At 40.1% G+C, this 144,179-nt stretch overlaps 3 protein-coding genes across 6 annotated transcripts in view; 1 reads left to right on the top strand and 2 right to left on the bottom strand.

Moving 5' to 3' along the window:
- The window catches only part of sh3glb1a (SH3-domain GRB2-like endophilin B1a), an 11,562-nt gene extending 5,954 nt beyond the window's left edge, over positions 1–5,608 (bottom strand). Inside the window, exons 1-5 of the mRNA XM_031294645.2 lie at positions 5,339–5,608; positions 4,705–4,846; positions 3,766–3,894; positions 2,721–2,854; positions 1,501–1,593 (exon numbers count right to left, since the gene is read on the bottom strand). Coding sequence (XP_031150505.1) covers positions 1,501–1,593; positions 2,721–2,854; positions 3,766–3,894; positions 4,705–4,846; positions 5,339–5,401 — 561 coding nt within the window. The 5' untranslated portion in view covers positions 5,402–5,608. The remainder of the gene's footprint in view (positions 1–1,500; positions 1,594–2,720; positions 2,855–3,765; positions 3,895–4,704; positions 4,847–5,338) is intronic.
- A 1,921-nt stretch (positions 5,609–7,529) lies between these two features.
- Positions 7,530–15,242, bottom strand: LOC116046320 (crystallin J1B-like). 3 transcript variants are annotated; one of them, XM_031294646.2, is made up of 10 exons: positions 15,053–15,242; positions 14,515–14,581; positions 13,614–13,793; positions 12,413–12,511; positions 11,724–11,816; positions 10,604–10,760; positions 10,373–10,488; positions 9,063–9,140; positions 8,514–8,653; positions 7,530–7,961 (listed from the first exon to the last, which is right to left on the bottom strand). In XM_031294646.2, exons 2-10 carry the CDS (start codon positions 14,579–14,581, stop codon positions 7,857–7,859), a joined length of 1,035 nt encoding a protein of 344 aa, XP_031150506.1. In that variant the 5' UTR covers positions 15,053–15,242; the 3' UTR covers positions 7,530–7,856. The 3 variants fall into 3 exon arrangements, with proteins under 3 accessions (XP_031150506.1, XP_031150507.1, XP_031150508.1); XM_031294647.2 differs by having other exon boundaries at positions 14,515–14,584; positions 15,053–15,144; XM_031294648.2 differs by lacking the exon at positions 15,053–15,242 and adding an exon at positions 14,723–14,864 and having other exon boundaries at positions 14,515–14,584.
- Positions 15,243–24,141: 8,899 nt separating this feature from the next.
- On the top strand, positions 24,142–124,836 carry LOC116046321 (guanine nucleotide exchange factor VAV3). 2 transcript variants are annotated; one of them, XM_031294650.2, is made up of 28 exons: positions 24,142–24,594; positions 42,428–42,544; positions 67,962–68,020; positions 68,177–68,242; positions 70,073–70,181; positions 72,064–72,165; positions 74,147–74,215; positions 74,715–74,818; positions 75,063–75,162; positions 75,574–75,669; positions 81,070–81,138; positions 81,894–81,980; positions 82,087–82,172; positions 83,077–83,209; positions 88,469–88,578; positions 92,810–92,911; positions 95,521–95,612; positions 97,571–97,593; positions 98,920–98,938; positions 102,662–102,792; positions 105,343–105,408; positions 106,240–106,274; positions 106,588–106,704; positions 109,246–109,333; positions 110,100–110,229; positions 117,361–117,441; positions 119,245–119,396; positions 120,408–124,836. In XM_031294650.2, exons 1-28 carry the CDS (start codon positions 24,388–24,390, stop codon positions 120,450–120,452), a joined length of 2,595 nt encoding a protein of 864 aa, XP_031150510.1. In that variant the 5' UTR covers positions 24,142–24,387; the 3' UTR covers positions 120,453–124,836. The 2 variants fall into 2 exon arrangements, with proteins under 2 accessions (XP_031150510.1, XP_031150511.1); XM_031294651.2 differs by lacking the exon at positions 117,361–117,441 and having other exon boundaries at positions 24,144–24,594.
- Positions 124,837–144,179: the final 19,343 nt, after the last annotated feature.

Raw genomic sequence — 144,179 nt, 5'->3', positions numbered from 1 at the left:
ACATACATGAAAGAAACTTTTATTTCCCACAATTTGCCACCGTAGCTGAAGCCAAGGCTTATTTTTTGTTTTTTTTTTGCCTATCCTATCCCATAATCCCTATAGAATCACCCGGAAATCCGACAAAACTAAATGAAACCAAATACCTGAGTAGAATCCTAATAATACATTGTACAATTTACATTTTATTCAAATAACTTCATAACCGTTAATTCATTTGGATTTTAAAGCTTTTCTGAAACTCAACAGAGACGTGCACATTTTCAACTCATCATTAAGTTCATTCCATAAGTTAACCCCCAAAACTGAAACACACATCTATATTTTGTATTTGTCCTCACTTTACCAGTTTCAAAGATAGAGAACCGTCTTAAATTATAATGACCTCCTAATTTCCTAACCATCAGCTGATTTCATCACGTCAATTTCAGGAGTCACAATCTCCCAGTTAAAATTCCATTCATATAACATCAACACATGAAGCAGATCAACTTTCGGTTGTGCATGTGGAGTATTTGTAGCTTTTGGAAAATATGGTGTGCCAGAGTCAAAAGGCCACTGTTATTTCAGCGTGTAAATAACTTCCATCTTATCTCATTTCCAGGTTGTGAACATGAATTCATTAGGCTGTGACTCAAAACCGTTTCTGCCTTCTCAACCTACACATTTCAACTGGATCTTTTCAGTTATACTATAGCTTGAGTAACTTTTAAAGTTGAACACTTAATATGAATAGGTTCACTAATATGTTTGAAAGGATGCAAAAACGCCATTCCTATCTTCACAAGCCTAAAAATGTTTTTAGACTCTATGCTGTTTAATTGAAAGACTGCAGTTTGTATTTGTAACACCCAATCATCGCTGTCCTTTGTTAGGTGACCAAGTACTCCTTATGTATCAAAAGGTTTTCCATGAGTCTTATTAAGACTGCATGGTCAATGTTAAAAAAAAGAGATGCATTTATGTTATTTAAAAAAAAAAAAAAAATTAAAAATAACTGTGCGCGTTAATTTCCGTCTGTGCCCCTAGAGTAAATCTAAGTGTGGAGCCCTGGTATGCCAAAGAAAGAGAGATGTTGAACACAGATGTCAGAGGAAAACAGGGACACCATGTCCAGAAAACAACTGTCCAGAAAAAGGGAAGTCTAAACTTCTCATAGCTGCTCATGTGACTGTATGCAAGTCACAAGAGATAAAATGATCAGCTTTATGTTGTGTAACTTGGCGTGGAAGTTATGACTTGAGGGACTTCAGACGGGGGCACAGTGGGGAGCTTTTCACAGCTGTTCTTCCTCTGAAGGGAAATTGGCTAATGATTTTAGAGAAAGCGGAATTCACTGTTCGTTAATCAGCATTAAAATGACCGGAAGACATCCACGTGCAAAAAAATGACAAAGTGTTGCGTTGCATTGCAATGATGATGGTGTGTGTGTGTGCGTGTGTGTGTGTGTGTGTGCGTGTGTGTGCGTGTGTGTGTGCGTGTGTGTGTGTGTGTACTTACTGCAGCTCTAGCATCAGTCATCCTGGCTTTCTTTAGCCTGGTTTTGGCTGCATCCAAATCCAAACGTTTGACCTGCAGTAGCTTCCTTTCTTTCTGGACACAAATCACAAAACACAATAAAACCCTCAAAACATCTGAATTCTTCGGTTCGTTCGCCACTGTCCTTTGCTGTCACAATTTTTCTTGCACATGAGATAAGTGGCGCGCTTTTGCTGTCGTCACTCACTTTATGGTAGATGGAGAATCAACGAGAACGCTGGGATTCGTAGAAGAACCGCACGTTTAATGGGCAGGGTGTTTGGAGGCATTTGATAAAAGGTCTAATTGTGCTGATTACATCAATATCAAACAGGGTTAAATACAGAAGATCCTCCCAAATATCTGAGGTATGTTTCCTCTTCTAACCATATCACTGTTGCTGTTTTTTTCTTTTAACATTCCTCCCTGTAATATTTAAAACTCATCTGGTGAAAAAAACGGCAGCCGCCTTTATACGAGAATGCGACTGTCTTTCTAAACTATCTTTTACTGTCTGTACACTTACAAAGTTCTCAATGCTTCGGTTAACATGTAGGGACCCTCATTATGCTACCGTTGAAGTTTGGTGATATTTTGAGCCTTTTTAGTGGTATAAATAGCGATTTGTTTTTACTTTCCCTGTGCTCCGAATACTAGCATTGTAAGCTAATCAGCGGTACGCGCTAGATTCTTTCAAGCTACAAACACAATCAATTAGCATGAAAACATGAACCAGAGAACGACAGAGTGGGTACACATCTGTTATTAACCCCTAGGCTCGTTTTGCACCGGAATTGTCCTTTAACAGGGCTGATCAAAGCCAGATCATAGAAAACAAACAGTGATGATTGTAATGATCTCAACCCCCCCCCCCCCCCCACCCCCCCCCAGTAGGCATCATATTGCTGAGTCGTACTTACAAGTACAAGTCCTATCATAGTACTGTTAGCACCAGTTTCTATATTTTCTTCAAATAGACACAAGATCTGAAACTATTTTTCCACTTCCGTAATCTCACTTCCCAAAACAATTAGAAACTTTCGACAATGTAGAATTAAAGATATTTTGGACTAACTTCTGAACTAAATTGGGGATACTGGACGGAGTTGCAAAATAGAAAAGGGAGAGTCACAAGTCAAAAGTTCAAAGTTCAGTGAAAAGTGAAAGTGATTCAAAGACCTGTAGCCAGCAGTCCAACTCACCAGGATGGTTTTGAAGTCGCCCTCTAGGAAGTTTCGGAAAGGTGTCAGGAAGTTGATGGCAGCACTGTGGATTAACTCCCGTTCTGCCCCACCAATCTGCTTCTCCGTCTCACCACATTTTATCAAAGCATTTCCTGCAATGGTCAGCAGCACAAACACAGCTTCACTCCCAATATACCACTGGACAGGAGACTGCACAATGTGGCACCACAGTCTAAAGAAGGCCTAAATACTTCCGTCTTGAGAAGACACAGAGGCCTGTGGAAACGTACAAAGTACTGTTGTTCAAAAGTTGCAAGAAGCCACGGCTGCGACTGAGTTATGACATGAAGGACTGTGGCAGGGGGTGATGCTGATGTTAAAAATCATAACAGAAGAGTGGGGTTCAAATGTTCTCCAAAAACTTTACTCAAAGTCTACAGTAGACAGACTACTGGAATACTCAACCATTTTATGCAAGCTTGCCCAATAACTAAACCTAAATAACTAAAAGCTTTCAACTAGGGCTGCACTATTAATCACTATTTTATCGAAATCGCAATATGGACTAGTGCAATATCCAAATCGCAAGGGGAGCGCAATATTTGTTAAAGGCTAAATATGTGTCAAACCATTCTGAATTAAGTATTGTGGTGCTGCGTAGACGTCCCGGCCTACAAATCCTATCCTACAGACTGAAGGAAAACATCTTTGTTTGATACAGATCCACGCAAAAATCACACTATTATCATTGAAAAATGATTACTTTTAATATACTTCAAGTGAAAATGAGAATAATGATACAAAAATGATCATTCCCTCCAATATCATGAATCATATCGCAATATCAGTCAAAATAATCACAATTAGATATTTCACTCATATCGTGCAGCCCTAATTTCAACCATTTCATACTCCATGAATTAAGCAATATTGTAGGGGAGGATTGAGTTTGTTAAACAGTGGCAGGAATCAGCAAAAAAAAAGAGATGATATATGAGCCACAAGCAAAGTTTACCAGAATTCAGCAGGGGCTAGATGTTCATTTAAGTCCCGTATTACTCACCGTAGGCAGTGCCAGGACCAAATTCATTTCCTGACTCGATCATGGACTGGCCCAGCAGCTCATGGTTGTTCATTCGTGTAGGGGCTTTTTTCTCCAGTTTCTCGTACACAAATTCTTCTAGCCGGACATCTGCAGATTGCAACGAGAAAACTTAATTACAAAGTCATAAGACTACAGTGAGGGAGCCAAACGTAGGCAGAGAATTTAGAACAGTAAGTCTAAACAGCCCGCCTTACGTTTGCAAATTAAAATAGAAGCTTTCATGATGACAACTGTGACCATCACGTGGATGAACACTGACAGTCACAGTCAGCATATACGTGGTATGTAGTATGGATGCATAGAAAAAGTAGAACAAATCCAGTTTACAATATAGGACCGTTACACAAGACTGTAACCAGCAGCTGGTCTGTCTGTTGGATTTGTTGTGCTACAGCAATATGGCATCACGGAGTGAACGGAGGAGGATGCACAGCTGAGCTTACAGACTTCACAGACACCCTACCTACTGATGTATGTCAAACAACATCTCAGAAGTTAAGCATTAATTATCTTACTGGCAATGTATGTACGTCTCCTTCATTCAGGATTTTTTTGGAATCATTGAGCTACTCTTCAGTGCAGCTGCTATCATTTGTACAACACATATGTTAACGAGATATCAACTTTCAGAGTTGATATTATTCTGATAATATAGCAGAAATAGTTGATTTACAAATGTTGGATTCAAAAGTGAAGCATTTAACCATTATAATTAATCTACCAGAACATTTAGAGTGGCATTACAGATCTATAAATGGGGTTTGGGGACTTTCTCCTCATAGAGAGAGGAACATGGAGTGGGTACCTGGCCTACACTGCTCTAAAAAGGGTTCCAGTATGTCAGCATTTTGTTTGTCAGTCCAGTCAAGCTCATCACAGAGTCAACAGTGGTCTTACTTGGGTTGGGCTGTAGTAGGACTTCTGTCTGCTTCATAATCCTTTCTGTCCATTGCTTGGTGTTCTCAGCTCTGACCAATAGGTTCTCCAAATGGGCATCCAACTCTGTCTTTTCAGCCTGGCCAAGTTTCTCTTCTGTAAACTGAAAAAGAAAATATCCGGTTAAAGTGTGGACACATAGTGTCGCCCGGAAAGTGATACACTAACGTTAAAGAGTTAAAGGCTGAGGTGTCATGCGAGGCATGTTTGATGGAAAGCACCAACGTCAGCAAGCTGGAGGGACTAATTTACAAAATAAACGTTATCTGCTTAGCTAATGTTGATAGCTACCTCTATCTAAAGTTGCTGAGGCCTGCTCTGATAGTTAAGTTGAACAAATTAAGCGTAACGTTAGCTACAATAGAGGCTGTGGTCTCGCAGGTAACGTTACTGTTTGAAAACACGCTATAGTGTAACTGCAGCCAACTTTGAAGGATAAAGTTATAGAAGGATAAGATAACGGGCTACTTAGCAACACGGTAGCGTTAGCTGTTTAGCATGCGAGCTAACGGAACCCGACTAACGTTAATTAAGCTAGCAGCTAACGTTGGTTAGCAGCAACTTCCACGAACTAACGTTAGACGTTCAAACTTACTTGCACAGCGCGGCTCAGGAAAGTACCCGCATCTGCAGCTAACCGCTTAACATTAAAATCCATGGCACCGCGGGGGAAATAAACAGTTAATACAACAACTTGCTTGTCTCACAGTCAAGCTGCCATCCCTATATAAAATGTCATTGAAGCAACTTTTCGTCGGAGTTCCACCCAGCTGTTGATCCTGACAAAGATAGTATACAGGACAAGATAGTTCACGTCTCCACCCGAGTCTGATGCTGACAGCTGTGAGGAAGATCTCGCGCACGCGCATATCGACACACGAGAATATGGGAACGTTCACAATAATAAAAATGAATGTCAATAAACTGAAACTTTAGTTAGTAATAAGTGTTGCTGATTATTACTTAGTTTTCACTATGGGCTTTTAAGAAACGACTTTTATCGGCATAATGCGAGACACACTATACAATTTTATTATTTTATTTTATAGAAAAACACTACCCTGAATCTTTAACAGGGATGTATCATATCCGTAGACTTATCATGTCTCGGCGCTGCTCTGCTCAGGTGCTTCCGTTGAGCTTTCGTTGCATTTATGTCATGCGGAAATATTGTGTTGCATTCATGTTATGCGGAAATATCGGAATCCCGGACCAAGAAGTGGTATAAAATAAGTGGGAAAATCGAAATACTCCCCAACAGCATAATTAGGCCTACATAAATAGCCTACAAGTTATAAACTTCAAGACAATATATACATGTATACTTAAAATCATGTGTCGTATGATCCATTATATATCCATATCCATAAATCACATTCAAAATGTCCCTTACAGCAGCAGCTTAACCAAGTATCATCTGCCCTGATCCCTTGATCTCACACCCTTTGCCTGTCACCCCTCATTGATCCTTTACCATTGATTTCTTCATGTATTATTGACAGCTGTCAAGTCCTTTGATCATGCAATTATTTCTTGTGTCAAGTAAGATCCAAATGTAAAACCACCATTCTAGCAGACATATTAGAAGAATGAATGTTTTTTTCCTGAATATCATCCTGAAGCCTCCAGCAGCCTGGATGCTGCTCCCTCCCACCATAAACAGGAACATCACAAGACTTAATTTCATTATGCATTACTTCTATGCAGAGGAGGAGGAGGAGGAGGAGGAGGAGAGAGGGAGGCTCGTCTGTCCTTATAAGTTATGCATTTTGTTATTAGCGCCAGTCATGGCTGGACTCCAAACTTTGCAATTCTAATGAAAGTAAAGGACAATTGTGATTGCTGGGAGCGAAGCTATTACGGGAGACAGGGAGAGATTATTTTGAGCCCCCCCCCCTTTAGAATATTGTCTGTTTTATACCACCATGATGCAGGTTCAGTGCGTAGATGCTATTTGCAATGAGGATAATAGGCTACTTCTACAACATATCTTCTGCAACCCTCCCCTCTTTCTCAAAAAATGTCCTGAGGAAGCGGACTTTTTGGAAAAACAAAAACACTCTTCAGGTCTGGATGTAATTATGCCAGACATAGCCTGCTACCTGCTGTGTGGGAGGAAGTCAGGCAGAGAGAAAAATCAAATGACTTCCCTTCTGTAGGCTACCAACGCACCGTCAGCTACAACCTCAGCTAAACGATGGCTCCAAGGTTTCTTCCACTCTTTTTGTTGCGTTTGGGCCTCACAACTGAAAATGCTGTGGGGTTTTCCCATCACACTGTTTCTTATTGCTCTGCCAATATGTCATGTAATACCAGTTTACATAAAGGTATTGATTTACAACGTTGAGCTTGACCTATTGCCTATTTATCATTTTTTAACACGCTGTTAAACAGCAAATGTAGCCTACACACTGCATTTTTTTTTTAAATAACCACACTATGTCAAAGATATTAAGTCTTTGGCTTTGCTTTATGCTTGGCTAACTTTCAGAATTGTTGGGGCGGGTGCTTTAAACACTTGAATATGGAAGTCAGCACTTTCAGGAAGGCAGAACAGCTCCTTGGAGGGAGGAATCGGTTACATTCTGGTTGTTCCAGTAGTTAATCTGTGTGTATCTGCTCTTTCACTTCGCCGTTACAGAAAGCACTCAAGGGTAAGAGAAGACCAAAACCTGCTGAAACTGAACTTCAGCTAAATCATTTTCTCATCAAGGCAAAGCATGTTTCCAGAGATTAGGAAATCTCAACTGTTTGCAGCAAAGAGTTAATGGAACAATACAGACATGTATGTTGGTGACATAAAGGTTCTTTATTTGAGACTGTTTCCTAGTGTACGATGCAGCTGCTGAGGATAAATGTATTCCATGTCCTCAACACAACATAAATACTTCACACAGACTTTCACTTTCTTACATGGTGCAGCTTTGACGGAGCAAAAGGATTCAAGTTTCATTCAGTACAAGACTTTAGAATGCGACTGTCATGGATCGTCATGTCAAAGTGCACCTGCAACTTGAGAAAGTCTTCTAAAATAGCTTTGACTACCCAGCGCTCCATAAATACTTGATAGCAGATAAAACAATTTTATTTAGGGCAAAAATCAAAGCTACAAACTACAATTGCTGACTTTTTTGGACCACATTTTCAGCTAGCTCCAGCAGCAGAGGGTATCTGAGTGTCCTCTTCCTCCAAGACTCTGGGATTCCCTGGAGACCAGTCTGAAAACACATCAAGATGACAGCTGAAAGCATCCCAGGCAGCACAAAGCTCTCACTGCCAAACTCATCACAAGAGTTCCACAAGTACAACAATATGCTAAATTATATATTTGAACCATGAAGAAAAATGTTTTTGCCTGCTTTTTAATGATTATTTTGTTATTGTTGATTGATTTTGTGACCAGGATAAGCATAGTGCACTCAGCTTAGCATCATTATTGTGCTGTTGTTTTTTTTCTCAGTGTGCAAAAATGTGTAAAAAATCTTTAAAAACGCATTTCTGATCGCATTTCCAACTCCTACTGATTTCCACCAATAATCATCAAATCAATCAAATTGTATTTAAAGTGTAAAATCACCATTAAACTTTGTCTCAGTGCACTTTACAATTAAAGGGAAACAGAAATAACAGACAGCAACAAAACAACTGCACAGCATTAAAACAGTAATAATAAACAATACAAATACACATTCACGAACACATACAAATTCAGAACCTTATCTGTGACTAATGACAATTTGATATGCCCGAGAGCCACATTCCTACAGTACCTGTGCCCCAAAACAGGCTCCTATGAAGGAGGCTCGGCTGGCGGTGCATCCCCCGCAGCGCATGGTGTCCCTGACTGCTTCATCCAGCTGTTTCAGCTTCAGGACTCCATGAAGCGCTCCCTGGAACGCCCCAGGCAAAGCTACACACAAACCCAGACTTAGTTGCAGATTGAGACATGGTAAATGATACAGTAACAGATCAGCTATCAAATATAGAGGATTCAGTCAAGGGTTTTTATATTACCACCAAGTTACTTATGTTATTCACTGTGCATAATTTGATTGGCTTTTGCAATATCATTACAGGTATAGGCACTTGAACAGGTCTGCAGAACTTCACAAGTACATTAAGCATCTCAACCTTTTTGCGGTGTAAAACCTGAGACACTCAACTCAGCGGGAAGGGGAAGATGAAAAGGAAGGAGGAGGGAGACCATTAGTCAGGAGATCAAAGGCTGGAGGACTCTACTAACGGATTTACCGGCAGGGAGGGAACGCAAGCCAAGCCAAGTCAACAGACCTGGATCCTGCTACAACCGGTCGGCTTACCTCATGTGTTTGTGAACACAGCAGGTATGAGCTGTTGGGATGTCTTGGCCAGGTTGTCCTTCACCTGGTGGATATGTGCTTCAGCCCAGATACAGGACACGAGAGATAAAATGCATTATTTAGTGTTTAAACATTGGAGCCTTTGACATTTTTTTTTGGGCTGTGGCTGCTTATTGTTATAACACACATTATGTATCTTGTACATCTATTCTGTAACATTATATTTTGATTTTGAAAGATGCTATAATGTCTTTAAATACGATCATTTCCCACTAGACCTCTTTGTTTCTGAGTTCTGTTTTGCTTATCTCTTCCTCTTCTTGTTTTAACATGAAACATGAGAGAATAGTGCTTGCTTCATACTGAAAATCCTCAGCAGATTTCACACCAAAGCCATCCTGATGGAATACATTGTAAAATGCAGTGTACAGGCTGCTAGCAACTGCAGGTTTTCACAAAAAATGCCTTGTTTGCTCATTGAAATTATACTTCAATAAATAGTTGGACGTTTAGGGAATCTTACGTATTCACCACCTTGGCGAGAGTTAGATGAGAAGACTGACACAGCTCTTATGTCTGTGTGTTAAAGCTGTGGTAGGCAGTATATTTTTTGCATCGTTGGGCAGAAATTGCTTAATAAGCAGCATATTCTAATTCAAGAGATCCAAGAGAACACTAGACTTCCGCACCTCCTCTTGGCTCTGTATTCAAGCTTTAGAGAGTCTAGCCGTGACGGGAGACTTTGGCCAATCACAGGTTATTTCACATGCCGACAGAGAGGGGAGAGGGAGAGATGCAGGGAGATGTCTCACTATACTTGAAATTTTGGCATTTATTTGCTTCCTACCTATACTGCAGCTTTAAGTATGGAGCTAGAGCCAGGAGTTGGTTAGCTTAATCTAAATTAATTTTGCCATTTTCTTTCTGACTATATCATTGTGCTGAAAGTTAGTTCAGAATTAAGCTCACTAATGCACACACTATATCTTGTTTGTTTAATCAGTTCTGAAATGAATATTAAATAATACAATTTAGTTTAGAGGTGCCAGTAGGTAAAACATTTTTTTTTTTTATATAGCTTTGGAGTTGGCCAGTCTAACTGTTCCTACGTGCTTCCAGTCTTGATGCTAAGCTAAGCTAATCAACTCCCGGCTATAGCTTCATATTTAACATACTTTTATGGTATTTTCATCTAACTTTGGCAGGAAAGTAAATAAGCATATTTCCCAATAAGCGTGATGTCATAATGTCAAATTATTCCTTTGTATCATGAAATGAATGAAGCTTTAAAGACACACATGTAGCCTTACCAATGGCAGCCTGGTCCAGCTCCTGAGGGTTCTGTCTCTTCGGGTCATTCAACTGGGTCAGAACAGCATCTAGGGCATTTGGATCTGGACCATTCAGAATGAAATGCTCCAAAAACCTTACAGGGTTCAACAGACAAACACAAAGGTTGAGTCTCCCTTCACTCCCTTCTAAATAATTGTTTAACTATGGTGCTTGACCAGTTTATCATCTTCTTCAGAACTGTCTCTAACCTTGCTGCAGCCAGTGTCCCAGCGACACACATGTCATTGTTCTGGGTCACCCGTATGGCTTTCTCCACCTTCTCCAGCATCTCAGGTCGGCCAGCGTACATGGCCACCACCGGAGCCAGCTTAGTGACGCCGTCCATCTGACAGTCTGTATCACAGCCTCAAAAACACATACACATACAGAGATTACGACCACCAAAAATGCACTTATGATCTGTCTTGGGTGGCAGTAGCTTGTGTGGGGAACCGGAGGGTCGCTGGTACAAGTCCCCGTACGGACCGAAGTACGGAGTGTGGACTGGTAGCTGGAGAGGTGCCAGTTCACCACCTGGGCACTGCCAAGGTGCTCTTGAGCAAGATACCGAACTCCCCCAACTGCTTGGGGTGCCTGTCCTGCAGTCGCAGCCCCCTCACTCAGACATCTCTCTATTTGTGCATGTATAGGACATGAGCGTGTGTGTGTACTTCGGGCCTGTGTGTAGTGTGTTCTAACAACAGAGTGAAAAAATTGTAATTTCCCAACTGTGGATCAACAAAAAGTATAAATTAAAAATGTACCAGTTTCTACCATTCACACATATTCTGGAAATGTCACAAAGTACTGAAGTTTTGGAGAATTGTACACAAAACTATACAAAAGGTACTAGGGTACGATATTCCTATGAGCTACGGTAGCACGGTACTGTATCGCTGTAATTTTAATTCTACTAAAGAGAGTGTAAGAATGAGAGACAAATATTTGGTTAAAATACTACTGATAGCTAGTAAGAAAGCTATAACAAGGAAATGGGGTAAGGTGGATCCTCCTTGTAAGGAAGAATGGATAGGTATAGTAGAAGAAATCTATATGATGGAGAAACTGACACACCGCCTGAGACTACAACAAGCACAGCTTGAAGAAAAGTGGGAGAAACGGACAATATTCAGAACCAAAACCAGCGACGAGGAATATGGACAGAAACAAATGATTTAGATGAAGACACGAGAAGAAAAGATGAACTGCTAGAAATGTAACTCCCAAACAAATATTTTGTTTGTTTTTTTGTTTACTTTATTTTGATTGTGGATTGTCTGTGTGAGTTTTATAACAAAAATCTAAGTGAAAAAAAAAAAAAAAAAGTACCAGTTTCTTCTTTGCCAGCATCCACATTTCTGATGAAAGCTTTCAGGCTCGCGTTTCTCCATGGGCCATCTATGGGGAGGATGGCTTTGGGACCTAACAAATGCAACAAACAGCTATTTTATATAGGAGAATGAATACCTTTTTTATTTGACAGTGTGTGTCATCCTCATTAGATATAATACATATGGTAAAGATAAAATCAGAGAAGTATAGCTAAAGGGCAAAACAAGCAAGAGAGGAAAACAAACATTTCCTTGAACTTTCTGTCGATGTAGTTGACGTTTCTGTAGGTGGAGCTCTTTTCTTGTCTGCTCAGTCAGGATGCCTATTACTGCCCATGATGATGACGCAGCTCTTCTCACATTCCAAGACAATGAAGCTGTCTGCAGTTTACTGTACCCCAAAATGCCCTGTGATGTTATGTTGATTTACAGCAGCACTGTATTTTTATGATATCCTGACTGTAATAAAGCAGCAAATTATCTAAAGCTCTGAACACCAACTAGGAACAGAGAAGTCTGACTGTACAGAATATTTTAATAGAGAAGGAATTCCCCATCAGCTGGTAGGAAAAACATTATGCACAGTGTTATCAGACAGCAGAAGCTCTCACATCTGTTTAGGTCTGTTAAGTTAATGATTGACATGGACTTTACAATATTGACAGTTAGATAAAAGCCGAACAGTACCTTCTTTCTTCCTGTAAGGATCATTGAGAGGCAGATCGTACACTGTTCCTGGGCCAAAGAACTTGTAGATGCGCATGGTCAAGTCTTCCACATTTACATCTGCCAACACATTACATACTGTAGCTTTAAAAAAAAAACAATTATGTTAGTTCACGATTAAACACACTGATGTGACATCATCTCCTATATACTGTACATAGTAAAAAGCAAGTGATCTGTTAAAGATGGTGTGTCACCCAAGACAGGAAAAGTTCTTCGACTTTTCTTGCCAAAAGTCACACGAGAAGATGGATACCGCTTTCATGTCAGCTAACTATTAAGTTACAGCTAGCTGACTAGCCTAGATTAGCATAAAGAGCTTTTTCAATTTCTTGCAGGAAGGTAGACGAGAAGATGGATACCGCTCTCATTTCTGTCAGTTAAATATGAAGTTACAGCCAGCTGGTTAGCTTAGCGTAGCAAAAAGAGCTTGTATGCTTTCTTGCAGAAAGTTAAATCAGATGAGAAGATTGATACCACTCTACTCTAATGTCCGTTAAATATAAAGCTACAGCCAGGAGACTGTAAGCTTACCTTAGCATCTAGCATAAAAAAACTGGAAACAGGGGAAGCAGCTGGCTAGCTTGGCTTGGTTGAAAAGTAATGAACTCTTTCAACCAGCACCTGTAAAGATCACTAATTAACACATGGCCTGTATCTGTTATATTAAGCATATTTATGTGCTGGACCATTTCTTGGCTGGGTTCTGGGAGATTCTGGAATCTTGTCAGGAAGTAACCCCAGGAAGTCAGAGCACTCAGAGACAAATAGTCCAGCACATAACCCTCCCTGTATCCACTGTCCTTTTTAAACTTCTGTTTGGCTAACTGGTTCCCCTTGCTTTCAGTCTTTATTCTAAACTAAAATCTCCTGGCTGGTGCTTCATATTTCACGTACAAACACTGCACAGTCTTTTCCAAGATGTTTGTCAGTCAGCACGAAGTGTAAATCTCTCCTGAGGAATCTTTAAAATCGTTGGCTCCTTGCAACATAGGAAACAACAGGATGTATGGGAAATATAGTCTTAATTTTACCAACAGTAACAATATCACAATCTTGACAACTTTAATAATGATTTATTGGCAATCAAACAATAGTACTGTTAACATGTTGGCAGGCACTGAGAATGATATGTTAACATAGTTGCTGCCTGTTTGAGTACCTCCACACTCGCTCAGTGACTCTAGCAGGACATATGCCTGGTCCCCGTAGCAAGTCTGCTCGCCCGTCGTCCTGTGGTAAAAAGGATTGGCTGACTGAGGCCGAAACTCAGGACAGGGCTCCAGATCAGAGAGAACTTCTTTGAGCCTGTCTGGATTGTAGATCCAATGCATGGGCTGGGCTGTATGGGTGGTGAACACCAACACACGAAAGAGGGAGAAAAATAGTGGAACATTCAATAGTTTTGTTTTTGACCTGACATGACCCACTGTGTATACAGTCTGATGATAACAGATAACATGGAAAGGGAAATAGATGTGTGAACAATTATATGTTAAGCAGTCACCAAGCAGGAACTAACATTTGGGATAATTCCCTTTCCTACGCATCATTAAACTGTAAGAATAACGTGGAAGTTAAAATAAATGATAACTTTGGCTACTTTAAGTTTACTGTAGCAGTACAGCTATTGTAAAAATCTTCATAACAATATGTGTAAAGTCAACATGACTTACACAATTTAAGGAACCGCCCCTGTACTTTATCAGCATGTACAGATGTTGCTTATGGATAATTCTACTGATAATGCTTTTGTGCAACACAAACAGTGAAACAGTGTTTGAAATGTCATATTGTTTAACATCTAACACAAACACTAGAAAGCTGTGAAAGGTATTTAACCACAAATAGTGTGATGGAAGCTAATGTGATGTACAAACTCTTATGTATAACATTTGCAATGTGAGAAATAGACATGGAACAGTAGACGCTCCCTGAAATCATCATAACATGCAGTAGGAGTATGAATTATTGAGATATGGAAAGTGAAAGATGCATATATGGAAAGTCCGTTTGCTGTAATTAACCCAGTCCCAGCACCAGTATCTCACAGTTTATCTTACCTGCTGCATCTGCTGCTGCTGACCCAATAATGGCCCCAATGGCTCTGTCTGCCAAAGTCAAGGCCATCTGCTTTCATTTTCAGACACAAGTACGGCATATACAATAAATAATGTGAGGGTTTCATCGTATATTAAAATACAACCTTTTATAAGATTGCCTGACATGAATGCTTCTAATTTCAATTAATGAAATAGAAATACAGCTCACTATTGTTGTTGTAAATGGTCTAATGCAGCCAGTAACTCAAATGCAAACATATAACAAAGTATATCCCGATGCAGAACTTAAAAGTTGTTATTTTTGGTGAATTTCTTTTATTGAAAAAATAAGTTATGGCAAGCTATGGGAACCTGTGCTAAACAGCACTTGATTACATAGGATCTGGTAAAAAGATTAGAGAATAATTCTTATGCATCCAAGACTTATATTACCTTAGAGAGAACACAGTAATTTGGTTCAGTATATGGTGCATCTTAATGAAGTGCTCAATTATATTTGATGTCAATAACAAACAAATACAGACTTGGTTATCCTTACCTTAGAGCCTCGTCTTTACCTTTAGCATACCACGTGAAGTGAAAAACGTCCCAGTGTCAGTTCTCTGACAAGGGAGGAGGGTACCATCAGCCCAGTGATAAGCATACACCAATGGCAACCCAAGAAAAACAGTTTTGTATTGTGGAGAGAGGCCAAGGAGGTGGTTAGATAGAGGTTAAAACCCTGGACTAGAGTTGTACAAATGTATGTAGGGTTTTAGCTTGCCAATCAAATAAAGAAAGCAGGTTTTGTATAGTATATGAGGGGTAATTAGTTGCTCATGATTCTTGTCATTAGATATTTTACATACATTATTTTAACATTTTAATTTTAAGATTCAGAAAGCAGCATCATGTTTGTAAGTCATCAGGAGATTTCTTTGTCAGGGGCTGTGTACTCCAGCTTCTTATGTACTTCAGGTAGGTATTCCTATACCGTTGTGTTGCTAGGCTCAAAGGTAGGGGTTTGTTAGTCTGGCTAACCAATGTACATTGCTGGGATAAAGCCTGACATGCCTGATTGTGATTGGTTTAAAAAAAAAAAATACAAACAAGCCAGAGCGTTTTTCCCCCCCATCCCAGAATAGATAAGTGTGTAGCCAGACCCTGCTCCAGCGCTGACACGACCGGATCCCCCCAGGGCTGTGTTCTTTCCCCTCTGCTCTTCTCCCTGTACACCAACAGTTGCACCTCCAGTCACCAGTCCGTCAAGCTTCTGAAGTTTGCGGACAACACCTGCCTCATCGGACTCGTCTCCGATGGAGACGAGTCCGCCTACAGGTGGGAGGCTGACCACCTGGTGACCTGGTGCAATCGAAACAACCTAGAGCTCAACACTCTTAAGACAGTGGAGATGGTTGTGGACTTCAGGAAGAACTCAGCCTCACCTGCCCCCATCACCCTCTGTGGCTCCACAATTGACACTGTGGAGTCTTTCTGCTTCAAGGACAAGGGCAGACTGCAGCGTGTCTTTCGGTCAGCAGAGAAGGTGATTGGCTGCAATCTGCCGCCGCTCCAGGACCTAATACGCCACCAGGACTCTGAAGCGTACTGGAAAAATTGTGGCCGATCCCTCCCACCCCGGCCACAAACTCTTTGAGACACTCCCCTCTGGCAGGAGGCTGAGGTCCAAAACCTCACGCCACATGAACAGTTGTTTTTTTTCCCCCACTAGCCTTATTAACAAGGCCCGGAAACCACCCTGACTCTCTCCATACTCCACCTCTGGCTCTTCATGCCACTGTACTCTCTCTGCTGTAATGCTATTTTTATTTCTATCTTTATTTTTAATTTAATACATACTGTGTACATATACTTATACTTACATTGTTTATACCTATACTTATATTGTTTAATATTCCATTTAGAGAATGTGTGACGTGCACCAACAACACAAAAACCAATTCCTTGTATGTGTTAAAAACATACTTGGCAATAAAGCCCTTTCTGATTCTGATTCTGATGCTGTGGAGATATGTCTGGCAATGTAAGACTAGGGATGTTTGAACTTGCAGTATTTATGCAATAGTGGCTGCCTTGGGGACTCTGCATAATCGTTACTTACATACATATTATTTATAATATGCATACTGGGGGTCACCCACTGACCTTGGGGCTCCGGCCAAATGGGCCATTTTTGCACCTGACCCCATGTCTGAACTCAAGATGGTTTTAATAAAACCATAAATGTTTTCTTTAAATTCCACAAAGGTTAAACAATTCATTTATCAGTTAATTTGCACCTAACAAACTTTAATGCAACACCAGAGGGCAAAATGCTATATGTTGAAATAGCTTTCAAAGACTCTCTTGTCATTTTAATTTGTCATGCTCTCTCTATCTTCCACTCCATTGAGTCCATGCTGACGGTTCCCCAGCTGATCCCCCTGTTCCAACTCTGATGAAACCTTCCAAGGCCTGGCCAGGCTGCACTTATCCCCGGCTTCTCATGGGTATCCCAGGCCATTGATTTCTCTTCTGGCCTACTAAACCAGCAAAATAGAGTGCTAAGGGTAGGTCAGGTAATCAATAGCAGTTAGAAAACAATGAACAAAAGCAGCTATGGCTGCCTTCAGTGTTACCTTGTTGATATGATTGTGGATGCCATTCTAGAAGAAAACGTTCAAATAAACACATTACATTCATAAGGCCCATATTGTAAAAAGTGATATTTCCATGTCTTTTTTTACTATAAAGCAGGTCGAGATGTGAAAGTATCAAAACGCACAATCCACAGAGAAATGCACACAGCCTTTATTCAGAAACTGTGTCTTTAAACAATCAGACTGGACTTCCATACTGCTGGGATGTCACATACTTTTTACAGGTAGAAAGCGCCGCCACAGTGCCGTTACAGTCATTCCCCGGCTACAATGACGTAGCAGATGCAGAAGACCCAGAAACGCTGACCAATCAGAGCAGACTGGGCTTTTTTCGGGAGGGGCGCTTAAAAAGACAGCCGCTAAAACAGAGCTTTTAAGATAGAGGGTGAATACAAGTATATTCAGACAGACAATAGGAGAAAAATAATGTTTCTTTTTATCATTAGACCAAGTAAACATGTTCTAGTAGAAACCCTGAAAATGAGCATGATATGGGACCTTTAAATGCATGTAAATTCATTAAGTCTCAGGTATAGCTAAGAGATTAATCTTTATAGTGCAAATCTACAGGAAATGGAGAGCATTTGCTTTCTCTGGCAGGGAGGTAACATGCCCTTCACAGAGAGGATAAAAGAGCTGCACAAATAGATCAGCCACTGTTACCAGATCAAGTGACACAATGAGCACATTGAAACTATAAATTACAGCCTGGTAGAATTTGTAAGGAGATATTAATGGAGTGTGGACAATGTGGCAGTGCCCGCATGTTCGGGGGGCTGCTGAGCTTTGTGGGCTTTGGTCATCTGACAGGACAGTTGGGAGTGGAGAGGATGCCACTCTCCTATTTGATGCCAAAACTTGCAAAGTAACAACAAAGAGGGCATGCATGTTGACCTGGACACAATTCTGTGGTTCAGCTTATGGCCTGCACTGTCACACTTTAATGTACTTCAGTCTATAGCCAAGCTGACGGCTCTGTGAGGCGACAAAGCGGCGCAGTATGCTAACATGCTCACAATGACAATGACAATGCTAACATGCTGGTGCTCAGCAGGTATACTGTTTACCACGTTCATGGTTTAGCATGCTAGCATACTACTATCTGTGTTGTGTTAATTAGTGCAGCTGAGTCATTAGTTTTGCAGATATTTGGTCATAAACCAAATTATTGGAAACAGTTACATTTTTACCTGATGACAGTGCTTGATGAAAAGTCAGGGGAGATCACCAAAGTCAGTAATCTTTATCCACTGAGGACCATGCATGTTTACAACATTTCAATCTTTCTAAATATATGTTGAAATACTTCATGAGATAAGTTTATATATTTAATCTGCTGGTGGCGATAGACGAAAAGTGAGGGAATCATCAAAGTTCATGAGGATCCATCTACCGACGACCATGAATGCATGTACAAAATGTCATGGCAATCCATCCCATAGTTGTCATTTCACAAATCTTTGAAATTTAAAAACTACTGGCGGCAGATCTTTTAACCAATCCCAACGTAATGCCAGGACTCTTCCAGCTGTTTCAGTGAGAGAGACTTGCACATGAACTGATCGTCGTATTTTGTTGTCAATCAACATATCAACAGCGCCGGTCCTTAGAAACAAAATGAGCTATCAAACTTAGTTGTAAACACTTCTTGAGACTTCACACGATGTGGTGATCCAAGCAATGAGTGCAAAAACTAAGATTATGTTGGACATGACATTGTGCTCAGCATGCAAAAATGACAAAAATGACAAAAATCTTCTATTCAAAGTTTTTTTGCCATGCACGGGATGACACACAGCTGCTGGCTGTAGATTCTCCTCATGACTCAGTTTATTATATTTTATTATATTTGCTTTTTTGTGATATCTTTGATTTTTGATATCCTCTATTACATCCGATACCCTCTTATTGTGTGCCATCTTCTTGTTTTTGCTTATCTTCAATGACTCAATGAACGTTTTATCTCTAATTTAATTATTGAAGCACTGTATGTGCTGTGACAGTGGGAAAAAAAAAGCCCTGGCAGTCAGATCACATCTGCCATATGTGCCCAGGCATAATCACGCTGTTTCTTGGAAGCTCACATGGTTAGTCATTACCTTCTAATCCTGGTCATATTCCAGGTGAAATAACCCAGATATAGGCATATCACTCATCTGTGCTTTCATGTCAAATTTAAAGCAATAATACCATGTTTTGATGCAAATGCCAAGATGTCACAAACACATCATAGACTGTCGGGATTGTTGGGTTATGGCAATTTTGTGTAAGTTCAATTTTAAAAAGAACTGAGAGTATTGCAATTTCCCAAATGTATGAATGTGTTACACTTGTGTGTGCTTCCCCTCAGTCCTTGTACAGCATTAATCAGAGGAATGCTGATAATTGTCTGGCTGCATGGATGTCCTTCCCATCTGGGAGAGGAAGCTGAAACAGGAGAAGGGTGTTGAGAGGTATGCTAGCATCCGGCCGCGAGTCACCTCTCCTGTCATCTGCGCTATGCCAGCCATGGCATCCAGTGTGCAAAGCCAGTGGAAGACAAAGCTGGATGCTCACAACTCAGCCACACAAACTCCCTCCAATCCTGACCAGTCTTGATTTGAATACAATGTGGATGAAGAAAAGAAAAGGAGCGTCGGCATTTCTGACATTCATCCAAATCGTCTGTACAAATACGAAGAAGTGGAGATGAGGAATTGTACATCACTGAAGTGTTTACAACTTCACATGCCGGAGACTAATCTTCACAGCATTATTTGCACGGGCAGTCTTTGTATGTAAATGTACTCAGAATGATTCATCGACATACACTCTTCTTCTTCTGGAAGGGTCCTTCCTCTGCAATACTTAATGTCTCTGTGAATCTCATTTCTATCTAAAAGGGAAATAATCTTGTAGGGGTGTAGTTCTTCTCTTCTTATCTTCCATAATTTCTGCACATATCATAAGAGCGGACTCATGTAGCACTGTTAATGTGATTACCGGCACACCATGTGCTATATGGAGAGTTGTGTTTTCACATTTTGGATTACATTCCTGTCTTTTTATGTAATGCATACATTTTTGTAATACATTTAGAATGCTAAATTTATCACGTCGTTCTGTTGTGTTACTCTGCTGCTTAAATCCCCTTTTGCACAGCCTGATTCAGATGTTTATTTAATCCCATTTACTCCACAGTCTTTATGTAGCCTATTGCTTTTTGTTGTGCTAATAGCCCAACAGGGATCAATAAAAACGTATATCAATCTGAATGTTATTGCAGGTGCACTCTCTTGCCTCACATTCACGCCTGGAAACTACTCACTGCAGTCATGTACTCTTTACTTTGCAGCTCCCCTGGATCAGTCAGGGCTCAAGAGCAACTTTGAAAGTGACAGAGGAGAGAGTTAGACTATTTAGCATTCTTGGCCAAATTCTCTCAGCAACTCTGTATGTTTGGCCACAAACTATAAAGCTACATAACAGAGGTTGGGGACTCGAGTCGCACAACTTGACTCGAATTAGACTCGGGTCGCAAATTTGAGGACCTGAGACTTGCTTGACTTGCATTGATCAACGACTCGACTTGACTCTGACTTGGTTTTCAAGACTTGAGACTTGACTTTGACTTGAGAGACAGATGACTTGAAAGGATTTTACTTTTTATTAATGTACTATGAAGTAATATTTGCTTTTGTCTGTTTGCTAATGTTGTCTTTTGACTCGCTGAGGTTTTTCTTAGGTTACATTTTTAGGTTTATATGATATTTAGATTAGTTCAACTTACAAAACAAGATATATAGCGTGTTCCATAAAAGTCAGCCTTTCTTTTATTTACGATCCCCATTAGTTGTTACCGTAGTACCAACTATTCTTCCTGGGGTCCACACAAAAAATAAAACAAAACAAGACAATCATCGTTACCTTGATACTTTGTATTATCAATACAATAAATATATACTACATGATTCATAATTTCACAGGCATGCTTGAAGAACGCCAATAATGGCATGAAACCATTACTTAAATAGTTTGAATAACTTTTCATGACTTATTTTATAAACTTCAGTTGTATTTCTCTTTGAGGCAATATGTTTGCTTGTACACAGAAACAGTTAAAAAGGACAGTTTTGATTGCCACAAAATGTCAAAATATAAGATGTAAGCAGGCTGCAACAGTTTTTGTTGTAATATTGTAAATAAAACAAAACCTCGTGTCAACTGTGTTTTTAAACTGATTTAAATGCGGAAACTGCAGTAGATTGTAATTTCCCCACTGGGGATCAATAAAAAAGTATAAGAGTATAAAGTAAGTATACAGTACAGTACAGTACAGATGGTCAGAAATTTTGTATGACTTGACTCGTGACTTGCTTGACTTATAAGGACTTGACTTGACTTGCTTGATTCTCACCACAGTGACTTGAGACTTGCTTGCGACTTGAAGGTGAAAGGACAATTCAGCGCAAAATAAACCTAGGAGTTAATAACACATGATTACCGAGTCGACCGTTCTCTGGGATATGTTTTCATGCTAATCGAATGTGACCAGTGTTAGCTCAAACCGCTAATTACCTTATAAGGCTAGTCATCGGGGCCACGCAAAAATAAAAATAAATCTCTATTTCTATACCACTAACAAGGCTTAAAATAGCACCACACTTCCACGGTAGCATAATGAGGGTCCCTACATGTAAACCGAAGCATTGAGAACGTTGTAAATGTACAGACAGTTTATTAAAAAGATAGTTCGTCGTTCGACTGGTCGTGACTGCTTTCCCAAGATGGCACCCGCATGTATATGCGTGGAAGTCTGGTGCTATTTTGAGCCTTGTTAGTGGTATAGAAATAGCGATTTCTTTTTACTTTACCCGTGCCCTGACAACTAGCGTTATAAGGTAATTAGCGGTTTGAGCTAACACTGGTCACATTCGATTAGCATGAAAACATATCCCAGAGAACGGTCGACTCGGTAATCATGTGTTATTAACCCCTAGGTTCATTTTGCGCCGGAATTGTCCTTTAAGACTTGATACTCGCGTGTGACTTACTCCCACCTCTGCTACATAATATACTGGTGCCTGGTAAAGATGAAGGAAAGGCAGCTTGCTCCTACTGTAATGACTCAGCATCCTTTCCATTCCCATCACTGAGCAATTAAAAACGTTTCATTTGATGCTCAAAAGTCGAACCAGAGCAGTCAGCATACAGCAGAACGTGAGGAGAGTTCCCTCATTTATTCACAAAGAAGCAATACAAGATAAACCCAGCTTTAGCTAGACCATATATTGGCTCAGCCTCTCCAATCCTGTTCTTAGTAAGATGATAAGCAGGGTTATGCATTCGCAAGACGAATATGTTAGAAATGTTAATGCTTTGTCGAAGAAGTGTGTTTTAACACATATTTGCTTCTTTCTTAGGGCATTCCTTCGTATAAAAATACTGGTATTAACAAAAAGACGTTCTCAAACCATAAAGTATTATTATTACTGTATTATTGCAGTAAAAAGCATGGTGATTGTATTGCCTCTTAATGTTAGAAAGGAAGTAGTAAAGCAGAAGTAGTTTTCCAAAACAGAGGAAACAATGGCAGGCAATCATAAAGTTGAAATGGCTTCATTATATGGAGGAAAGAGACCTAATTGTTTTTTCATTGTAGAAAGTGATCACATTCCTTTGGAGGAGATGATTTTTGTACGCTGACGCAGATTGAGGAGGAATAAGAAGCAGGCAAAGAGGATTTAATGGCTATGTCGTTGTGTAGCTTTCCAGTCGGTAAATGCAATGAAAAACAACGATCCCTGCTAAACCGATGCCATGTTCTATCCAACATCCTTTTTTGTTAGTGTTAAAAAAAGGAAGCACGATGCTCTCAAAATTCCATCTCACTGAGTTTGAACACCACAAACCCAAATGTCAACTAAATAAAGAAGCAAAAAAATCTGAAGACAGGGCTCTTATTGTGAGTCTGTTACCGCTCACATATTGTACACTTATTACGTTTTTAAACATAACACTAGATCAGCTACAACACTATTAAATCCTACTCTACCATTTGTTTTGTTTTTTTTTATTTTAAAATCAGTAACCATCTGCATTTGCAGGAGCCACAGAATTTCCTCCGAAACCTAATGATTCACTCATGCAAATGAAAGGTTCAGAGTTCTGTTAAAAACACCTGAGATGCATCACTGAAAAAGAACATGCCGCCATTCATTAATACATGAGAATACAAAGCAAATACATATTTCAAATATATACTGTACAAACAAAAGGTGTCGCATTGCCTGTCATTTATTGATACTGTTACATTTGAGCATATAATACAGTATTTATTATAGAAGTTATCCCAGAGGATATGTATAAAAGTACACAGTTCATAGCCTTTTACTTAATGCAAAACATAGACTGTTATTAAACTTTATAGACCAATTTAAAGTCACCTCATTATTGTCAAATGAAATGTTTCAATGGGTATGAGTCATGAACCATGACCACAGCTAACATAAATGTCAAATTATTTGGAAACCATAACAGTACAGTGAGTCTCTATCTCACAGAGATGCACTTATTTGGTTTGTTTAATCATAAATTGACAAGCCCTATCATTATTACCCCCATGCAGCTGGGATATTTGTATGCAGAGAGGAACTTGGACATGATGCATGATAATATTGGCTGTAAAAATGAGCAAGGTAATTTGGCTAGGCTAATTTAAAATATGCATTTCCCCCCCCACAACAGTATATGATGTGTTCTGTACAAAGTATTGAGTGTGGTTGTAGCATTTGTTGTTATATTTAGGCCTACTACTGTCATTTCATACAGTGTAACGAGCCTATGGGTGTCAGGCGGAAGAGGTGAAGAACTGGGTGAGGGGGAGGGAAGAGCGAGTGTGTGAGAGAGAGAGAGAGAGAGAGAGAGAGAGAGAGAGAGAGAGAGAGAGAGAGTGTGCGTGCGTGTGTGCGTGCGTGCATGTATGAGTGTGTGTGTGTGTGTGTGTGGGAATGAGAGAGCGAGAGAGAGAGAGAGAGAGGAAGAGTGCAGGGTTTCCTCTCATCCATAGCCTCAGTACACCGGACTGTCATCCATCAGCTCTCTGCCGTGGTCCAGTTCCGTTTCCATTTAGTTTCACAGTTGGCGGACATAGCATGGACACGATTTAAGACGTAGCCTACTACCGATCAGTCAGCAGTTTCACTTGCTAAAAAGAACAAATTCTCTTAAAGCTCGTCCGGCTAAAGTCAGAATAATGATGGAGTATTGGAGGCAGTGCTCGCTGTGGTTAATAAACTGCAAGGTGCTTCCAGCTAACCACCGGGTTACATGGGAATCTGCACAGGTATTTGATTTGGCTCAAACTCTCCGGGATGGAGTCCTCCTCTGCCACCTGCTCAACAACCTGAGACCCCAGTCCATCAACTTAAAGGAAATCAATCTCCGGCCGCAAATGTCACAGGTAAGAAACGACTGCAGACAAAATATCTCTTCCTCGCTCCGTCCCCAAACTACAACTAAGCCCCGTTGGAGAGAGCGCAACCAGACATCATACGAATTATGCTAGTATTAAGTGTCCCTGCTTCTCGGCGAAAAGAACATCCTGCTAGAACATGACTCAAGTCTATTATAAATCAAAATAGCTATATATCAAATTCGGCAGAATATAATACACAAATTAGCACTTGGTTATAAGAAAATCTCAACTTTTTTAAGATTTTGGTTACACCACTCGCGAACCGTATTTTGGTGGCGGAAAACGGTCAACACATGATATAATTTGAAATTATATTAACTCCAGTCTATGATAGCACGTGGTTTATACGCCGAAGAAAAAAACTGAACCTTGCCACTGTGGGTAACACTTAATTGTTGATTTATGACGTAAGTAGCTTTGACAGTGAGCAAGGAAACTCTAAATTGCCAAAGAATTAAACGGAATTTGGTAGCCATCTATTGGGGACAACGTAGTGCTATTTTGCCTATAAGTCATAGGTACTGTGAGCAAGAATGACAAAAACCTGACTTTTTTCGATTCTTTTACTTCAGTCTGTAGTTCAAGTTACTTATTGTAACTGTTACTCATGGACAATGTTGGACAACACTGAACCGTTATACATGTACACAGAACTCCTCAATCTGCCCTCTATAGGTGATGCAGATATACACAGGGGATAAAGGTTAGAAGGTGATGAGGCTTTGTTGTGGGCTATCCTAATCAGAAAAGTGGATTTAGCTCATAGAATTAACAGCATGTACAAATAATCACATATTTACATTTTTAATGAGCATTCAAGCAAATAAACTATTTGTTTGACATGCCTGGCAATATGAAGGAACAACAGCAATTGCAATCTCCTGATTGGTTGTTTTGGATTGTTTGTTGACTAAAATAACTAACTACTAATAACTCAGTCTAATACTGCTAAAAATCCCACATAGATAGATAGATAGATAGATAGATAGATAGATAGATAGATAGAGAGCTGTGGCCATGTGGCTCCTGTTTGTCTGAAACCATCTGCTTCAATAACAGGACAGCCGGAGCCACGGCCAGATTAATATTCCCCTTCATAACAGTCAATCTGGGTGTCTGGCTCGGTGTCAACAAACAGTGAAGTAGACACTCACCTACTGAGCCTGCAGACCTGCTCTAGAAAAGATAGACACTGTAGCAGTAACACACACACACACACACACACACACACACACACACACACACACACACACACACACACACACACACACACACAGACTACAGTATCTCTATGTAATGGATGCCCTAATGCTCTCATCTGATGCAAAACAGGTGATTAAAGCTATGAATATCAGTACTATGAATGTACTGCACAGTTGATGGGGAGAGAGGGATTAGGCTTATTTCCTGAAAAAAAACAAAAACATAAACTCAATGTCACAGCGGGATGGTTATTTGATATGCAGTTACTGTTCTTCCATAATCTAATTGGGTATCCGCTGTTGAATTTGAGCACACAGGTCGAGTGGACAATTCAAGCCAAACTGAGGATTTTAATGTCATCAATGGCAATGTAAATCAGCTGTCAAAGGATCCGTTTACTCGGGGATTTCAGGGAAAACTAGATTGGGGAGAGGAGGAGGAGAAGCGGATTGGTCCAGTTGCTGTTCGAAGTAACTGTATGCTAGCACCAATACAATTACTGATTAAGGGTCATCAATAGGTCAGTGTTTGCTGTCAGTCATGACATTATAACATACAACGGAGCTGCCATTCGTAGAGAGGTTGTGAACCATACTTTGGCTTGTTGCCTGGCCTGGCCCATACTGGGTTATTTATAGGCAGAGTTTGTTTTATGCATGGCTGAATGGCTTACTCACACAAGGCAGTGATGAAGCTACATTCAGGGGTAGCAGTAGTAGTCCTATACATTTACAAAACCCATGCGCAAATGCACGTGTGTGGGGAGCACTATTTTTGGTGCCAATGCCTTGTTACTAAAAGGTTTTTGAACTGCAATTCTCAGAGGTCATCTGCCAAATATATAGCGTGTAAGGTTTGAGGTTTTTAGGTGGTGCTTGTTTCTTTGCCTGCAATAAGCACAGTGGTTGTAATTTTATAATGAAAACCACCTACTGTAGTTATGTCTTATGTTTATTGGAAAAAAACAACAAAAGATATTGTAATGTGCACCACTTCCTGTTCAACATTTTTACTGTGTCCTTTTATGAACTTTGCAAATCATTATTTTGAATAGTAAATATTTGTTCTGGGACTTTACGACTTGATATGTGTGTCAGTAGATCATGACTCGTGGCTTCCCCTTTCACACTTACACCATGTGATGCTGGATACCAACTCCCTCTATATGCACAGTTCGCCCAAACATGGGTGTCAGCGCTCCCCGCCCACCCCCTAGCAACCTTCCTCCCTCTGTCTTCTCTAAGTTAAATTTACATAACTGAGGGCGGAGTTGCTTCCCTTTTATCCTGCATAATTCATGAGGGCCGTGGCAGCTACTTTATCATTGGCCAATGATAACACATGGGACGCCACTGTGGACTCACCCATGGGACCCATGCGATGGAAAGACAAAGACAGTGAAGGGACAGAGCTACAAAGAGTCTGCCTGGCCTCCATAGACTCGTCTCAGAGGACATAAAGAGCCCTGAAGGGCTAGCCCGCTGTGCTGGTGTTAGCTGCGTAATTAAGGCACAATGCATCAGAAGCTCCGTGGGGGTCCACATGTGTGATGTTGGCATCACGGCGGGCTGCTTCTCATTCTGCAACAATAAATGGTAGTGAGTCAGTTCTATTTAGAAATGGGCTCATGGAAGGGCAACAGAGAGCCAGCAAACTACACATAGGCAGGAAAAAGAAGTAAAACTATGACATAGTTTGGATCAGTCTATTTACTGATTAAATGATCTGTGCTCTCGTGGTGAAAGATGAAGAATGATGCATGGGTTGCGTATGTGTACAAACAAGGTTTGCTATAATAATTAAAATGAAGAGCTCAAAGTTCCAGTTAAGGGCTTAAGGTCAGTGTAAAGCGAAAAATTCACCCTCTTTGATCGTAGTTTTACAGGGCTGTAATGAACCAATTACATAGTCTAGACGCAGCGCGCCCACAGTGAATACTGCATTTTGCTTTCCTACCAGAGAAAACACCACATAATCAGTAGTTGTTTATGTCAAACTCTGTGAAACCCAGCAGTTTAGCGTTAAGAGGAACCATGAATTGCTTGTCGTGGCGCAACGAACCGACCATGTGGTCAAACATGCAGCATGCAGTCTTTCCATCCTTCTGTTTGAAACATTTGGGTCGAAGTTCTGCTGAATCTCAGTTTTTACTAAAAAGACTGGAAATATATTCCAAACCCCACTGGTATATGTTGGTAGCAAGGGCATGGACCTCTTGTGTGGGTGTCATAATGCTGCTAAAAACAAACTAGCAGGCTAGCAGACTGAGCCAGCCATTGATACATTCAGTTCAAACACACAAACAACTAAGGTTGTGTCTGAAATCTTGCCCTAACACCCATAACTTGTTAAGCCTACTGTTCCCTCGTTTTCCATGACACAGGATAATAAACTGTGGATTCAGAGTGAGAACATTATTGCGAACCCACCAGCAGCTGAATACCAGCCGTGAGCCTCAACATGCACAGGAAATCAGGAAATGGAATAGAGGAAGGAAGTGAAACTAAACATGCCCTCGATCAAGCTCAGACCAGAACACTGAGATGTCAGACACAATGAGAGGCAGCTCTGTTCTCACACACCAAAGAAACCCCAACAATAACAATTTTCTCTTTATAGAACCTGCATCAAAGACTTCACTTCATTTTTGGAAAGTGAGAGAAATACAGAGTATGAGTAATTTTTTTTTTTGTGGGGGATGACATGCAGCAAAGGGCTGCAGGTCGGATTTGAACCCGGGCCGCTGCAAAGGACTCAGCATACATGGGGCGCACGCTCTTACTGGCTGAGCTAGAGGAGGACCCAAGTAAAAGCAATTTTAACAAGCGTCAAGTGGCACTACTGTTTCACAGAGCAACAAAGTACATCAGTGCACCGAAAAACAAGACCGAAACCAACATAGAAGACTTAACATGAAGGCTTAATTCATACATTTATAAAAGAATTATCCATTTTTTCTAGTGTGATACAAAATACAGGCATGTCAGGCTAGCAGGCATAGCTTATGCCATATACATATACAGAGAACCACTGCTGATACATGTGACGGATTTATTATGCTAAAGCATATTTTAAAACATATGAAAAACTGTCATCATGTGAAAAGACAACTGCTCAATAAATACCACAATGGATTTTCTTTTCATGATTTTATTTTGACAGTTATGCAGCAGGCAAACCGATCAGATTTTAACCTTTTCCAGGCGTATTGCATATAACATATACATGTAGTACACTATTATACATGATACATGTGTATATGTTGTCAAGCCAAGACCAATCACAGATTCTGTGATGTCAAACAATGAAGAGAAAAGCCAGCTTCACGCACGAACAATCTATACAGCAGACTTCAAAGGCTCTGAGGCTCGCTCTGCACTTGCAAAGACAAAAGTTAGAGAGAGATAGAGAGCGTGGGAGAATGAGAAAGACAGAGAGAGAATGTCTTGATTTTCCTTTGTTTGGTGCAGAATAATACGGGCTCAAATGTAACATGTAAAAGCATAGAATGTGATGTTCCAGAGGTAGGGTTCAGATTAGGTATTAAAGCGTAATTAGAGTTAGAGTTATTAGAGTTATAAATTATTGTCACGGCATCTGAAATTGAAGGTGCTCTGTAATAAACAGGATTGGGCATCGAGAACCGGTTTCAACTTTCGATTCCAATGGAATCGTTTCTTTATTGGAATCGTTTGGAATCTGATCATCGGTTGCAAATTTAACACACGCAAGTTTTTTAAGATAATTTTGTGGGGCTTTTCCCTTTATTCGATAGTGACAGTGGATAGACAGGAAAGAGGGAGAGAAAGAGAGGGGATAACACGCAGCAAAGGGCCGCAGGTTGGATTCAAACCCGGGCCGCTGCAAAGGACTCAGCCTACATGGGGCGCACGCTCTTATTGGGTGAGCTAGAGGCCCCCCCCATACACACGCAAGTTTTGATTTCTGTTGTAGCCACCGTACTTCCAGGGCGCTTGTTGTGTTGTAGCTATGGAGCGCAGCAAGCAGCGCTCTAAAATGTGGCTTTATTTTACATTGAAAAAGCCTGGTAAAACTGTAAATCGCCAGTGAATCAAAATAAAAAATGTCCTCTCATCTGTGAAATAAGCATGTGGCCCGTTTCAACTGCACCCCTCAAAGAATTTGAATCGAGTATTGATGAGAACCGGAATCAAAAGGAAGAATCGGAATTGGAATCAGAATTGTTAAAATCCAAACGATGCCCAGCCCTAGTAATAAAGCAGAATAAGGTCATAGATAAGTGAGGTGTAACCATGTGAAGCGTTAAAAGAGGTTATTAATACTTTATGTATTTCTGTATGAGTGTGAACAACACAGACTCATTACACACACACAGATTCGCCTTTCTCACTAATCCATATCAACACTCTAAGAATTAAATGTATCTTTTCCCTGAACATACCTTCCAAATGTTTTTGACAGTAGTAGTTGCAGCCCCACACCTCTAGTCTGATAACCAGCTAGTTAATCGCACTCACCTGGCGTTCCTGAGGCCTATACTACCAAGCAAGATTTGGGGTTACCGAGGTAACTTCAGGTTCAACCCAGGCCTCTGGTGTCAATCAGCCTCCGATTAGATGTTAGAACGCAGTCATCGTTAATCTAAACCATTGCTTTACTGTGTTTTGACCCACAATACAATGAAACTAATTCATATCTGAAATCTTCCTTTTTGTGGTGGTGACAAACCTCAGTGTGCAACATCTAAAGACTTTGTGCATGCAGTTCGACTTTCGTAAGTGGATGTGACATTAAGATTAGAAGAACTTTCAGAGGTAGCTATTTTCCATCTCAGAAACAATTTATTATATCATTAAATTGTTAAAACTTTGCATTGCTGCTGATCCGACTCCTTTGTTGTCCGTCATCTTGTGTAGAAAATGTCCCCTTCTGGGTTGTTTCTATGGAAACAAGAAGGCATAGGAAGAATTACGGGTCCAATTTCAGTGACCGTACTTAACATTCTCATCTATATTGTATGCACACTCATACCTTTAACCAATCACATTCAGTAGAATTTGCATATGATGTGATATTGCACAGTACTACAAATTGCATGCTATTAGTATGCAGTATGCGAGCATTCGGACGCAGCTTGTGAGTCCCTTGATGACTAACCCTGAGATACTGTGGCTTGGCTGCCCTCGTTGATTCAGTTTGAAGAAAGGATTGCACCTGTCAGTGTGTAAACACCACATTACTGCAGCCATGCATGCCACGTCGGGGGCAAAGCCCCACAGCCTCCCGTTTACAATTCCAGTGCAGCGGGATGGAGTCGCCCTGGTTTGTTCCGCAGTGTCATCGCGATGACACGCATATCCATGTGCTGCTTTATGTACAGCGACGTAGACGCAGATATTTGCAAAGACAGGATTATGTTGCACCTCACTTGTGCACGTACGCGTGCACTGAGCGAACTGACCTTTTATTCCGTCACCAAGGTTACAAGCCTGCACCACACCGACCGGTAAAGGCTGTGGTCCATAGTGCACATTAAAGTATAGATAATGTATATACTGATTTTATTAGGAGATATTCAGTGGTGGACAATGTACCTGCAATCAATGTTTATTATGTTACTCAATTCTGCCGTAGATAGTTCAGTTAATCACTGTTGAGTGCTCTGAAAGCTCTGAGAAAGTCAATACTGTCTGTTGTCTTTACTGGCAAACAATCATCATCATAAATGACATTTGGAGTGTAGCGAGGGGGGCTTACACACATCAGAGGAGACCTCTCGGCACACATGCTAATTAAGAAAGTTTATGTAGTAACATTATCAAATGAAAATTGCAGTTTTGCCCTTTTTTAGCTTGGTGGAAATGTCAAAATGCTATCTAAAACACAGTGAGCAGTCAGGAGAAATTGTAGATTTAGATCCAGATGATACCAGCCCTACAACCATGGTTGTAGCCAGCAGCAGTGTGTGTGTGCAACCTTTTACTGTAAGGTTCACGGTCGTGGAAACATGGAGCCAGGCGAGGTGGAGAGTACTGTATTAAGCTCTACAGAAAGCTGATTTAAAAGCTACCAAACCCCCTATGTACTGCCTAAATATATATTGGACCTGTCTAAACCTGTTGTGTGCATAACATACGTGCCAGTGTGTGGACCCAGTATGGGTATGGATAACGCCTGCTGCACATTATTGACCTTGTCCCTTTTTCACAGGGACAGGTACTGTATGTATAAGGCGTCCTGCTATGAGCGACTCAGGGTGGAAGTGACGGATGACTGTTGTCTATTGGAAATAGGAATGTCCTTTTTGTGTAATGGAGACAAAGAGGGGAAGAGTAAGAATCCCTGCAGTAGAAATAGTAATGGCGCCATATAATATATGCAGGACAAAGCGGACACACGGGATAAGGAAAAGGGATATGGCTATGTGCAAGACCATATATTGTTGTTATTACCAATACAGTCTTTGCAATTTTATGATACACACAGTGTTCTTGGATGCTTTGACTGGATGCTAGAAACAGAAATATGTGTAAACATTGAATACAGGCCCCAAGGAAGTGTGCCAGGCTTTGAAGCAAATTAAACATAGAGGCCTAATGGTGGAATTGCAGCTCCCGGCCCTTCACATGATGCCTTCTGGCCCAAAAGACTTTTCCCATGGACTTAAATGGCGAAAGAGACGTTTGTTAGTCAGTGGATACATTTTTTTCACAACCCCGGCAAAATGAGAATTTGATCCATTCTGTCCAATAACATTTGGAAAAGTCTAGAAAAGCCGCACGATTAAATCATTTAATCCCCATTGAAGTTAGTGGAGCGCTAAACCGGAAGTAGCCGGCTCGGCCGGCGGAGGTCTCTAATGCGCCCACTTTATGGACCGCACAGTGCCGAAGCGGTGCTGATTATCTGGGTTATTTTTGGCTCCATGATGGTTTCATGCGCCACTGAGCAACTCTTATAGGAATGAACTGGGCTCGCCTCAAACACTGTATCCAGGTTTTATTACACATCCATGATTGAATACTTCTTGGCAAGAAAATGGACAAATCTGCAGTTTATCAGCTTGAATGTTTGAGCTTAAATCCAGAAATATTAGCACTGATACCGTATCAGCCATTGCGGTCAAACCCCACACCTGAATGGACGGACACACACACACACACACACACACACACACACACACACACACACACACACACACACACACGGGACAGCAGTTGACCAGGCTCTGTGAAGTGGCACAGCAGAGCATTATTCACACTTTTTTTAACACAATCTTCCAAGAGGTATAAATCAGGGGGAGAATACAAGGAGGAAAAGGAGGAGGGGGGATGCTGTCTGCTCACCCTTCACACTGCAGTGTTTGTGCATTCAGTGTGTACATTTTATTTAGTGCCTTGCACAGTTTATATGACATTCAACCCTCCAATCTCCACCACACTTACTCTTTGTAAACCTTCTTTTGAGCCAATCGCACACAGTTGAGCTTAAACTACTTGACCTGGGTTTCTGTAGCCAAGAGGGTTCATATCTCACGCAGTAACACTAATTCAATTCCCTTATCTAGTGGGGGGATGGAGTAAGCTTTGTGTATATGTGAGGGTCATTGGGGTTAAATCCAGGATTTAATGGGAAATGACTTCTGGGACACTCATTGGTGTTGTGGGGGAGGTACAGAGGTGGAAGGGTGGAAGGGTGTGTGTGTGTGTGTGGTGGGGGGGTGGAGGGAGTTGGGTTTTCCCTTTTTGCCTTATTGTCATTCATTACAAGAAAGAACTCCATGCCTTTGTCTATCATCTTCAGAGTGGAAAGGCTGGTCCTGTGGTGTGGACGGGGAAATCAAAACTTTTCCAAAACCTACATGGTCGGTTCATCGGGAGGCCAGTTTTCTGTCGTTTTCAATTCTTTCTGTGATTGTTCATTTTAAATGCCACTACAGCTGCACGCGCTGATCACGCACTTTGGGTAACCTTTATTTATGTCAGACGGCTTTGTGAACTTAAAGAAGTGAAATGATTGACAACTCAACGCAGCAGCGCAGCTATGATTAAAATATGTTATTGATAGTGATACTGTATGTTTGGTTATATTTTAACACACAGTATTAATTGTACTGACGATGGTTGTGATGCAGTTTCTTTTGCCAAAGCAAAAGTGAGAAAGAGGTTTAATGCTTACCTATTGCTGTTGTGTTTCAGTGTTTACAGTTATCTTTTTAAAACTGTGCTTGGGCAAAATGATGTGATTGGTACTGGTCAAAAATATTGATGGTACTGGTCTTTATAAAAAAATATAGCTATGCGGCAACACTGAAAATGACTCTTGTGCACATGGCCTCAGTCTCTTGTATGGAATTTAAAGGAATAGTTTTGGGGCATTTCTTTCCTGAAAACAGCCTCCATAGAGCTGAGGGGAACTGCAGAGTCGGATGATAATTATGTGTGGGTTTGTCACCACGAGTCACAACTTTTCACATTACACATAGTTGTGTGATCCATTTCCAATCCAATTCAATTTCAATTCAATTTTATTTATAGTATCAAATCATAACAAGAGTTATCTCAAGGCAGTTTACAGATAGAGTAGGTCTAGACCTCACTCTATAATTTATAAAGACCCAACAATTCCAGTAATTCCCCCAAGAGTAGGCATTTAGTGTGACAGTGGCGAGGAAAAACTTCCTTTTAGGGAGAAACCTTGGACAGACCCAGGCTCTTGGTAGGTGATAAACATTTTTATTAGAGCAGCTCTAACATTTAGCCTTCAAAAAGTTACTGTAAATGTTCTCATTTTCTTTCTCACTTTTGGATAATGCTTGTCGCCCCCAATTCCATAACATACTGAATGGAAGGATTAGCAGGAGTAGCACATAGAGCTGTCTTTTGGAAACACAGATGACTTTCGTGCCAATCCTCTCCTCACCTAAAAAGGAAAGGTGACCAATGAGCCAAACAACTGAAAAAACACAACAGTCACTTACAGGAAGTGGGAGAAGATAAAGGTGTGATAATGTGGCTGTCACTAACTAGAAGGGGATATTCGGAGTCATGACTGGAAAAAGTGAGTGGAAAGACCATCTGCATGCTACGTCCGTTGTAAACCAAGATAGGTTTTCATTCTAACTAGCCCATTTCACTCAAGCTCAATCCACAGAGAAATGCACACATCCCATATTTAGAAACGTTGCTTTTGAATGAGCCGTCAGGATTTCCGTACGGTTGTGATGTCACAACTATACTATATATATATATATAGGGAGAAAGCACCGCTTCAGTGCCGTTAACCACCATTCCCCGACTGCAATGACGGTGTAGAGACTTGCAGAGAGCGCAGGTGTGGTAGACCCAGAAACGCTGACCAATCAGAGCAGACTGGGCTTTTTTCAGGACCGGGGCTTATAGAGACAGGTGCTAAAGTGGAGCCTTTCAGACAGAGGGTGAATACAGGTATATTGTGACAGTATGAGAAAAATAATGTGTTTTTTAAACATTAAAACATGTTCTATAGAAACCCAAAATACAAGTACAGTTTGAACCTGAAAATGAGCATTGTATGGGACCTTTAAACCAGAGAGTAGTACCTATGAAATCAGTTACTACAGTTTATTGCTGGAATGAAAAGCTGCTGACTATTGTGATGTTCACAATATTCCATTACAATAAGTAAGGCTGTCTGCTGTGATGACCCCAACCTCAGTCTGAGAGAGAGCAGCAGCGCTTTCGTCAGAGCCAGCAGAACTTCGCCTACGTTCCAACTCCCATTTCCTGGTTACACAGCTGACAAAAGCTCCAACATGACATGGATGTGACCTGATGGCACCCACTGGTTATGACTTACAGAGTCTTGACAAAAGAGCTCCACAGACCAGACCTGTGCACATTATGTCATTCGCACCGGACACAATATCTCAGAGACGTAATCCAGCAGGGGTTTGAAACTGACAGACATATGTCTTATTAGCGTTTTTCCCCTTTACATTGCCTACGCATTTTTTTCCTCTTTATTTCCCCACACTGCTGTCAGTAAACATATAAGAGAGTCAATCAGATACAGTAGAGAGAGCTTTTAACTACCAAATTAGATTTTATGCACAGGCCTTGATTCCTTATCCTTTTGATTGCCATTAATTGATGCTTAACAAGGTTTAAGCAGTAAGATGGCCATGGCCTTTCATTGCGTACATCTATGAGAGAACAAGAGCAGGATTTCATTAAGCTCCACAGTACGCACAGGGGCCATAAAAGGCTCCGGCTTGTTGCTATGGAGCTTTGACTTGTACCAAGGAATACATAAGCAGAAACTGGATACTTATTGTGGATACATAGCACGACCTGGTTCATATCAAAAGCACAGCAGCGAGATGGCTTGTCTTACAGGAATATTTGTTGCCTTATATTCCAGATGGTTGGTCCTCGAGATGAAATGCACTGGTGTTTTTTTTTAAAACCCTCCACTAGTCATGTGTAAGCTATCCATTTTCAGCCTAACTGAGTCAACGTGTGTTTGCAGCTTCCTGCTGAGATGTTGCCGCATAATCTATCCTTAATTCCTTCTTCTACACAATGAGGTTATTTGCAGATTTCATTGAAATGCAGAAAAAGGTATACACTGTTGGTTGTGTTTACCTTGGCTTTGGTTGAGTTTGACTCGGTACATTTATAAATACTAGAGTTATAATAAGAGCCCAACCGATACTGTTTTTTTAAAGGATGATTGATATTTGAAAGTAATATATTGGCTGATATTCATTTTTCACCACTTAAATTCATTTTTTTAAAGAATCATGACCATATACTGTGTACTGAGGGGGACATGATAGTGCTAGTGGGCAAACGGGGACAATGGGGACACTGTCTCTTAATTACTTAAAACATATCTTTGGGATTTCTGAACTGCCATTTCTTGTATATCTGTGATAAGCTAATATTAGCCATTGGTCGATATTAGCTCTGACTATAGTTGTAATAATTTGAGATGTTTTAAAAGCTAGGTTTTATTTCTATATAGCTTTCAAGTTTTATGACCCTAACGTCTTAACTAAAAGGTCCACTTACTAGCTTTTCCCAGGCCTTCAGTCTTTGTGCTAAGCTAACTGGCTGCCGGCTGTAACAACATATTTACCGTACAGAATTGACAGTGGTATTTCACAAAATGGCAAATAATCCTTTAAAAGCTATAATATAGTGAGCAAAATTCAAACAAGCATTTTTGGTAACACTTTACTTGAACCTATCTACATAAGAGTGACATGACACTGTCATGAACACATGACACTGTCATGACACATGAACCCAAACCCTAACTCTAACCCTAACCATAACTTGTCATGACAAGTTATGACTTGTTTATAATGTTTATGACACTCTTACATATCACTTTTATGTAGATACCTTCAAGTAAAGTCTAACCCATTTTTTTCTTACTTTTAGTTTACTATGACATTGGCTTATTCATGTACATAGGCTACACCACATGCATGCAGATACAGATGTGCAAATACACACACACACACACACACACACACACACACACACACACACACACACACACGAGGCCATTCACTTCCTGAGCCCCAGAGAGTCACCAATGCAGAAGAAAAGCTACCAGCGGAACAGTTACTAGTTGCTTCATGCTGCTACACCCTTGTTAATACAATTCCCCCTCTACTGTCTTCAGCTCAGTGTAGCAGAGACACTGTCTTTCACATGCTATGTAAAGCTGCTTCCCTCAGATAATATGCTGAGGTCCTTTGGGACTATCCAGAGACTCCAGGCAGACAAGATGTGCTTGTCTGATAAAAGAAAGTGATGTGTACAAGTGTAAACATTCAATGTTATTCACTCACTCACTGCTCGCTCGCTGCTTTACGCTGCCTCTTATCTGGAGCTCACTGGCTGGGGGCTTTTCGCTCTATTGCGAAGCCATCTGTAAAGCCTTAATTCAATCGAAGTGGAGAGGCATTTCATATTTGATGCATTGACATGCGCCGTACGGGCAAATCGGATTTTGCTTTGTCCTGATGGCAAAGGTGTATTATGAATAACAGAATAAGTCTGGCTTCTTCTTCTCCCGAGCAATTTTTTTAAAATGACACTGACTGAATTATTTAAGGTTGTTAAGTTTAGGTTGTCAAACATGATTACAGTCAGGCCTTTGAGTATGAACTTCACATATTAACAGTATGGCACAGGGTTGTGGTCTTTTTAAGAAACAGGAAAGGGCTAATGAAATCCTCTTCCTGTAAACCTGTTACCCAAGAAGAAGAAGAAGAAAAAAGGAGATGATGACGCATTGTAATATGGAAACCTTTCTCTGGAGAATTTGAAATGAGGTTAGATAGAGAGTGCTATAGATGCAGTAACTATACTAAATGTCATTTAAGACAAAATGACAAAAATGTAGCAACAGAAGGAATGACGCCTTTAGAACGGCTGCATTCCTTCTGTGGTGCTCACATGCAACTAAAACTGCCTCTCACTTTCAATAATTTAGCTTTTTTTATTTAAATAATAATAATAATAATAAAGCTGTATTTAACTGCAACTGTGATGCTCCAAGACTCTTCTTTTTTCTTGCACTGTTTGAGTCTGCCTTTGTATGTACAGCAATTCAGTGTTTTCAGTTGTCTTTGTTCATGCCAGATGCTGGCCCTTGTTCTGGTGGAGCCTTAATGCCTGACTGCTCAAATGCAAAAAGCCACAACTGCATATTTGGTCTTGCACTGTGTGCTTTTGTGTTGGCTGTGATATGCTGTTGTCTTTGTCTTTGTACCCTGCATGTCAATATTGACACTGATGTTATTCTGCACTAGTTCCATCATGCAAGCATCACTTTGTATGAAGCCACATTACCCATGTGTGATGATCTGTCTGTGACAGGTGAACATTGAAGGGTAATTTAGGTATTTTTCAACCTGGACCCTATTTTCCCATGCATTTGTGACTAATGTTAACAAAAATCTTTGAAATTGGTTCAGTATTGAGTGAGAATGCTACAACTGGCAGCATCAAACCATGCTGCAATGTAACCCTATAGGGCAAATGCGCACCATCAATTATATCTGTCCACTAAATATGCTTTTTTTTTGCCACTGACAACCTCAAATTGTTATTATAGGTGTCTGACTACATTATGGGAAGATAGAGAAGTTGCTGTTATCCTGCCTTGCTTTCCTGTTTAACTAACTGATGCCAGGTCAACACAGTAACTTTAGCTAATAGCATTAGCTTATCTCTGTCTGCAGCTCTCTACTCTTGGAACAGCATTTTTTTTTAGCAAAACGGTGCTTTGGTATATGATTTCTTATTCTTTTTTTTCCTGGCAGTAGTCATCCCCAGTCAAAATGGTCACTGCAGACCTAGTTTATATTCACAAAGTTCTACTTCTGGGAATTTCTACCAGGAAATTCCGCCGGATGCATGTCTTTTCGCCGATGTCCATTTCCTTTCGCTTTCTTTGTGTTGTAATTTTAAACTCTGGTGAATTTATGAGGACTATGGTTAACTGCTCCTCAGATCTCTGCAGGGTAAATCCAGACGGCTAGCTAGACTATCTGTCCAATCTGAGTTTAATTGAGCTTAGCACCGCCCATGACGCTTGTAATTGGTTTAAAGAAATACTAATAAACCAGAGCATGCTTTTCTCCCATCCCGGAATGCCGTGTGGACTAGCCAGACCCCGCTCCGCAGCGCTGTGGAGGAAGTTCTGGGAAAGCGAGACCACTGCAGACCTGATGGTCTGCAAGGCTCATTGTATGGACCAGAGTGTTAGGATCCATTTGTAGCTGTATGCAAACACAACTAGCCTCAACTTTCGTCTGTCATATTCAAATAACTTCTATGAAAGCTGCGTGAAGTGCAGCTCGACATCTTGTTGGCACAATTCAGAAATGCGCAATTGAAAATCTTTAAAATAACACAAAGCTACGCTTTCTGTACTCCATAACAACAAACTCCCTTGAACTCCCCTCTCCCCACTCATGTTCCACACTATAAACAAATCTATAATTCCACATCACTGTCCTGGTAAGTTAGGGTACCTCGCAAGATTTCAGAATGAGAATTCTAACTCTAACTCCTCTAACTAACCCATCATCCCATAATGTAGATAGTCACTTCTAACAATCTGAGCCTGTCAGTGGCAAAAACATTACCCTTTAACTACTGCAAACACGTGTTAGTATAGAACCTGAGAAGAAGACCTGAGAATATAGCAGCTTTTAATATCTCAAACATTTAAAATACAAAAAAAAACAATGCTCAACAATGGAGGCTTCAGATAATTTTTATTTTCACATTAATGCAGTAAAATGCTCATTTACAGAGAAGGCCATCTGTTAAACCTAAGCCCAGTACTGTGGTGGACAGTGATGTGGCAAAAAAAAAAAAACCCACCCCTCCCCTAAACATCTCTTTCACCAGCACCCCTTCCCATCCTGTATCAACTACAGGAAGGCTAATGGGCGTAAGTAACAGATGCTGCTCCTTGGCTAACTACCATATGTTGACACCTTCCCCTTCACTAACTGCCTGTTACTCTTCACAAAGAGAATGAACCACCTCACAAACCTTTGCTTAATTCAGTGGCGTTCCCCCTCAGTTTTCTCCTCTCCTTCTCTCTGTCATTGGTGTTGTTGGGCAGCATTCAGTGCTAACTGCCGCATAATTTAGATAAATCGTTTCTGGATGAAGTCCCATTTACGTCATTAGCGAGGTTTAGATTTAGGTTGCAGACGAGGCAGAAAACACAGTCATTAAATGACCTTGTTTATTAGAGGAGTTACTTATTGATTGTTTGATTAAATTGTCTCGGGTCAAGGTGCATCCTCAGCTGTAATAAAAGCTCCCACTGTATACAAATTAGCTGAGGAAGAGTTTTATGACCTTTTGTGCATCATGTTACTTTATTGTTGGCAACAACCTTGTTACCCTCTATGAAAAAGTCATAACATATAACACAAGTGTCCTCACAACATCACACATAATTCACCTCGGCAGATAACACAATTCCCCTCATTTATTATAATAGCATTCAAAGTTTGGTCTTTCCTGGATTTTTTCTGTCCTTATGTGTAAGTAATATGTTTTCTCTTCCAGTTTGGAATACAACAAATCAAACAAAAACAAACTTTGCTTAGCTCATCACAGATATCTCTATATCTGTCTATATGTCAGCTGATAATTAACAATAAATTGCAGTATAGAAATACCACATACTGCATGAGTTTTGGAATAAAACAACATCAATAATATCTGATGTGATAGGATGTCGAATTCCTACTGACCTGATTGTTTTGTTACTTAATGACGACTCTAAATTACACCTGTTTGGGAGAGAGAAGAAAATTTGGCTAGCCAGCTCAACCGCAACCAAGAAAATGATAGCTCAGTGCTGGCTCCCCCTACACTCGCTTTGTATAAAACAGTGGTTGGCGTATTTTCTGGACATAGTTATGCTCGAGCTCTCTACAGCAAGGATTTACAAAGCCAGGTCATCGACTATAGACCTATGGAAAAACGCAGCAGCACAAGTATCAGTCCTAATGACCTCAACATCACAAGAATTAGAGGAGAGTGACTAGGCAAGGTAAAAAGAAAGAAAAGAAAAAAGATATACCACATAGGTATTTGCTGTGATTTAGAAACATTGTTACCATTACATAGTCCGTCCACTTAATGCTAACGTCAACGTGCTAACACAATGATAACAGCAACATGCTTATTTTGAAATCAGGAATATGATTTTGACATTGACAATAGCTCAGAGGGATTATTAAGTTCTCATACCGGTACTATATCGGCGAGTACCCAAATCTAAGTACTTGTACTCTGAAAAAAGGTGGTATCGGTGCATCCCTAATATGCACTATCTCATACAAAACAAAATAAAAAAAATTGTTTTGATATTTTCACCGGACATTAATGATATTGGATCGTTGATCATTGAATCGATCCACATCGATGTATGGTTACACCCCTAACAAGTGCTAGCCAACTGGCCCTCCAGACCATCCATTCTAGCATCAACCCGGCAGGAATGATAGCCAACATGGCTGAAGAAACAAAGAAAAGAGTTACGTCTACAGAAACTCAAACCTCATCAACAGAAAGCCAAAGGAAAAATGCATCACAGATTGACTGACTGATTGAAAGAGCAGCACAATATCAGTACATTACATTTGTGCTGCACTGTCAAAATGCACATATACAGAGAGATGGGATCTTGGTGGTTACGTCATACTGTACCAGTAGGAGTAAATAAGATCTCTGTCTTTCTCTCCCTGCTCTGTTGAATTATCTCTGTCTAATTACGCACCACTCCACTGCCCTATTTCACTAGGAAATACATCATATTAATGCAACTAGATGCTCTCCCGGTGCCTATAAACACTGATTCATCATCTATCTTTTAGAGCTGTGGTCCTCCAGTGTGTCTAGCAGGTCCTCCGCCGCACGTCCTGATAGCAGGCGGAACAGAAAAGCAACAGTATCACAACCCACTCAGTGGTACTGTAGCTCTTTGAAAATGAGAAATGAAATATAGTAGTGCATCATATCATTAGCGCATGTCGAACTGCGTGTACATTTTTAGGTGATTCACTCACAGATGAATCCTTTCTGTCTTCCCAACACAGTTCCTGTGCCTGAAGAACATCAGGACTTTCCTGGCAGCGTGCAGCGAGCTATTCGGCATGAAGAAAAGCGAGCTGTTCGAGGCCTTTGACCTTTTCGACGTCAGGGATTTTGGAAAGGTAAGGCAGGGTTGCTTGACAACAGAATAATGTGGAGGCTTGGTTTCTTGGTGAGGACAGCCTGCATGCACCGTCGGTGAGTTTGCCAGCTGTCCCCAAAGACTGAACTGAATTAGTTTTTACACGCACTCGTTTCTGTGGAAACAACGGAACTCAGTCAAAATTATTTATAAGTGAAAGAGAAAGAGCTCCTTTATCTTGGACTTGGAATTTTTTAAATTATAATGAAGGTCTTTGTGAATGTGTCAGCTGTCTTTTTACAAAGATTTATACAAGCCTTTATCCATTTTGGATCATCTATTTTAGTTCATCTTCTCACTGCCATATTGCAGCTTTCCTCACACTCCTAAACACCAAGCCATAGCTGAAGTCAGCAACATGACCCAGCAGTTTAATCTCTTCCTCTCATTAGAGAGAATAGGCATCAGCGTGCAGACTTTACGAGGGGTTAAAAGTCTGGGGTTCATTACTTTGATGGGGCTCTGCTTGTAGTGCTGTGAAGCTGTCTGCGACTCTGACAGCCACGCTGCTGCCCTCCTGAAGTCCCCAGGAGGTTTCCTTAGAAATCAGAGAGAGAGAGAGAGCACGCTGCCAGACTCATGGTGCACGTGATGTTAGGTGTTTATGAGACGACAGGGTCACCTATCCAAGCTTCACATGTGTGCATATGTGTCAGTGGAAGAAACACAGGAAGACACAGAGACATATTGATTGACTAGTTGTCATCGTCCTCCATTTAATGTGATGTGATAAAATCTGTGAGGAAGTGGCATTTAGAGCATCATGGGACACTAAAATACTCCAGTGACACCAACAGTTATAACATCTGTGATTCATATTATAATCAGCTGAGATAAAAAAAAAAAAAAAACAGTATTCAATTAACCAGCCCCACAATAATGTGAATGAATAGTATCATATCAGAAGTGAAACTGACTGACTGAATTTGACTGTGAGGGCTAATTTCTAATATAAAAAGAAACAGTACAGTTCTTTTGTTTTCCGTTTTGGCGCCAATATGCATATTAGAATTTTAAATGTGTGTTTATTATGCCAGAAGAAAACCATTAAGACAAAACCACATCCTAGAGTAAAATAAGTAACCACCACTTACGATACATTGACTCTTAGGTCCTTTATGATGAATGGAAGAAACACCTTGAAACATTTTGTCTTTTGAACTTCCCTTTTCACACCAGAGAAACGTTACAAAAGGTAACAGCTTGTGAAATGAAGGTGTGGGAAATTGGCACAGAACTTAACAGTGGCAAACTTTTGTTGTTTGTTATTTGTACTCCTCAGATAAACCACATGCTCATTTGACTGAAGTTTTTTAACTTATCTGCTCACTGATTAGAACATAAATGGTACATACATAATCATTGGTGTGTTTTTCCCAGTAGAGGTTGATTCTTAACCATTTTGGTGTTTGTGTTCTTATAACTGAAATTATAAAAAAAAAAAATCTAATATCCACCGAAAAAGATTCACTTAATGAAGGCTTTGACTTATAAATGATATGTTAATACAGTCCCTTGGATGAACTCTTAATGATGTAATATGTATGAAAAAAGTCCAATGCACTGCAGATGTTATGAAACAAATATTTCTAAGAATATAGAAGGGAAAATGAGAAAGGCTTTTGATCTGGTCAACAGCTCCTTTTTTTTAAACAATGTTTTTATTGATTTTTCATTGCAATTACAACGTTTAATTTGTTTTATATGTTAATCTCTCAATTGACATACATTGCGCCATATTCTTAATCCAAGCATCAATTGTAGGTGCCTCTATTTTCTTCCAGATGAGAGCTATAGTCCTTTTTGCCTGTAGCATAGCAAAATCAATACGATAAATTCTTGGGGTTTCAGATTCAGATGTGTTGGATACAGGTGCAGCAATATAATCTTAGGGTCAACAGCTCCTTTTTACCCCTACTTGAATGCTCATCTTTGCTGGCGTGCCGAGCTGAATTAAGTAGCTGAGCAAATTAAGTCATCTATTCATTAAGTCGTCTGAAATTAAAACCCATTTTTTCACCCTTATAGGCAAATATTTTCAGAGAAAAAACAGAAGAATCAACAGTGGCTCAGTGTATTACTGTAAGATATGCAAATACTAATCTTTATCCTTATTTCTGAAAAACCAAAACATGCTACTGTTCGGGGCTTTGTAGATTTGCTCATCTTCGTGATTTTGCATTCCTGTGCTTTTCTATTCAAATTTTAGCCTCTGTGAGCATTTTAAAGAATCAGACTATGACTAACAGGGGGTTTTATAGGCTGCTGGAAAAGCCTACATGTATATAAATCAGTCTTAGGAAGTTCCCAATCCTTAAATCAAATTAACAAATATGTTGGTTTTTGCTGAGAGTTAGATGAGAAGATTGATACCACTCTCATATCCCTACACTAAGCTACAGCTAGCAGCCGGTTAGCTTAGCTATGTGTTAAAACAACTATTAGTGGTTTAACGTGTTCTGCATGACTTTATTTTTGCTGGGCGGTTTTGTACAGATTAAATTAACTAAATATAATGTGAATTGAGTTTCAGAGGTGCTGGTAGGTTAGTTTTGTTTAGGCAGAGCCAGGCTAGCTGTTTCCCCACTGTTTCCAGTATGCTAAGCTAAGCTAACAGGCTGCTGGCTGTAGCTTCCTATTTAACAGACATATACAGCAGTTGTTAGTTAGAGTTACGTCTAAAACTCTTTCTAATAACTACTTTGAGAACACTACATGCTCGACCCTTTCTCAGACAGCTTGTATCATAACTTGACACTAAATGGCTACATGTCAATACTTGTGAGTACGTGTGAGGTTGAGTTTCTCTGTCCAATTTCTCGCTTTCTCCCTGGCGATTCCGATTTCCTCATTTCCCTCAGTGATATGATTTTGCTCAAGCACAACACTTTGATGACTCTCTTGAGTGAGTCCCGCATTGCCCAGAGTGAATTTAACATCTCTGAAATTAGACAGCAAGCAGGCCCCGTAATCCTTGCTTGGCTGGCTCTGCAGAGGCTAATGTAGTGAGGAGAGGAGGGAATGGGAGAAGCTGCCACTCACCTGCAGGACCAGCACTGTTTTATTCCTTTTCGTTTTAAAAATAGCTGCCGGACGGCTACTGAATAAAACATCAACCGTTCCTGTTTATTTTAAAGTTTGTGTGGTGGTCTTGATAGAGTCTGTGTGAGGAAACACATGCTGGATTATCTCTCTTTGGGCTTCAACAGTTGTGCTGTGTAATGTTAAGGTATTTTCCTGCCTGCTGTTATACCGGACATGTTTTGCAACGGAACTCACATGAGACAATTTTAACCATACAGCCTGAAAGTTCTTCTTTACTCCTCCACCCTAAAAGCCGGGAAGGAATCCAGCAGAAAAGGACGAGTCCCTGATGAGATTCAAGTCTTAGAAAACATGAGCAGGCTCAAAAGGAGATTGTTTTGAAACTTGAAATTTGTGATGACACCGATACATCTGACAAACAGTTTTTGACTTGTTGGTGTTCTTGGATTTAAACTGTGGACGCACAACACTGCAATAGTAGGAAAACTGACAGAGCAGGTCTGTCTGTAGCTCTTTCCCCTCAGTGCAGGGACATCTGGTTTGCACATCTGTCTTGTAGACACATGGAGGGTTGCGGGCTCTGTAGGGAGAACAGAAACTTGGCTGCTCAGGGCATGCACACACTGATACACACCTGGCAGAGAGAAGGATGAATTTAGAAAAGATATTAAGAGCTATAATATCCTCTTGCTGTTTCAAGTCAGTTTTTTTTTTTTTTTTATCTGTGAAGACATTTGGTGGCTATATGATGACAGAGATGAAAAATAAAACTGTGGATTTGACCCTAAGCATTACTAGTTTTACTGTACCCGACACAATGTCTCCATACAGTGAATAGAGTATATATAGCTTTACTGCCGATCTCGTGTAAAAACACCATGCATCCTCGGTTGTGACATGATTGAAAATACATGCTGCCATCATCGCCTTTAGAGTGAATGACTAACTGTCTCACTTCTATTTTATTGCTAATTCCAATCATCTCAAATCAGCTCCTTTCAAAAATAGAATCAAAGTGCTGACAGGAGCTTTCCATACTCACAGTCACATGATGGACAGTTGCTTAGTACTTGGAAAAAATGAGTGTTAAGGACTGACCTATTAAATAAGGCAGCGTACTTTAATTTAGGATCATACTGACACCAGCAACAGTAGCACATCATCTTTGCTGCTGTGCTTATCATTCACTCAGCTGATTGGAAGATGTGCTCACTGACCACAGAAGAGATACAGTGTGTTAAGTGACTCATTGGAATCTCATTCACACATTCTTTCTCTAACAGTGTAAAACAGTATATAAACTAATAAACGCAGTGTGACTATTACTATAAAAATGCCAGTCAAACAGCAATAGGGGCCCTTGTTTATTACAGCATCATATTCTTTTCAGATCTTGAAATTGATTTGTGCCCATTTTACAACTAAACCTGGTATTTATTAATACTCATGACTAATTACTAAAACTGATTTCAAACAACTACTTTGTGCATAATATAAATTGGAATTAATTTTGAATTAAAGGAATATTTTAACGTTTTGGGAAATACGCTTATTTCCTTTCTTGCCAAGGTTTAGAAGAGAAGATTCTTTTATATCTGTGCTAGCCAGTTAACTTAGCATTTAGACTGAAAGCAAGTGGGGAAGCAGCTGGTCTGGATCCGTCCGAATATCAAAATCTGCCCACAAACACCTCTAATTGACATCATGCAGTAACTTCTTGGGGTCTCCACTAGTTGCTATGGATCCAGGAAGTCAATTCACCCCCCCACCCCCCCCCCCTTTAAAACTACACATTACATTTTTTCTTTGTTTTTTTGTTGCAGATAAAACAGATATGTTAATCGGTGAGCTTTAGAGGGGCTAGTATGTGGATTTTCTTTCTTTTAGACAGAGCCAGGCTAGCTGTTTCCCCCTGTTTCCAGTCTTTATGCTAAGCTAAGCTAAGCTACGCTAACCGGCCAGTGGCTCTGATACACTGACTGAATAAATAATGACATTTCCATGAAAACTATGATTAAAGACCCGATTTAAAATCTTAAGGACAGGCCGTGGAGACACAAAACACATCTGGATGATTAATGAACACTGTATGCTTCATGTGGGCTGATTCCTACATGGTAAAGTAACCTCGGATCATCTGCTACGTTCCCTTCTATAGACCATGCAAATTTTGCTGCACCGCAACTTCCTATAAATGGGCCAGGAGATGTCACACCTGCATATGTTTAGCTGTATATGTAAACACTCTGGCAATAAGAGATTCATGCAGCATGCCATTGTTTTTGCAGCTGCGTTTTTATTCGTCCATCTGCAATGAAATCACCCCACGTTTACTGTAGATACAGTGTTGCCCTTTCATTTATCAGACACAGATGAAGGTTTAAATGTGTTACTACTTACCACTTACTTACTCTACACTTGTTTTGAAGCAGGTTTGTTACAGCAAAACCTACCTCCACACTCCATGCCTATGTATTATGTAAGTCAAAACTTTGTTGCAAAACATTTATGTGTTAATATTAGTGCTGTCAGTTAAACGCGTTATTAACGGCGTTAACGCAAACCCATTTTAACGGCGTCAATTTTTTTATCGCGAGATTAACATTCTTTTTGGCCTAGTAAACGTTGTAGTTTTTTTCACATGCTGTTGCAACAACTAGTAACGTTAGAAAAACTACAACACCACACTGGATCTAGCTAGACCGGAAACAAAACAACAGGCACGCCGCACACACTTGTTTGGGCTTGCGAGTTGGCCAAAGAGTAGTAGGCTAACGTTACGTTTTGAGTGGATGGCGAACGCGAGACGCCGAAATGGATGCCAATAAGATTCTGAATGGAAAGTTTACTTTTAAAAAGTTGCCAAATGGTTCCATTGACAAGACCAAAGTGATCTGTGTGTTTTGTCGTTGTGGCCAAGCACACAGTTGATGCGAATTCTCCGCCCCCTCGTCAAAGCCAGGCCGATCCACTTTTCCATGTTGATAAGAGCATTAAAATGAGAAAAAAATAATGGGACAAAAAGAAATCTAGGGACATTTAGAATAGATAAAAATGTGCGATTAATTGCGATTAATTGTGAGTTAACTATGACATTAATGCGATTAATCACGATTAAATATTTTAATCGTTTGACAGCACTAGTTCATATTTTTTTTAGACTTTTGCTGTAGTTAAAAATTAGCATTTTTAGCCACGTCAGTGAGTGCTGACAACACAATTACATGTTATTGAGAGAAGTTTCACCACACCACTCTTAACAAGACATGTTCAAAGGCCTCACATGTTACTCTCTATGGACCTCTGCACACAAAGACAGTGTCAACTCAGCCCCGGTGGGCTCTTCTCTATTACCATCTTCTACCGCTGGCTCTCTAGAATTTTTAGGTGGATGAAGATGCTGATTATTTCGGTGGGTGGTGGAAAATGACAGCCCCGGGGGATGGGGAAGCAAAGATGGAAAGGAAGAGGGGGACAGACAGACAGAGAGGGTTTATTGATTAGTGTCTTCCTCCTCAGTTGACTGTGATAAATTTAACCATGGAAACCCACTAAAGGCTGATGCATCTCCTGACCAGCTCCCCCATCATCTCTCCGTCTCCGTCTCTTTCCTTTGTCCTTCAGTTGTGCTCTCTCCAGCAGATCTGTGTGGTCAGATATCAAATGTCTACTTAGTGCTAATGGATACCTGGGGTGTATCTTTGTACTGGATGGCTAAGCTGCAGTAACAGTGGTCCCACAATTGCTTTGGAGACAGGATTCTGCCATTAGGACTAAATCTAAAATAACTAAATATTAGGTCTTTTATTAAAAATTACATAGAGATGTCATTCTAGTGTGGATAGCGTAGGAGTTTTACTTTATAGCTGCATAGGTGTCAGTCAGTTAAACCTGCAATTAAACAGTCAGCCTTAAGGAGCTGTGAACCCACCTATATTCATTAGTCTGGCTTGTAGTGCAGAGCCTTACTTTTCCATCATGGTCTAAATGCTGCAATGTTGCAATTTCTTTTCTATCCTGAGAGAACACAACACAAGATACAAATACATAGGGCTGGGCTCCAAATTCAATACTTTTTAGGCACCGACCGAATTGCCTCTAAAGTATTGAGTGTTGAAAAATGCCTCGTCATTCAATACCCAATTTCAATACCTAAGGAGTAAATCTCATCAGAGTCAGTGAGCCAATAAGTATGCAGCATGCTTCTACCAAGATCTAATAATGCTTGTGATTGGCTGTCCAACGTTACACGTCGTAGAGACACACAGGAAAAACTCTACATTATGCACAGAGACAGGGCTCACATAGCAGGAGCTGAAAAAAAAATTGTACCAAATGTATAATGTTGTAATTTCTTTTTGTTTTATGAAATTGGTAAAGAAAAAAAGTATCATTCAGGAACCGGTATCAAAGTCACGGTATTGGTATCGATTTCTAAATGATACCCAGCCTTACAAATACACAGGAAATTATGTAAGTTTGTGGTGTTTCAGGCACATAAATGTGGCCTTCAAAAACCCATATTGTTCAGAAGCTCTGTAGCTGTGCACATCAGGTTTGTTTGCTTGGCTCAACAGGTGCAAATACAATTAGTTTGATTTTATTGGCAGACAGCTGTACAACAGACTTTTCTCTGACAGATATTTTGTCAAATGCAGGTGTAAGCATTTACATTATGGGTACTTTCCTATTATGGGTATTTCCTGTATTGTGCATGCTGGCTCACGGTCCCACCTAAATTGAACGGAGCCATCGTTATTGTTATCTGTCACACCTCGTCTGCCATGACGCAGTTGTGTAGTTGACAGTCTGGATTATTTCTGGAAGCTGAAGTAATTGGTTTCCGATCAGTAATGCAGGTGTCGTCTGCAAACATGTGTAGCTTGACCGAAAGAGTCACAGCATGTATGGAGAGTTCAGATTTTTGTAGACTCTTACATCCATACCTCTAGGTGTTTTGAGAGCATGTAATCCACCTTGATTTGCATTTTTTCGACTGGGAGAAGAACATGAGTTTAAAAAGGTGTCAAAACTTAGAATCAAGCCTGCATACTTCTTACTTTGATTCAACACAAACTACCTAATCAACTGAGTTCAGTCAGCATTGTAGAGAAATCTCCAATGTGTGGTTACTGTAGAAATGTTTGCTCAAAAATTACACTGCATTTACCTTAATGTCCGTGCTTTGTCTGAAAAAGTTCACATGCTTCACTTACTTTCACTCATAATGCATTTGGAGTTATTGGGTCCAAAGCAATTTGATGGAACCTGCTCTAACGCTGTTGTGCTGAAAGCTCTGTGTATAATCCATGGACTCCCAGTTACTGACTGCATGACATCAGATTTCACTGGAATGATATTCTTTTTTTTTTTTTTATATCTACTGGCTTTTCTCGAGCGTGAATGCATGCACACGTGCAAAAACACACACACACACACCCAACACTTGCTGGGAGAAGATTGCTTGGCCGGAGAGCTCTGCGCCTCGCTTTCCAGCTGCAGCTGAGATGGATTGTCTCTTTGATTGTTTCAGGGTGTCAGAGAGAAACTTCTTTGATGATTGCGGACAGCTGTTTGATCCCTGTGTGAGCACGCTGGATGTCTTAGAGGTTGCCACAGATGTACGGGTATTTCATCTCGAAAACCAAAGGTTCTTTTCTGTGTACAAATCACTCCTACAAAGGCAGACAAATAGGCTCGTCATTACAGCGAATTTCTCTTTAACAGTTACATATGCAGACAAAATGTTGTTTTGAAAGTGTTTGTTGCTTTGACAGGCTTCTACCTTGAATTTTATTTCATTGTTAACCACAAGGTGCAATCTTTCCGAGAATCTTCTTGACTCTACTACAGCACAAAGGTGTCATCCAGTAACACTATATTTTAAGGTTTCTGCAGTTTTCTAATGGCTTAGTTCGAGTCTGAACTGGAGTTGTTTTTTTTTTTTTGTCCCTACACCCTAATCTACTTATATGTTGGTGAACAGAAAAAATATAAATGATGCTTGCCTTTTTTATAGGAAAGTGGACAAATTTAGCTAGTATTTATTAAGATACTACATAAGTGTTATTCTTAATAATTACTAATATTCAAATATAATCATGACATTCAAAGGTGGCATAGTATTTGACAGCAACTGAGTGACTACGTGCTATAGTGTTTGCATGTGTGTGTGTGTGTGTGTGTGTGTGAGCTAGCCGTCGCTCCCCTGAGGACTGACTCATCTCAAGACTCAGTAAGCAGCAGGAAACAGGAAAAGGAAACGATCAGAACAGAGCCCCTCTGGAGTTGTGTCTCTCTCTGTATAAGTGTGTGGATACATTCAAATTTAGCTTCAGGTGTAATGGTGCATTTACACCAGTGTAAGAATTATCCATGCATGTGTGTGTAGATACACACTGGCAGATGTGCTCCATTCCTCCGTATGCTTTCAAAATCAAAACTACCTCCCTTTCAGTGGGTTGTATTTCACACCAAGGCCTCATGGGGCCAACAAGCCTCTGTGAAGACCTAGATTTTTTTTTTTTATTTCTGTGCATGTGTGTGTAGGTGACCAAGACAATTGGACTTCCTCTAATTTTCTCAGCTTGTCTCTCTGTCATAGGCTTTATAAAGTACCCACTCTTCCTGTGACTGGCTCCTGGAAGTGGACGTGTGTGGGTGGGTGGGTGTGAATGTAACAGAGAGTGTGTAACATAGAGAAAACCAAACAACAAGGCAAGAGGTTGTTCCAGTTGGAAAACTGGATGGGGGAAATTTGTGCTTGCCACTTTTGTGGTCTACTGTGTGTGTGTGTGTGTGTGTGTGTGTGTGTGTGTGTGTGTTTGTGTGTGTGTGTGTGTGTGTGTGTGTGTGTGTCCTTGCCCCATACCAGTTCAAAGGTAGCCTCCCATTGAGGCTATAACACATAAACACTGCAGGTAGTCCTACAGTGAAAGGATTCAAAAGGAAAATGTTCCTCATTTTAAAAATAGTTTGAGTCTTTTCAGCTGCAAATAAAAGAGAAAGATAAACAGGAATACAGCAAAAATATTTTTTCATTTGTAATTCTTCATGGTTCTTCATCTTTTGTTTCATTAAAAATACATTTTATAATGGTTTGTGTTTTTGTAAGTCTCATTTGAGATGCAATACAAACCCTGTTGTCCTGCTGTGTTATTGATTGGCAGCACTACTGTAGTAGCAAATAGTAAAAAGGTTAATGGTAATTCTGCTTGCAAGGGACCTTGGTGCATATGCTTTGCATCTCAGGGTGTTTCTGGGTATTGAGGTAACCTGGCTGTGCAGACATGCCAGGTATTTATAGGCCACTGCTGAGTCTGGGCCAGCCAGAGAGCATGTGAAGCTAAGCCACCGTGGTCACGATCAAAGCCTACAAAGACTGAAGTGCAGGTCTACAAACCAGCCCTCCTCCCCTCGCTGCCCTACTTTCTCACAGCCTCACCCCCCCTTAAGCTTCAATACTGAGCTACCTGGAACTACAGACCTACATCTCACTGTGACTAAAATAATACAGAATAGGGTTAGACTGATGTATTGGTTTGCAAAGCTGATACTGGCCTTTTGCTAAAGATGATCTGTCAGTGTTGTTGACCTGTTTCGACAGATGCTGTTTGATTCATATATATATAAATATAAAACATATAAAAGAAAACACCAATCTATCATTACATAATGTATCATTTATTATTTATACAATTGTAAGGGATGACCTATAACTGAACTATTTCAAATGTAAACACCAATTGGATTCCACTGAAATATGTATATTGTCACTGTTATTCCTAGTGGTATTGCAGTGAATTTCAGCCTATGGCCTAAATATTATTTTGGAGGCTTTTCCATCCCGACAAGAAGAAAACGTGGTTTTCACATCAGGGACCTGGGCCCAAATCAGAGTACACTTGACCCCAAAGTCCAGTTTCTTTGATTCGCATCAGGTGTAAAAAAAACCCACAACTGTTCCAAAAAGCAGAAGTGGACTGCTATTTAATGCAAGTTGAGTTGCAAAGGCATTTCTCAACGACTCCTCCAAAATCTGCATATGCAGGCAGCATGCCCCGATCTCATCCTCTGAACTGCATGGCCATGGCTATTACAGTAGGAAGGCAGATGCCCTAAAATGTCTGAGTTCTGGGAGATATCCCTGCAGGACCATGAATTGTAGTAGGATCAGGGCTACTTCAATCCAAAAGTAACAGCCTCTAAAATGTCAGTAAACTTCTACTGCACTACCACACAGTTTTTCAGCCTGTAAAAATAAATCAGATATCTTCACAGTAGCTATGGCAGCCTTAAATAAAAGTTTAAGTATTGGACTTCAAAAAAAAAAAAAAAAAGAAAAGCAGACTTCATATTATTACTTCATACATAGTATTGAGTTCAGTCATACAATGGAGCTGTAAAACTTTGATCCTGCTTACAAAATGACTGTACGAGGTGCATTTAGATTCAGAACATGAATTGCCCACGGTCAGTGGTGTCTTCCAGATGGGCAACCATGCGCTGAGATGAAGTAATGTTTAGATTCTGCATGTTTATTTCCTTCTCTTCAGTCCACTTTTTTCCCCGCAGCAAGGCAAGTTTCCCTTGGGCACCTGCCGGCTTCATCTAAAAGAAGATGAATGAGGGAGATTTTGTTTTCCCTGACACATCTTTAAAAACCTCTCTTCTAAATCTTTCAAGAGATGCTGTAGGCAGCATCTGTCATCTTTCCAACGTATCTGAGCTAACAGCAACAAATGGGATTTCACAGGGACGTTTATGTTCTTCTGATCTTGCTGAGATATTTTTCTGTAATATAAAGATACTGCAGAAGCCATACAGAGGACTGCATGTATGTCGTCGATGCTTTCTCCAGATGCTTAAGGCTTCAGCTATGAGGGGGGTTGGGGGTCCCTCCTTCTCTGTATTGCTTCCCAGAGGTGGAGGTGGAGTGGGTGGATGCGCTGTCATTCAAAGTGGGGGCATTCTTAAAAGCTAATCTCCATCCTCCGCACTCTGCTCAGAAAATCTGATCTCACCTCACAATATACCAACAGTCAACAGCGTTATAAAATATCCTAAAAGATTTTGCCTGGAAGTTTTGCTGAAAGTGCATGGGCTAATGGGGGGGGAGGGGGGGGAAGCTTAAGATTCAATCAGTAGATGAAGGAATGCTTGGGATTCATACATCAAGAGCTTTGTTTTCTAGCTCTCTGGACGAAAACTTACTGACGTGGATTACAGCACTGCAGCATTTATCGTTGTCTAGTTGAGTTAATAAGAAATTATCCATACATGGTAACTGTATATTTCAACAAGAAACAGCTAAAATGAGATCAGTCTGCTTGTTACTTAAGTGTTGACACAAAGTGAAAGTGTACTTAATAATTGGACACAGTGGCTTCAATAGTAAAACAATAATAACAGACCAGAGTAAACAGTTTGTAATTAGTTTCAGGGACAGACGCAGGATGTCATGAGCCTCATGAAATGACTTATAATGTCTCTCTTAAGACACAATCTTTACTGGCAGATAATGTGTGTTATCCATTACAGCTCATGTCTTGAGGGAAGTGTTAATCAATACTAATCTCTCCATCTGGCCTGAAGTGTAATATCAATTGATCTAGCAGTATTGTTCTATTCTGTTGTGCAGGTATGTTCATGTGATGTCCATGCTAGTCTGGCTCACCAGATGCTGGAATAAAGCCTGACATCAGGCGCTATCTTCGCTATCTATTTTGAAAGGCCACGGTCATTGTATCCAGGGCTTAGCGCCCCCCCAGAACGGTTGTGATTAGTTTAAAAGTAGGGTAGCTCATTCTGTCAGGTAGGAAATATGTATCAGAATGGACTACTTCTTCTATGAATGTAGTTTAAAGTAGGGTAGCTCATTCTGTCAGGTAAGACATATCTATCAGAATGGACTACTACCTCTATAAATGTAGTTAAAATGGTAGCTCATTCTGTCAGGTAAGACATATCTATCAGAATGGACTACTACCTCTATAAATGTAGTTCAAAGTAGGGTAGCTCATTCTGTCAGGTAGGTGGGGGAACATTTGAGAAACAGTCAGTAGGCTTCATCCTCTGGGATTATGGAAATCTTTACCAAAAGTTAACGGAATTTGCTGCTGGCATGGCTAAAAATCTGAACTTTCACAGACTTGCCATTGACGAACACAAACTCTGCATGACACCCATCCATACTTACTTTCCACCTTGCTATGTACGTTCAGGGCACAGTGCCTCCAGCATTGGCACTGGATGTAAATTGTGAGGTTTGGATTTATCCAGTACGTAATTACAAGAGATACCAGACTGCACGATTAGTTAGGTCAAGGTATGCGTGGACATGAGGCCCAAGGAAGATTATAGAGAAGTGGTTTTGGAATGAAACATTGAGATCAATGCTTCCTTCCTTGTTAGTTTCCATATATTGTAAACGTGGACTATGATTAAGGAGACCAAAAAAAAAAATCCACCTTAAAGTTAAACATTGTTCCACAGTTGGTGAAACACAATCAACAAACTTTACATGCTTTTGTCTCATGTTACTCTGAGCTTTTTTAATAGATACAAAATGCTTCCAAAGTGCCATATTTTCTCTGTGATATTAAATTATTGAAGCGAAAAGTCACTAAGAAACACCACGTTGAGACTGCACACAGCAGCATGACTAATGTGCAGAATTTGCTGTGAGATTGAAACAGTGCGTATTTAATTGTTCATGATTTTAATGGGAACTCCCCAGGGTGTATGCTAAGTGATGCTAACCCACTTACGCCATATAGATATGACAAGCTCGCTATTTGTGGCCAGAGCTTTAGCAGCACAGAAGTGGGGAAACAAATTTGTGTTGCAATAAAGAGAGCGAGTGAGGCGTATTTGGTTAGTCTGGCTTTCTCTGTGCTTGTTTGCTGCCGTGTTACTTTGGGATTTCATCCCTGGGTTTTGATGCATCACGCACATCAAAAAGATTTCCCTCACTCACTAAAACTTACATCAGAATTTTAACAAGCAGGATGAACATCAATGAGTGGACGCTCGTCTCTGTTGCAGCCCTACTTTTTGATCCAGTGATTAGAGGAGTAACGTTTTACATATTTATCCTGCCTATTGCATCTTTAATACACAAAACCAGATAATAAAACAATGACCAATAAAAGCCAATAAATATGAAAGTTAAAATTGAAAAGAGCATACCAGACTGACAGCCAGGATTCAAGGGATTGGAATATTGGACTTCATTTACTTTCCAGTCTTTCAATGTCTTGGGCCAATAATACAGATGACATTATGTTTATATAGGATATTTGGATTTATGACACCATCTTTTAGAGTACTTGCCTGTTATGGCTCTGGTCAACACTATAATCCAGCATTGATGTACAATCCAGCATTGGTAAAGGAATGCAATAAAATGGCTGACATGTAAACTACCATGATGAATAGTGGTGTGAGGTGCAACAAGATGGACGACCCCGCTTCAGCCTTTGTTTACCTACAGCCAGTATGGTTGTAAATCATATTGGAAGTACAGCAGAGCCAAATATGCTGTAGGTGTCATCTGTTGGCCAGAAAGCTACGGTTATAATAAATGTTTGAGCTGCTGGGGCTCACATACAGTGAGATATTTCACTACCTGTAAAGGTTTTATCTAAATATATTAGATATGTTTCTTTCTCCCTAATTTAAGCACCAAGTCCCACTGATGGAGATGTGTTTTATGTGAAAGGCGCAGCGTTTCTTCCCTCAGCTGGGTGCAGTTTCCCTACGGAGTGCTTCTCAGTCTTAGCTCTGGTGAGCACTGCAGACCTCCTGGCTTTTCTATCCTTCTAACGAGTTAATTACATTCACCTGGTGTCCCAGGTGTAACTCACTTCCTGATTGGATGGCTGCAGTAAAAAAAAAACAGTTTCTTAAAAGTGAATTTAAAGTCTTTCACTGTTGGAAAGAAGAAACACTTTAAATCATTTATCTTTTTAAATATTATTATAATATAACTTCATACAAAGAGTTTCCAATTCAAGGTGTATTCACAAAGTTTTACATTATTTTGCCTCCAAAATGTATGTTAAGGCTGTGGTGGATTATTCCCTTATTTAGTAGGCCTAATTTAAATAGTGTCACTGTCATCACTGTAGCTGATTTCAAGACGATTTTAAATGATCATAAGTAGTTATAAACCCAACATACTTTACTATTTAGTACAAACAGGAAATGATGCAATACATGTGCTGGCAATGTGTGACTTTGGAATGCCGCAGCCAATTAAACTTCACAAAGAGAAATTTAAAGGTTTGACCAAAACCATACTTATTTTGTGTTTCTTCAGCTCTTACCACCACTCACAGTTTATTTATTGTCTTTGTACATTGCATTGTGGGACAATAATGTCCACTAGCAACACACTCAAAGATCAAGCGGATTTTCTTTTACACATATTGACTCCTTTGCGTATACTTAAGTTTAACACACAACATACTCAAAGCCTGCCTAGATTTACTATGTCTAGAAATTTGGCCATAGCTTCTGTATTCCCCCTCACTGATGCCATGCTGAAGAGTAGTAAATCCCCACAACTCATTTCAGCATTTGGTTGTCCCCACTTGTGAATCCTAAGGTCCCATGGGGTGAGACAAGGCCGATAAAACTGAAGTGTAGGGCTCCACGACTGACACAGCAGGATCAAAGTCTCCGGGAAGAAAGGAAAAAAACATATCCTGAGGAATGTCCATATGGATTTTCACTGACCGCCTAAGGACATCGTTTACAACCCACTCAACCTCTTACACTTGGTTACGGTTTTGGCGAGTCTTTCAAATCTTGGCTCCCAAAATGAGTCTACAATCTGCAGCTTTTAAACAGCATGCTGATAACTTTACTACAGCGGTTGTTTGAAGGACTCAGTTTATATTTTTGAACTGAAACACCCCTCTGGGAGACTTCTTTTCCCCCATTTGCTTCATTTCATCCTCAGTTAACTGCAGGATAGTGTTTCAGCAGCGAGGGAATGAGATCGTCATGTCAACGTGATGAAACAATGGAGATTGTATTATGGATTAGGTTGGGAGTGGGTGGAGGGATGAGGTTATGTCTTTAGCATGGATTCAATGATAATACCAGCAGTGAACACAATAGCAAGATGCTGTGGGATGGCTCGTGCTATCTCTGAGTGGAGGAGTCTGATGTGTTAAACATGTAGACCAGTTTAATTGACCCGAGTAGTCCTGTTCAATGCCCTTGTGTGGTTCTGAAGTTATTTTTCTCAAGTCTGAGAAAGTAACCCTGATGATATCATAGTGATGTCATCAGGGTTATCATGAGTTTGAGATTTCAATTTCTTTGACAGAAAGCCTGTGTTACGAACTCCAGATGTGGAGTTTGAAAGATGTTGGCATTTACCAGGCTGGGAGGTTCGAACGAAAGGCTATTTAAATTGCATCCAGTGTTTTTTGAGCTGGACCCATGCTAGGGACTAAAAGTCAGGATATCCCTGCCTCTGCTGCTTTGATTTGGTCTGTAACGTATACTGAGAAAAGTGAAAAATGCTCATCACAATTCCCTAAAGCCCAAGGTGATGTCATCAAATGGCTTGCTTTGGCCGACCAACACTCCAAAACCTGAAGAAAATCAGTTATTCCTCATATAAGACGAATAAAAGACACTAAAAAGTACCTAAAACTTAAAAAAGGCAGGGTTTGGGGTTTTTGCTTGAAAATGTAATTGACTAATCGTTTCAGCTCTACTTTTAAAAGATCTGCCTCTTGTGAGTCCCCCAACAAGGACTAATGAAAGTGTATTATTGGAATACATCTTTCAAAAACCTGCATGTATGTTTTGGTAAAAATCCATAAAAAATGAAAATGAATTTTGCATTTGGAACCTGTATTCATGCACAAACATAAACATTCATAGAGTGGCACCATAGTTTTGGGTTGGTTGCATTATTGTTACTCTTTGGTGTTGCATTTGTTTTGCTTGTAAGTACTGATAAAATAAACAAAGAAAGCCCTCTGATAGCCACAGTAGTAAATTACTTTTTTGCTGTATATTTGTCCCATATACATGTTTTATCTTGTCCATACAGCAAAGTGTGTGTTTATGTGTATGTGTGTGTTGGTTCAGTATAACTGGTGGTATACTGCTGGTCAGTTGTGAGCAGCCTGCTGATTCAGACAGTGTGAAATTCAGCTGGAGTTACCTCACCTGTCAGCAAAGTGAGGATCTTTCAGATCAGATGTGTTTGGGCATCACACCTCAAGCTGCGTGGGAACATCAGTATGCCCGTGGAGTGTTTGTGTGTGTGAAAACCATGCAAACGTGTGATCACTTGGGTGATATGCTGCCCTATTAATGTGAACATAATACATTCAGGGAGCGCAGGAGTGAAGGATTTCAAGGATCTGCTCTGGGGAGAGTGTGCATGTGTGTATGTGTGTGTGTGTGTGTGTGTGTGTGTGTGTGTGTGTGCGTGCGTGCGTGTGTCCTGAGGGGCTATAGTCGGTGGAGGTTGATGTGATTTACCTGGACAACAATGATGCCCTTGATTTTGACCTGACGCTGTTGAAATGGCTTTTATTTGGAGGGAAAGCGATAAAGGATTATACCCAGATTCAAAGCATTCACTCTTGGAAACTTTCCTTCCAGCGGAGCACATAACTGAACTGAAATGAAGTCCAAGAGATGAAGTAAGAGTGTGACATAGTTAGAGGACTGGGAGTGTCTTCTATTGGGACAGATTCTGTTCCAAAGTCTGTGCTTGGACACGAGTTTTGGAACAGTAGAAATTTCAGCTGCTGGTCCACTAAGCGTAGAGAAACTCTTACTTATGCTCCAGTTAACACATTTGTGGCCCTTTTTTTTATAAACACATTTTATTGGCATTTTAGGAAACACCACAAAACCAAACAGTGACATGAATTGTTCCAAAATTGATCGGCTTCTGAACTCTACTGCCATTCAGCCTCTGACTGTATGTGAGTGAGCTTGTGTCATCATTTTCCAAAAGTCCAGTTTTTTTTCTCATCCACACTAAAACACGAGGCTGGCGTTTAGGGATTTATTTCACTCTGGTGTGCATTTTCGTAAAAGCTCTCTTTGCTGACGGCGGGGCCAAAACCCAGAGAAAAAGATTTATATGGACACGGTCTGTTTTCTAGGAAGCTCTGCTGTCTTTATCATATGCACGACTGTAGAGTTAATGCAAGTAAAGCATTGTTTGATGAGGAGAGCAGTGGACTAAATGATGCAGGCGATGAAGGCTGATGAGAAAAAATGCAAAAGTGTGTTGCATTCCAATCAGCTACGCGTCTGTATATCCAAACACTAATTATGTATCATGGGTGTTAATGAGCCGTGGCACTGATTGCCAAACATTAGCTAGTCTCTCTCTCCGATCCAATCAGGCTTTTATTGGCTCCTCTCTTTGTGGATTGCATTTTATACACCGGCTGCATCTGTCAAACACATACACACACATTCATGTATGCATATATGCACAAATAACAATAATTAATCTTGCATGCAACAACACACACACACAGGAATCAAGCTGAAGTCAATTATTACACACCCACACACATTTCTATACCAACACGCGTTGTATTTACTCTCTCCATTTATGTAAAAAAACATTTTTTATGTGAATTTAACATACACTGTTTGCCACACAATAACAGAGAAAGAGAGGAGGCTGTTAAAGTATGTCCTAAAGTTCCAAACGGTTTCAACATCAAAATGTTTGATGTGAAAAGTGTGTAAGAGAAGAGCCTTTTGGTTTTCTTCCTGAAACACAAACACCATTTTGCTGACTTCCTTTCCTGCTTTTCATAAATGTTTTATCAAGGGTGGCAGAAATGACATTCGGTGGCATTCAGAGGTTAGTGAACATTTTGAAAAATATTTTTTTTGATGTACACTTACAGTTTACAGATACGATTTTCAACCCTAACAAACCTTTTTTGTATAAAGGTGTTTTCAAACTTCAATAGAACTGCAGTATATTAGCAAACGCCTTTGGAGCGTTCAGTTCCTTCACTTCTTTCAGGTTAAACAGCATGGAACACCCTTGAATTAGACACCCTCTGCACTCATCCTCCTTCAGTCTTAGAGTTTTTTGTGCAGAAAACTAAAGCAGTAAACTCTCTAGACTTTAAATAAACTGTTCTGAAAACAGTAGGCTAAGGAAGTGTTGCAATCTTTGAAATACATACTCTAAATCAGGGATCTTCAACAGGGGGTCCTCAGAGTCAATGCAGGGGCACCTCCAAATTAGTCTTAATTTTTTTTTTAATGTAAAAGTCTTAAAGGGTAACTACTGTTTTTTTCAACCTGGCCCTATTTTCCTATGTTTTTTGTGTCTACGTGACAGATGGGAACAACAATCTTTGACATTGGCCCAGTATTAAGCAAGATCACTGCAGTTGGCAGCGGCGAAACAAGCTACAATATAAGTTAAAAGGGTAATCGTGCAGCGTGTATTTACGTTCACAAAAGTGCTCGTTTTGCCATTGACAGGCTCAGTTTAATATTCTAAGTGTCTGACAACATTATGGAAAGGATTTCTAAGGAGGTCGACCTTTCTGTTAAAGAGTAAGATCCTTCTTTTAAACATAAAAACATCTGCGAAATTGCGTTCGCTGAAACCCACCAGACCCTGAAATAACAGTCAGCGAGGGCTGAAGATGATGCTAACCATATCTGAAGGTGCTCTCACACCTGCTTGTTTGGTGTGGTCAGATCAACCACCACCACCCCCCCCACACACCCCCCCCCCCGAGGGTTTCCGACCTGGTTTATCTCATATGTGGTGGTGAGAAAACCCTAAAGCAAACAGCTGATCCCTGGTCAGTTAGATAGTCGCAGGAAGTGGTCTGTTTTCAAAAGGTATGAGGAGAGATGCAGTGATCAGATAGTTTGGGGCTGACTTAGTTAATAAAAATAATAATGCTCATGCATTATGTTTTATACGGCACAGGGAGACAGGTGTGGACACAGAGTGACTAATGGCTGCAGATTTATTTTTTTGGCAAATTAGTCAAGATTGTGGTTATAAATGACTAATTTTATTTTGGATTCTTAAAATGACAGCAACAAGGTAATTAAGCTAAATGGATCTTTGTCATTTTAACACTGCAGTTGAATTAGTTCCTGTGAAATGCTGCAGTTAAGCACCATTTTCAGCACTGATTTCAGAAGTGTGGAGGTGACCTCAATTACAAAATGTAAACAGGAATTAAGTGCTCATATTTCTTGGTTTGGAAGGCAAAGCCACAGAATGGAGGAGTAAAAGCGCAGTGCAAAAACTGGGACGGCTTGCTGGGTTATGTGTGAAACCAGTAAAACTGTTGGCATGTCACACATCTAAAATATATCACCCATTTCATCCATTCTTGAGGAGGAAATGAGTGGGTTTGCATGTCAATAGAAAATATGTTTTGTGAAAACACTAAACATGGTGTCCATGTTTGATGTAGTTTCCACACCCGCATCCAACCACACACACACACACACACACACACACACGCATATTGTGTACTTGTCTCCCTTTACTCGTCTCCCTGTCGTCTGGGCAGACACATCTCTCATCCTGCCTTAATTGCTCCGGTGTGAATCATTGGATCCAGCGGTGCAGCCGTGGTCAGACAGGGCAGCTTTATTAGCCTCTATCAGAGGACCAATTCCCCCCCATCTGCGTCACGGCTGCTGAGCCCGGGCCCTCTGCTTTATGTGCACACACTGGACACCACAGCTAATGCATGACCTTTGACCTTTTTAATCAGTTTAATATTCTAAGTGTCTGACAACATTATGGAAAGGATTTCTAAGGAGGTTGACCTTTCTGTTAAAGAGTAAGATCCTTCTTTTAAACATATTAAACAAAATAAAACTATGAAAAACCGTTTCGGGTCGTCTTTCCGCTTTTCCAACCATCACAACTCTAGTTTTGGTTGAAATAAACACGCAGTTTACTGATTTACATAATAAAATATATTAAAATATATAAAATATGTTGGCTCTATACACGCTAAAAGTATTGTTTTCTTAAATGGAGTCTGGTGGGTTTAGGGCTAGCGTCTTCAGAGCTGTTTCTCATGTTTTCTGGTTTTCTATCTCAGTCTTACTTAGTGAATTTGGCTGATGACACAGTTGCTCAGTGCAGCTTTAAAGAACAGATACTGTGCCAGTTTTGTATTGGAGTCCTTGTGACAGCTGAATCATGATGTATTTTTAAGTCTGACATGATGCATTTTTTGCTTTGCTGACTGATGAAGTTTTTTAACCTAAAATCATTGCCTCTTAATCTCTCATTTCTTTTGTGGACATTTCTATTAACAGTGGTGCGACCGCTGATGGATAATATGTTTTTGGCTGTGTGCAGATGGTCAATTTTGTTGGGAATGAGTGTGTGACTCATGTATTCAGTCAAGCCAAAAAGCACAACTATACACAACTTGTCCCCCCTCCCTCCCCCCCCCGAAAAAGTGCCTGCCAGCTAAAACTGGAAAGCCTCCAAAGCTCTGTTCATCGCGCAGTGGGTCTTCAGCTTTTGAACATGTTGTGCCAACCAACTGTCCTCCGGATGTCATGCCCTTCATTTATTAATGGAAGGAGAACTCTATCGACTCTGTCTGATAACTGTGTGAGGATTGATAACAGGAATATTCTCTTTGAGTTTAAGATGACACATTCAAAAATGTGCCATTCTCACTGTACTCATTCATATCTGTGTTTGTTGGCATGCATTGTAGTTCCTGAGCACATATTGTATGTTGAGTTAATTGTTAGTTGCCATGTTGCAAATAGTCATAATCAGTTTTTCTCCTTCGTCTTTTGCTTGCTGAAGCTCACACTGAGTCCAGAAGAATTCTAACACCCAGGCTGCTGGACTTCAGGACTTGTATCTGTGCTTAGCTCTAAATAGGCTCAATTGGTGTTTGGTTTTGGTTCTTGTTTATAGTGTGAAAAAAAATGGATAAAAATGTTGCTATCTGAGTTGCCTTCAATTATTACTGTGGGCTCAGAGCAGTACTCTTAAAATAGTACTCCATTGATTCAGCACACTATAACATTGTGGACAGTGTTGACCAAAGATATTACATTTGATGCAGCAGAACCAAAGATTTCGTCTTTTTTATTTACACCTTGTCGAAACCTGAAGCCTACATTACCCACGATGCAATCAATTGGCAACAGTTTGATGTGAGTTTATTGGTTGTGTTAGCCTCGAGCCTCAAGCAGAGATGAGGAGCAGGCTACAGAGAGGTCTGGTAACCTAATTTCTCTCAAAATCCATACCCCCTGATTTCTTTCATTTTCAAACTTGTAGCACCAACCGATGCCGACTCAAGTGACATCACGTGAGGCAATTTGTCAGATCTCAAAGAGCTCAAGAAGTACAACACTTTTCACATCAGCAGTGGTACTCCTAAACACCTGTAAACAGACAGCAGCGAGCAGCTTTGCATACTTCTTTTGCCCTGGGTTTTTTGCTCTCGGCTACACACTGTATCTAATTGGTAGATGTTGTTGGCTGTATGGAGCCAACTCCTGTTTTTTGGGTTAAAAAAAAACCAACACATTTCATCTGTATCTAATATACAGTAAAAGAAATCTTCCAATTTGATGTATCATAAAGTATGCGTCCTCTATCAAGAGAACTAAAAACATGTAAGTAGGCTCAGTGAATTATTATGGAAAGCACATGAACCAATTCCTATTTGTTAGATTGCCTTAAATGTATGTTACCAATGTGGGTAAATGCAGGTGTGAAACAGTGCTACCTCCTCTCATGATGAGGCATAATCACTGCTGCTGAGCTCCGTCACAAGCACGGCTCTGCTCCTTCTCTCAGCTGCTCACCACTCACACATCTCTTTGATCAGAGACCCGACTGATAAACTCTGCTTGACATTGTGTTTCATGGTGTTCTTAATGCACTGCTGCTTCGGATGTCTGTGATATAATTAAATGCTTCCTTAAAGTCAGACTTTGACACATGTATGGGATGTGGAATGTCAGTTAGTGTCATCCGCCTTCAATTTTGATATATATGGTTTGATTGATTGCATATTGTGCACTCCACACTGTCTGCTTATCTATTAGAGATCGTTAAATTCGAGTGGTTAAAAACACTGAACACGGATACTAAAAACAGCTACAAGTCCATCAATCTTCAGCATCCTACATTGGACGAACATTCATTTTAAATCAGTGACACACAACATGTCACATTATTAGTTCCAGTGGTGCACAGTGTTACAGTTTATAGCTTAAAGGATGTGAGCAGAAACGTGTTTCTGCCTCTCTCCGTCCTTTGTGTTCCACTGTCTATTCTATTGACTGGTGGGGGAAGGGAAAGGCCAGTTGTGCGATCAGTATTGATCTCTGAGAGCTTCTGCTCCAGGCCAGATGTGCGTATTTACGGTTACATCAATGATGTGTGTGTGTGTGTGTGTGTGTGTGTGTCTGTCTGTGTGTGTGTGTGTGTGTGTGTGTGTGTGTGTGTGTGTGTGTGTGTGAATGCGAGTGTGCGGGCATGTTTTCATTAGCACGTCCACGTGTTATATCAGTGGGTAGATGCCCCAACACAAAGAGGTTTGTGGGCCTTTGCCAGGTGGCAAAACATGAATAAGCAGAGCTGCCTGTCGAGCGTTGACTTATAAAACTGTATCGTTCATTAGGCAGGTGAGTTCAGCGGCGATTAGTCGAGCAGGTCACACACACAAACACACACAAAAAGGGAGTTAAGAGTACTGGCAGGACTGAGCACAGCAGTGTGAAATTACATGCCATACAAATAGCAATCATGTCAACACCACAAGAGCATGCAGTTAACTTCACAGCACTATAAATTACTGAATAGTTATGTGACTCTGCTCTGTCGCTACTGTACTGCTAACTGTTTACTATGTCAAATGAGTCAACACAACATTTTCCACATAGGGATGTTAAAACACACAAAAAATAACATTGTATGACTATGTACATTAATTACTTCCTCAACTTCTTCAACTTTATTGATATTGATATTGTCCCTGAGGGGCAATTTGTGGCGCAGCAAGGCATATATGTCAAGACAATCAGAGACGCAGCATCCAGACATCCACATTAAGTGGAGCACTGACAATAACCACATGGAATACATGCATCACATCATTTAAATTAATTGGTTAAAGTCCTATAATCCATCATTAAGGTGCCAGTTTGTCCATCATAAAGATGTCCAAAATATAGAAAATGAGTTCCATTTTGTTTTCTATTGTCCTTTTTATTGTGAACAGTGTGATTTTTTTGTTTCGTAGGATAAAGGCAGAAATTGACTTGGTAAATATGGATGATGCTCAAAGACTGAGATGGCTGTTCACATATGAAACATATAAATTAGCCAATTATCTAGATAAAGTTGGGAGAAGAGGAAAAAAGCTCTTTATCGAGATGAATTGTAGATGAGAATTTGTTGTTTGTGTGTGTGTATGTGTGTACGTGTATATACATATATGTATGTGTATATGTGTGTATATGTGTATATTTGTATTCATGTATTTCTCCGAATGATTTGTATATGCGACAGGAAGATGTTTGTTAAATAAGTAAATTTGTGGTGTCTTGTAATCCCATGTGAGATGGGCCAAAATGTTTGGCATGACACAGAAATAAAACATAACTAAAAACTAAAAAAAAAAATAATAAAGTGCTATTGGATTAAAATCCAGATAATTAAATACAGACATCTATATATATATATATAAAAAAAAAAAAAAAAACACATCATCAATCACTAATAAAATCTGAGCAACAAGTACCATCACAAATAAAATTACAACCAATCCCTACAAATCTAAACCAGTACAATCAATGATAAGACTAAAACGGACCCTAATGCCATACACACACACACACACACACACACGCACACACACACACGCACACACACACACACGCACACACACACACACGCACACACACACACACACACACACACACACACACACACACACACACACACACACACACACACACTCACTAAGAAATACCAAAGAAATAAAAAGTCCATCCAATAAATAGCTAGCAACTAGAATGACTTATATTTCACAATATAAGTGCAAGTTATTTAGCTCTCATGGATTGTGACTGTGTTTCTTTTATTGCACACAAATAAATGACAGAGTTAAAACGTCTCAGTGTTGGAGTGTTTGAGAATGCTGCCCTCATGTGTCTCCGCTTAGAAATGCAGCACCACGAGAGCACCAAGACCCAAACAACAAACCCCATCAGTCATAGGTCCTGCCTTCCGGACTGTATAATGTGCTTTATAATGTAAATAATATTGATAAAATAATGAATCCCTTTTTCCATTGCAGGTTATGGACACACTCTCGAAACTTTCCCACACAGTGTTTGCACAGCAAACTGGAGTCAGGTATGTTGAAGTGAAATGTCATGATACATACTTATGTACAATAAAGTGTGACAAAATACGGTATTACATGACGCAATCTACTATGTATCCTATGGCATGGTATTTATTGATGACATTTTAAGATTGACACAGATTGCTTTCTGTTTCCCTTCAAAGGCCGTTTCCATCCGAGGATAGTGTTGAACATGACGATATCTACAACCACCTGGAGGACCTTATAGAGTACGTCTCTTCTCTTCTTTTTTCTTCTCGTCTTGTCTCGTCTCGTCTCGTCTCTTCTCTTCAGGCTGTTCTGGGCCCAGGCAACATTTGTTCCCTGGGTGTTGACTGGAACGCAGCCACCTCCACCAAGGCGTTCAGCATGAGCTCTCCCCACTCTATTCATAGTAAATCACAAGTCGTGTGGGCTTGATAATAATTCCAGCCTGTTTTCACACCCTATCGCCCACACACTTATGAAAGTATTACAGATTTGCATGTATACAAATACCCTTAAAGCCTGTTTGAACTTGAGTGAGTTGTATCGGGGACATCAAATTAACCTGATAAATTAACTGAGGTTATATGTTTTCTAATAACATTTGAACATGACATATGATGACAGCTGACCATCGTCTCATTTATGCTTTTTTTGTTTTACAATTATGTCATAAAATAACTTTATCAAAACAACAAATATTGCATGTTCCACAGTGAACAAGGAACAAACTCATAAGACACCTACATTGGGAACAGAACTCCTGACACAAAATCATGTATCTATATGCAAAGCAGCAATAAAAAGTGAATCTAAAACATTTTCCTTTCTATTCATAGCACGTGCTTGATTAATGAGGCTTATATTTGTCTATTGTTGGCCTAGAGTCAAATGTAACTTCATGGATCCAAGCAGAAACCATTGACACAAATGGAAAAGTACAGGATTGGTTTTGAGTTGCATTGTAAAGGCAGAGCTACTGTAAATTGTGCGGTAATGTAAGTCAGTGGAGACAGATAATCTTACAGTGAAAATGCTGTTGGGAAGCCTCACACTGACACAGTGCTCTGCACTATGTTCAGCGCTGACAGCTCCTAGAGTAGGAAGCAGCCTATAGTCATTAGTGACAGAGCAAAAACAGCTGACAGCAGCCAGCAGTGGATGGGAGGTGGAAGTGGCAGCCTGGATCACACTGAACAGAGCTGTGTTCACCTCTCAACTGCCATCTGCTCAGTTCAGCAGCAAACGGACACAGCATGTACAGAAACATACCCATTCACCCAACAGGAGTGCTTTGCTCGACTGTTGACCATTTAGAGCCAACCGTCTATACTCTAACACAAACACCGTCAAGAGTTGACCAAACTATTTTATGCCCATTGTGTGTTTAACATGTTAGGGTTTCCGCAGGGTATTAAAAAGTCTAAAATAGCCTAAAATTTCAAAATTTAAGGCCTTAAAAAGTCTCAAATTCTAGGTCTTAAATAATTTTAAACAGGTCTTAATTTTCCTACGTCCATGCAACGCTACTTCTAATGCTCATTGAAATTTTCCCACAGCGCTTTACAATGTTTTTTATTATTATTCCGTGGTGTTGTAGTTCTTTCTTTCAAATTATATTGCAGCCAATCAGCTTTCCTGTTATTGGTTACACACACACACACACACACACACACACACACACACACAAGCACTGAGTCATGTCATTTTAGCCCACTTGCCAAGGTACAGTAATTGGCTCAGATGTGAGCAGTCGGAACAGGCCTGTGGCGTCACATATAACAGTCTTTGCTTGTGGCTTGTGTGTGTGTGTGTGTGTGTGTGTGTGTGTGTGTGTGTGTGTTTCTGAGCCACTTTCACAGCCATGGATTAAGTGTCGTCCCCGGCTAACAAGATTTGTAGTATGGTATTGAAATCCACTTCTGTAAAAACCACAACTGTGTGTTTTTGCGTCAACGTGTCATGTGGCTGTCATGAGGAGTAAAAACCATTACCCACTCACAGTAAAACTCAGGATCAAACAGATGTGTGATGTAATGTCGTGTCAGTACCATATTCTGTCATGTGTGCTGCAGTGAGAACGGGTTGGAGGATGAGGAGGATCTATATGACTGCGTGTATGATGATGAAGATGGAGGAGAGATCTATGAGGACCTGATGAAGACAGAAGCTATCCCGCCTCCGGTTAGTCCTCCTAACACTCACTTTTTGCCATACCTCATTAATACAGGCTGACTCAGTTTTTGAGTCACCATCTGCATTTAAAGAAATAATTTTGCATTTCATTAAATATGCTTATTTGCTTCTTCTTCTTTTGCTGAGAGAGAAATAAGAAGATTGATACCACTCTCATGTCTGTACATTTGCTAAATATTAAGCTAGAGCCAGCAGCCAATTAGCTTAGCCTAGCATAGCTGGAAGCTAGCGTGACTGTACAAAGGTAACAAAATATGCCTAGCAGCACCTCTAAAGCTCACAAATTAACATAATACAGTATATGTGATTTGTTTAAATCTGTACCAAAACTGAAAAAACACAATTTGTGGTTTTATGTGGAGCGATGCTAGACTATATTTCTTGTTCAGGCGCAGTGACTTCCTGAGTCTTGTCGTACACATTAAGTACAGTAGGCGATAACTCTCCATAAAATTACAACTTGTAATTTTTACTCTTCAGTTTCCCCCCCCCCCCCCCCCCGCCTTCCAGTCTTTGTGCTAAACTAAGCTAATTAAGCTAATCAGTCCCTCCAGGATTTCGCAGCCTTTTTTTGAGAAAAAAGCTTTTGTAAAAAATTTCGATAAAAGTTGTGATGTCTTTTGTATGTTTGTTGCAATTAAGTTGCTGGAGACGGAGAAAGTTGCAAAAAAAGTTGCAATTTTTTTCTTTAAAAATAAAAAGGAAACTTGTTTTGGGGAGAATAAAACTACTCTGGGCTGAGTTTTCTTAGTAACTTTACCAAAAAGGCTCAGGATGCTGCAAGTATTGGTATAATATGAAAATGGCTGGTGGATTTAAGACAAAAAATAATTTATTGAATGAATCAAATTTGAACATCTGTTAGCGGCTTGTTGATCTTTACATTGTTAGTTAATTTCCTATTTTGGCCTGGGACACATTCACACGGTTTGATAAAATACTTTTTGGACTTTAACTTATCATTGCACTTACAATAACGAGCGTAGCTGTCCTCAATTTAGGTCATCCTGTACGTATCCTCTCCGGTTTATCCTGCATCCACCATGTGTGTTTGTGTGTGTATGTCAGTCGCGGGGGGAACTGAGCAGCCCCGTCCGCTGCTGAGAGCCGACAGGAAACAGCAGCCGCTTTCAGCGACTTTATAGTGAAAAATCATTACAGCGTACATTGATGTTAAAATGTATACAGATTGGCAGGACGATCTGAAATGTTCTTTCGCTGTACGTTTTGTTGGTAAATGTGAGATGTTCGAGTCACACACGTCTCGTCTTACAAGGAAAGGAATTTGGCGACGTACGTGTGACGTCAACCCGTTCTCACTCCCGCTTGGTCATTGGCTCTCAGAGTCACATACTGACGCCAAGTCTGGCACGTGGGACTGCTGGCATTGGTTGAAGTCGTGGGAAACTTCGGTTATTGGTCAAATTTGCGGAAAAGTTGCAGTGATTGGTCAAAATTGCGAGTTGCACCAAAGTCGCTGTGATTGGCTGAATTCACGTGAATTGGCGCGATCGCGAAATCCTGGAGGGACTGGCTAATAGGCTGCTGGCTGTAGCTTCATATTTAGCGTATACACAGTCTCTAGGCTTACTGAATTCCATGAAAAATTCTCTCTTATTTCCTATTAAGTGAATTTTTATTTTTACTCACATTATACATGCTTTGTTCAATAAATATGATGGTACCTCATACTCTGTCATAATTGGCAGACAATCTAGCTAGCATGTGTGACTCTGACCTTGCTTAAAAGGGTTACGTAGACTACATCTGGATGAAGACTCAACAGTTTGTCAGCCCACATCGCTGACACATAGTAACAGTCCTGTGTATGTGTGTGTGTGTGTGTGTGTGTGTGTGTGTGTGTGTGTAGGCGTTCCAGAAGCAAGCAGAGACTGACATCAGGAGTTGCTGTTTGACAGAGATCAAGCAGACAGAGGAGAAATACACTGAGACCCTGGAGTCTATAGAGAAGGTACTGACTTGCTAATAGGGCATATTATTGTCACACTTTGACACTATTGACACTTGTGCTGAACATTTTATTCCTGTGTATTTATGCTAATTATTATTATTATTAGTATAGCACATACAGTGTAGAGAATGCAAACATCTGTGTGCTGTTATCCACAGATGTTACATGAAGAGTTTAGATTTGATGTGAAAGGTTGTTGATAAAATAGTCACTGGTGTGTTGTCAAGTATGGTTTGTAGAAGCTTGTTAGATCTTACAAATGATGTTACTCAAATCAGTGGGTCCCAACCTTTTTGGGTGATGAGCCCTTAAAATAAAGCAGTGTCTGCGTGCGACCCCTCGTCACAGGTTAAATATGTTTATGAGATGTGTGATTTTCTCAGATTTTTTCACTTCAGTGATTCATAGAGGCCAGAAGAGGCAAAACCTTTAAGTACTTTACATGGAGAAAAAAAAGCAAAAAATAAGAATCTCAATTAGAGTCCCATTGATCCCATTTCCTGTCCCATTGATAATTATTGATTGATTTATCCTGTGGAGATCCCGACCCTCAGGCTGGGAAACACTGGCCTAGTTTGACCAAGTGAATTGATATCTACACTGTGCGTGGGGTGTGTTTAGAAGCATACGTCTGTAAAAAAAAAAAAAAAAAAAAAAAACTCATCTGATGTAAATTAACAGGAGTGAAAACATCAAGACCTTAAAAACTATTCTAAATGAGAAAAAAATGACAATATATTATTGCATAATGTGTTTTCCCAGGTCCCTGACGGACTAAATTATGTCCAAACTGAGGACAGAGTTGGTTTAAATGACAGTCATAGCAATGCTACTTATTACTAGACCAAAACGGAATCTGCAGATTTTTTTTTACAGTTTTCAGTGGTGATCCAGAATTCGACTTTTAAATATATTTCTGCTTGGGGTGGAGATGTGTTAACATTCTGAGTTTTATTTCTTTTATAAAATCTGTGGAAATGTCTGTGGAATTCTGTGTCCGCAGATTCCGTGTGGCCCTGCTTGTCACAATAATAACTACATAGCTCATTTCAGTATCAGAAATATTACAAATTACTAATCATAAATTCAATAATTTGAGCATACATTCCACTGGAGTGGGTCAAAAGTGAAACTAAAGTAAACTTTCTTAGGGTGGAAATTGTCCCCCTCTATTGATTTTATGCAGTTAAAAGCATGACAAGAGCACTAGAAATCAATTTGACCTCCTTATCACTTGCAATATGAGAAACTGTGAAACTGACTCACTGTCATTTGGGGTATAATGGAAAAAATAATGAGTAGTGTAACAAATCTGTACTCCCAGAGGGAAAAGAGTGAAAGAATACATTTTTATTTTTGAAATTAGTAGTGGATAATGAGTATTCCCAGCACTGCTAAGAACAAACTATGAGAAAAGCCCTTTTGCGGTGGATGTTTTCCACCTTACCCTGCACTTTTACAGGACTCTGGGAGGCCCGCCGTCTCTCCCCCCCCCCTTCCCCCCAGCCACAGCTACTTGTCTTCTCCCTCTTGTGTACGTTCACGTCTGGAAAAAGACCTTGCCTGCTCTCCCAGCGGAGTACTCGGTAGATGAGTTTCGATATGAAGTGGATGGTGGAAGTTAGTTTGAGATGTAGAGGTGACCATGTGGCGCGACTTTTTCCTGAGAGGAAATCATTAAATTGCAAACTCTGAAAATGAGATTATTGTCGTGACCCAGACAGTCCTCCTTGTTATTGCTGACTGCAGCTCTTTGCAAATTGGCCCCATAATATAATAGCTTCTGTAAAATGACTTTCCCACTCTTATTGTGCAGGGGAAAGCTACATTCTCTTACATTCTCTCTCTCTCTCTCTCTCTCTCTCTCTCTCACACTCTCTCTCTCTCTCTCTCTCTCTCTCTCTCTCTCTCTCTCTCTCTCTCTCTCTCTCTCTCTCTCTCTCTCTCTCTCTCTCTCTCTCTCTCTCTCTCTCTGCTGCAGCACTTTATGATGCCCCTCACCATGTTTCTATCCATGGCCGAGATGGAAAAGGTGTTTGTGAACATCCCGGTAAGTCATTGTCTTTTCAGTGTAATCATCTGACTGTGTGTTCAACTCGGGCTCACACTAATTTTTTTGAAGGGCCCTTTTCACCACAGACATGTTGACATGTCACAGTAGGAAAGGCGCAGGTGTGAAATATAACATTAATGAATTCCACATTGAATGTGTCACACTGTCATGTCTTTTTTATTCTCCAAATTGAAACACACCTGTTCACACAGCATTAAATATGTATTAAACACATTGAATATTATGCTAACATGCTCACAATGACAAAGCGTAAACCAAACATTTCCTAATTCTAGCTTCTCAATTGTGAATTGCTGCGTTTCTTATTGTCGTATGTCATAATAAGACAATATATGTGTAGACCAAATGATGGATTAATCACTGAAATACTTTTTAATAATAAATCATAAAAATCATCATTAGTTGCAGACCTAAATGAAAGTAACAGAAGTTTGATGTACGTCGACATTAAAGGATCTTTGCGTTTGCGTTTCAGGACCTGGTTAAAGTTCACAAATGTTTACTGATGGAAATCCAAAACTCAGTCCAGCACAGAAGTGCCCAGAACGTTTACCAGATCTTCATCACTTTCAAAGAGAGGTAAGCTATGAATTTTGTAACTCTCTGAGCTGTAGGCTCTCATAAGCCTTTATATTTTCCGTAAAGCTCTTACAATACATTCTGTACATACATCTTGAATTTCCCCTTGGGGATCAATACAGTATCTATCTATCTATGACATTATTAAACTGCCTTTTAAAGTCTTAGATACTGTGGTCAGAATAATGCAGGCACCCTGGCTTCCTCTCTCAACCTCCTGCTGCATGTGTTTGATCCGTCCCAGGTTGTTGATCTATGGGAAATACTGCAGCCATGTGGAAACAGCCATCGCCAGTCTGGATGACATCTGCAAAGACAGAGAGGACATACGCATGAAGCTAGAGGTAAATAGTTTTTCATGATTATTAAGAGTGACAAATTTCCATTTCTCATCCCCTCAGCATGGTCAGAGAATGCCCTCAAGTGTGTATCTGAGGCATTGCAGGTGATAACACCACAGCTGGCAGCATACATGATTGTAAAGTTTTCAATTAAGCGGTAATAGCTTGCAGTGTTTCCCCCGGTGTATTGCAAGCCCGGTGGCCCCTAAGTTGCCCCCCACCAGGCCTAAGTCCCTGGGAATTTTTTTGTAATGCATTTTTAAGACGTTTTTTGAAACTACAGTTATAGTGGGGCGGCTCGGTTGGAAACTTAGACATATTTTTCGAATCTCCAGTTAGCTTTTAGCACTGACTTAATTGTACGGCCCTATGGAATCTGTCTTATTAATTGCTTTCTTTGTTGTCTTCTTACAGGAGTGTTCAAAGAGAGCCAACCACGGCAAATTCACACTGAGGGATCTACTAGTGGTTCCTATGCAGCGTGTCTTAAAGTATCACCTCCTCCTGCAGGTACAGTACTACAACCTATCTCATACTATACTATTCCTACCGTAGTCATACAGTTGTTATGTCATCATGGTGTAAAGCCGTAGCCTTCCTGTTAATGCTGTGAATGTGGGAAAACCAGGTAACAGATTTCTGCTCAACTGTTGTTGAGTCTGGAGTCTGCCTACTCCTCCGTGAATACACTGAGCATGTTTTGTCTATAGTATCATAACTTTTTTTTATATTTATCATTTAGAGGAGAAAGCCAGTTGAAAGTGCTGATGTGGGCTTTCACACACAGATATTTTCATGTCTGTAGACAATAAAAAATTCTTCTTGAAATATATATTTAAAAATAATTTAAAAAATTCACTTTCAATGAAAAAAGGCAGAAAAACAAGATTGGATAAAATTGCTTAACATGTAAATAGACTATTATAGTTTTATTTCATAAATTCTTCTCTGCTGTATTTGTATGTATAAAAAGTGAAACAATGTTTTTTTTTTAAACCTTTAACTGTTCTATATTTCTTCTTGAATTATTTGGTTATTGGCAGCGTTATACGTCTTCACAGTAACATTAGGAAATAAAAAAATGTCCTCTGTTCTTAACTTTGCTAAAAATGTATACAGTCTTTGTATGAAATCAAGCATCACTGCAACACAGTGCCTAATCAGTGGTGGAAAGTAACTAAGTACATTTACTCAAGTACTCTGCTTAAGTAGTGTTGTGAAGGTACTTGTACTGTACTTGAGCATGTCCATTTATGATATTTATGACTCCACTACATTTGTCTGATATTATTTGCTATGTATACTAGTTACTTTGCAGGTTAAGATTTTACACACAAAACATTTGATGAACAAATAAAATATGATGCATTTTTATACTTTAAACTACCCATCAGAATATAAAGTAGTTAAAGTTGGCTACACCTCACCCTAGCCACAACATTAAAATACTGCATACATGTTATAATAATCAGATAATATATATATATAAATCCTATATATAGATATAGTAACATAGCACATACTTTCCCTGATAATACTTCTGTCTTTTTGACATAAGTAAAAATTTTAAAGCAGGGCTTTTATTTATAATGGAGTATTTCTTCTTCCATCACTGTCCATAAGCAGCTGTGTAATAAGCTGTCTATACTTATCTATCTCCTTGTATTTCCAACAAAACTCTTCACCGCTGTATATGTCAGTCACTGTCATTGTAAATGAAGCTGGACAGAAACTTAAAGTCTTCACTGACTTTATAGATGACTGTCAGTAGGTGACAGAGCCCCATCCGGAAGATTTGGATTCATCCAAAAGGCTCCATAATTGATAATCAGACTTTATGAGCAGCAGGACTTGTTGTCACTAGGTGGTGCTGTTGACCACGTTTGGTTCCCGTCCCCTGCCTTCGTCCTTCACACTCCCCTCGTCTATTTCTGTAGCCTCTGCATGACTCTCAGAATGAAAAAAGAGCAGCGCATAATTTTCACCTGATTGAGACAATCAAGAAGTAGGAGAGAGAAAACAGGTAAAGTGAAGTGTGGACAGAGCAGCAGACTGAACAAGACAAACAACTAAAGAGAGACAGACGCAGAGGTGAAGTATTTTTGAAGTGGTAAGAATCTGAATGTGAAGCTGAACTATGGCTGTGGAAACTCAGGACAGGGTCAGGGAGAAATTACTAACATGTCACTGAAAATCTCTCACAGGACTTTTCTTCTATTATAGTTTTTGAATTGAATACATATAATATTCTATCATGTTTTCATGATCCACATGTTGAAATATTGACATGCATTTGTAAAATAGCTACATTATATAGCTAACTAAAGTTTCCTCAGAGTAAATCACTTGTATGTACAGTATGTGTGTCAGTATACACGTATGTGTGTGTGAGCATGGCCTATCCTTTTCGTCTGGTGCACACACACACACACACACACACACACACACACACACACACACACACATGCGCAAATACGCATACACACAGTCTTCATTATTCATCGCACAGGAGAAATTAAAGAAGTTGAAGGTGGTCTGTGTATATTGTGCACATGCCTGAAATATCCATAAGGGCAACTGGGCCAGTGCCCAGGGGCACCAACCATTCACAACCAGTGGGGGGGTACCACATGACACAAGCTTTAAAAATATTTTTCATACATTTTTATATTATTCACTTGAAATTGTTGAAAGACCATTACTCGTTTATGAACACTAATTTTACTATAATAATAATAATAATAATAATAAAAAATTATAAATAAATCAAGATTACATGACCACTATCACTCCCAAGAAATGTGATGTAGTAGGCCTTTGAGGTATAGTGCCCAGGGGCACCACATTGTCTTAATACGGGCCTGATTGTGCATGTGGGTTTGCTGTGATGTACAAACAGTACAATAATAAAAAGAAAAGCAGCAGCATTTCTTTGTCTATGTGCGTGGGTGGGTGTGGAGCTGACATCCATAGGGAGTGCATACGGTCTCAGTGTGTCTTATTTTAATACTTCATTGTCGATTAATATATTGATCATTTTCTTGATTCATTACAGTAATTAGTTGCTTGGTCTATAAAATGTCAAGAAAATGGTGAGGAATCCATCAGATCAGTGTTTTCCAAAGCCCAAGATGACGTTCTCAAATGTCTTGTTTTGTCCACAACTCAAAGATATTCAGTTTGCTGTCACAGAGGAGAGAAGAATCTAGAAAATATTCACATTTAAGAAGCTGGAATCAGAAAAATGTGACTTTTTCTTTTATAAAAATGACACACCGATTAAACGGTTATCAAAATAGTTGGCGATTAATTTAATAGTTGACAACTAATTGACTAATCTTTGCAGCTCTACTATTTTTTGGTTCATTTTGTATACTGTGGAACCTTGGCAGAGCAATGTTCGCAGGATAGTGTGAGTTAGGAGCCTTAGAATGGAAGCAAAAAAGACAAAAAAAACTCCATGTGGTTACTACTGAATACTTAATGTAAAAATATTGTAGTTTGAGAACCAACTGTCTGACTTCATATATTTCCAGTATGTAATTTTAAGTTATGCAATGTTAAAAAATTTAAGTATTTCGTTTTAGACTTCACAAATGCAGACAGTTGCTCAGGTTGAGTTGGTCATTTTCAGATCTGCAAATTTAGGATGAAAAATTCCAACTTGAACATTACCAAGGATAAACAGTGGAGCCTTCAGATGAGAGAAACCCTGCACACTTGACTGTTGACCGCAGTTTGCACATTTCAATTCCATGAGTTCAATAGTATCTCAATGTTAACAATGAGTATTCAATACTAGTGACATTTTAAAAATTAGGTATTTAGTTGCTTACAAAATCAAAATTATTACAGCCTTTCTTTGCTTCCATAGTTGTGTATACCTATTTGTAAGGCACACGTTTGATTTGCAGTATATTATGTATTGTATAATTTACTGTGAATCCTTACAGGCATTAAAATGCATTTGATAGTGGGCATATTTCCTTCACTAATGAATGGCAAATCTGTTATTGCATGTCCACTCTGAAATGAATCCAGAACAATTTAACAGAACAATATACATGCCTTTAAAGAAGCAACCATGCATGTATTCTTTTCTATTTACATTAGAAAGAATTATCATATTTTCTCAGCTTTAATTTGGTATGTTCAGTCAGAAATGATGTTTCCTAGCCCTAAATTAGGCTCTCTGAAACCTTGTGATGTGTCCCACCGATCAAAACAAAAACCTGTAGCAACAAAGTATTTGTGTGATGTCAGCATGGGCCAGAAACCCTGTGGAATAGCCGGGTAATAGCTAGCTGCATTGAATAAAGCATCGGCTGGGTTACTTTTCCACATGGTGACAGCCAGAATGTGTACAACAAATGTCTAGTCACTTGCCTGCGCTCCTTGAGTTCCTCTTTCTTGCTGGTTTTTTCTCTCTCTCTTTTTTTTGTCATCAATCTTTTTCTCTTTCTTCCTCACTGCCTCCGCTCATCATTTCTCTTCCCCCCTGAACACACCGCAACATGATTCCCTCAACGAGTCCATCATGTATGGTCCTGGCTATCAGTGTGACCACTCCCTTCCTCCGTATCTCTGTGGATGTGTGGAGGTGGGAGCGAGCCTTGATAAATAGGACTCTGTCGTCTTGCTAGTGATAATAATGCCCAGGTTGAGCTTGACTGACACCAGGGATTTGAGCAGTGCCAAGCAGACATATATATCTCCCTTACCGGCTCAGTGTGTGCGTGTATATCTGTGTGTGTGTGCGTGTGTGTGTACAGTTTGTATGGGTCTGTATAAAGGACATGCATGGCATCCTTCCTTATCCTCCACTGTTGAGGTCTAGATGTCTTGTTTACGCTGAGCCAGGCACTGGCAAGCAATTTCAGATACACACTTGCACACACACTCCTGCAATAGATGAGTGCACACACACACACACACACACACACACACACCAAATCTGATTTATTTCAGGACAGGATTCTTTTCGGAGTAACCTTTTTCATTTCATATCTGGAGCCAAAGCATTACGATCTCAAGCGTGGAATGTGGCTGTATGTATGTCAGCAGCAGGATAACAATGTGAATTTTCACTTTTTTGTTTGTTTTGTGATTGACAAATAGCCTTGCTTTCCTCCTTACATTTCTAACTTTGGGTATATAATTAAAATGATGTTAGCTAGTCGTTAGTCTATATCCTCGACCTTCCACTTCCGGGATTGCCCCGTTGCTGCCCGAAATTCTGCCGCATGTCCTTATTTTCGGCCAGATTTCCGTTACTTAAGGCTTCCTTGTGTTGAATTTTAAACTTTTATGAGGACTATGGTAAACTGCTCCTCAGATCTCTGCAGGGTAAATCCAGACAGCTAACTAGACCATCTGTCCAGTCTGAGTTTCTGTTGCACGACTTTAACAACGTTTGAACGTACACATATTCCACCAAAACAAGTTCCTTCCTGAGGCTATTTTGCAGCGGCACCGGGGCCCAAAACGATTGTGATTGGTTTAAAGAAATGGCAATAAACCAGAGCATGTTTTTTCTCCCATCCCGGAATACTGTGGGGACTAGCACTCTTTGCAGCTCTGAACCGTCATTGCAGCCGGGCAAATAATGTAACGGCACTGTAGCAGCACTTTCTCCCTATATAAAGTATAGTTGTGACATCACAACCGTACAGAAGTCCTGACGGCTCGTTTAAAGGCACTGTTTCTGATTACAGGCTGTGTGCATTCCTCTGTGAATTGAGAGTTTTGATACATTCACAGTATTTATACAGCACCTAGACTTGCTGGACATGGAAATCTCACTTTTTACAGTTTGGGACCTTTCAATCAGTTTTACGACATGAAAGACGTGTAATCATAGGACAGTTGCTTACCTATATGTTGTGTGTGTGATTTGTTTCTGTCCACTAGGAGCTGGTGAAACACACTCAAGATGCCACAGAGAAGAGTAATCTGCGGACGGCATTGGATGCCATGAAGGTACATCATCAGCTTATCCAGTTTATTTTATTTCAACACACTCTTATCCCAGCATACACCGAGTGAAAGGACCAACCCAAAGCTACACAAACATAGTCACAGTCACTTTTCCAGTATGAGCCGCTTAGAGTCTTGTTTTATTCCCTTAAAGCCATTAAACACTTGCTAATTCATTCATTAGGACTGTGTGGACGTGCTGCCATCCAATTTGATTGACAGTGCTAACTGGGCAACTTCAGCAAACAACCCCACAATTGTCATCAAATTTAAATAATGTTGCTAAATCCTTTTTGGTGCACAGAAATCTGTAAACTAGTGAGAAGAACACAGAAAAGTGTGTTCATACAGGAATAAATTAGGTTTAGGGCCTCGAAGGGAAAGCAATATTGCTTTTTGGATTGTTGGTTAACTGCTATAGCTGCTATAACAAATTGTGTAGGCTCACAAACATGACATAACATGATCATCTCCAAAAAGAGACTGTAAGAATTGCACTTGAATGCAAGTCATCACATGTCCACAACTTTTGACCACACATAAATAAATGTCACTAAATGTAGCATTTCTGCAGCAAGTCCTGCTCATTGTGTAGCCTCAAAGGCTGCTCAGTTACCCAATGTCATTTACAGCGTCAGCAAATAGTTACTTTTGAAAGAGAGAAAAACAGCACAAAAAGAAAGACAACCTGAGCACATAATGGGGGGAAAAATTGAAAAAGGAAAAAGGAAAGCCTTTGTTTTCTGATTTGTTGACAGGACTTGGCTCAGTACGTCAACGAAGTCAAGCGAGACAATGAGACGTTGCGAGAAATAGATCAGTATCAGAAATCCATCGAAAACCTGGTAAGCCACCTGTTTCTTCCAAATAATTAGATGCTGATCTCATTTGAAAATTGCTTTTCTTCCTGTCAGATTACACCCCATCATTTTTCTGTCTCCTTATCTGTAGAATCAGCCTCTGAGTAACTACGGGAGACCCAAAGGTGACGGGGAGGTACGGGTGGCCTCGGTGGACAAACGAGCTAAACAGGACAGGTGAGATGTCAGGTGACACGCTGGTTGACTGACTGAATGACTGCAGCTTGAACTAGAATCAGGTGCTGTGGTTGGAAAACTGCCAGAGTATGCATTGCTTTAAGCCAAAGTGCTGTTAGAAACTAAATCTGTGTGTCTTGTAGGTGAAGAACAAAATAAAGTTAAGTACAAGGGTATGAGTTCCAGACAAACAGGCTGATAATGTGTACTAAATCTTAAAGCAGCCATATTATGCTCATTTTCAGGTTCATAATTGCATTTTAAGGTTGTACCAGAATAGGTTTACATGGTTTAATTTTCAAAAAACACCATATTTTTGTTGTACTGCACCGCTCTCTCTCACTGCTGCAGATCCTCTTTTCAGCTGGTCTCTGTTTTAGCTACAGAGTGAGACCTCTTTTCTTCTTCTTCTTCTTCTGTACTATCTTTGATTGCACTCGCACATGCTCAGTAGCTCAGGTGTAGCTCATGTCAGCTAGCAGTGCTTTGCTATTGAGAATGAGGTAGCATGCTAACGCTAACGCTACGAGCTAATGGTTGCGGTTAGCCTGCTCGTTTCGGCTTGTGACGTCACAAGCCGTGCCAATTTTGAACAGCTCACCCAGAGACTGAAGGCAGGACACATTCAGAAACTGTATCTCACTCTAAACAGCATGGATGGATTTTTTTCAAAGTTTGTATGTGTGTGGAAGCACCAGAGACACGAAAGAACACCCCAAATCCCAGAAAAAGTGATTTTTTCATAATATGGGCACTTTAATTATTTCTATTATTATGTCAGAAATAATACTGTAGCTTTAAGTTAGTAATAATGTTAGGGATAAATGATTTTCCATTTGCACTGGACAGAGTAACATGAATATATGCTTCATATGACTTTGACATGATGCTCTTTGAACCGCAGGCACATCTTCCTGTTTGACGCTGCGGTGATCGTTTGTAAGCGGCGAGGAGACAACTATGAGATGAAAGAAGTGATCGACCTGCACCTCTTCAAGATCACCAACAACCCAACATCGGACAAGGAGAACCGAAAGGTCCGCACACACACACACACACACACACACACACACACACACACACACACACACACACACACACATATGGATATGGCTTCTCTTGAGACACAGCCCTGTTTAGTTGTGTTATTGTGGCATTCTGTCTGTGCTGACTCTTTGTCCATGCCTAGTATCGCATTGCCAGACCTATCTCCACAGCACTGTGGAATAAGGTCTGGCTACACCATAGATACATTCTACGATAGGGGGAAAAAAATGCTCTGGGTTGTTTGCATTTCTTTAAACCAATCACAATCGTCTTGGGTGGCGCTAAGCTCCTGACGCAGAAACCGTGGCTCTGCAAAATAGACTCGGGAAGGAACTTGTTTTGGTGGAACATTTGCACCCCGCAAAGGAAAACGCCACATACAAAATTAACTGGAGTTAAGTGTTCACATAATACAGTAACGTGAACTATTTAAATTAGCTGGATACATGGTTAAATGTAATTTGCTCTAACCAGTGTATCGCCGTGTGTGCTTCGTCCATAGCAGTCCTGCCAATCAGTTCCAACCAAAACGTCCCAGTTAGATAGTAAATGCCGTAAACATATTCTTTGTAAATCTTTACAATCATTCACCGAAAGATCCAAGCAGGCCTGCTTTGTTGCACAATCCAAATTTTCTTCAAAACCTGCCATTTTCAGCATGTAACGAAGGGATTTTGAGAATGGCAACACACAGAGAAATGTACTTCCGTTGATCTAGACTACTCCACGCCACAATGCAGAGGATCCCCTACCAAAGAATAGGGTATAATAGGTCATGCTTAGGTGTTAGGTGTTAGTGTCTAGAATGGGTTTAAGGGCCTGAATGTTGTTTCAGATCTAGCCATCACCTTGGAAAAGATATTAGAACATCTTTCAGTCATTTCATTTTTTTTTTTTTCTCTCCTGTTTATTTGGCAGCAACACGTCTTTGTCAACATTTAACTCAAAGAGTAACTCAATTTCACTTTTGGCAAGGCCACGGTGATTATGTTTTACATCAGCCATGCAGCAACATTAGCCTCAATTAAATCAAGCTGAAGTGACGGGCATTTATTGCTCATATTTGCACAAAATATTGAATAATAATTGAAATTTAATTTCATACTTTTTATTAATCCCCAGTAGGGAAATTACAATTTACACACTGTTGTTATTACACACTACACGCCTGAAATACACACACACTGTGTACCGCTCAGGTCCTTTTACGTGAAACACATTTGTCTACTTCCTTTTTTTGCTGCACACTGAAATCAGGACTCTAAGCAATGAAATATGGTCTTGAATTTTAATCCAATGACAATTTCCCAGTAATTCTGGCAGCCAAATAGTTGTTAATTTTTACAGTTAACATGTCTTCACATGCATCACAGCCGAGAGGAAAGTGTAAAACACACGTCTAATTTTATCTTTTTATTCTATTTTAACCTAGAATAAGGAAGCTTCGGTTTCTCGGGTGTGATTGGTGGAGTTACTTTGAATCCTCACTGATTCAGGTCACTGACTGAAAAAGAAAATATGTCTTGAGCATTCAGCTTTTAAGTTTATGGTGTGTTCTCATTATTTATAAAAAGCAATAACCCACTTTAAGCGGTGATTTACAGTGATTTTACAACAGCTTTTAATGACATTTAGTTTTACCCAGGGCTGTATGCCATGTCCATCCTAATAGGACTAGAACAATGTAGTGAGCGTATTCTGCCTTCTACTTTCACTGTTGCTATAATATACAGCTTGTAAAAGTTAAAAAAATAATAGCAGAACATACTTCTTAACATTCTGTAAAATAAAAAGTACAAAACAAGCATCTCATATAATAACAAATCAGCTATAATGGAGGGAAGTCTTGCACTGTTGAATCCATTATTGCGTCTTTCTAACTGAGTCAGCAAAGCTCACAAACCATGTTGGACTCCTGACAAACCAATGAACAGCACTCCTTCAGCATAATGAGCAGACATAACAATTCATCAGATAAACGCAAGTTCATAACATTGAGTCAAAATTGAATTAACTTGCTTCCTGTATTTTTTAAGCACCTGCACCAACATCTACACCCCACTGCTGCCTTTTGTGCCCTGAATCCCCTAATATGCTGCTAAAATGAACTACATGCAAACATATTTCCAGCTCATAACACAAACAACTAACTAATCACCGGAATATAATTTGATACATTGCTCGTTCCAGCACATGTTTTACATTGTCTTGCTCGTTCACCAGCATAATACTGAAAGTGTCAGACTAGAACAGTCTGCCTCCTCCCAGATGGTGTTATCATTAAACCTCGCTTTGGACCTGACTACACACACACACACACACACACACACACACACACACACACACACACACACACACACACACACACACACACAGTGAATACTAAGTGCCAAGTGGTGAAAAATATTGCCGTTCACAATGAAGAATGATATCTTAGGTGTGCCAGGAAACAATTATTTGGGTAATAATGATGTTGTAAATAGCAGACATTAGTAGGCTTAGACCCATATGGGCTTATACAGTTTTTTTTAATGAATCCTCAGCATCATTCACCTCTGACATGATGGATACGATGCAGTTTGTTTGATTACATATTTATAATGGAAATGCCAAAGATGACAATGGCTGTCTGAGGGAAGCAGAAATAAGAACCTCCATCATAGAAACAAAATAATCACATTTACATGCAAGTCAACTGGAGGTAAAACCAAACAAAGTCTAACTGTTGTACACAGAAGTAGGAAACGTGTGTGCCACCGTTGGACTGTAGACATTTTTCATACTTAAGCTGGTGGTTTGAGCCTTTGCTGCAGAGTTAAAGCTTCATATGCATTTCAACTGCCATAGTCACTATTTTTATAATAACATAAGACATCAAATTATGTGTAGTGTGTAACGTGTCGCTTGTAATGATGAACCAACTGATAACCATCAGCCGACTCTGCGGTTCCTTGCGGCTAAATGGAGCTTTTAAGTGGCTTTTTTAGTTTTTTGTTTGGGTTTTCAAGCACACAACTTTACTTTTGGTTTTGGTTTAATCTCACAGCATTGTTTTAGGCACACAGACTATGTTAGTGACTAGCTGCTGAACAGTAATTTCCCTCAGGAGTTGGTGGAGACCAAAAACAGAGCTAAAAGTAGGGCTTAATGTCTCTTTTTTTTCCCTTCTTTTTTGACAATCGAAGTTTCTATTGAAGCTGGGAGATTCCAGCAGCAAGTTCGATACTTTCCACAAGCTCTCTTAGCTTTTTTTTTTTTGTCTAATTAACAAAATAAACTCGCAAAATCTCATGAAAAGAAATTTTCTTACACCTATTTTTCTTATTAAACAGAAAATATAACCTACACCTTCTGAACTGAAGTTTTACCTAACTAAGCCTACCTTATTTGCCTTGTTAACGCATCATAAAACACTTCAGTCAAACTTGACAGAAACAAAATAAAACTCAAAAAGTCTTGGTTAGTCTTTCCACTGTTCCAACAATCACCAACTCTGGTTTGGTGGAAATAAACCTTTAATTCACAGAGTTATATGTAAAAGTATGCTGGCTCTACACGCTGTTTTTCCCCGCTGTCTCTCTCTCAATATCACCCAAAAAACAACTGCTGATGTACTCAGCCAATCGCACATATATTCGTCCAATCGCCCAACACTAGCGCAGCACTGCAATGTTGATTAAGAATTTGAATATCAAAGTTATGAATGAAGTTTCAAAGCTTTGAACTATTGGTACAGCCTTAGCTAAAAGAGAGTGAACGTTGGACTTACATTTGCCCAGGTGATAGATATACTACTCCAAATGTTGTTCAGTGTCTGCTGGATATGTATATAGGCACATGTATGCTAACAAGTTCAACATATCAACTTCTGTTGTGTTTTCAACATGTTTCCACTGCCCCCAAGTTGCCAAAAGAAACTGTAATTGCAGATTTAGTCTCCCATTGCCAGACCTTCCTCTACAGCGCTGCGGAGGAGGGTCTGGCTAGTCCACACAGCATTCCAGGATGGGAGAAAAACGTGCTGTGGTTTATTGGCATTTCTTTAAACCAATCACAATCATCTTGGGCGGTGCTTAGCGTCGGACACAATGGTAGTGCCTCTGCAAAATAGCCTGGGGAAGGAACTTGTTTTGGTGGAACATGTGTACGTTCAAAGGTTGTTTTAGTTGTGCAACAGAAAACTCAGATTGGACAGATAGTCTAGCTAGCTGTCTGGATTTACCCTGCAGAGATCTGAGGAGCAGTTAACCATAGTCCTCAGAAATCCACCGGAGTTTAAAATGCCAACACAAAGAAAACGGAAGGTAACGGACATCTGGCCAAAAAGACACCGGAGCAATCCCGGAAGTGAAACGTCGACTATTGCAGGTTTAATGTCAATAATGTTTCTGAAATAACAGGGGTTCACTTGGGGGTTAGGGTTAGGGGTAATGGACACACACTGTGAAAGACATGAGCAAGGGTCAGATTAATTATATTTTAGGAAGATTAAAAAAAAAAAAATTCACATGATCAGTCTGAATGTGCGATCGTTTTCAATTCCAAAGTTCTACCAAGCAAAAAATGACCTAAACTGACTGACAGAGAGACAGACCAACACCATCTCCTTCTCTTTACAAATTGGTTGCTCAAGATATCTTTGCTGAGCTTAAGTCTTGGGAATGCCTCTGTAAAGCGCTGCTTTCCTTTTGAGCCTTTGCGCTTCCCTGACAGCACTGTGAGCTTGGCATTTTTAGCCTTCAGAGTGTTAGAAGTTCAAAACCCCACCTAGGAGCCATAAAAAGTGCATCTCACAAGCATCTGTTGAGTGATGCCATCTAAAAAACACAGAGGCATGTGTTGACACAGAGGCTAATAGACAAATATTTAGCCTTTGAAGTGGGTAATGGTGGCTGATTACTGGCCCACTCACCACTTGGGTCCGTGCATGCTGTCTGATGCCCAGCAGTTATATGGCACAGCTACCTCACACTCGTTTCCTCTTCCCCTTCATGCTCTTCCTCTCTTTTGTCTCTGTCTGTCTGTTCTGCTGCCCTCCATCCCTTCAGCCTTTGTGCTTGCTTTCCCCAAGGCATCCATCTTTCATTTTGCATCTCTTTGTCTCCATCTGTCTCCCTGCACCCTGTCTCCTTCAGCACCTGCCCCCTCATGCTCCGTTTGTCTTTCACTCGAAACCCTCAATTTATTAATGCCGCCGTTGTTTTGTTTTCTGTCTGAAATGTGTGCGTTTTGTTTTTTTCTCGTTGCAGTGGTCCTACGGATTCTACCTCACTCATAACCAGGGCCAGAGCGGCTTTGAGTTCTTCTTCAAGACCAAAGAGCTGAAAAAGAAGTGGCTGGATCAGTTTGGCATGGCCATGTGAGTGTGCTTCTTCTGTGTGTGTTCATAAGAGCGTGATAAGAGCGTGTGCCTCTTTGTCCCAGCTGCATTCTGTCACAGCATCAAAGCGCACACATCGCCCGTCCTGTTATTCAAGTTAGACTTGATGTTACTTGATGATTTATGAGACACACAACACTGGGACAAAAAGATGAGCAGATAATAAGTCGCTCACTTACTTTTAAAAGCAGAACCTGACTGAAACAAAATTTTGAATCCACTATTTGATAAACATTCAGTACTTTAAACTCAGATGACACAACTGGTTACATTTTATTGCAGCATCAGGTGTGTGTAGTTAAACTGCAGCAACCAGTCTGCATCCTGAAGTGGATCCAATTCAGCTGACCTGACTGGGAAACTGGTGCCAAGAGTGACAAATGGAACTTTAGTATTTCACTTTTAGAGCCAAGGAAGACAAATGACTAACTAATTGTCTCAACGATATTTTACCAACCATTCTGTCTTTCACAGCGTTGACACATAAAGGCCGGACGAGTTGTATAAGGTATACAATACCTGTAGAAGTAGATACTTAGATATTAAGATTACTAAAGTAACTGAAGTCTAAAGCACAATTCATACAACACTGGGCAAACATGTGGAAACTGTAAATGGTTTTAATGACTATACAAAAACAGAAGAGTAAAGATTATACCACAGGAAGGTTTGTGAAGATGTGGCTTGTTAGCTGAATTGTTGTATCAAGCTGGTGTTTGATCTAGAGCAGGGGGCCAGGAGTCACACAAGACTCAATTCTCTCATTCCAAACCATGAAATAAAGCTGCAATTCAATGAGATCGTTACATTACATGTCATTTAGCTGACGCTTTTATCCAAAGCGACTCACAATTGCTATATATGTCAGAGGTTGCACGCCTCTGGAGCAACTAGGGGTTAAGTGTCTTGCTCAGGGACACATTGGTTGATGTATCGCAGTGGGAATCGAACCCAGGTCTCCCACACCAAAGACGTGTCATATCCACTGCGCCATCACCACCCATCCTGTTTATCACGACCAAGGCGTGTACAGGAATTTGTCTTATGAAATTGGTAGCGGAAAGATACTGACATCTTGCACAGTAAAGCGGAACAGTACATGCTTACAATTAGTGCAGCAGGAGACATTTGAAGAGCTGTGTAACCTCCTCTGTGGTTCTTAAGAAACTTTGTAAAGTCTGATGATGTCATAGTGATGTTGTCAGGGTAACACCGGTTTGGTCCCGGAGACTGCAATACATTAACAGAAAACCTTTGTTACAAACTGAAGGTGTGTAGTTTGAAAGATGTGTGCGTTTACCAGACATACGCTGGGTTTTTACAGGCAGCTTCGAAGGCAGCAGAGCGGAGTGATACAGTTCATTCCCTATAAGAACAGCGGTATGAGCCAAGTCTGCTGATGGCAGATGTCCTCCGCTCTCCAAAAGTTGACTCAGAGTGAACTTTTGGCGAGCGGTAGCCAATGAGAGAGCAGACTCGTGAACGTGCCTCCAATATATTCTCCCGTGTATACACAACGGCTGTATTTAACTTCCGTGCGAATTAAAAGAACGTGATTTTCCTATAGCCTAATTTATGATAAATCTCAGGATGTTAATACAAAACAGCTATCTTGGCAGAGGGCTGCCCAGACAGTTGTTATTCCTGGTGAGTTTTTATATATAACGTTATATTTGTTTTGGTAGTAGCATCGTAGCAATGACAACTAGCTAGTTGCTAGCGATACATATTTGAAATAAACAAAACAACTTTTTAAGCGGCAGGGAAATGTAGGATCAAGTATTTTATTCTAAAAGATTATTATTATTCTCAGGATATCCCAGCATCCGCTGCTTCTATTTTAACCATTCTTTTTGAAATGTATCTCCTTCATTAGGAAAACCACATCCAATCCATTGTATCTGATGTAGATGACAACAGACAGATATTTAAAATAAAAGGACCATATCAGCGAACTTAGATGTGTTCCACACAGCATCCTCCCAGTCTTCCTGCATTTTCATAAGCTAGAGCTGAGACACCTGTTCTCAGATCCCTGGATGAACTGCCAGTGACAGCAGTGACAATTAGTTACGAGCTGTGGAGCTCTCAGGCAGGTGCAATTACACTGAAAATATAGAAATAGAGCCTGAGAAAAAAAAAGGAGAAGAATGAAAAGAGAAGAAAAATCTGTGAAATGACATGTTCAAGCTATAAAAACAAAGCAACAGGTCCCAACAGGAAGTGAAGAAGAGGATTAGGATAAGGAAGTGTGGCGTGAGACTGAGATAACAGGGGCTTTGGTTGATTCACTTTTGAGGCGGAATTAACGAGCTGCGAGAATAAAAAGACGTTGCCAGGCAATCACATGCTCCCACAGCGATGCTTAATAGCTGATCTGTAACCAGTTGTTTTCTCTCGTGCCGCCTTTACGTCCCACTGTTTGCTGCTTGACTGAGTTCAGCAGCCACAAAGGGGTAGGTAGACCCACCGCTCCACAGACAGAAAGCAAGAAATGGAAACTGTTGCTTAGACAGCTGTGAGTGAGCACCCCAGTCCATCCTTGAAAGTCAGAGGAAGACTGCAAATGAAGTCATATTGTATTTCAGAGTTTGAAAGTCCCACCTCTCAGCGGACTGTACAAAGTTGCATCGGACATCTTTAAAAGCACCAGCAGACAAAGAAATAGTGGAACTGGAGGAGGCCAGTCATACTCTGAAAGTCAAGTTGACAAAAAAAGGAAGCTCAGGGGGTTCTATGAGGGTTTTTTGTCATATGCCATAGCAACATATTCAGTAACTTTTCAGTGTGATTATTTTTGTGGAAATGGACCCCCTTTTCTTGTTTCATAGTTAACAACAATCTTCCCTACAAAGCGGATATATTGGTTGACCTCTGTAAAGAGGAGAGGACACCACTGAAGGTCTTCTTTCTTCTTTGACACGTTTGTCCTATTTTACAGAGAACATGTTGTAGCCCTTCAGTTTGACTTATTATTTCAGTTTCAAAAGTAGCACCTGTGCATATTAAGCAAAACGTTTATGCAACAATGTCATCATGTCTGCAGTAGCTATCATCATAACACTGAAAAACAAAGGAAAGACCACTTACATTTGAAACAAACAGGCATTTGTGTTACAGGCAAACTTGGGCAAATCCTGTCTTTTTCTTTCATACACACACACACACACACACACACACACACACACACAAATGTCCCAAGGGGCCAAGAATACTTCAGTGTTCACTTCAAGCAGACCTTGCCTGTCTATTTGCAATTCTCTCCTTTCCACTTCAAAGAACCGTATCAGTGGGAAGTTTGTTGACTATTGTAAGTGAAAAAAAAATAATTTTTGCTTTGAAATTCATGTTTTCATCAAAGACCAAAGCTGTTTGAAAACTAACAAAACGGGCAACAATTTTTTTCATTTTCATTCATTCATTTGGGCTCATCTCTTTGAAGTACAACCTACAATAGTGGTCACCATGTTTTGTACTGTTTTGTCCAACTGCTTGTCCTGATTTTGAGATTGAACTCTTCCATTAATTATAATAGATGTGTTCAGGGGCACAGAACAGCACATACAGTACAATATTGTTAGTGTTACATATGATATAGGGAGCTTTAAGTTCAGGATCCTGAACCCTAAATAGATATCATCATCATAGATATCAAGTTTTTATATCATCATGTAGTAAGGCAGGTGCATGAGCAGAGACTATATTAAAAACTCAGTGGTGGATTCAAGGACACTCCAACTTGCGATTTCGCGGACACTGCATTTTGAATGCAAGAAAGAAGCAGATTTGCATTATACCTTTGAAATATTTGTTAATAGTTTTTGACCCTTAATTCATTAACAAGAGAGTTTTTTGGAAAAAGTCCTTGCTTGAACTGCATTAGTATGTAATGATAGTAAGGTTACGGTGTTTTACTGTCATGGACCACTTATCTCAACCAAGCTTCAACTTCCTGCAAGTTGTTTTTTAGGAAATCAGTCTAAAAAGTAATGGCATATTCAGAAAAGTTTTTTTTAACTTTGAGAATGTAAACACAGTGACATGCAGACCAGTGTGAGTCCATCAAAATCAAAACACATCACACGTACATCATGCTTTATTCACCTACAAAACATATATATTACAACCAACTTTTCAGAATATTCTTTATCAAATACTATGTCATGGTAACCCATCCACATTGCATGTTTGTTGTGTATGTCTTGTTTAGATCCAACATTCGTCCTGAGAACGCCACTAACAACTCCCATGAGTTTAATATGCACACCTTCGAAAGGATCACCTCTTGCAACTCTTGCCACATGCTGCTGAGGTAAGAGGCCTATTTTTATTCACACACACTGACACAGACAGACAGACAGACACACACACACACACACACACACACACACACACAGTGGAAGCAGCACAAAACCCTCTTCAAGGCTATCGTGAAACAGAAAGACTGAGGACGAGACGTGGACCCTTTCCCTTCAAACATCTGTCAGGACTCCTTTGAAAGACCTCCACTCTTCCTATTCCTCTCCAGTGTACCCTAACAATCTATTCGTCACTTTCCCTTGACTCCTCTCTTCCTCTGCACATGTGACTTAGTTACACAAAGTTTCTTTTGAATTTGCTGAATGGTATCGTCACCCAGAGGACTGCGCCTCGCGGCCTTTCTCACAACGGGAAGGAATGAGTGGTTTCACCAATCAAGGACCGTAACGTGTGTCACACTTCAGCACTTCTTCAAGGAGATGGATGGGGAAAGGGGACAAGATTATTACACTGTGAATATACAGAGCCAGTCGCTGAATTCACCAACATTTGCTGAGGATATAATATAAGAAAAACAAGAATCATGCAGTATAGTGTGTCATTATTTTCTTGATTATTTCTCAAGTCTTTCTTTAAATAATGATTGGTCCTTTGGACTATTTCATTATAGCTATTGTGCTAGAGCATTGGATTAACTTGAAAAGACATAATAGAAATGTAACCTCTTATCTAATAGGCACCAAATATCAAATTACTTCATGAATCACGAGTCCAATGAGTCAAGTCAATTCTGTGATTTCAAGATGTGTATGCCATTATTTTATAAAACCTGCAGCACAAACCTGAGATCATGTGTGCTACACTGGTACTCAGAGGACTTTTAATGTTTTATGATAAGATATATAAAAGCACAGGCCTTGCTGAGGTATTGTGTCATTAATCAGAAAACATGCTACATATGAATATTCAGTAACGTATATTTACGTTAATCTGAAAGGGAAATCTTAGGCAAACCTTTTTCCTTTCATGTGATTTCATAAAAATTGTGAAGGAGTGGTGTCCTATTGATTTAAATTCACTGCTCTGACATCCTCCACCAATGCAACACACACATTCTAGTTCTGAACTGCGCAAAAAACTATTAATAGTGTACCTGCATGTGAAGAGGTTAAACAGACAATTAGCTGGTGAGCAGCGCAAAGCAGCCTTTACTTTCATGTCATTTTAATTAGGGCCTCTGAGATGGTTATGTGAATAAAAACAGAACTACACGCTGCTTCAATCTCTGCGTGTGTGTGTGTGTTTTCTTTTCAGTAGTTATTAGATATGAGCTGATTTTTTGGTCTTGAATAGCTCAAAGTAAAACTTATTAGAATTACCTGTTGTATGCCATCTACCTACCACACCTGCACTAACGTCAGTATACAAACATGCTCAAAATAACAATGCTGTAATATTGCTGTTTAGCAGGTATGATGTGTTGACCATATTAGTTTAGCATGTTACCATGCTAACATTAGCAAATAAGCACTAAACACAATTTACAGCTGAGATTGATTGAAATTAGAATTAGTTTAGCAGGTAGTTGGTAGGCTACTTTGGTCAGCAAAAGATTTCGACAAATTAAATTCTTGACCTGATGGTAGCGCTAGATGAAATACTAAGGCAGGGATTCCCAACATGCGGTACTTGTACCCCAGAGGGTACTTCTGCTGTTGCCAGGGGGTAAGATTTTAGTGTAGGTCAACTAATTTGAAAAAAAAACATTAGTTTTAGGATTATTAATTTAAAGAATATATCCACATATTAAGTCAGCTGTAACATCTGAACACTACATGTTAAAGTTATGTAATGAGTGATGAGTGAGTGAAAACAGTTAGCAAGCAAACAGAAGTTCAAACAGTAAGCTAAAAGTAATGTATACATGGTAGAATATAGTACAGACTAAACAGTTAAAATAACTAGCTTAAAGTAATGGAAAAATGCATTAAATACTTACCTAAAAGTAATGGATAAATGGTTGAAATAGTTAGCTAAAGGTAATGGATAAATGGTTTCAATAGTTAGCTAAAGGTAATGGATAAACAGTTGAAATAGTTAGCTTAAAGTAATGGATAAATGGTTTAAATAGTTAGCATGAGGTATTGGATAAGCGGCTGAATCATTTAGCTAAAAGCAGCCATACTTAAAATCATGGATAAACATTTGAAACATTCAGCTTCACTCCAAGTAGTAGTAGTAGCATGATTGCTGACTAAACCAACTTAAATATTGACTGTTCAATTGTATGAAAAGAGGAACAATATTTACTTTTATATAATAAATAGTGTTATATATTTGGAACATACATTGAGAATCGATAAAGGGGTACTTGAGTTCATCTGCCAAGGCACTGGGGTTACCTCAGACCAAAAAGGTTGGGAACCATTGTGTTAAGGGGGTCACCAAAGTCATAACAAATTATCCAGAAGAGGACAGGAATGGCGATCCGTCCAATAGTTGTTGAGGTATCAGGGGATTGCCAAAGTCATTAGGATTCACCATCTTGGGAACCATGATTGCCATTTCATTTTAGCTATTATTTGCATCAATATACTGTTACTACTGTGTGTATACTGTCAAGCAATCCATGTGATGCCTTGTCCTGTTCATTGTCTGCAGGGGCATCTTTAACCAGGGCTACCTGTGCTCCAAGTGTGGTTTAGGTGCCCATAAAGAATGCCTGGGCCGCTTTGGCAGCTGTGGAAAAACAGGTAACACACTACTGCTTTACACAAAATATTAAACATGATGTATGAGTGTCTCATGTGACTAATTATGCGTATGAGGGAGATCCGTTTCACTGTGACTTTGTTGAATTGTGGGACTCTAATTAAATAACAACCTTTAAGTGTCCTTATTTTCTTTTCTACCAACCAAGGTTATCCAAGTATTCGATCCATATTGCAGAATTTCATTCAGCTATCCAAAGCTCCTCCACTTCTCTGGGTGGTTCTGACACTTCTGAGCACCTTAAAGGCAATGTCACTGTGTATCATTGTACCGATCCCCAAAGCTTAATAGTAGTTTTACTGAGGAGTTTTATGAAACTCATGACTTTTTTTTATTATGCCCCTATTGTGTATCTGTCACTCAGCTCCCTGAGCAGGAGCACTGACAGCTCCAAGAGAAATGGTGGGAATACTTCAGACGTGTGGAATGAAAAAAAAAGCCTTCAGAAACTACATTAGCATGTCCTCTGTGTGTGTGTGTGTGTGTGTGTGTGTGTGTGTGTGTGTGTGTGTGTGTGTGTGTGTGTGTGTGTGTGTGTGAGAGAGAGAGAGAGAGAGAGAGAGAGAGAGAGAGAGAGAGAGAGAGAGAGAGAGAGAGAGCGAGAGAGAGAGAGCGAGAGAGAGAGAGAGAGAGAGAGAGAGAGAGAGAGAGAGAGTGAAGAGGTGAAAAAACTAAATTCATACTTTTTGTATGTGGAAGTTCTCTAGGTCTTGAAAGTGCATGCTTGTGTTCTCATGGCACCAGAACTCTGCACAATGTTTTTTTAAAAAGCAAGCGAGCGTGCAGGTTTTACTGTTACAACCTGCAACACTGCGTGTCACAATTGTGCGTGTTTGTCTGTATTCCTCGTGGCAAGCTGCCAGCTCCTGTTGGACTGGGCATCGGTCATTGTGCCATCAGGTCGCAGAGGCAATAACAGTGCCAGGCCCACCTGGGCACTGTGTGTACCTGAGTAGATTTGGGCGACACCGGCGGCGAGAGTGGGTGAAGACTGGGGTGTCGGTTTGAATTCCCCCTCTTATTACTCCACACAGTATCCACTCTCTGCTGGTACAGTACAGGAAAATGTGCAGGGACAGGACCAATACTTTTGAACCTACTAGAAAAAGTATTTTAAGAAATCTGAAACTAGTAGAAGTACAAAAAAAGCTGCTAAGTTACAGTTACTTTATTCACTCTAACGGTCAGAAAGCCACCACACTGTCTGCATGTAGATATATTATCAATACACAAGCAGGGCTGCACAAACACACAATCACAGCATCACAGTATAGGGTTATATATGTGTGTGTGTGTGTGTGTGTGTGTGTGTGTGTGTGTGTGCGCGCATGTGTGTCAGAGATAAGCCATTGTTTTCCTGAATTTGTCTCTGTTATCAGCTGCCTCACCAGGTGTTTGCGTAACAGGTCAAGGTTCACTTGAGGAACAACAGGCCTGCTGAGAGGAGTGTGTGTGTGTGTGTGTGTGTGTGTGTGTGTGTGTGTGTGTGTGTGTGTGTGTGTGTGCATATAGGTACTGTAGGTATATATTAGTGGCTTTCGGCCAGCTGGCCTGTTTGTGACTGTGAAGGTATGTGTATACTTATGCAATCGCTCTGTTTGTACAGGTACAGGAGTACTTGTGTGTGCAAGGGTGTGTGTTGGTGTGTGTCTAGGGGGTGTAACCTGTCCCTCAGGGAGCCAATGAAAGAAACTGGTGGAGCAAAAACCTCAGGTTTGCCCCCCCCCCCTTCCTCTACACCCCCACGCCTCGTTACCTCCTCTACCCCTGGCTGTCAGGTAGTGGCAGCACAGCAAAACAAAGTGAACCACGGTCAGACACGAGTGTCGGCTTTCTCCACTAATGAGGGAGTGTTGCCTTGTACCGACGAGTGTGTGCAAGTGTTTGCGTGCACCCGCTAACCCGTCATTCACTATGCCTGTTCTCAAACTTCTTTCAGATCCCGGCTCCGTCAGAACTCAGGTGAGCTGCTGCTGATGTGCGTGTGTGTGTGTGTGTGTGTGTGTGTGTGTGTCTGTGTGTGTGTGTGTGTGTGTGTGTGTGTGTGTGTGTGTGTGTGTGTGTTGATGTGTATACTGTCTCCCTATGTCTGCGGTTCGCCTCCTCTCCAAAGCTTTGCTGCACTTTGAAGACTGCTCTCTCCTGCAGCTATTTGCCAAGGAGACTCCAATTGACTTTACTTGCTGCAGCCTTCCTGACACCAAAAACGAGAATGTTTTTGCAGATTTACCCAGAGATGTCTCTGCTGTTTCAGAAACTCCTGTTGGCTTTATTGCTACAATGATCAAAAGTATCCCTAAGCAGGAAATTAAACTAGGCTTTCTATAATTATGCCCAAAAACTAGCTAAAACTGCACTGTGCAGGTAAGATGTGTATCTCATCAGCAAAAACACAAAACTGGGGTGAAATTAACAAGTGTCCCTATTGCTCTGAGTTTATTTCTGGTGTCAGTTACTGTATAGTTACTAATAAGAAGTGTTTTTTTGCAGAAAAAGTGCTCAACACAAACTCAAAATGCAACATTCAAACTTTTTTAAAACAGCAGAAACCTTTCGACTAAATGCTCTGTTGCAATGTACACAAAAAATATGTACGAATACAGTGTGTTGTATTGTTGTTATTATTTATAGAAGCAGTAGTACTACTACTACTGTATTTTGTGTGGAAATACTTCAGAATGCCACCATTGGCTTCATGCAGTTTTCTTTCAGAAACACAAAATCAAACAAAATGTCATGAACTGCTAAAAATATCTGTATTTGCCCATAACAATCACATTAGTTTAACCTCTCTGCAACTTTGAAATATATCTGCTGCAGCGGGACACACAGTAGCTTGCCTGTGGCGTCAGTGAATGCGATATGGGTTTTAATATGTTATGAAGTGTCGTCCAGGCCAGGCCTGCTGCATGTGGCCTGTATACTGTAGGTTAGATAGCAGGCTGGGTTAAAATATGAATTCTGTGTGTGCAGCAGTAAAGGGATAACATTAGTGTGTGTCCGAACATACAGTATTCAGCTCACTGAGTGTAGCTTATAATTGATTTAGTAGGTTATAAGGTAGTAGAATGGGATGCAGGTTGCACTGACTTTGGATGACTTGAGATGTTAAGGATATTCCCTTTCACCGTGGCAGTGATTTGTGTGTGCTTGTGATGGAGAAATTGATGAATGAACTAGTGATCAATGGAGAAAAAGATCAAAACATTTGTGTTTAAATGTGCATGTGTATGTCCGTGATAATGCATGTGCCTTTGTCAGTGTGTAACTCTGTGTGTATTTTTTCAGGGCAAAGATCAAGATCCAGGTGAGGAATTCAGAGCACAACACAACAGCAGACATCTTCCCACCTCGCACACACTCATCTCTTCCTCCACTGTAGCCTGTTTTCTTTTCTCACTGGCAGTGTATATGTGCATAGAGGCAGCTGCTCCTGAGACAAATTACCAGATTTTGGAATGCAATCCATGCCACTATTGATATGTGCTAATACTGGATATCAGCATGCTGCAAGCATCCGCTGATATCAGCTTTGAAAACCAAAAAAAGTTTTACCTGCATAAAATGACTGAAAAGGTAGTTTTTGCCACATTTTTTCTAGATGGTTCTCACTTAACCAAACTATCTAATTAGCTTCATGTTATAATTATAATGATTTTACTTTAAGATATTGAACTATTTTTTATTTACTGCAGGAGTAAAGAATGTTAAGAACGTAAATTTACATTTTTTTGCATATGATGCAATCCTACATGTTAATATATTTAATGAGGAAAAATAATAAATAGACAAATAAAAGAAGAGAAAAAAAGAAAGGATAGATTGAGAAAAAAGAAATGAAGTAGGCTAGTGTGATGGTGCCCATACATATACACATATGCAGTATATATATATATATATATATATATACACACACACATGTATACATACACACATATATACATACATATGTGTACATACCTACACACAGAAACACAGTTGACTCTTCAAACTCGTCAGAGGCTGAATCTTCCAGTATTGTTTAATTGTAATCCTCATATTTAAAGGCATAATATGTAACTTTTCCTCTTCGGTCCCCCTACAGGTTGTCTCATTGGAACTACAGCTTGCGTGGCTGTAGTTCCAATGAGACAACCTGTAGGGGGACCGAAGAGGAAAAGTTACATAGTATGCCTTTAATCCATTTATTCCACCATTTAAAACAGTATTATTCTTGATCTTGATTGAATGCTGTTTACATAAGACTTCCAGTTGCATAAAGGTGGTGGTAGGGTTTAACCAGTTCCTAGTTATCTGTTTCATATCAGCAACTCTGAGTTTCCTGTATATCTGTGTATTTCTAATGTGAGTTCAGATGGTGAGATATTACACCGTTTAGGGCTGCACTTACACTTATTTTCATTCCTGATTAAACCGATGATTATTTTGGCAAATAATGGAATAGTCTAAAAAATGTTAGAAGATAGTGAAAAATGCTCCTCCCAAGTTCAAAGAGCCCCATGTGACTTCTTTACATTGCTTATTTTGCTTGAACAATGGTCCAAAACACAAAGATATTTAATTTCTAGTACTCTGTATCCTGCTTCTCACATGGGTAGAACAATCTATTATTATACATTTTGTTTTAGCCATACACCTATATATTACATTAGGATTACTATCAAATCCTTCTCTTGTTATTGTGGTACTGTATAGTCTGTTCTCACAACTAATTCATTTTACTTCTGTTTTTCTTTTCATTTCAACCCCCCCACACATACAGTATAACAACCTCAATAAACCAGGAAAGATAAAATACTTCCTTCTATCAAGTTGATTGTCTGCATTGTCAATTGGGCCTGCATGAATTGCTACTGGCATGGTGTCATAATTGTGTTTCCTGGTACCAGATGTAACCTGGCTAAGTCAGAGAAAAGGGTGTACCTTGCAGCTATTAACTGATGTTATCATTGCAGCCGAGACTCCATCTATGACTATGAAAGGCTTGTAAAAATTACAGTTGAATAAAACAAAAAATAGAATGCATAAAAAAGAATGCGACTGGGTGTTTATAGTAAATGCAGGAACTATAGCCATCGTATTTCTGCCTCCCTCCTTCTGTGGCTTTCTGTCTCTCAATCTTTCTCCAATAGAATATGAATAACATGCAGCATCCTTTGCATCGTGTGTGTGTGTGTGTGTGTGTGTGTGTGTCTGAGGGCCTTTAATCGCTCATAACCTTGGCTTCAACACTCATTTTTCCACCTCTCCATCTATTATGCTGCAGAAAATCATTTCTGACTGAAGACGCATTAAAATCAATAGGCATTTGATTGCCCCAGCCTTTGGCGTTTCATAATATTCCGACGCTGCTCTCTTTGTCTGTTTTCAAAGGTGCACTAACACTTGGCTTGTCCTTGTGTGGATAGGAATACAATGCATGCCCCCAAGACTCAATTCTCCATGGCCCTGTGTCTTTAGAAGTCCTATTCAGGCAGGCTGGCACATGTCAGGCTGCCAGCCTCAGTGCTAAAGCGCTGGAACAGTCCCTGAAAGAGAAGCAAGCCAGATATAGATGTTTTAGCTTTCAATACAATGTTGTTGACGTCTCTATTATTTGCCTTAAGCCTTTACCCTTTTCTTCATGCTCTCATGCGAATTTCTTTTTCTCATATTGTATCTCTGCACAACACTATCGCCAAACAATGAGATATGAACTTGGGATTTCTTTGCCATGGGTGGGTGCTTCATAACAGATGTGTTAGAATTCAATTTCAGTGATTTCTTGGTGAATAATGGGATCACAGTTGGCCATTGTGCAAAATCAAATAGCGCTGACTGAGGTCATTCCAACAAAGAAATTCAGCCTGATTAAAATGCACCTCTTCAATTGCCAATGCAAACCCGTAATACTGTGTAATATATTAGCTGTGGAGGAGTATGCTTCAATTTGTCTTTGCACTGGTAAACGTTGCAGGTGAGGAAAAGTTCAAATTCAACTATGAGCTTAAATGTAGCCCATTAAAAGGATGGGAAATGGCAACAGCATCTCCAAAGACAATATCATTACCAAGCATAGTATACTGAAAAACCTTTAATTCTTTATTGTAAATGTGATCAGGACTAGTTTTTTATTCAATCTCAATAATGAAAAAAACAAACAAAAGTTGACTTTAATTGAAATTTCCAAATGAATTCCCCCCAGGAGGCCAGAATCCATCGTGCAGCAGTAAACAGCGTCCCCACTGAAACTCACTCCTGCTTATCTCTTATCTACGAGCCTGATAACCTGCCACGCACCAGAGTGCACTGTTGCTTATCCGTAATATGATAATGGTTCCAATTGATTTGCAAAGGCAGTACACTGCTGACAATGGGTGTGTTTGTGTGTGTGTGAACATGAACAGTATACTCCCTCTCATGACCACCTATAACAGGGCCATGAATAGTTTAGTAGAGCAAACGAAGAATGGCAAACATGCCCTTTTAGACCTGAGGTCATACAGTACAGTACTGTACATGCTGACATAGTTACACAGATAGACAGTCTTGTATGCAGCCAGACATTCATGACTGAAGAAATCGAGCCAAAGAAGTCTAAGAGTTATTATATTCGTCATCCTCTATTCATAAGCTGCTTAAATCTACGTTTTAAAAGTTTGGTTAAATCGTCACAATACATCAATGGTTCACATGTTGAATGTGAATTAATAGAGACTTGTAGTGCAATTAAATTCACTTCATTTCAAACCCATGGTCCATAGAAAAAAATCATTACATATAAAGTAGACAAATACAAACGAGTAATTGATCCATATAAACCCATCAGCACCACTTCTTACTTTAAGAACATGTAATTCATTATTATGTATTATACAATAACATGAATAGGGACAAAAGCTTTATTTATTTAACTTTTATTTGACTATTTTTTAAATAGAAACATGTTTTTGTTGAAAACAATGTTTTAGGTACAGTGAATATTGACAAGGCAGATTTGTTTGAAACCCAAATAGTATGCAGGAATTAACTGTCTGTATCCCTCTCGCAGGTCTGCCCAAGATGCTGGTAATCAGGAACTACTTTGGTGTGCCGAGCCCTGCGTCTGGTCCAGCACTGAGCATCCAGACAGGCGACATCATTGAATTAATCTGTGCCGACCTGCACAGCCCCTGGTGGCAGGTCAGACGTCACACTATCTGTAATCACATCTTTCACAACACTAAAAAAAGTGAATCTACTGTATTTAAATCTCTCCTTTCCTCCGCTGTCAGACCATCTAACCTTCACACTGACCTTATATTCTGTAATAGGGTATCGGTTGGTCAGTTCTGCCTTCCTATTATAAGTCAGATCTGGTTTAGTCAGCATGGTTCACTTTTATAAATCTAATAAATTGATTTTCCACTAATGTCCTGTATATAAACTTACTTATTCTTAGTAACATGTATACACCCATAGACACTTACACACAGCAGAGCCCTTCTCATGAGGAAGTTAAACTCCCCCACGCAGTTTGTTTTATACAATAATTACTGTAATGTGACAACACATGTGATTAAAACTTCACTGGCGGAGAAAAGAAAAGCTTTTTTTTTGAAAATCTGATGCATTGTTGTGTAGTAGTCACTTACTGTGTGTATTTTAGAGGCTGAATCATCATCATAATTATGGGATAATGGGATTTTACCAGAGGTCTGAAAAAGGCATTGCATTGACATGAATTACTGTACAATTGTATTATAAACAGTCATGTAATGAGGAAACCAATAAATTGTATAGTTCTTAATACAAAACAGATAAAATAGATAAAGAATTAAATTAACTCGGTGTAAAAGATGAACTGGAGGCAGCTAGAGCCCCACAGTCAGCAAACATTCAATATCCATCGCCTTTGTAGCCAGCAGACCATAATCATTTCTGTTCTGGGGGATGCGTGGAAAAATTGAATCGATCACTGTAATTTCATTTCGTTCAACAGCAACCATCTGTTTACTCTGTCAGTGTTAGCTATAATCATTCTCACACTGTTAGCAAGGATGCCACAGAAAGCAAGGCTTTCCACAAGGACTGATAAAATAAAATGTCCTGAGGTCGCAGCGATGTGACAGGCAACGACCACAAAACCATCACAATGGGTTTAACTGGTAGTGTGCTACTTGTGCCTCTCCGATTATGGCTGTGTCTATAAAACACACACCTCAATTCCTCATTTACTATTCCCTGTGATATAACACTTGTTTCCAGAGTACAAAATATGGGAGTTCTCGGACCCCCCCCATTTAACCCAGAGAATCCCTTAAACTTCAAAATCACATTTTTTATGTAATACATTAACATTTCTCTCCATATTTGGAAAAAAAATGCCTCATATTTTATTCTAATTGGCTACATATAAAGTCAACATGCAAAATATAAGCCCTCATTGCGGCTTTTAAACTACATTAGGATGATGTAATGTAAATAAAAATAGCTTTTCTAGGCTGTGGAAGAGTTGTACAAATGTAAATTAAAATGCATTAAAATTCACAAGTATAACAATTATAATAATTGGGACAAAATGGCAGCAAGGCTGACTGGTGTCTCATAATACATCCAGTTAACAGAGCTAATCGTTAAACCGAAACACTAGAATTGATGGTTTGACATCGTCGAGCCAACGTTGTAGGATTGATAAGCGTGCACAATACCATAGAATATTTTTCTTTATTATTCTTTTGTATGTTTTCAGTTCAGGCAGCGTGTAGGCCTAAAATATATTGTAGGGGATTAAGCTCAATAGGACAACGTATTATGAATGATACTTGGCTGCGGGTTCCTGAGTATTTATTCCTGCTCACTGTAACAGCAGTATGCATCTGCACAAAACTCTTAATCTGATTAATTTTGAGCCTTAATTTCTTTTCTGGACTCTATGACTGGATTATTGGCCCCACTATTTTGTCAGTGCATAGAAAATTAGCCTAGAAATCTAGACGCACTCTAGGCTCAGTCTAGCAACTCTCCGTTGGCTTGCGAGCTGGAAAAACCAAATTCTGGTAAGGCCAATCACGTCGTGTATAGAGTCGGTGGGCGGGCTTAACATAAGGACGGCAGAGTTGCGACGGTTCCGTGTGAATTCCCTGCTACTTGAAAACAAAGAAGATGGCTGCTGCTGCTGGCGAACAGCGGTCTTTCGAATCGGCTTTGTCCGCAACTCTGGAAGACTTGGAGTTAAGCACTTAAGTAATTCTTACAAAAGGAAGATGTGTTCTGAGTTTTGCCGATCGGATACGGCAAAATTTTAATCTATCAACTAGCGTTGCTCTGGTTGGCTATGAGTGCAGAGGGAATTTGAAAGACAACCGTTTATCCCGCCCCTCGGATTGAGCCCTGCCAATGGTGAGTTCCCAGACCCAACATCTTGATGTGGGTCTGGCTTGTCAGGCTAAACAAAAACAGCATCATCAACCAACAGCGCCTGAGTCAGTCAGAAGAAGATAACTGCCCTAAGGCCTCCGCATTCATACCAACTGAGTCTCCCCAGTGTTGATGAATCAAGGCACTGAGCTTAAAGAGCCATCACCATGGGAGGAATAAGGAAGTCTTTCTCTTCCTGCAAGCTATTATTTCAACAATAGTTAACTAGGGCTGTACATTTACACTGCTCTGTGTTGCAAGCTAATTGTTTCTGAATAATGGAGACAGAGTCAACCACATGTACATAACGCAATTATCTCTCTGTGGTTTCAGGGCAAAATCCTGACGACGAAAGAGGTTGGCTTCTTTCCAAGCGACGCTGTGAAGCCTTGCCCATGTGTAAGCAGCCTTTCCTTGTAGTCCTTCGCTACATAAGGACCTGTTATAGCAGCTCGTGTTGGACTACATGTATTTACTTGCAGTCTAGTGATGTGAAGGTGGTTGGGCATTTGTGAGGGGATGTAGGGTATTTTACCTGGAATGAGAAGAAAAAAAGCCCATTGGTTTTTTTATGTTCTGAGCACAAGGAACATGTGTTGTCTTATGAGATAAGTGGTTTACAGTCTAATTCACTTTATCAGTAAGAAACAAATAAAATAAACAATGTATAATAAGGAGCACACACACTCATCCACATTTTGCCAGCTGGTGCATAGGGCATAGGGCCATATTTAGGGTTAGGATTAGGGTTAGGGAATATACAGACCAAGCAATAATTTATATTGTGCAAACTACTCTGAAAAGCTGAGCGGGAGGAATACTGGTGTGTATGGTTTTCACTGACTTAACTGTGTATCAATTGCTTGTTTTTGTTTCTTCCTTGTATGAATCTCCCCACCACTGGATTGTAATGTTCCATTTGATGAAATGAAATTCACACTATGTCCTGCCACTCCAGGAATATGAGCTGTCTCGTGGATAATAAACTATTATCGCCATGTCTACACTGGTGTAAAGATAAGAAGAGCATTTAGCAGTTTTAATTGGGGCTGTACGCTGTAAAAGCACCTGGTTTATAAAAAAGGTAAAACATCAGCTTGAAAACAGTCACTGAGGAACTGGAGCCGAGCACTTTTTACTGTAGTGGTGTATTGAGATTTGGATGAGCGCAAGCTTTATAAAAATAACAAGAACACATTTTTTTCAAAACACTTTTGCTCTTTGTTCCAGGTCCCGAAGCCCGTCGATTACTCCTCTCAAGCATGGTATGTTCACAAAACAGCTGGTTAAAGTCTTTACTCGTGCTGAAAAACATCACTGAGTTTTATTGGATTGAGCAAAACACAGCAAGTACAGATGTCAATTCATCCCACATGAACGGAAGATCAGATCACAAAAACCAGCTAAATGCTCATAAGTGATACGTCAATTTTTTTATTTCACAATCACATCAAAGCAATTATGCACTATGCAGCCCTGACCCAGAAGTGTAAGCAAATTAAACAGCCACTGCAAAGATTGTGAAAAACGATACACTGTAATCAACAGCTTCTTTTCTTCTTGGCTGTTGCGTTGTAGGTTTGCAGGGCCCATGGAGAGGCTCCAGGCAGAGGCAGAACTCGTCAACAGGGTCAACAGCACCTACCTGGTCCGCCACCGCAGCAGAGAGTACACAGAGTACGCCATCAGCATTAAGTAAGTCTGACATTCCTACCAAGGCATTCGAGAACCTCACATACTGAAAGTGTCAGTGTCAACACCACCTCTAATTACAGCTAGAAATTTAGTTGATTTAAATTAAATATGATATATAAATGATACAGAATGTGTACTCTAAATAGGGGTGTTTTTTTAAAATGTTATATCTGTGTTTAATGATAAAAAAAAGAATTAGAATTGTTGCCATTTATTGAGTAATAATTATGGACTTGTCTTGGGTCTGGCTATCAACAATCATCATATGTTATAATTTCTCTTTACCTTGACAGTTTTTCTGTCTGTCTGCGGCTGCTCTGTCTGCTAGATTCATCAGATGCCTTTAGCCAAACCACAGTATTGACCAGCTGTAACTCCTGGCTATACAACATCATTTGACGGACAGACTTACAGTTCCCTTGCAGGATGATGTGCTTTGAGACTGTGGTTAACCCCAGCGATGTATGTGAAATTGACCAAACTAGATGCTAACCATGGAGCAGGGTCTCAGTTATCTCACACATAGCAGTATTCATTAAGGTCAAAACCCACAAAAAATAATCTCAGTAGTTTAGAATTAGAACCACACTGCTATGGTAATCTTGGTAATATGAAATTAACAAAGCACATATCGGAACCTTAGGGTGCACACAGTAGAGATTATATCTGGCTCTTTAAATAAAAATAAATAAATAAAAAAAAGCTTTACAATTTCTACATTCGAAAATCTTGAAATTAAATATTTTAATGTCATTACAAGTCTACTTTTAACATTGAGAACTAGTTTTAGATTGACAACTATTATTAGCTATAGTATGTTACATTTCAAATTGTTTGTTGTGTTTTGTTTAGTTCAAGAACTGTTTTGTAAATTATGCTCTCATGACTGTTCACTAAATAAAAAGCCAGGAGACAGTTAGCTTAGCTTAGCACAAAGAATGGAAACAGGAGAAAAGAGCTAGCTTCACTCTGTCCAAAGATAAAACTATTTCACACATTTATTTCATAAAGTGTAAAAAATGTGCACTTTTGCTTTTAGATGGTTCAAACAAACAAGATACTTGTTAATTACTGAGCTTTAAACGTGCCGGTAGACTGATTTTCCAGCCATTTTGCTAAACTAAGCTAACCAGCTGCTGGCTGTTCTTTTCTACCGGCTGTGTTTGTTCTCTCCGTTTGGGTCGATTGTAATTTTTTTAATTGGGCCTAAGTGTTGTCGGGTCCGTTTTTGGATCAGGCCTCTTTATTTTGTTTTATTTATTTATGCACATAGATTTGATTACGTTCTCCACAGGTTAATTTGTGAAGACCGCTTTAAAATAGCAGTTGATACTGTCACAATTGAAGACTGGAGAGGAGGATTTTAAAGTGCACAATTTGTGTATTTATTACCAAAATGACACCAAAACATACTCAAACCAAAATACAAAAAAAAATGTTTTAACTGAGGCAAAATAACAGCAGACTAACAAAACAGCAACCTCACAGCAAGCTGCCAAGTCTCTTCTTTAGTCTCCTGAAGCCCTTTTAACTCAGCCTTCCCTAATTGGACCCTACCACCTGCACAGGTGATTATAGGGTGAGCTAACCTGAGCAAGCAACATTAACACTTAGTTTCTCAAAATCATTACAGTTAGATAGCTCAGTTACTGCTGACATGACTATTTATACATAAGTGCACCCACGACAATAGGCACCCCAAATATTATAAAAATGTCATTTACTGCAGAACTATCGTACCTATTGTTCTACACTTTAGGATTGCCCAGCCCCAATGAGGCAAGCCTGCATCCACTCTCCCTGATTAAGCTGGTGAGCAGCTGATCTACCCCCCCTCCACATCACAGGCAGAACCATAGCAAAACACTATGAACCCATAAAACCTGCCTACAGGCCTATGTCAAATAATAAAGTAACAAATAAACTAAAACAATAACCTACATTACACTGAAATTAAGGATCAAGCAGACATCAAACAGTATTCATTTTGGGAACAGGGTCCAGTGAAAAGGGAGAAATGAAGCCTTTTCACAGATACCATGACAGAGAGTTTAACGATTATAGATTGAAGCTACTATGTGTAGAATTTAAATATCTCCAACTTTGATGCAAAACATCAAAGAAGACACTACCACAAACCAGGGACACTAAGAATGAAAGGGCTAAAAGCAACAGCTATCAGAATAATTCCATGCAATAGTTACATAAAAAGATAGGACAAGAACCAGCTGACTGATTGAATAATCACTGAAAAAAAGCATCACTGAGGATGACCAACATCCTAGGTTTCTGCACACCCTAACTGCAGCTTTTACTCCTTCAGCCTCAGAGTCCCATCAGCCACCCTGTTAATGCCAACACAAGTACTGTATGTGTGCACATTTTCTCCTGGCCACCCATCATTCAGATGTCACAAACCTTTGGGACCATATGCATTACAGCGACGGCCGTGCTCTCCACAGGGGCCAGGGGGCCGGCCACCGATCGATGGCGGTGATCAGAGACGGAAATTAGACTCATAACTTATTCAATGGCCCACAGGTACAACAACGACGTGAAGCACATAAAGATCCTGACCAAGGAGGACTGCTTTTACATCGCAGAGAACAAGAAGTTCAGGAGCATATTTGTGAGTCTTTGTAGCCTCTCTCTTTTCTTTTTTATAATACCGCCACTGCAATTCATAAATAAATCATCATATTTGCTTAATGAAGTGTCAAAACCTGAATTTTATTTTAGCAGTGTGCAAAACAATAGCCATATTTAGAGGCATGTTTATACTGGCCTGAGGGCTCCAACATTATTGATAAGTCCAGTGCATATTGGAAAGGTTCACCAGTTTTCTTAATGGCAGCACTGCACTTTCTGTTTCGAAGATTTGCTAAATACAGATGTTTGAGTGTTATATTTTAAAAAACTATATTTTGTTAACAAGTTTATGAGTCAGAAAACCTCATCAAAAGTTCTGTCCAATGTAGTGTATGTTACGTAAGTCAAACTCATAGTCAGCTTTCATAACATATTATAATGCACCAAATAATTTCTATTACGTAGTTTTATGTCCTCTTTTTTTGTTGCTATTTCACACCTACATCTGTTCAAAAGCAATAGGTATTGTGGCAATTATAAGATTCAGTTTTCCAGCAGACTCGTCATGATTTGACAGATATGTAGATGCTACAGATGTCATAAGAGCTAAAAAAAAAAAAAAGCATGGGTAATTTATCTGGTTTTACATACTGATTTTTAATAAAATATGAAATGAAGTGTGACTTCAGTCAAAACAAATGCAAATGGCTGCATGTCTATTAGTTTGCTTACTTATTTGTGTGTGTGTGTGTGTGTGTGTGTGTGTGTGTGTGTGTGTGTGTGTGTGTGTGTGTGTGTGTGTCCAGGAGCTGATTGAGTACTACAAACACCACTCCTTAAGAGAAGGTTTTAGGAGTCTGGACACCACATTGAAGTTTCCTTACCAGGAACCGGAGAACGCTGCTATGCACCGCCTCAACCGGTCGGGTGGCAACAGTGAGTAGATCTGAAGAGACACTAAGAATAGAATAGAAACACTCCACCACTACAGCACTTTATGCTATTATGTATAAATGTATAAAACTGGACATGGTAAAAACTACTGACAAAGGTTTAAAGACATGTTTACCTAAAATAACAACAGTAACTGCAGTGCAAAGACATCAACAACTTTGCGCCCACAGTATACTTTTGTCTGAACCAAGACAGCAAACTTTCAATTCCCTCTTTCCATTCATACCCTTCACAATAAAAGCCCTAGACATATACACTGCGTAACTGTTTACCTGCCAATATGAATAGTTTTGATGCAAAATATTTGCAGATGAGCATTTAGTTTATTCGTCACGTCGCTGGTGTGTAAAGGCCTTGAAGGTAATTTCAGTGAGACAGGAGCTAAATTACAAACTGGGCAGCTGTTGACATGCAGTCATTAAAGGCACCTTTGCAGTTATTGGTCACTAGTAGCATTATTGTTTGTATCTCATGCACACGGAAGTACTTTTGTAGCCCCGCTTTGCCAGACCTTCCTCCACAGCGCTGCAAAGGAGGGTCTGGCTAGTCCACACAGTATTCTGGGATGGGAGAAAAACGTGTTCTGGTTTATTGGCATTTCTTTAAACCAATCACAATCATTTTGGGCAGTGCTAAGCGCTGAGCGGAGCCCCGGTGCAGCTGCAAAAAAGCCTCAGGAAGGAACTTGTTTTGGTGGAACGTGTACGTTCGAAGGTTGTTTTAGTCATGCAACAAAAAACTCAGATTGGGCAGATAGTCTCGCTAGCTGTCTGGATTTACCCTGCAGAGATCTGAGGAGCAGTTAACCATCTCGTATATTTATTAGTGCATGGTTACATCTGCAAATAATGGTTCCTTTCATTCTCGAAATCTGTTGATTAATTCCCTGATTTTGCTTTAAAATCTAAATAAAAAGATTCTGAAAAGTGGCCATCACATTTTCCCAAAACCCAAGATGAAGTATTCAGATTGATTAATTTGTGTGACCAACAATATATTTAGTTTATTATCATATAAAACAGAGAGAAGCAGTAATTCATTACATTTAAGAAGCTTAGAGAAATCTGGCAAATTTAAGTCAATAAAGCAGTCTCTGTGATCTGCTGCTGTCACGCCGTTGATCAATCATGCTCCTTTTGTCGTTAATAGTTGTTGTTTCAACCTGCAACAAGCTGCTGTACCCACCACTACTCGCCGCCTGTTCTGTTTCCTTATCTGTCATCCTTCCTAGCTCTCTCACACACCGCTTTAATTCACTTGGCAGCATCTTAACAGCCTTAAAAGAGCTACGTAGCCATTTGTTGTTCCAAACACTCGGGTCTCTTCTGACATTAATTGTTTGTGACCAAAACTGTCAAACGGTGGTTGGAGAATCCACTAAGCATGTTATTAGATTTGATAACACTCTCTGGACGTTTAATGAAGTTTAAATCCATTTGAGGTTCAGAGGAGAGAGAGTTACCTACATGGTTTTACAGGAAAGTCAAATAATAATATCTCCCTTATTACAGTAGTTACTTTTAAAATCTAAATTAGGACTTTTTTCACTTTTAATTTGATGTTTTATTTTTCACAAATAAATATGATATACTCTATGATGGACTTGTGATGACAGTTATTAGTGTAGGTAATGCAAAAGTACTTATTTTGTAGTTTATTTCTTGTAACATTTTTAGTTTCTGTTTATGATATCTGGTTACTTACAATTTGTCATTTTATACATCATAAGATACGTAATATGTGTACGTGATATCAATGGTGTGATTTTGTTTATACTTTTATATTGTTCATTCGAATAATGCATTGTACGTGGCCGAGTTGGCTCAGTGGTAGAGCAGATGCACATATACTGAGAGGTTTATGCCTCGACGCAGAGTTCCACGGTTCGAATCCGACCTGTGACAAAGTTCCTGCATGTCTTTCCTCTCTCTCCTTTCTCACCTAGCTGTCCTGTCAAAAATTAAAGGCGGAAAAGCCCCAAAAAATAATCTTTAATAATTCATCATACATTTTAAAATAAAACAGGATTTGAAGTTTGTTACTTGTGAAATTACGACATTACATTATTAGTTATTATTACAATATTACACCACTTAGAGATATGTCATAGCCTTAACTAAGTGATAGTCACAGATTGATTTAAAGATTCAGTGTCATTGAACCATCAATCATCTATCATTTTACTTCACAAGTGTAATTTGTAAAATTGAAACAGAAGCTCACCAGCAGGTTATTGTTATATTTCAGCCACATCTGCTGCAAACATCACTTTACGCTTCAGACAGCCTGACATTTGTTAGCAGCCGCGCCTCAGGGAGTTGTCTGCAAACTTTGTTCTTGTGGAGATTGTGGTGTGCTGTCTGGCAGTGGAAGTGGTGAAGATTTGAGCTGTGTGATGTTCTTTACCCGTTTAAGAATGATCTGTTGGTTTTGTTATGAACACACGTGGCCACACCTCAAGACAAAGCAGCTGTTGTCAACACTTTCTGAGGAGCAGAACCTACCTGGAATGCAGCGCATTGATGATTATTTATGCATGCAGCTGCTGTTTCGTCTTTGTCAGTCATTACCCTTACCAACCTGATTCCTCTCAGCATTCAGGTGTTCGAGATGTTATTTATCAGGGCTGAGTAAGAGAGAACACGACAGGTTTTTCCTTTCTGACTTGGAATGTAACAGATGTTGGGTGTGTAACTTTGAACTGGGATTTTAATGAGGTGATGTTTGGGTTTGAAGTGAAGCAACTAATGAAACAGCAGAGCATTGTGCAAGTGCCAACTTCTGTGGCAAAAACTATAGTTTTTTTAGTGTAGTTTGGTGACAAAAAGACTGGAGTTTATTTGGGGGGGAGGGTGGGGGTTAGTCAGTTAGTTAGTTATTTTGGGGGTTAGTTAGTTACTCTGTTTGGGGGGAGAATACGGCTTTTTATCCTTTGTTTTATTGGCTCGGCTGATAATGTCCGGTGGAAATACATTTGAAAAACCATCAAGAAAGTGCTGTTCACCCTGTAAAACATTCATGATCACACCACACAAGCTGAATGATTCAAGCAATGCCAGAAGAAAAGGTATTAAACAGTGTGTGAGCCAGGCAACAGCAACATTGCCCATCAGTTGGTTAATGGAAAATGTATGACTTATCGCAATCAGTGGCACAATGCGATTTCATTTGAACCCTGTACACCACTGTGTGCAATGGGTAAAAAAGAAAACAAAAAAGTGCCGGCTTGCTGATGATCACGTTTCAAGCGGGAGAAATGTGGACAGATTGTACAGAGCTATTTGGTTGTTCTCGAGGAGGCCTGTTGTTCAAACCCCCCTTCAAAACACAAGTCGAGACAGCTTCAGTCCAAATTAGTTTTGCTTCGGTGTGGTCTTCTATCTGGTAGGCAGCCTCCTCCTGGTGTGTGACTTTTCTCTCTTTGACTTCTAAATGACTACTTTTGTTTGATTTCTATCGTCCTCGAGCACTGCTGGAGGACTGCTAATTAATATTTATACTTTGTTTCATGTATTTTGGACAGCTCTGCAGATAGCAAAACTGACTGATTGAAAGTGGGTTTTTTTCAACCATTACGCTACTGTAATGACAACAGCAACACTACCAGTGTTAACCAAAAATATAAATGGATATGTGTCCAGCTGACAGCGTGTGTGGGACTCTGGGCTGCTGATTGGATTCTATCTCATCTTTACTCTCTTGTGAAATGATACAATGTGTGTGTGTGTGTGTGCTCTTGTGAAATGATACAATGTGTGTGTGTGTGTGTGTGTGTGTGTGTGTGTGTGTGTGTGTGTGTGTGTGTGGGTGGGTGGGTGGGTGTGTGTGTGGGTGGGTGGGTGGGTGGGTGGGTGTGTGGGTGGGTGGGTGGGTGGGTGGGTGGATGGGTGTGTGTGTGTGCGCGCGTGTACTCTGGATTTTAGTCTCTTCTATTAGTCAACCAGTCCATATTGTGTATTCCAGTGTGTTCCACAAATCAGATTTTGCAAAAATGAAGCATGTAAAATGCAGCTGGTGTTTTGGTGGCTGTTTGAAGTGGAGGGCGATCCTTCTTCATATTGCTTGTACCTAGACACCATTAGGGGTTGCTGAGCTGTCTCTCAGTGCGCTGATTAGTATTCATTTTAAAAACCGCTGGAGCTCTGCTCTCCTTACAGCATATCAATAACCAAGGCCAGTTAACTTGCCAGCAGTATTGTTAGCAGCGGCACATTTTTCATAAAGTTTGGGCATTTATCTTGCTATTGTGGGGATTAGGTTTTCTACTCCCAGTGGCAGACATGTGAGCTCCTGTGCAGCGGCATACTTAGAAACTTTTGAATGGGCGATGCAGTATGGGGCACAGTGTTAAAGAAGTGGGGCACATTTGTGAAATGAGTAAAAATGTGTTACAACATTTATAGCAGTGGCTCTTGGCAAGAATAAACTGTACATTATTAATAATTACATGGCTTATTCAGTGTAATAAATGAATGCCAAATAAACAACTTTAAATATTCTATCAATTAATAGCTGCTATTTGTAACTCCAAATAGCCTACAGCCATGGAAAATGGGCTCCTGAACCCAGACATGTGAAAGGACTCCAACCATACATCTCTTTGTAGTTGTTTTGTGTCTCTCTTTTGAGTGACTTTGTAGTCTTTTTGTTTGTCTTTGTGGTCGTTTTTCATAGTTTTGTAGGCATTTTGCATCCCTTTTTGTAGTCGCTTGATTGATTTACCAAAAAGAAATGTTAGCAGTCACTTCATAAGGAGGCTCTGGTCCATGGGGCCTGGGCCTGGGCCCAGAAGGCTCATTTAGCAACCCATTCATGATGCTAATAGGCCAACTACCTAACATCTTCTGATCTTCTTCTTGCATCTGTCTATATTTCAATCAGGAGAGACCTCATTTTGAGTGAACAGTTATTTATCGACGCATGCACAATAAAAATTATAAATGAGAAAAGTCTTTAGTGATTAGTACCCTTCGTGACATCATCAAATTCCCATTGTCACGTCATTATATTTTAAAGGCACTCGAGAAGCCGTGAGTAGTGTAGTAGGAAACCCCTGATGGAGTCTAGACACTGGTGGTGATGGTGATGACTGAAGAGGATGCTGAGCTCTGGATGAATGAGGTGAACAGGGTGGAGGAGGGTCGCCACGATTCACGCTGAAATCAGAGCTGACAGCAACGGAGAACATTGAAATATTGACAGCAGAAATGGGATTGGCTGATAGAGATTGTGGCTAAACCTGGTTGGTTTAACTAAAAGAGTAAACACCCTTGATCAGCTGATAAGGGGAAGCAGGAGGAGAGGGAGAGTGAGGTAAATGAGAATAAGTGAGTAACATAGTTAGATAGTCTTCCTGGCTGAACTTATGCTAAGCTTCAAAATGTATTTAAACAAGTGTTTCCATGGCCCAGGCAGTACAAACAATTCCTGCATTTGTAATGGTCTGTTTCGTTCACCCCAGTTAAACTTTTCTGGACAAAATCATTCATGGGCATCCATTTAGCCAACTACTTTTATTGAATTTATACTGTGTACTGTATAGTCTGATTCTACTGAGCAGAAACCTTTGTAGCATCTGCATTTTTTTCCTGACTTTACTTGTACCATACTTGCTATGTTGATGTTCCAAAATAAAGACTAAGGGCACTTTCATACCTATAGTTCAGTGGACTCGGTGAGATTTTTCATTTAGCTTCGGTTTGCTTTCACACTGCACTTTGTCAAACGCACCAAACACTGTAAACACACGTCACATGATCAAACGGTCCCTTGTTTATTGGACAGAATATCCAAAACTCGCCGAACACTTCTGGCCTCAGAAATAATGGAGCAACACCAAAGGCCCTATCTTGCACCCCGCGCAGCGTGTCGCAAAGCCGTCCAACGCCCGCGTCGTTTAAATAGCAAATGCACCTGCGCCCATCTTTGTGCCCATGGGCGTGCTGGTCTTACGAGGAGGTGTGTTCAGGTGCATTCGTGGCGCATTGCTATCTTGACGCAGTTGGGAAGTGATCGTGCCATTGACCAACAAAAACCTGGTCTAAAGTCAATAGCGCAGCATTTCATTGTTCTTTTAACAGCGCATTAGTAAAATGTGACGCTGACAATGGACACGTACCATAAGACGTTAATGGAATCATATCAATGCCTGTAGCTTCTTTGTTTGCCTGTACTGAAATCTGTGCTGTGACACTGTGAGCTTCAAAAAGACTACATAAATAAACAATTAGCATACCACAGAAAAGTACTATATTAATAGAATATGAAATAAAACAACATCATCTGTCGTCGTCTGTCGGAGGGAATTTGTCAAGTGTATCTGCAGTTGTGGCTGTATTACAGCTCGATGATTGTCTTTATAAATATGCAAATAGAAATATATTCCCTATGCTGTAATTGTGAATACACCGCATGTTCCTCCCTATTAAATACACAAGTGAAGCTGCCGCCCCCCATTAATGATGCACACGTTCTTTTGGCAAATTGGAAACAAGATGTATCATCACTTCATTTTTTAAACAGTATTCCAGTAGTGATGTGTATTTGTTTTGGACATTCAATTTTTCAATTTTTATACAAAATGTGCATTCCTTCAAGTTTTATCCTCCAGGTTTTATGAAAATGAGATAATTGTGAGATCAAACATGCTTATAATGTTTTTAATTAAAGCACTGCTTCATGCCTGCAAGTGTATTACATGAATTTATAATAGCCAGGTTTCGTAACTTTTGGTTTTCAGAAGTAAGAACCTTTCAATATTGGAAATTCGTATTTTAGTCTTTGTTAGACACAAGAGTTTGATCCCTCATATTTAAATTTAAAATGTTAGATGTGTTATTACAGTACCCACATTAGGACAAACAGTGTAAATGTCTAGAGGGACAGATCAACTGCTACCAGTAGCTGTGTAGATAAAGTCCCACTCGCTAGATAGAGCTCTTCCTGTCATTTATTTGTGATCAAGCTACAACTGTGTTCTTTATACCTCAGAGTTGGGATTTAAAAAAATCTTATTTTTTCTCCTTTGCTTCTCTCTCTTTCTGCCATCCCTCCCATCCGTGCCCTCTGCCCTCTCGCATCTCTCCGCTCCCTGCCTGGCCTGCCCTGCCATAGCCCCATTGCTCTGCGGCCTCTCTTTTGTAACTCCTGCCGGCTACAGCTTTGTACCTCCTTCCTCTGCTCCCTTCTGGTCAGGTACAGGTATCACTTCTCTCTCTGTCTGCCTCTCTAACACTATTTCTTTCTCTTTCCTTTCACGTTGAAGGCTGCTTAGCTAACTGGCTGTAGCTCAGTGCATTCACATCATCGTCTGAATCTCTGCCTTTACCTCTGCCATCCAGCTTCCTATTGCACCATTCCACCTCTTCCATAGTGCTGTGCACATACATGCCATCCTGTGTGGATAATAGGGACTATTTATTTCAGTAATGCATGTATGTACTGTATGTTATTGTATGTGTGTCTGCATTTTTGCATCTGAGACGGAAACAGTTTGAGCTGTTTTCAGAGGCATACGGGGCTGAGTTTGGTGTGTGTTTGCTTGTGTGTGTCTGTCCGTCAAAGTAAAGCTGGATGTGTCAAAATACACAGAGTTTCTCTATATTAGATATTCCCCATGGCCAGGTTGTATAGGTCTGACATTCCATTTCCACCTCTCAGCTTAGCCCAGTCCGACCCACCAGTCAGTGTCTGGAGAAGGGAGAAAAGGCATGGAGCAGAGTTAACTAACCAACCTTCTCCACAGCTGTCTCTCATACTGCTGTCTCGTCGACATGATGACCTGTCGTGCACACACACACACACACACACGGCTGTCAGAACACTCCAGCTGGACTTTCTCAACTAAAGCCATACACATCACATCTACAAGGACTTGTAGGGCCACACTTTCTTTTAGTTAGGAAATGTACAATAAATCACAAGCACTGCTAGTACACACCGTTCACGCATTAGCCGATTTAGCACTGTATGTTGTTCCTCAGATCACCTGCAAAATTCTGAGAAATTTCAAAGCACATTAATTCCTGCGTACATCATTTCTTACTTAACATTACATTTAGTTTTTTTTTGCCCTCAGCCTTTATTTGAGATGAGACAAATTGGGTTGCATCATCTATTCGTAAATCCATTGCTTAGTTTGTGTGTAGAGTCTTGCCTAGTTTCAAACTAGTGATTTACTAACTCAGGTTACACCAATAAAAATGTCTTAGTGAAGACCTTAGTAACTTGTAAATAGGTTTCTAGGGGACATTTGTAAAGCTGTACAATTAAAAGCAGTCAACTATTGTTAGGGAAACAGGAAGTCACTGTAGCTTCAAAAGCTGTAGCATAACTTGTAAAAATAAGAATGTTAGGAGGGTCAGGCTAGCCTCTGTTCCACTAGCTTGTTTAATTCAGTATTTCTTTTGTCTATCTTTCTGAAAAAATGGAGCGTTTTCCTGGAGTTTACTTTCTATATTCTGAGATAAATTAGCATGCACTACAGCAGTTGTTATTAACAACTTAAACAAAGTTAAACAAAGATTACTTTTTGAGCAATACTGGTATATTCAGACAGAGAAAAATAATGTGTTTTTAGAACATTAAAGCACGTAAACGTGTTGTAAACAAGTATGAAACTGAAAATGAGCATAATGGGACCTTCAAAATATATCTGAGCTAAGTTTAAACTTACAAAGAGCAGAGTGTGTGACAGGCTCAAATAATAAAATATATACTGACATTTATTTGAAACTTTAAAAAAAAAGTATTAACTAAATTCTACCACTACTACTACTACGACTATATGTCATAAGGAAAAGAGATAAAGGAGAGGAGAAAGATATGATGAGAGGTTTTTCAGGGTGAATGAAAAAACATCACCCATATCCATCTGTGTGTGTGTGTGTGTATGTGTTAACCCTGAAACTGATGTTTTTAATTGTCTAACACATCTTCCAGAACCTTAAATGAACTAAATTCCATGTTTTTTTAATACCCCCCTCTCTCTCTTTCTAGTGTTTACTCCGAAAGTGATTGGTGTGGCGATAGCGCGGTACGACTTCAGCTCGCGTGACACCCGGGAGCTCTCGCTGCAGGAGGGTGACGTGGTGAAGATCTACACAAAGTCAGGAGCCAACGGCTGGTGGAGGGGCGAGGTCAATGGCAGGGTAAAGCACAATAAAACACAGCCTCCCATCACCAAATCTAAATGGGGAAAATAATCTTTTCTGAGGGTTATGTGTTTAGGGTTAGGGTTAAGCATGAAAAACTCCCACATTCGTAGAGTGAAATGTTGTGCCCTTTTTTATTAGTTTTCATTTTAACATATGTAGCTTTGCACTAATTCATGTTTACATTTAGTGATATTTAAACAAGGCAGAATCTCCAGCTTTGTTTCTTTAGTCTGGCTGTTAAATCCATAAATCCAATTTTAGGTAGTACTAAAAACCTGGCTCTTTCAGGAAATAAGATTTGACAGATATTCTTGTCTACAGGCACCTGGAAGGGACTATTCAGATTTAGTCCATTTTATCTTTAGTCAGTCATGTACGCCTTTCCAGCATTTCGGTTTCCCAATATCATCGCTTGGAAGAGCTAATTTGCTGCTCTTCTATGTGTTAAATGCACACATTTCCCCATCCAATACCAAGAGCGCTTTATAGTCAGGCATGCAGCCTGGAGAAAATCCTGCTTCAGGTTTCATACTTTGGGAAATGTGAGAGACAGTTTCATTTTTTTTATTTTTGTCAGCCTTGAGTTTAAAATTTGAATAAGTTATGTGTTAAAAAAGAAAAAATCTCCATGCCCAAACTTAGTGTTAAAAAGCTAGCTAATGGTGATGAACATTTAATTTATAAACGTATCTAATATTGTAATGATTTAAAGTCAGCGATGTAAAAACATTAGCAATAAATTTCATGTTTGACTTCAGCATGAAGAGTAGTTATTATTGTCAACAGTAGCATGTAAAATATAATTTTTTTTAATAATTGCTACAGTTACTTATTATTAGAAAATACTGTTCTCTCCTGTGTACAGCTCTTCACTGTGGGTTGCTGAAAGGCATTCTGGTAAATGTAGGAAATCACAATATAAAGTAGAAAAAGAAACGGGGGAAGTGAATACACCATTAATTACTACTGTGTAATTAATTATTCCCATTTTCTCCCCCTCCCCAGGTCGGCTGGTTCCCATCCACATACGTAGAGGAGGGTGAGGAGTGAAAGGTCCAACATGGGAACAAGAGTACGATAAAGAAAGAACTGCAGCAGTGGAGTAAGCAAACTGTGAACATAACAGTAACAAACAGAGTGAGCTTCTGCACTGCTGCTTGCCCCAGTGTTACTTTTCAGAGCAGAGCGGGCGGCTTCGCTCTCCTCGATGGAGTCCTGCTGCCGACAGCCACCCAGAGGCCTTTGGGAGAGTAAAGGGCTACAGAACGCTGGAGATGCCCTATCATTTCTGGTTGACTCTGTGTGGCTAAGTGACTCCACCAACTAGCAGCTTGCCTGTCAGCGGGGCACAAGCCTTCGCCAGACACTCCTCCCTCCCTCCCTAACTTCATCCCTCCATCCATAATTCACCCTGCGCTCCCTTCCTCTCTCTGCACCGGCCAGCCCATAACTCCCACCTGTTTCTGCTTGCCAAGTCAGCCGTCGCCAGTCTGTCAAAAGTAGATACTCAAAAGCTGCTCCTCCATTCGTGCACTCATCCATCCATCCATCCATCCATACACGCATCCATCCTCCCTCCCACCCCCTGTGGGAATAGAGTAATCTGAGCCGGAAAAGACCCACACTCTATTCAGTTTTTTTTTTTCTTCTTCTTATCCCCTTCTCTCTCTGAAGAGATTTCAGTTAGTTTTGACCTTGCCTGTGTGTGTTTCTTACACTAATGCAGTTGGTTATTGATGACTTGATGACCCAGATTCTCTCTCTCACACACACATACACACACACACACACACACACACACACACACACACACACACACACACACACACCACCCACCTCTCCTCCCCTTCAGATTATGATCACCTCATACACGCTCTTACAGGAGATGTAAGAGAGGGATAGTATCGCTGCGCAGTGCCAGCAATTGATCGCTGTTGTTCCTATTTTCCTCCCACCTCCTACATTCTTTATCTGCAGCCCAGCCTCTCATGTCTTTAGTTGTCTTGGCAGTTAGTGATCCTCTGCTCTTATCGGTGGCAGCCCTGTCAACAGGAGCCGAGGGTTTATCTTATTGGAGGCATTAGTGGCTCGTCGGGGAACAAGCCACACTAAGCCAGCTGTCCCCTTAACATGAAAAAGAAAAGCAGATGAAACACAAACGCAGCCCAACATTGTTCTTCTTTTTGTCCTCAAATTTTACACACTTCACACTTTATTTGCTTTGTTCAGCATGTCTCGATTCTTTTGTCAGTTCCATCATCTACAGATATGATGGATACGATGCAGTTTGATTGATTGCATTCTCGCAAAATGATCAATACTACACTGGTAGTCTACGGAGGGTTATCTACCCAGATTTGTACTTTTGCAACATTTTTACCAGATTATGCATCAAAATGTTTTAACATCATCTTCCTAAGTGTTAGTCAAGACTGAGTCGTCTGTGATGACTGCTATTTTAGAGGGTTTTTTCCACTCAAGAATACAATTTGTGCAGGAACAGCTGCAATTTAGGGGATTTATTTGGCAAGAAAAACGTCCAATTTAAAAAGGTCTTTATGTATTGACTCTTTAATTCAAGCTCTCAGAAACCTTTTGCCATTGCTTATATCTTCCTGCTAAGTGTCCTCCCTCTCATCCTCTCTCCTTTTCTGTGTTCCACCCTCACCCCCTGTATACATTATGCACACGGTTTTCTTAATCCACAGTGAAAGAGGATTTTCCCACATTTGAGGGAATAAATACCTTTATAGCAAAACATGCTGCACACGTGATGTTAACACTCACTAATATGTATTCAGAGACAAGGCCGTGTACAGAGAATCCAAATAGTGACTTATGTCTGGAGGTGAGAGCAGTTGGCTTTGTGCAGCGATGTTTTAATCTCAGCCATGATGTTGATTCTCTCTTTAATATATATAGAGAGAAACAAACTAAAAAACATACTTCTGTGTTTCAAATATATGTACATATTGAAATGTTTTATTTAATTCATGGCTGGTTATTTCTCTTCACACAATGGATAGAAGTCAGAAGCAAACTCTAAACCATTCCTTTAAATTCTTCTTTCTTTAAAGCTGTGCTTTGGCTATATTTCTTACGTTCCCTCTCACTCCCTTAAATACAGACTTTGACGCATGGCATTTTAAAAATCATCCATCTTGTGTCTGTTAAGGGAAACTAATAATGCAGTGTACATAAAATACAATATCGGGGTAGTTTACGAAGAGGCAGCATTCTCTCGTTGACAGCTTAAGTGAAAACATGTATCACACATAGAAGAAGTCAGATCGTTCACAGCTAATAGGGAAGTTTAACCACTTGATGAGATCAAGGAAGCCGTCATGTGGCTAACTATGGACCCTGCCTCTGCTAACAGCCCTCAGGGCTTCCAATGAAAGCTATCATCCTCCCCCGTCATGTCCTCATTGTGTCCATGCCATTGGCTATTGTGTCAGATATGTGTTTTGTGAATCTAACTAAGACTTTATTGTAAAGATATGCTTTTGTCTGCTCTTAATGGAGCCATTATGATTGGAAATCCTAAATAGCCCCCTGCCACTCCATGCCATTATCATATGTGTGACAAAAGATTTTTGTTCTCAGTCACATTGTTTAATACTGGACTGAAGAAATGTGTCACAAAGGGGTCATTTTAACGTATTTCTGCATCGTGACGTCCCTCTTTTTTCCACATTGTGTATTATCAACAGAGTCTTTGAGTGACCACTAGATGGAAGCATCCCAAACACATCTGTTTCTCTCCAAGCCAGTCACCTTCAACTTGCTCAAGTTTGGAGATGACATCATCTGATGAGGAGTTAAGGATGCATTTTGCATCGGCCTCAGACTTGTTGCTGTGAGTGAGAGGGAACGAAGACGCCCGATAGACTAAACCAAAGTATCAAAACACTAAGAGTCATGATTAATAATGCAGGTAGACTAAAAACATGCAAATACGAAATTATTTGGACAGGTTGTATTGTAAAGTTTCTTCACAGTCCCTGTCTTCTACCAGGTGTTATTCCCTAATTTCTTTTTTTTAATTGTTCCTGATATTCCAGGAACTTCTCTTCCCCTCCTGCTTCCTGAAATGTCTGCAGTCTCTGAGCAGTCACACATTACATTTAAAACATCTTTAGGAAATCTGTGGCAAGGCAGCGGCACAAATGAGATTCAGCACAAGCGCCTCTCGCCCGTCTCGGGAGAACTGGAGAGGCAGGAGAGGCAGAGTAGGCTCCTCTAATCGCAGACTCCAGTAATCTACTCCCGCACTCCTCCTCCGCCCAGATGAACTCTGACAGCGGGGCCATTTACAACTGCAGGCCTTCCTCTGCTGCGAGTGCGCTTCCAGATTTTTTTTTTGTGTGCGCAGGAGGGACGGGAGGAAAGGCTCAAGGGTATCTGTGATCTAATCATTACACCATCTCCTCACCCCGGCGACCCCGCTGCATCCATCTCTCTGTCGGCTCCTCTCTCTCTCGCTCTGTCTCACCTTGTCACTTCCCTTCTCTCTCTCTCTCTCTCTCTCTCTCTTTACTGCTCTCTTTCCCCATCTATCTTTCATCCAATCTCTGTCTTCTCAGTTTCTCTCTGTATTCTGTCCCTCACCCAGATGCTCTGTAGGCTGTAACTGCCACTGCTGTATGTTGGCGGGAGGAGAATAGACAATATTATCAGGAGAGGAGGGAGAGAGGCGGTCTCACTCTCTATAAACAACCACAGCAAAACAAAACGAGGACTAGTTTAATTTTACCACAAAAATTCATAGACTTAAGAGAAATGATGCCAATTATAGACTGAATTAGAATCAGCTCTCAGCACTGTTATCTCCTCATATAGTGTGTGTGTGTGTGTGTGTGTGTGTGTGTGTGTGTGTGTGTGTGTGTGTGTGTGTGTGTGTGTGTGTGTGTGCACAGATTCTGTCCAAATGCAGAGGCACGCACCACGTACGTGTGGAGAAACATTTTGACAGGATTTAGGGCCGGGCAAGTCTTTGCCCAGCAGGGGTTTTAGGATACAATCTCCTTAACCAACCTGAGAGGACAAGTAGTAATCTGAACAGAAACATAATACCAACCATACCTGAAAAAAATATGTCATATAATATTTCTTTCTCCCTGGGCTGAAAATCCATCCTTAATCGATTCATCCGCCCGTCTGTGTTATACTGTATGGCTATCAGCACTCATTGTTGACCCAAGTTTGCATTCACTGTGTTCTCGCTCCATGTCCATGTTCTGTTATGCCTGTGAAGCCAAAGATGTATGCTGTACACTCCCATGTTGTGTCTCTGAACCACGGTACCTGACCGCTGTGGCCTAACTCTAAAACCGTGCAATCTTGACTGTGTAGCATTACCGTGTATTGTTGCTGTACCATACTGTAAAATATGTACATAGCACATAATAAAGATATACATTGCTTCTTTTAATGTATTGTTATTTCATATTGTGTTGTGGCAGATTTTCAAACTAAAGTAATCTGTGTTATCTGCAGTGTTCTATGAATATTCACTGGAAAAACAATAGAAAAACAGACAGATTAGGTAGAATGGGTTTCTTTCTAAGTTTCTTTTAAAGTAAGTAATATTAAAATAATAACACTAACTTCTGAATAATGTTGAGTCTGTTAATAGTTTAGACATTCAAACCTTCCTACATTTAAGTACAAATTGTGAGATACCTGAGGTAATTCAAGTATTTCCACTTTCGGCTACTTAGAACTTATTCCACTACATTTCAGCAACAAATATTTATATATAATTTGAATTGTATATATAATATTATATAATAATAATTTATGAAACAGCTATAGTAACTAGTTACTTTAAAGATTAAAAGATCCCCTCCAAACCGATTTTATTAAGACATTTAGGAACAGACTGCTTTGAATACTAATGTTTCTGATATGGGTTTTCTACACAAAGTCAATAATAAAAGTCAATTAACTGGTTTAAAAATCTTAAAACTACAGCTACTCCTTGTCCATAACAGAATCTATGAATATGCAAACTCACACATATAATATGTGTGAGTTTCTGCACACTGAGCTCCAACATCCAAGTCAAGGAACAATAAGCAAAACATATTTTTGAGATGCGGACTTACAAACATATGATTCATTTATTAAAAATAAATAAATAAGGCATTGCAGCTTCCCAACAGTATTTACTGTGAGGTAGTCATAATCAGCTCCACCTGATACAACATTAGAGCATCTGTAGTAATACTATACTATGTATAATACTAACCAATGTCCTGCTGACTTGTACCTTTACTTTAATTCTGTTAATGTGATATTGCTAGCTTTACTTTAGTAAAGGATCTAAATCAGCACTACAAACCTGACAGGAAATATTATGAACCACACAAGCAGCATAATATGCATTTAATTTGAAGGATGTACCTATATCACCCATATAATTTTATATATTTCATATTTAAGGTTTTTGAATGATAATTCAATCAGTGGACAAATACCTTGAGCAACAGCAGGAGCATATTGTGCTGGGTACCACATCGAATGATGAGAGTAATTAATCACTTGGCGTAAAGTTTTGTGTCACTGAACATTTTGACTTTCTGTAATTCAGTCTCTGGCTTTATTGTAGTCAGCCTCATCTCTGTGAGCCCAGGATGCTCAGAAGTGACTTCCTGGCTAAAATTAGTCCTTGGTCCTTGAAGTATAGTAGTGCTCATTAAATGGCCGCCGTGGTGTTGCTGCCGTGTTTTGTTGCCGTTCCCTCCACAGGTCTTAAATAACCTGCAGCCAGTGGGGTGCTGTTTCTCACTAGCTTATTGGCTAATAGGTGTGAATGAATGTTGAATGTCCTGCTGATAGTAATGAACCAAGTTAACCAAACTTCTAAATATAGCGAGTTAAAATCAATGCAAAAACAGGTGAATGCTATCAGTACTGTGGGTGTGTGAAAACATGCAGTGAATAGTTGTACAAGTGTGTGACAGACGCAGAGCATACTCTGATGCTAACTGTCACTTTCTCGTAAAGTTTATTGTGCATGCATGTGCAGGTCTATGTGTGTGTGTGTGTGTGTGTGTGTGTGTGTGTGTGTGTGTGTGTGTGGTGGTCTCCTCGGCCATCTGGTACCCGGTTACCTGCCGTTGCTGAAACTAGACTGAGGCTGGGACACCAAAAAGGATTAGCAGTGGCGGCTGTAGCTGCTGGCACTGCAGGGGGGAAGAGAGACGCTGCACTGAATACCCACCAGGTGGGCTTTTGCCTTGGCAGGGCCAGTCTGGATCCACCACCAGTCCACTTCCAGCTGAGGTTGAACCACCAGTGTGACAGATGGCTGGCGAGAGACGGTGACACCCGCCCTCTTCACAGCACTCAGATTGCTAGGACCAACTTTCTGGACTGCTGCAGTCCTCTCTGATATGAAATGGATTTCCAAGATGAGCAAAGATCTCTGTGTTGTCGAGACTGATAGAATGAGAAGCTCATAATATAAGAGCAGAGGCCGCTATTGAGATTTTACCCGGATCAGAGATTCCCAGGCAGGAGCGGATCTTTAGGTTTTTAAAATAACTTCAACCTTGTGTCATTTCCCCTCAGTCTCTCTGACTGAACCGGCAAATCAATGGAGCAAAACTTCTTTTGCTGAAGAAATATCCACATTCTCTAATGTAAGTCCCATTCTGTAAACTCTAAAAAATAGATTTCAAGATTAGTAATGCTGTTTATGCCAAGTTTCTACCCAACCTATGTCATGTAACTTAAAAATAGAGACATCTGACAATTTTTGCCTCTTTTAAGGTGGCAGGACTGAAAAAAAGGGTCATCCTCAACATTTGTTGTGTTCTGGTTTCAGAATGATGTAGACAGTTGGAGAACAGTTAGATACAAAATAGGATGTAGGCTCTACATGATGATTCTTTTTCCTTGACAACCATCATGTTTTCCCCTAATGATGTACACATTTTTAAGCATTCTATTCTCACATGGCTTGACAAATAGTGCATTTAGCTGCCGTAAATAGGGGTAAACAATCTCCCGAGGTTTGGGCTGAGCTAGTCTTGCTTTGCCAGACCATTCACACGCTGCGGAGCGGAGGAGGGTCTGGCTAGTCCACACAGCATTCTGGAATGGTAGAAAAACGTGCTCTGGTTTATTAGTATTTCTTAAAACCAATCACGATCGTCATGGGCGGCGCTAAACTCAATTAAACTCAGATTGGACAGATAGTCTGGCTAACTGTCTGGATTTACCCTGCAGAGATCTGAGGAGCAGGTAACCATAGTCAGGGGTGCCGCCAGGAATTTTGGGCCCCATGACAAAAAATCAAATTGGGCCCCCTCTGCGCAGCTGTTGTCACCACATCTCTAGGACCTAACTGTCCCATCAAAAGCTTTACATAACTCTAATTAAAGGCTTGCAACTGTCTTGCTTCTTGTAGTTCAATACAGTTAATATTGTCTGTATCTTACATGCAGGCTCAGGTAAGCTACTCACTGTTTCCAACTGTCCAGCATCCAGTACAGAGAGTAGGTTTTTTATTTTATTTCATGATGATCATTATGTGAGAAAATAATTGTTATTAATGTGTTTGAATTTCTGTCATTAATAAATATTTCATTTTCTTTTTTGTTATGGTAAAAAGAGCAAGAGAGACAGAGAAATCCCCACAGACTCCCTGCAATGATGCTAACTGGCATGTCATTGAACACAATGTTGCTCACCTTCTTCACTGGGACAGGGAGGGGCACAGTTAGGGGGAGACTGGGGTGCTGCAGACTCATCTGTTGTTAAGTCTGCTAAAAGGGGCAGGGACAATGATTTAATATGAATATCTTGCTAAACGTTTCCCTGCACTGATTAAATGGTGATTAAATGCAGGCTAACACTAGTCTGTAGCTAGCTAGCTTATTTCACTATGGACATTAAGCCAACAGGTTAATACCACTCACAGAAAGGTGGGTATAGGCTACCCACCTTTCTTGGTGAAAAACTGGGTTACAGTTTGACACCCTTTCCTTTGTCTTTCCTCTCTCTCTTATCTCTCTTTCCATTTTTGAAAACCAGATTTTGAGTTAACGTTACTTGGTAACATTGTGGTCACTGTAGTTCTGGCGCATCTACTGACTGCAACTAAACACCTTCACTGAGTGGCTAAGGCAGGACCAAACCATTTCATGCAGATACAAGGGGTGGTCGGTCAATATGGATGTTTACGTTTTGGTAAATGGGGATATTTAACTTTTACTGCCAAAAACAAGTAAAAACAAAGAGGTCATTAATTTTATTATTATATTTAAAATATATATACTGAATGATGATGGTTTAATAATTTTATATTAGTTTTACCTATTTTTTGGGGCTCCTGTCAGTCATGGGCCCTTGGAATTGTCCTAACTTTTCCCCCCTATACGGCCCTGACCATAATCCTCATAAATCCACCGGAGGTTAAAATTACAACACAAAGAAAGCGGAAGTAAGTGGACACTGGCGAAAATACATGCATCCGGCGGAATTTCCTGCAGCACCGGAGCAATCCCGGAAGTGGAACGTCAAGGATATAGACTAGGGCTGAGCCCCAAATGTTAAAAAGCTCCGCCCCTGGGCACATTCAGTCTTCAATGTGGCCCCACAGGTCAAAGTACACACTTAAACTCTGCCTGTGTGACAGATTCTGCAGTGTAGGTTTAGTGGCTCATGACCACCATCTCCCAGTAGCTTGCTGCTGGTTGCTGTGAAACATGTCCAGTCCATGAGAAATATGCCCGAGTGTGCTATACACACAGTATTTATTCTGTTCCTATCCCGATAATAAATGGCAGCACAGAAATAGGCGCAAGCTTCCTGTCCATCATTCCTCGAGCCAACACAGTGGTGTCCATTTTCATCACATTGCATGCAGTACATTTTACATTACTGCTGATTGTTTTCCAAAGCATAAATAGTTAGCTAGTTATGTTTTTAAATTGTGTCACGTACCCGCATATTCTCAGCTCACATTGATGTTTGAGACTAAAATACCGTTTCAAATGAAGAACTTTGTCTGCTTTGCCAAGCTCTACGAATAATATTGTTTTAAAATTTTTCCACCTTCCAGGCCGTTTAAAGTAAACTAAACCAAAAAATTAAACTAAATTAAAGATGGACTGCAGTAAAATTATGGTACAGGACTCTGAACTCTCAGATAGTTCATTCAAGTATCGACAAGGGGGAGATTTCGGTGGTTGTTCTCAACTGCAGCGTCACATGCAATGAGACAAAAAACTGTGTTGGTTTCCTATATCAGTCAAATTTAAAGCCTCTAAAAGCAGATTTTCTTTTGTACTGACACAAATAAAAACCAAAAGCAGCCTAGCAGCATCAATGACACCCTATTGAAAAATGTCAATTCTGATTATGTGTAAATATATGATTCGTGCTGCAGTTAACTGTCTAGTACACGCCAAAACACTAGTAAGGACCATTGGAACTTAATGACCAGATCAGTAAACTGAACTTCTCTCTTGTTTCAGTTTAGCAGCGCGGTCATTTATCTGCTGTTCCTTCCATCTCCCTTTTCCAAATCCCTGCATCTCATCTAATCTGTCATGTTTTGACTTCTTCGACTGCACTCCATATATCCCGGCCTATTTCTCACTCTGTCTCGCTCGTGCTTTCTCTGGGTTTATTGCTGTCTTTTGGGGCCATGAGGGAGCCATCATCATTGCCAGACGCTATGGCTGCTGTGTGTAAATATCAAGCAGCACTCTTCCCCCCCCTTGTTTTCCTGGAGACTATCAGCACTGCATAAACACTGAGGTGCTGTCTACGGAACACACTCAGACAGCTCATCACCATAAAACACACACATAACACACCTGCCCATTTAGAAAAAAAAACACACACACACACACACACACACACACACACACATACACACTCACTCTCCTGTATCGGCATCTTTCTTTACAGGTTGCAGCTACATTATTCTAGCCTTTAGTTTATTCTCATACATAGTTATGCAGTCCTGATGTGTTGATTCAAGCAAACGTATGTGCTCTACATTCCTGCGTGCATGTTGACATGGCTTTGCATTTTTCAGCAGCGAAGTGTGTGTAGGCTGATTGCATTTATTCCAACTGGCAGCGGCATTAAATGAAGTCTTACACTCATGCATACTCTAGTACTCGAGTTCACTTTTTAGAGTTGCATTTCTCCGTCGTAGCCTTATTTTAAAGTCACACATACAAATAAACAAACACACGCAGGCAAGCTGTACAGAATGTGTGTCTCCCTCCACCACCACGCACACACGCACGCACACGTACGTAACTGATGGTGAACATTGCCTTCAATAATAATCAGCATCATATAACAGTTAAAATGTATTCTTTTATTTGGTAAAGTTTTATTTAGCCACATTATGCCGATATTTAACACATTCTTCTAGTATCTTTTTAAAAGGGTACAAAAAGACTTGTTGTCTTTCAACATTTACCTTCAAGGACTACAGGTACCAGCAGCAAACCTGCACAGCTGACGCTGGGTGAGCTCTCAGAACCATATTCATTTCAGTGTAAAAATACACAACGGACTGAAAAAAAGCATTTCAGCAGGAGTCACTTACAGATGATTATATATACTATACAGTTTACATTGCATTGGATAACATTTGTGTGCATGTGCCACGCAATGATGCAATCCAGAGAAACTGAACATCTGGCCCCAGGCATTTTGAAAAGGTAACATAGTTGTGGTGGCACAACCATTTGTATCATTGCCAAAAAATGAGAAAAGAAACCCCTCCTAAAGTCAGGAGTTTCCTGGATGTATACATACGGCAATCTATTTTGCAATAGAAATATAAATACCCAGGTAAAAGTCTGATGCACTAAAAGAAATGATGACAAAAAGGCCGGGGTACTTCCACATGTCCAGGAGATCCTTCCGTGTGGTTTGTACAGGAGTCTTGAGTTCACACTGATCCACTCCCATTCAGCAGAGGAGATGAGGAAAACTATCACTCTGTATGGTAAGCTACTGTCTCAGTTACATTTCATTTGCTCCTCTGTTCCAAATGCATTAGTTCATCACCCTGTCTTGTGTTATTGAATTGACTGGACGGATTTTCCGGATTAATACACCTTGCATTACAGGATCTTCACTTCTGAAACAACAGTCAGGCATAAGACATGCCTTAACATTAGCCTGACATATCAATTATCTACATGACTATCACTTTCTAATTTGGCATGTTACCTACCTAAATATCTGCTCATGTACAGTATATGCATCTGTTTGGTCCTGTCTATGTAAACTGTTGATGTGGGGTTGAACAGTATGCATCTTGTTTAATCTCTAGATATGTTTATTTTAGGTGTTGCTGGGAAGTTTAACATTCATTGTTTATTTAAATTGTTTGTGCAATGCATAGAAATTACAGTTTACAGTACGTGTGTGTGCATGTGTCAGTACGTTTACATGCACAGCAGTAGGCGGGGTATGGTCTTAACCCGCTTCAGTGAATAACCGGGTTATGACAGTTCTCCCCGTATACATGAGCCGGGAAGAATAGGATGAATGACGGGAGTAACTCTGCCTCCGGTACAGTAGGTGGTGCTCTGCCAACGTACAACTGGTCGGAATACGGCTTTTTCTTCTGGTTGACCTTTGTCAAAATTACAACAACTTGGAAAGTGGGAAGAACACAGACGACTTTTCAGCGCTGTACATTTCGTACATTCTCTATGAAGTCCTTGAGTGTTTAAAGGTTTAAAGCTTGTGTTGTCGCAGTTGTTTTCGGCACCGTTGCTTCCATGTGCTCTCTTGAAATCACTGCAGTGGCGGGGGGGAGGGGCAGTTATAACCTAAAACAGGGATCTTTAAGCCAAGGACCCCTTAACTGAAAGAGACATGGAGCAGGGACCCCCTACTACATATATTCTATAAAATTAAGTTGCATACCTTTTTTAGTGCATAGAATACTAAGCTATTAAAATAATTGTTGGCATGATTTTATAAATCATGTTTTAATGTTAAACATACATGTGGCAGGGTGAACTGTATCTGTGGATCTTAGCGACCTATGGGCGGGTGGTGATGGTGGTGGTGATGGCACAGTGGATATGACACATGCCTTTGGTGTGGGAGATCTGGGTTCAATTCACACTGTGATACATCAACCAATGTGTCCCTGAGCAAGACACTTATCCCCTAGTTGCTCCAGAAGTGTGCGGCCTCTGACATATATAGCAACTGTAAGTCTCTTTGGATAAAAGCGTCAGCTAAATGACATGTAATGTAATGGGCCAGTAAGCCTATCATCAGTGGGGTTTTTTTTCACAAATTGTGAAGTTGAATTATATTTGCTAATAATGTTGCAAATAAAATGTTAGATTCATATTAAGATATTTTTTCTTGGATACTTTCACAAAAATTAACAATAATTTGGCTGCCCCCCTGCAGTAACTCGGAAGACCCCCTAGGGGTCCCGGACCCCCCTGTTGAAGGTCTCTGACCTAAAATGTAAAGTGTGCAGGGAAAACACTTTTACAAATAATTTGTTCTTATTTATTCTTCACCTTTCTCGTCCATTTGAAGTAATTAGCCAGTTTAATAAATTAATATTTATTGAATACATTTAAATAAGTGATTTAGAGATACTACGTCATAATCACATGAATTCCATTAAAGTCAGAGGCTGCAGAGACAGCAGTTACTTTGCTAAGCTTACTTCATCTGGTGTAACTCTTTTCTCAATTATGATAATATTTAGCTACTGTGTTATTTATATGGTATAACAAACTCAATAATTAAGATAGGAGCATAAAAATAGATTTTTCAATAACTGGAAAGCTGTTCCCCCATAATGACACATTCCTATGGCACACAAATTTTTATACATAGTATAAGTTTTATTTAAACACAGATGTTAGAGTCATTTTCTGGTCTTAACTTTAGTTTGACCAAATATGTACTGTACTTGTAGTGTTTTAGCTTTGTAGGACAGTGTTCTTTGCTGAATAGGTTACACAAAACATACAAACATGAAAGCAAATAATGATAATGTGCTCTCGATCTTTAACACAAACACAACCCAGCTTTAAATCCACCATTAGCTTATGGAATGGTATATATTTGATACAGCGGCAGCCATCGATGATACTCTACCTCCATACCGCAGCTCAACGCACCAACTGTGGCTAGAGGGAGTTTAGTTGATAGTATACACCCATACAGTTCTCTAGATTATGTATGCAGACCCCTATTTCCTATTGGCAGAGGGATGATGGAGATGTGGGAGGCAGAGCTTCTATTTCAGGGTCTTTGAGTCGAGCTCACTCTTTGCTTTGCCTCTCTATTTCCCTCCTAACCTCAACTGGCAATCGTGCCATTCGCAATGTGCCCATTCCCCAGTGTCCCCTGAAGCACCTCCAGATGTATTCAGCTCCCATTTGTCATTCCTGGGAATGTGGTGGCGTCAGCAGTTATGTCCCAACCTCCACTGATGGCACCGCACCACCACCACGAGGAGTTTCAGCCCCGCCTGAGGTCACCCTACTCCCTTATTACAGTTTTATACCTTCAGCGTGATGGATAATGATGATGTTGTTGCCCTATTTAGTCTGCTGTGGCACCCGCATTCACGTAGCAGCTCATTCAGTTGCATTTCATTTATGTGCTGGCTCACTTGTCATAGATCTGTTAGCTACGCTGGTACATTCAATGCCGCAACTGAATTTGCGGAACAAATTTCCCTTTTAAACCAATAACCCATTTTCTTGTTATTAGTTTTTTGCGCATGCAAACATAACTGTGTAAGAGTCAAGTGTTGACACTTGACTGGGAGCGCAACTTACAGCACAATAGGCCTTTTTGACATGCACCAAACAATTTGACTTGTCATAGTAGAAAAACATTAACAACACCATGTCCCGGTAAGTCATGACAGTGTGACAGTGAGCCAGCATGCACAACACCAGGACTGTGAAACTGAAGCAGCTAAATGGAATTAGGTTTTAGGAATTAAATATGTTTCCTACTGTGATATGTCAAACTAACTTCTGTGAAAAAGCTCTCGTTAATCCAGCCTTTTCACAACATTTGTGTGACAGGATTCATTTTTATTATTGTGGAAAAGCATGGATCAAATGCTGTTACAGTGCATTCATGTTAAGCTGCTTTCATCTGCACCATGAAGAATAAAGCATACGTTAACTAACTTCAGGCTACCTCTAGCATACAGTACATAGGTTTGCTACTGTATTTGAACTATGTGTTACAACCATAGACTGTATAAAGTATGGACATAGGACATCACAGAGTAATGCACATTAGTGCATTTAAAGGACTTATGTGTGTGTGTATTTCAGGCCTGTGTGTAGTGTGTAATAACAACAAGAGTGTAAATTGTAATTTTCTCATTGGGGATTAATAAAAGAGTATTTAACAAAATAGTATAAATAGATTTCTGAAGAGCCAAAATTAAGCTCAAAGTGGGTGCCTCCCGGTGGCTCCGGCCGTCGCCATTTTGGCATTGCCACAGCAGCAACCACTGCCTTTTCAACCACACCTTTTTACAACAACTGGCAATGGAGAAAGATTTGCCTGTCCATGCCAAATAGATAGGGCTAGAAGCTTGGTGTTTTAATGACTATTCGCAGGGCTAGTTGCTGTATGGCTAAGGTTATTTTGCTAGTCAGTCGCAATAGCTCCCGGAACTATTTTTTTAAAATGTCAGGGGGAAGTAAACAGAAAAGAGTTCTGTTTACTTCCCCCTGACATTTTGTCCACCACTGTACACAATTTTGTAAAAAGAAAAAGAAAAAAATGATATTAAAGACGGAAAATAAAAAATATATATATATAAAATATAAATATAATATAAAAATAAAGCCCCCTATGAGCTAAGCAAGCTTGTTAGATCATTAGCTTAGCACAGTCGCTAACAGGACAATATGTTCACACAGCTGTATACAGATGCCCGTTTTGTGCAACAGTTCTAAATTAAAGTGAATGGTGCAACTAATAAGCTAATAAGCTACTATAGCTTCCTCTATTTTGGAATCTCTGGCTCTCCCTTCAAAAGGTCAACACTGTCAAGACGGCCTGCCATTGGTCAACGGCGTGACTTTTTAAATCCTGGTGTGACAAAACCTTTACTGTATTCTACACAAGTCCCTACACAACTGGCTCACTATACAAACACTATGGGTGTAAGCAGGCAGCAGAAAAAGGCCAAGAGGCCCAGATGTGCAGCTTCTCAGCTTTTATATACACCATGATGTTCTGTGATTGCTATCCACATTTAACAGCCAATAACATAAGAGAGGAGGATAACATAAGAGAGCCTGAGGAGCAACACAGTATTAGCACATTCAACATTTACACATTTATTGGGGGATGTAAACAGTGCCATAGGTGTGCATAAGCTGTCAGTTTATTCTAAAACTAAAGTTTATAAAACACAGCCACACATGCATATAGTGACATAGATACATTATAACAAAAACATTATGATGGGAAGAGATGCTACAATATTGAACAAATTACAAAAAATGTATGCTCAAATTTCCACCAAAAGACCTTTTGTCCAACTGTTTAAATTCTGCTCACAAAACAAGAGAGGCCTCCAGTTAACTTGTTGAGCAGTTAACAGCGGCCCTCATTTGAAACAGCTCTGACAGCTCTGCTCTCATCCCTCGTAGCTACAACATCCACCTACGGAAACACAACGGCCCAGTGGCAGCATACACTGATGACGATCTAATAAATTAAACTCAATTAATTACCATGTTTAGCATAATTCTGGAGTTTAACAAAGGTCTTTGTGGTAGATGTGTGCATTACAACAATTACTCATTTTGATTAGCAGGGATTATAAATGAGGCAATTAACACGCTGTCAGATCGGTGGGGAAAAAGCCTTGCTGCTCATTCTCCAAATGCTATTTTTTTTTGCATGTAAACTTCAGACTTGAGTGCAGTGGCAGCAGCTGGTGTCAGGCTGTCAGATGGGGAGGGCCGAGGGTCAGCTGGGTGCTGAAGTGACCAGGACAGCAATGGACAGTTGACCCCATCAAAACACAGAGCAGCTGAGTTAAAGTGGAGATGCAGCGTCCTTCCATCCTCTCAGGTTAACCTGATTTAACTCAAACAACACACACTCTCTCTCTCTCACACACACACACACACACACACACACACACACACACACACAGCCAGCAAGTTAAGTCCCCAGGCGAGTGCTGGGGCTGCAGAGAGGGGGAACACATTAGCCTAATAAGGGCCATCTGGTGGCCATTCATTAACTTGACCATCCTTGAAGTCCCCGACCCAAAATGTCATTTTTCACTTTGCAGAGGAATACGTTAGGTGACAAGATGAACTTGGGCCAAATTACCAAAGATGGAAAACGTGAGTGAAACAGGAAGACAGAGAGAGAGGGGGGATGGACTGGTGGTGTTGGTGGTGTGAGCAAGGAAAGAGAGGAAATAGAGAAAGACTTACGGGGAGTGGGAGCATGACTGAGTCCAGAATAGGAAGTTAATTAGCTGATATTGTATACACTGGGGTCTCATCCGAAGCATTAGCGACACAGTGAAATGGAAAAACACTCTTCACCCCATTAGCTAATTTTCTTCATATCATCATAAACACCTATTCAACAATGGGGTCCAAACATTTCAAAAATGTTACTTTTTTCTTACTTCATGGAAAAATGTACCAGTGAAAAAAGAACTCATTTTTGACACCTAAAGAAACGCCCACTCCTATTCTTTACATGTTCGGCCCAAATGCCCACCAAGACACAGACAGAGCTTTGCGGAAGGATTAATGAGAAGACACTGTGACAGATACCTATGCAGTGCATCTCAGACCTTGACTGACACTCATTTACCATGATAAGTGATTCTTAAATGAGTGTACGCTCACACATGTGAGCCGCAAAGCCCTCCTGCAACAGGGGGTCTGCACGGCTTTAATCAAGCTGTCTGATTAGATGCGTGCACGGAGAAGCACCTCTCTGTCTAACACCAAAACACTCCACAAGGTCATATGCATATGCTCAGACTATTTCTTACCATCTTAAGTTCTTTGAAGTGGTAATGTCAGTTATATGTATTTTTTAATAATCCCTGGTGTTAAGCGGTCAATGCTGTTTTTGCTCTGCAGTTCCCAGAGGATGAATGTGTTTTTAATTTAAACATATTTTTCTATCTGTAGGTTATTCAACCGTACACAGTATGTAGTTTCATCATCAGGATAGCAATGCACATGTTGTATGTTTTGTCATGTTTGTGTATGTATGAGTGAGTGAGCTAGAGTTTCTGTGTGTATTTTTTTGTCTGGTCTAATATATTCCTGGTATCAATCAATTTTATTAGTCGTAAATAAAAATCGTACCAGGTACAACTCCAGTGAAATGTAATCCTATCAGCTCCTTCAACCTGTGCATGAATAATAATCACACACCATGAAAATCACACCGATTCTGGGCCCGATCCCCCCCTCCAGACAATAGTCAGCTAAGCCCCGATTTTGTTGACGATTCTAAAAATTATTACTCGATTTCCCTGTGGTGTGAGGTATGTTCCGAGTGTTTATGACACATCCCAATTAGCTCGCGTTATCAGCGCATAACCAATCTCCTGCAAAAGCCCGGTTCTTCCTGCCCGTTGTCCGCCACGTTTGCAAACGCTAAAGTCACGTTTGATCGTACAAGATTTACGTTTTTTAAAGTCGAGACTGGTTGTTTGTGAATGGAATCTGTTAGCGTGTGGTGTGTTGTTCTGGCTAAATCATTACTCTCCACACACTATAGGAACACACTGTGTCAAATTTATCGATACATGTTACGTGTGGGGACTCTCCCATTTTCAACATTTGTTAAGGTTTAAAAAATCTTTTAGTGTGGGTCAGACATTAGTCAGTGTCCTCATTCAGGATCCTAGTGGCCTGAGGGTAGACACTCCTGAGTCAATGTTCTCAGCCATGTGGTTGATTTTCTCTTCCCTTGCTACAGATCAAATATACTTTTCCTCCTGGTTGCTCTTGATATCCTCAAAAAGGTGAACTCTTGTTTTCTTTGCATTTCCAGTAACCTGGCAAAGTAATATACATTTTGAGCTTTGAGCCAAATGCTATGCTCACAATGGCAATGCTGCCATGCTTATGTTTAACAGTTATGTTTACCATGTTCATCTAAGTTTAGCGTGTTGGCATGCTGTAGCTGAGGCTGATAGGAATGTCATTAAGTAGTTGATTTTGTGAGCAGAATTAAGTTTCCAACACACAAGCTTACACAGTGGGTTCATGCTTTCATGATTTCATTGTGACACCACTTTTAAACAGGAAATGATAACCGTCATCATGGTAAGTGCAGATATATATTTATATCTTCTGAAGTCGCAGGAAACCAAGGCTGCGCGGAAGATTTTAGAGCAAACATGCCACGCATAATTATTTCACTCACACACCTGTTTGTGTCCTTGGGGATAAACGGAAGCAAAAAAAGGTATTTTCTGCTGCTCAGAGATGGCTCCTTAATGAAGGACTTCCTAGGCAACAATCTAGGTTAACGACTGCATTTGCTCATCAGCGCAAACCAGACCGAGGAGAGATTCTCAGCTGGTTGGGCACGAGTTTCAGGAAACAAAAATGTCTTACACATTTTTTCCTTATCCTTTCGCACTAGGATGGATCCAAGATAAAAAATGTCACCCAGTGTCCATACTTTCTGCACTGTGTCTCTAAGGGCACTTTGATTCAGTAGATGAGAAGCAAAGAGGGAGGTTTTGTTATTTACTCTCCCTGGTCGTTGCCGCTGTGCTGCCAACTAACACACCATGCTGTCCAAACCCTGGAGGTTGCCCAGTGGTCAAGTTGCCAGGCCGGAGGACTTTTAGCCATCTTTGTCTCTTTACCATCCAATAAACGCCTTTTGTTTGATTCTCTGCCCGAGCCTTTGCTGAGATATTCCCATTAGTAGGGCTGGACCATAATATGGCTGATTATCCCTTCCTTATTAAAGCTGCAGGGATGCCAGCAGTGGCGCAAACTGTATTTACAGAACCCGGATCTCCGCTTTTGTTCTCCCAATAAAAAAGATACAGGAATGTTGGCTAATGATGACCATCTTGGCCCTCATTTGTAGTTAGCAGGCATCATTTTCTCCCTCAGACGTCACCCCTTTTACTTCAATCACTACATGGTGTGCCTGCATGAACATCAAAGATAGCAGGAAGTAGCCCACCTCGTTAAAGGTGAACATTGCTACAGTGATTCTAATTGTCTAACCTCCATCTCCTGAAAGAAACTTCAAATGAGCATATCACTATCTGTCCAGTGTGGCCTCATTTTTCACAGAAACAATGAGACAAAGCAAACAGTAAAGAGGGATTATTTAGCTAACATGGTCCTACATAACATTAAGCTGTGACTAGTGTCGCTTTGCCAGACCATCCACACGCTGCGGAGCAGAGGTGAGTCTGGCTACTCCACACAGCATTCTGGGATGAGAGAAAAACGTGCTGTAGTTTATTGGCATTTCCTTAAACCAATCACAACTGTCATGGGTGGCGCTAAGCTCCGCAAAATAGCCTCAGGAAGGGACTTGTTTTGGTGGAACGTGTACGTTCAAAAGTTGTTTTAGATGTGCAACAGAAAACTCAGATTGGACAGATAGTCTAGCTAGCTGTCTGGATTTACCCTGCAGAGATCTGAGGAGCAGTTAACCATAGTCCTCAGAAATCCACCGGAGTTTAAAATAACAGAAAGCGGAAGGAAATGGACATCGTCTAAAAGACATGCATTTGGCGGAATTTCCTGCGGCACCGGAGCAATCCTATCAAAAAAATCCTAGCAATTCTATCATTGACTAATTTTTAATTTGTCATTTTAACAGGCAATCCAGGTGCTGTTGTGTTTTCCCAGAGTGGTTTACAGAAATCAAAGCTGCAAGTCTCATATGTCTGTGAGTTTTTGCACATCAGGTGTTTTGCCACGGGCACGGCACCAAATCAATTCTATTTCTGACGAGACAGCTGTCTCTGGTCTTATTAGTGCAACACACAGACAACAGTTAACATTGACAGAACTGCATTTAAAAGTAGATGTGTTGTGCTGACAAATTACTGTAAAAAAAGTGATAATAATGTGACTGAGATGACTTTCACTTACATCTTTGATTGATTGAATTAGCTGGTAACCGTGCAATGAGATCAGAGGATTAACATTACTTTTAAGTGTGCGCTCAAAACAGAAAAAAAGTTGAGGAAGAATGTGGTAAAACAAACTGTGCTGAAAGATAGAAACATCCAACACTTTCACAGGATTTTTTGTTGTTGTTGCCACGTGAGTTTTGTGACTTTTTATTTGACCCTGCGTTTGTTCAGTCTATCAGTATATCAGAGTGTTGACACTGCGGTTGCACACGCCGTTTGCCCACAGCACACACTACATCTGTGGAAAACGGCCAGCGTGTACTCAGGTTGAAACTATACACATTGCAGTGACAGAGAAAACAAACCCAATCGGTTACTTTATATCTAAGCATTTCTATATTCTGTCATTTCTTTTATTTTTGGTTTCTACATAAAGTGTGACGTGGGACTGATTTGCTCCACTTGTTCTCACAAGGCCTCAGTGTAAATCCTTATAGGGCAGTATTTCTCAGTGAGTGACTGCTAAAGTATTTTGAAATTAAAACTTCAACATAAACCTTGAAAAAACTAAAAAGTGGAATTAAGATCCTTCATTTTTGTTAAACATCACATAAAACCAATGCGCTACAGAGTTCTGCTTTATGTGACACATGCAAGAGAAGGTCTGTGTGAAAATGGCTTCTGGGCTTTTTGTAGCCACTGCTCACCTATGCTCCACGGACACAGGTGTTTCCACTTTGACCTGATTAGGCCTCTGTGGGCGTGTACACACTGTGCTTGATTGACATCTTCCTCACTCACCTGTTGCACACACAGGTAGCTGTCATTAGCAGCAATTAGGTCAATTGGTAAGATGGACGTGGTGCAACAAAGCTCTAATAGTTACTATTATTAATGCTTATTTTGACTTGTGTACTTATCTGGTCAAAATAAAAATAAAATAAAAAGTGGAGGTTCAAGTTTTATTTATTTTTTTGCAGTGATAGCACCACCAACTCTTGTTTTCTCCGGGGGGGGGTGGGGTGAATCTTTCAGATTGACAATGTCGATACTGGCAATTTTGATTGGTGCAATATCTGTATAATAAAAATTATTTACATCATTTAAAACAACTGTCTCATGGGACCACACAAATTGTGGGGTCCTTTAGCAAAGTCTACAGAGAGGACTGAATGGTCCATATCAGGATCAGAACTCAAAAACAACCATCTTACGGTATATCTCCAGATTTAGGACTGCACAGTAAGTATTTACCATAATGTAAAATGCTCCGTTCTTCATTTATATTTATTTAGAAGTTAGCCCTTGGTTTGTTGTCCTTTCTGCTTTGTATGTACAGCGATAGCAATGCCAAGACATTTCAGCCAGCTCAGCCAGCATTACTGTCTTAAATAGGATTATTTCTCAATCCTATTGTAATTCCATTCACAGAATTGCCAGTTACATTTGGCTGTGGTTTACAGTTACAGGTGCATAATTCCATTGGCCCAGGAAAAGGTTGTGGTTGCCAAACTGTCACATCAAACCTTCTCTATCCATGTGATGGTGGCTGGAGTCGGCTCCCCTACACTCATGACTCTTGCTGGCATTAGAACAGTTTTTCGACATCCATCAACTCTGTTGAGCCACGATGGAATTCCACTCACTTTACATTTCAAACATTCCCTGCTCACAGCTGGAAAATCATTGTGAGTGTCAAGTATTTTAAAGTACTGGGGGAAAAAGCATGATAGAGCTTGAATCCCAATGGCCTAACGCTGTACCACAGCGCAATATTATTACTGCAGCAAGATGTCACCCCTCAGTCTCACTTCTCAATCACTTTTTCTCCCATGTGTTGTTTCACTCTGATGATGTGATGGGGCCCTGAGCTGAGTATACACACTGTGCAGCTGATATTATGTGAATCACAAGATGAGAACGTCTTCACAGCTGTGGTCCTGCATATAGAAAAGAAACATATGTCTAAATCTTTATTTTTCTTCTAGTAAGGGACACAATATCACTTGCACAGTATAACACAATGCAGTAAAATAGTGCTGCAAAATACTGCCTTTGTGAAGCCAGACAACTCTTTCCTGAGACCATAGTTCTGTGGTGTTGTTGAATTCAGGCTGATTTATAGTATAGTACATTTATAGCCTACGTAAGTGGCCTACACCGTTGTGAGAATTAAAGGCCAATTTATGGTCCAGCGTTATCGACGCTGTGAGTCTGTACGTAGGTACGTGGAGATACGGACCCTACGCCGTAGCCTGACTTGCACCTCTCAAAAAATGTAACTACACGTCGCGGCAATGCAGACCTTAAGAACTGTGATTGGCCCGATTGGCCATGGCTTGGTAGCGTTGCATTTCCCCCGACTCATTTTCGGGTTCGCCTTCTCCATAAACAACATGAAATCAAGGAGAGGGTTAACTTTTCCTGCTACAGATTTCAGACCGTGGTCAGAAAGCACAGGGGAGACACTTTGTTTCTCTCACTATGCCTATGAGTCGCTACTCGCTCCGAAGCTAATCACCGTCACTGACTCTCTTACGCACTACCCACACACACACACACACACACACACACACACACACACGCCGACCCCGCTATTCTCTAAAAGAGATACGCTAGAACGACACACACACCAACGCACAAGTGCGTCGTTCTAGCGGATCTCTTTAAGAGAATAGCAAAGTCGGTACGTAGTGTGTGTGTGTGTGTGTGTGTGTGTGTGTGTGTGTGTGTGTGTGTGTGTGTGTGTGCGCGCGCGTGGGGAGTGTGGGTGTGGGGTGGATCGAGTGAGAGTGACAGGGATTAGCTCCGGAGCAAGAACTGATTTTATATACAGTCTATGGTACCGACTCTGGAGGTGGAGGCAGAGAAACAATGTGTCTCCCCTGTGCTTTCTGATCACAGTTGGTTAACCCTCTCCTCAATTTCATGTTGTTCATGGTGAACGCACAACAATAAAGGAGTAGGAGGAAATGCGACACTACCAAGCCACAGCCAAGCGGACCAATCACAGTTGTTGCTGTCTGTGTCGGCGCAACATGAAATTACATTTCTGGGAAGGTGTATGTCAGGCTACGGCGTAGGGTCCGTATCTACGCGTACCTACGGCGTAGATTGAACGCAGAACCATAAATCAGGCTTTAGATAGTTTATATTGTAAATCCACCATGCCTTTTGATTACATATCAAATTAAAAACACCAATAACATATTCGGAATAGTTCTTCTTCATGGTATTAAAAGTCTATCAACCTTTAAGAATAACCTGTAGGCCCAAACACTGCAGGAAATGACTATTTGACATGTCCCCCATGAAAAAGGACCAATATGTTCCAGCCAGGTAAGGGTCCTCAACATAAAATACTACATCACAAGCAGAGAGACATATTACCCTGGTAATATCACCATGGAAACTCTCAGGTGTTCTGGTCTCCAAAGGAATCTGTACCTTTGAAAAACGGAGCAAGTATTCATTAGTTGGTCAAGCATTACGCATTCCCTGCTAATGCTAGTATGATTTAAAAGGAAAGATTTGGGCCAGACGAAAGAAAAGAAAAAATCCTGTTCAAAAGAACCATTTCTAAAGGAAAGTCGAACCATTTCAGTCAAGCTCTGTGAAAGCTTCTAGCTGAGTAGGAGCTTTGGTATCCATTAACA

The sequence above is a fragment of the Sander lucioperca genome, chromosome 1 (genome assembly GCF_008315115.2).
Source record: "Sander lucioperca isolate FBNREF2018 chromosome 1, SLUC_FBN_1.2, whole genome shotgun sequence".
Classification (NCBI taxonomy): domain Eukaryota; kingdom Metazoa; phylum Chordata; class Actinopteri; order Perciformes; family Percidae; genus Sander; species Sander lucioperca.
Note: the sequence above shows the minus strand (reverse complement) of the source record. Positions and strands in the feature narration are given on the sequence as shown.

Excerpts from the sequence above, each read along its gene's own strand:
- LOC116046321 (XM_031294650.2), top strand. The coding sequence starts at position 24,388 with ATGATGGAGTATTGGAGGCAGTGCTCGCTGTGGTTAATAAACTGCAAG. Across the intron at positions 72,166-74,146 it reads CCCTGGAGTCTATAGAGAAG|CACTTTATGATGCCCCTCAC; the intron begins GTACTGACTTGC and ends TCTCTGCTGCAG. Across the intron at positions 105,409-106,239 it reads CTGTGAAGCCTTGCCCATGT|GTCCCGAAGCCCGTCGATTA; the intron begins GTAAGCAGCCTT and ends TCTTTGTTCCAG.